Source organism: Alosa alosa, chromosome 6 (genome assembly GCF_017589495.1).
Source record: "Alosa alosa isolate M-15738 ecotype Scorff River chromosome 6, AALO_Geno_1.1, whole genome shotgun sequence".
Taxonomy (NCBI): Eukaryota; Metazoa; Chordata; class Actinopteri; order Clupeiformes; family Clupeidae; genus Alosa; species Alosa alosa.
In genome coordinates, this window is record NC_063194.1 from 131,052 (window position 1) to 271,472 (window position 140,421).

Consider the following 140,421-nt stretch of genomic DNA (forward strand, 5'->3'; position numbering starts at 1 on the left):
TCTGCATAATATTGAGTTACCTGTGCTTATAGCTCCCAATGGTTCATTTAAGATGTTCTATGGATCATGTTCATTTCCTTCATTTTGTGAACCATCCATGTTTAATTCTCAGTTTTCAGATTCACTTTATTTAACTGTCCTTATATCAAAATCTTAGACCTGAGGATCACATCAGGTTTTAATGCTATATACAACATGTGTACAGCCATCAACAGTATATGATAGACCTAACCCTAACCTTAATACATTGTGTAATAACATACACATACACCAGTACACTACTAATTAATTTGTTTTGTTCAAACAAACAATACCAATTAAAAGCAATGCATTAACTTAAATTAGTGTAACTACATGTTAAAGCAATTTAACACGGGCACATACTGTGTAAATACATATGCAGATATGAGAACTTTTAATAGCTTTCACTATTTTACACCCATACATCAAAGATGTACAAAGGTGGCCAAAACTATGTTATCACAGTCAACTATTATAAACATTAATTATTCTATCATTTTTGCTTGCGTCTCCATAGACATGATTGTATCACAGGTTTTGACAATGAGGTTAAGAGTAGATGTTTGTGTATACAGTACTGACCCCTGCTGTGTATGGGAAACTCAGTAACCAAGATTTATTTTTCCAGCTGTGATGGTCCAGCCTGGGAAATGAACACTGACCATTGCTTAGATAATTGCTTAGTAAAGAGGGGACATAGGTGAAAATGTAACAGCTAGTCATTTACATTTGTCATTAGTAAATTAAGTAAACATTTTCTTATGGAAAATGTTACTTTGGTCAACTGCAACTGTGCATTGGTGAACATTTTGACTCCCTTTGCATATTTCTTTGTGGCGCCACATACTGTACACCGTGTGGCCTTCTACAGTCAATTGATGAGATGAATGTGTGTAGTTCACAGCCTATATAAAATGATGGTTGGATGGTACGATCCAAATAGAGGGTTGAGTGAAGGGAATGGTGAATACTGTATTGATTTTCATTTGAATGAATATGAATAAAAATGTCTAGACACAATGTGATGGGACCATAATGTTACTGTCAATTGTGTACATGTTTCACAAACTGAATAAAAACACATACCTTAAAGAGTGTAACTTTCAAGTTCAGTGTATGGAAAACATTCCACTGAGGTCCAAGTAGAACTTACATGTGTGTATGTATATTAAATGCTACAAAGGTAACTTTTTCTTCTGCTTTAATTTTATTCTCCAAAACAACTGAACTGATACTTGAATTACTCAGGTTTTTACATGCAAAATTATTTTGAAACTATGAGATCAACTCCATAATGAGGTTGACTCAAGACCGTGCAGCTGTAATTCTTGGAGAATGTTCAGGACATGGAGTGAATGACGTCACTGAAGATAAACATATTCAATTTTGATGTGGTGAAAACAGATTAGCCTATAAAATATAGTTCTTTCATCAAACCCAGCTAGTGAGAAGACAATTATCCTTCTAAGTGTATAATATTTGTGAATGGGAACCATTAAGGTGTTCCCTCTAATAGAAATAAGTCTCATATTGACATGGGCATGACATAGTAATCTAAAATGGGGTTTGTTGAACTGAACAGTATTACAATATTAGCTTGCATGCTGACAGTCATATACCATTGGCTTGATTTATTTAGGCAAGTTCAAATAAAATTCATCACAACACCATGGATTAGACAGCTGTTGGAAGGCAATTAAAAGAAGAGAGACTGAATGAATAGTCTTGTGTTCTGTAATAGGGGAAGCTGAATAATGAATATGACCTGTAGGCTAATTACATTTGCACATTGAAATAGAACAGGCATTATATTTTGAACACCTGTCTGCTGCTATGTTTAATATGAAGTAAATTATAGCAAGTCGTGTTGAACCAAGTCAATAAATATCTATTTTAATATACAAATTATTTCAAAATTGTTTATCATGAAGAATGACTTGAAATACACATCACAAAAAATGTATGCACATCTTAGGGGCAGAAAGCAGCATGAATCAGCATAGAACAGAATAGTGCAGCACTCTCCATGAAAAAATAAAAAGTAGTTTTTAACTGAAACAGTGATGATTAGAGAATGTTCAATCTTTCTAAAGGAATGCATGCTTTTTCCAAAAAACAGTGGAGGTTTTGTTATATTACTAATGAGATGAAAGACAAACTCTGAAATTACATGGTATTCTCATTGAGACAACTAGAGTATACAAACCATGCCAAATCTAGGTCATAGCAGCCAATTATTAGGTTAAGTTATAACGTTGTGGCAAGTCACTGAGCATCTTTTGCCCGTGGCTGCGCACGCAGTAATGTTGGTAATCAGGAAACCCATCTATACTAAGCGTACTGATTTAAACTGTGTATAAACTCACTTTGTAGTTGACTATTGGCTCCTGGTAGCAGCCTATACTAACCTATACTATAGGCTACAAGAGAAGATATTCGGCTGTTTTAGATAGTGATCCCACAATAATCACAAGAGAAGATGCCCTATTTATGCCACCTTCGCTTGTTCTCATTAATCCTAGTCAAATGTCATTTTCAACCAACAGTTATGTTCCCTCGCTAGTAAAAATTAAACTTTTGGATTGAAAATTTGCCTTCACTGGTGTGGCTAGCAGGCAACATGCAGGTAGGCCTGCAAACAGTTGCATGGCTGCATGGTGACTTTTACTAGGCAATAGCTGTGTCAGTTTCAAACAATCTTCTCTTGAATAATGTACATTTTCAATGGACATGTGGTACCTTGGCCAGCCTGTATATTTAGAATTTAGGACAAGGTCTATGCCATCCTAACTTGGTAAATTCTGAAATAGCAAAATTCCTATCCTTAGATAAGACAAGCAAATCTGTTATTATTATAGGCCTATATCCCGAAGCAAACAGAAAACCTTCTGTTAAAGCAACACCAAAGAACTTTTCCTCTGCCGCACGCACACTATTTGTTTATCCAGCAAAGGCTTTGCAAATAACGATGTCCATAGACAAGGTAAAATATGTTGCATGATTTTATGAAAGTACGATGTATTGCGACATCATGCAAGTCAAATTTGTAGTTTCTTATGTCTCATTCAATCGAACTACAAACCCGCTACCCGATTTGGCAAACTTACATAGTGCGGTTATAGCCGATAGAGGGCAGCGAAGCGAATGCAGAAGTGCCGTTCACCCTGTTAGGAGTTGATGAACCACTGAAACGATTGGAAACATTATTTTAAGGTATAAAAAACTCTTTGGTGTTGCTTTAATATAGGCTACCAATACGCTGCTCCAAACGATATGCAGTCTCACGATAGAACATATTATTTTATGAAGAGGCATCTGGCTGTTTTGTTTATGTTTGTTTTACTTTCATAAATAGTTAAGCTCATGAAAATTAAATTTTGACTGCTAAAAACACCATTTTAATGCAGTTTTCGGAGGGACAGATAGATAGATAGATAGATAGATACTTTATTGATCCCCAAGGGGGCAATACCGACAGAAATACCAACAGAATACCGACAGAAACACCAACAGAGAAAGCAGTGCCTGTCTTCTGTCTGAACATTGGCTACCTTCAATAGAGTGTCCCAGTGCCTTCCGTTTTACTTCCGCTACAAGGGACCTATCTTTCAAAAAAATATGAACGGGAGTTAATGGAGAGATAACAATTATTTTTTGGTCCAGTTTGAATTGTGCCACGAATTTCACATATGATGTGTGTGAATTTAAAAGATAATTTTTCACGTCAAGAAAGTACTGTTGTTCGATAGACTTCAAAAGTTATGTTGGTTTTGTGCGAATCCGCTCAGTGGACTACATCTCTCGTCTCGAACGATGTACGTCACAAACGTAATTAACGATAAGATTAGCTGTTGACTCTGGTATTTTCATCGGCAAGGAAAGCCCAATTAAGACCTGTTGCTGGTATGCTTGTACAATCTAGTGTGGCTGTGAATGAGCTAACTAGCACGACTGATGGGTTTGTAGTCATTGGAATTACGATATTTCACAATGTTGTAATTCTATAGTTACGAAACAAACTGCAAATGTCTTTACATGAAAAATTGTCTTTAAAATTTACAAACATCATATGGGTAATTCAAGGCACAAGTCACCGGGACCAGAAAATAATTTCTTTTTCGCCATAGACTGGCGTTCAAGATTTTTTGAAAGATAGGTCCCATGGAGGCAAATGGAAGTGGCATCACTGGGACACTCTATAGGCTATCACTTCACTGCTTGACACTACCCCACATTCACATGGAGAAATGTTGCATGTTAACAATGGAGAGAACCTTTCAGAAATTATTTATTGTGCAAATGGGTTAGCAAACCATAGCTTCTGGTGAACGGAGATGTAGATCACCCTAATTAATGTGTTTATGCTAAAGCCCGTTCTCCAGCGAAAGTGAAATAAATGTTTTAAAATCTTTGTCATCACCAGGCTATTTGCTACGATATTTGCTACTATTGGCCTACAACAGTCTAATTTCGCGTGCCAATTCAAAGACCTGTTAGACTAGACGAGACTCTATGCTGTTTTCATGGATAGCAAGGATCCGCTTCGTTCGTTGTTTTGAATAACGTTTGTTGCTTCTACACACGTCATCTCCAGGTTCAGTTTTGCGCAGACGCGCACATACATTGAATGAGCGCTGACACCACTACCCCCTAATTGCATGTCTCTTTAATTGATAACACTAAATTAAGAAATATTTTCTAATCAGGAAAATGTTTTTGTTTCTTTTTCTTTCGGTGCGCGGTTCCATAATAGGCTACCATTCTATTGTGCCGCAAATTATCTTACATAATAACGGCAATCTCGTTGTCGAGGAGGCCCTTAGCCTGTAGATCAGAGAAAGCCTGCTCTGGGAACAAAACACAGTTGCCTGTCTAGTGTAGCTATGGGTCTGTCTATAAGGAAAATGACAAGTGTCTTAGTGCGCTTTGGGATACCAACGTCAGTGGGTCACGAGGCCAGTGGCTACCCAACTTTTTGGGAAAAAATAAAAAATAAAATCTCTCATTTCCCGACGCACCACAAAACATCTTGCCTATTCATGTGGGGCTTTCTATAGTTTCATTAGGCTACGGGCTGTATCGTGAGACAAACAGCAAGAACAGAATAGGTTGATGTATTTCACTTAACCCGCTCTCATCACTATAGGCTATGCTGGCGACCCAAATAAAATCTCTTTTGGGAACCAATGGCTTACAGTAGGCCGATCAATCACACTGCCGCTTGCAACACCTCTGAATGCAGACTGCTGCCCTGTTTACCGGCAATGCTTACGTAAAGGGCAACGCTTCTACCTATCTCTGCCAAAACGCTTCACACGGGAATTGAACCCCGGATTCCCACGTCTCAGCCTCAACTCTAACCATTGAGCCATCTACTTCCACTTTTCAGAGTTTGCAGGCACACTAACCCTTATACTTCATAGGCCTGAGCGTCACAATCACTACATTTCTGTTCGCCAACAAACAGGCGGTTGTACATACCTGTCAACATTTAGCTTTCCAAAAACGGGAGATTTTTTTTTTTGGGGGGGGGAGGGGTTAGTGTTTATACCAGATCTGTGTTTGCATATTTAATACGTTTCATACACGTGTTTCAACACTACATTTTGGTCGTTGCTTTTACCTTACCATTACCTTACGCATACCAGTTATGTATCCACCAGCTGCCTGCATGCAGCCTACTTCCAAAACTCCAAAGCTGCAGCTGTCAGATTTGGTTCCGAGGGCACAAGTTCAGTGTATCAACAACACTCAATAACAGTTTATGTGATGTGTTAATCAATTAAATTCCCAACAATTTCACAACAGCTAGTTCTGGAGTAGGCCTAGGCCATTCAACTAGCCCGCTTGCACAACGAGGCTGCGCAGTCGGCACCCGCTTCCTTATTTGGGTTTTGGGTTGCCTGGTTTTAGCCTATGACAAAACGGTTGAAATTAAAACTAAGTGATCGTGTATGTGTAGGGTGTATTTCATACACAATCTGGCAACCTGGGAGATGTCAGACTAATAGGAAAAATGAATGGATCAATGATTTTAAAATGAAGTTTGATGGCCATGCAAATTACGGGAGTTTTCCGGGAGAAATAACAAAATGGGAGGGTGCTGAGAGATGACCTTGAAATACGGGAGAACCCGGGAAAAACGGGAGTGTTGACAGGTATGCATTGTTGTGTTCACTGAACAAAGATTATGAAAATAAAACAAAACTTTTCCATCTAAGATGTTGCCGCCCAGGTCCCTCGGAAGGCGGGGAATGTTCCCCTGCCTCCGCCATTTCGGAACGATGGCAGCGAGACCTTCCAATTGTGGGCCAGATGTTACGAGGTAATTCAGGAGGCGCGCTACAGAGACACTGGAATGGCGTCAGAGTTGCCCACTAGATTACCGCCTGAACTTTTCATTGTTTGCAACACGACGTTCGTTTGCTTCAACAAAGACACATTTACAAGAGGCTTTTGGCAAAACAGACGTAATAGCGTCCTTTCAGGCCTTTCCTAATTCACGTAGCAGGAGGCCAAATGAGGCCATTGAGGTGTATGCTGCTGATGTATGTAGATTGGTGAAAGAGGCTTTTCCAGACTTTGAGCCAAACGCTACAGAATATATGAAGCTCACATGTTTTTTGGCTGTGCTGGATCAGGAACTTCAGATTAAGTGTCATGAGCGAGGAGTAAAAACATTCCAAGAGGCTTTTGATATTGCCACTTAAGCAGAGCGTGCCCGACAGGCTGTTAAACTACTCCCACCAACAGCTGCAAGTCCATCAGTCAACACAATCTCAGATGATACGGCACCTCTTCATAAAGTGGTACAAGATCTCACAGACGCTGTCAGACACTTGAGCAAAGACTTAACTGACCTAAAACTGACGTTTAATGCCCAAACCTTGAAGTCACGCCACAATGCATATTCACCAACTCGCCCTCAGAGATCCCCTTCTCTACGGGGCGGAGACCAAGGATACTCCCCGGCAGCACAGAGATATGGTCGCAGTTTTTCACCCATCAGTCACATGAGTTGTCGTAATCTGTCTCCTGAGTGGCACCACAATTGGTCTGCACGCCAGAGTGTGGACAATCGCAGACAGGACTACTATCCACACTCTCCACACAGGGGGGGAGACCAGAGACCACTACCACTACTCCAAATCGTCGCCTGATCATCACCCAGACTACTCTGATGAGGAGGTGTCATGTCCTCACTACAGTGAACCAAGAGGGAACTTCAGAAACCGTCACTACAGCCCAAGTCCAGTGCGCAAGCGGGTCTCTTTCCGAGATGACAGGAGTGATCATCAACATCATGAAGGTGACCATGGGTATCAGGATGGCTATCGGCAGGGAATCTTCAACTAGCTGACGCAGTGGTGCATCCATCAGCTAGCCTCAAACTAGCCCCAGATGGTAATTCACTGAACCAAACTTTTTCTCATTGTGCAATGGTGCCACCTTGTGGCCGACAAAATACACTGCACAAAAATTCTGCTGTAATAGACAATGACAATTGCAACACTTTCGTCGCCTACATAAGGGGAACAGTAGAAGGGTCTGATATGCATATTGTGCTGGACACTGGTTCAAGCATTTCCTTTATTAATGAGAATATAAGAATGTCACTTCTATCATTGAACAAAAGGCCTCTCAAAAAGGACTTTAACAGGGCAAAATTTGGACACACTTGGCACTGTGAACATTGTTGTGCGTCTAGGCTCACTGAATTTGCAACATGAAGTACAAGTTATTAGTAATGTTGGTCAGACTATTATACTTGGCTGGGACTTTTGCAACAACATTATGCTGTGCTAGATTTGGGTAGAGGTTTATGTCATCTTCACAATCAAGATCTGCCTGCCCAGATTGTTGAATGCACCACCATACCCCATCAATGTGAAATGCATTGTGCAGCGAAATTGATGCCTACTGTTGCTCATCTTCACCGACAGGATACAATGGTCTCTTGGAGCCTTACCACACAGATTTGGACGGGGTTGCAGTAGCATGTACACTTGCAAGAGCTGACAACGGTTTTACTGTTGTACGCGTCATGAACCTACCAATACTCCCATTGTACTCCAACCAGGTATGCAGCTAGGACAGTTCAGTGCAGTAACAGACAATGAAATCAGTACAGGTACTCCTGCAGTTTGTCAGATATCAGCCACCACAGTCTTTGCCATTTGATGTGAAGTGTGGCAGTCTTTCAGATTCTCAGTTTTCTGAACTTAAATGTCTCTTACTGTCATACACGGATGTGTATCCGTCTGGTGCAAGACACCAAATGTCTTTGGAAGAACTGGATTAGTTAAGCACGAAATCAATACAAATTCAGCTTCCCCCATCAGAAAGCGCGCCTACCGCACCTCTCCACACATGCAACCTGTGATTCAGTCACAAGTGGAAGACATGTTGGCACAAGACTTAATAGAGGACAGCCATAGTCCATGGGCTGCACCAGTGGTGATGGTGCGAAAAAAGATGGAAATTGGCGGTTCTGTATAGACTACACTATACCAAAGTCCTTTTAGGCAAGTCCCTCCACTCGGTGGCCATTTGACAACGCTTTTTGGGCACTCGTCGGGCATCCATTTCGGTAGAAATGCGCGTGCGCAAGGCGAGATCACAACACATGATTGGCACGATGTCTTCACATCACACCACATGATTGGCTCAATGTATTCACATGTCGACGTTTTGCCGAGGAAGGGGTGGGATATGTGTAGACAACGGCCATATTGGCGTGACAAACTAGCCCCATGCATTTCTATGGAGTATTTTTTGAGTTCTGTGTCTGCACATTAGAAAGTCTCTGACTATACTCACACTGAACTCACACTATACTGACTTTGCACTCATTCACTCCTCAGCACTCATGACCCCCACACACACACACCTACAAGACTTTTAGCACTTTTACATCCCTCACCCTATGCTACAGACCTTTTATTTATTTTCTTATTTCATCACACGTCAAACACACACACACACACACACACACATATCTGACTTTCTCCAACTTTTGCACATCTCCATAGAACTTTTTATTTATTATTTTTGATTTCTCCTCCATCTACCCATGTCCTTGATTGCCTAGCCTTTGTTGGTGCCCCCAATTCCAATCCTCCTCCACCTTTCTTATGCAGCCCTTGCCACTTAATCTACTAAACCCCTCTTCTACTGCACTTTTTACCCCACTTTACACAAATAGGACACCAGACATAATTTCACTGCATTTCTTACTTCCAGTAACTATATGCATGTGACAATAAACTTCCTTGTATCCTTGTACTATAGGGCACTAAATTCAGTTACAATCAAAGACGCGCACCCTTTGCCCAGAACCGATGACATCCTAGATGCACTGGGCAGCTCTGCTGTGTTCAGTACCATGGACTTGTCATCAGGCTATTTGCAAGTTCAGCTCGACGAACAAGACCAAGAAAAAATGGCATTCACTACTGGCCGCTCTCTCTATCATTTTAAAGTCATGCCAATGGGATTAGTCAATTCACCCCCAACATTTCAACATCTTATGCAGCTGGTACTACAGGGATTGTCTTGGAAAACATGCTTAGTGTACCTCGATGATATAATTGTGTACAGTAAATCCTCTGCTCATTTTCTGTATTTGAGGGAGGTGTTTGAACGTCTCAGAGCCGCAAACCTTAAATTGAAACCGTCAAAGTGTGACTTTGCACAATCTCATGTGACATTCTTAGGGCATGTTGTTTCTGCATCAGGTGTGCAACCAGACCCAAAGAATATTGACAAAGTGAGGGATTGGCCAACACCAGAGAATCCCACTGAGGTTAGGGCATTCTTAGGACTCTGATCTTATTACAGACATTTTATACATCAGTTTGCCAAGATGTCGAAGCCTCTGCATGTCCTTACTCAGAAAGGAAAGCCTTTTTCATGGACTGATGTGGAACAAAAAGCATTTGACACTCTCCGCCATGTCCTCACACATACCCCCATTCTGGCATATCCAGATTTCTCTAAAGAATTCTTGCTTTTCACTGACGCCTGAACATATCTATTGGATGTGTGCTGTCACAGCTAAAGGCAAACAGCAAGGAACACGTCATTGCCTATGGTAGCCATACCCTCACATCCACCGAGAGACGATGGTCAACATTTGATCAGGAGCTGTGGGCCCTTGTGTGTTCCATAAGACATTTCCGCCAGTATCTCTCAGGCCATCCATTCCGAATCATTACAGACCACAAACCTCTCATAGGACTGAGAAAAATGGCCCTGGATTGAGATCCAACTGGACGCAGAGCAAGATGGGCACGGGAGATAGACCCATATGACTGGACAATTGAACACAAGCAAGGTCTCAAACGCTGTAATGCGGACTTTATCACGGCGTCCATGTCGGGGTGAAGACAGTATGCCTATAAGGGAAACCATACCTGTGAACTCAGTTTCAGTACAAACACAGATCGTCAGTCCTGCAGATTGTCAGTCATCACCAGAACCTACTGCGTTGGCTTTGTCAGTACAGCCTGCTGCGGCGAATCCCAGTGAATCATTCAGTTTTGACCTGAACAGACAAACTCTTCAGGATGCTCAAAAATAAGACCCTGTCTTGAAAACAGTCACCTTATAAGTCTTGAGTGACAGTAGACCACCCTTTTCACAGCTGAAGTGTGAGCTGCCTGAGTTACGTCACTACTGGAAAGAGTTTCCCAGACTGGTCATTGTGGATTCTATATTATGTCGTAGGGTCAGACCCCACCAGGTAACCCTGTCTGTCAAGTGGTGGTCCCGACTAGGTTGCAGAATGAAGTCTTTAAGAGATGTTACATGGCCATTCCCTAGCTGGACATTTTGGTTGCAAAAGAACATTACAAAATGCAGTAACCCGTTGTTATTTGGCCACACATGAGCAGGGACATTACTCAGTGGTGCCTCCAATGTACTGCATGTGAGGCACACAGGCCGCAGATTGCAAACTGCGTTGCGTAGGTCTTACTTAGGACATGGGTGCTATGTATTTTTCAGCTTTGTAACTTTTATACTTTTTAAACTATTAATTAAAAACTACTCAAAATTTCCCCATAGACTTAACATTGGGTTTTGACATCACAATAGAGCCGTTAAGCAATTAGAATCCTATGCCAGGTGGTCAGGCCATAAGACTACACATCCTGTTCAACTGCTTCCTCTGCCAAAAACTGTTTCAAAATAAAAGTCCTCACTACAATATTTCACTGTTAAACAATTTAACCCTTTAAACTACTGAACATTGTAAACCCTTAGAACCCTAAGCTGTTTTTAGGGCATTTTCACTACCTTTATTCATAAGGATTTATTCTGGTCATTGTAAGTGCCACACACACATATTATATATTGTTTTTTTCAGCAGAGTCTAGGCTATCCAGATCTACCATCATTTCATGTATTAGTACTAGCATTGATTTTATTTTGATTTTTAAAGAATTAAAATATAAAAATCATATTATAAAAATTCTTATATTTTGACCTGTATCTCACCACAGCAAGCTCATAGCTCTACATGCATTTCATGTGTGTGTAGGGCAGACTGTCCTGAAATGGGCAATATAATTGCTATGTTGCAGGGATACTCTGGAGCTGAGCAATTTACAGAAATATGTGGTGTGTGATTTACGGAAATAAATGCCATTTTTTATTTAGCGTTGAAAAATTACCATTCTGCGCTCCATATCTGTGACACGAACTGATCTGACCTGACTTGACCCAAGTTTGCCTGTTAGCATGTGTGACTATGGTGTGTGCACTCATGATGATTCTCAACTTTTTACTGCATTGCCATGAACAAAGTAAAGGCAAAAAAGGTGTTTCTTTGTTGAACAAATTGGGATGCAATGTGAGCCTTGAATTGGATGCTATGCAGGAATTTGCTAGGATCTCAAAACCGGATTATGAACATGTTATGAACATAGAGAAACACATGATAGCGTTGGATTATAAACATGCTTTGCCACAAAAAAAGACAAACACGTGGGGTAAGTCCAGCAATATGAAGTTATTATTTTGCTGTCACTTCGTCTGTTTTATAACCCAGAAGGATGTATTTGGTATCAAATGATAGCTCTGTGTCTCCTCTTTCATCTAACATACGTGGCATATATATTTGATCACGGGTCCGTGAGTAATTACTCCGAGAGTAATGGGTGTGCAGCGTTGGTTTGTGTACATGACGTTAATATTTTGCAGTCACTTCGTCTGTTTTTATAAGCCAGAAAGATATCCATAGTACCAATGGATAGCCCTGTTTCTCCTCTTTCATCTGATATGCTTGCCATATCTATGCGATCACGGGTTCGCGAGTAATTCAAACGAAAGTAATGGGTGCGCAGGTGAACGTAGAGAAGTATAGACTGTAAAAATGATGCAATTTGATTTAATTTCATGATTTTTTTAAATTTTCATACTTGATCGTACAGACAAGTGTGTAGTCTCTTTGGAAAGCTCCACTTCTTCTCTGTCAGGCAATAAAGGCAATTTTATCTCGTTGCGATAAACAGTCTCGGAGCAATGTAACAGAGAAGAAAGGGTGTGTTTTTTGACGCACTTTGCGTCAATCGGGTTCTAAGGGTTAACTGTTCAGCCATTGTAACTGTTACTTGTCATCAACTATGACTCCTACCCACTGTAGCTAGTTAGCATGGTTAGCATAGTTAGCTTGTTAGCATTGCTATCATTTTTAACATAACTGCTAAAAATGATTAGCTAGGTTAGCTAAGTCACATGGTTAACATAGTTAGCATATTAGCATGCTAGTTAGCATAGTTAACATAACTACTAAAATGATTAGCTAGGTTAACTAAGTCACATGGTTAGCATAGTTAACATTTTAACATTGTTAATATGCTAGTTATCTAATCATTTTTAGTAGTTATGCTAAGTTAGCTAAGTCACATGGTTAGCATTGTTAGTATGCTAGTTAGCATAGTTAGCATAACTATTAAAAATGATTAGCTAAGTTAGCTAAGTCACATGGTTAGCATAGTTAGCATTGTTAACATGCTAGTTAGCGTAGCGGTGGTTGCTACGGTGGTCGCTAGGTTGACATTACAGGGGTGGTTTCTAGGTTGTTGCTAGGGTAATTAGTTAGTTGCTAGTAAGCCATCTTAAGCTGACTGCATAAAGTGATTATTTTAAGAGATACATTTTCAAACCAGAACTGTGTATAGGTCATGGTTAAAAACGTATCAGAATCTCAGAAATAATCACGTAATGCAGCCAGTTTAAGATTTTTTAAGAAGTCAGATTTTTTAAAGGCAATCAAATTTCTGCTGACTCTCTTCTGGCTGCGGTTAAAGGCCAGCGCCTCCTGAGAGGCCTGAAGGGTCAGTTCTGAGGTTGTTGGCTGCTGGAACCGAAAAATGGACTGCATTTTCTTAAAAGACAATGTGACTGAATGTGACTGAAGTGCGGGCAAAGTTTGCACAGAAATGTACGATTTTTCCCACCCTCATCGACCTTGTCATAAAACTTGTTTAAATGATCACACGACGCCTCCTTGCTGCTTTGTCGTCTACATCAGCCTTTCTCAAACTTCTTTGACCTGAGGCCCAGTCAAGGCATACTTTGGGGTCATAGGGCCCACCTACATGAACCCACCCCCTCCTCCCACCCCCCCATCAAATTGTAATGATATCACAATTATTATTATTTTTATACTATATTGCTATACATGCACTTCAAAACAGTCAATGTTTAAAGTGCTAAGATTGTTAACAAAAGTCAGAGTACTGCTTTACTAATGTAAAATATAATTAACATGCATTGTTGCATGATGCTTGCATGAGAAATACTTCTCAAAACAACAGCAATTATATGGGTGCCGTTGTTTTGGGATTCCCTCATGCAAGCATCATACACTGACAGAGTATATATATGCTATTTAATTACATTTCATTTGAATGCCTGAATGTAAGAATTCAGGAAACACAATACCAGCTTTTAACATTTCTGTTGTTTACTAGTTTATGCAAATCACATAACACATGAACTGTTTACATACTACTGACAGCCCATTACTGTACACAATAATACTGTGCCCATTTTAATATTTTAATATTGTACTACATACTCCAAAAATTCATCCCGAAATTGCAATCAAATCGCGACTCTTGGACATTAGAGCAGAACAGCAGTTCATAGCTCTTATAGACTCCATAAATTTAGATATTTTACATCATCCCATTGATCAAATGGTAGAGGCTCTCAATCGTGAATTAGGCGCTCTGCTTGACAGAGTGGCACCCTTAAAGACTAAAAAAAGGCCCTGTAGCAAACTGACACCTTGGATGAACGAAAATATCCATGATCTAAAAAGATCATGTAGGAAAGCTGAGAGAACATGGAGAAAAAACTAAGTTACAGGTTCACCGTGCCATTCTAAAAGAAAAAATTGCAAATTATAATAGAGCTATTCGGAATGAGAGGAGGAACCACTTCTCTAAGGTAATTGCTGAAAACAGTGGAAACTCTAGGGTGTTGTTCTCTACCATTGATAGGCTATTGCATCAAACACCTTTTGATACACTCAGTCAGGCATCCTCTCTAAGATGCGAAGAATTTGCAGACTTCTTCAAAAACAAAGTCATTTCTATAAGGGAGGCTATTGGTAACACAAGTAATATGTTTGATAGTACACCCAAAAACAGCCCCCCAAAATTAAGGTCCTTTAGCACTATTACTCAATCTGAGCTTGGTAAAATTATAACTCAAACCGGCTCCTTTAGATCCAATCCCTACTACATTCCTCAAAAAAAGTATATGATGGCTTAGCTCCCTTTTTTTCTCAAGGTAATAAATACCTCATTAGAAACAGGTATATTTCCAACTGCTTTTAAAACCGCTGTTGTGAAACCTTTACTTAAAAAAGTCAAATCTTGACCATACCAATCTGAGCAACTACAGGCCTATATCAAATCTATCGCTTTTTTGAGCAAAGTACTTGAAAAAAGTTGTTTGTAATCAGTTAAATACCTTCCTCAACGAAAACAGTATCCTTGAAAAATTCCAATCAGGTTTTAGATCAAATCACAGCACAGAAACGGCTCTAGTAAAAATAGTCAATGATCTCAGACTAGCTACCGACTCAAACAAAGTCTCAATCCTTATTCTTCTGGATTTGAGTGCGGCATTTGACACCATTGATCATAGCATCCTAATTCACCACTTTGAAGTGGGTGGGTCTCTCTGATAATGCTCTAAACTGGTTTCAAACCTACATTACTGGCAGAGATTTTTATATCAGTCTAGGAGATCATGTATCTGAAAAACATGACTTGCCTTTTGGTGTGGCCCAGGGGAGCTGCCTTGGTCCCCTGCTATTTTCTCTATATATGCTTCCATTGGAAAACGTTATAAGTCAGCATAACGTAAACTTCCACAGCTACGCAGATGATACCCAATTGTATTTTTCTGTGGAGCCAACTAACCCAGATGGCCTTTGCTCCCTCACTGCATGCCTAACCTCCATTAATCAGTGGATGAGCAAAAACTTTTTGAAACTAAATGATGACAAAACAGAGGTACTTCTGGTTGGACCAAAACTAAAGCGAGATATTATTCTTAGTAATCTGGGGAACTTGGCACACCAGGTCAAACCAAAAGTAACAAGCCTCGGTGTCATCTTAGATGCAGAGTTAAGTTTTAAGCCCCATATCAGTAAAGTTACTCAGACAGCCTATTTCCACTTGAGAAACATTGCCAAAGTGCGGCCCTTTTTAACTCAACAAGATGCAGAAAAACTAATTCACGCCTTTATCACTAGCAGGTTAGACTACTGCAATGCACTTTTCACTGGTCTTCCCAAAAACATCTAAAGAAATTGGCACTCATTACAGAACTCTGCGGCTAGACTTTTTAACTAAGACTAAGAAGAGAGAACACATCACCCCTGTGTTGGCTGAACTGCACTGGCTCCCTATTTCCTATAGAATTGATTTTAAGGTTATGTTAATTACTTACAAAGCTCTGAATGGCATAGCACCTTCATATATCTCTGAGCTTTTAATATCTTATCAACCACAAAGGAAACTTAGATCATCCAATTCTAATCTTTTAATCGCACCCAAAGTGCTCCACAAACAAAGTGGAGAAGCTGCGTTTATCCATTATGCCCCCCAAACTATGGAACCCCCTGCCTCTGTACATCAAGCAGGCGAAGTTCAGTAAATATTTTTAAAAAGATCTAAAAACATACCTGTACAGGAAAGCTTTTAGTTAACTCATCTTATCCTGTAGACTACATTTTCAGATTATTCTACATCTGCTACTATTGAGGGCGCAGCCAGCCAGAAGCAGATGGGCTCCCCTATTAAGTCAGGTTCTGCTCAAGGTTTCTTCCTGGAATATGGGAGTTTTTCCTGCCACAGTTGCCATATGGCGTGCTTGTGGGGGTAAGAGGGTTAAGGCTGCCAGTCTTATGACGCCATTTTCTATATTTTTTGATATGTTGCTGAGTATATCATAAACAGCAAAGAAAAGTGATTGATAATGACTGACTGACTATTATTGTGTTACATGCTTCAAATGTAAAGCACTTTGAGCTGCATTCTGTGTATGAAAGGTGCTATACAAATAAAGCTTTATTATTATTATTATTTATTATTCATTAAACATCAGGAGTCTTTTTTACACATTTAAATCATATTTGCACTTCGAATTTTAGTAACTACATCTACGAAGTCTAAGGAAGATAACCAGGTAGTCTTTTCAAAGATTACGTCGATTTTATGAGAACGCCAGCCCTCAGAAAAGCAGTAACTATTCATTCATTCACTTTCTTTTTTCTAGCTCGCAAAATCGCGGTTGTTCTGTTTACACATTAAAACCATATTTACACTTCGAATTTCGCTTCCAAATTGTAGTAACTACATCTACGAAGTCTAAGGAAGATAACCATGTAGTCTGTTCAAAGATAAGATCAATTTTGACAGAACTACAGACCTCGTGAAAGTAGTACCTAAAATGACTCCATTCACTTCATTGCAAAATCGCGGTTGGTCTACATTAAAACCATAACGTTACTAACAATTTACATTTCGACTCCACATCGTTGTAACACCATACCAAGGGTCTTAAGAAGTGAGTCAATTTGGCTGATTACGTTTTTAACGCATTTCCACGCATTTTTAACGCTTGTCAGCTCAAAAAAAGCAGTGGCTATTGCTAACGCATTCATTTTCAATGCTTAGCATGTTAGCTAACATTAATAGGTTTGTATATGTGCTAACGCTTACTTGAACGTTCCCTATTGTGGCTTGTGGGGTATAATCTAACTTGTTGACACTTTTAACATTACTGTTGTTTACTACTTTATGTAAATCACATGAATATAATAAACTGTAACTTACTGAGAGCTAAGGTAATTCTGATTCAGACCAGTGTTGGTCAAGTTACTTGGAAAAAGTAATTAGTTACTGATTACTGATTACTTATCCAAGAAAGTAATCTAGTTACTTTACTGATTACTTATTTTCAAAAGTAATTAGTTACTTTACTAATTACTTTACTTAGTTACTGTTAGTTTAAAATATTTATTAAGAAATACTACTAATTTGATGCAGTTTAACTAATTTATAAATGGTGCGCTGTCACTTTAAGAGCATCTACACAACTCTCATAATGATCAGCTCCATTCAAATATAAGCCTATGGCTAGTCCACAAATTCCACATTTGGCACTATATTAGCAATAGTCATGATATTAAGTTGGTATAAACAGCTAGCTAGACATTTTCTGTTTGCAATTAAAAGTGATAGCCTATATGAGCCTGGTAGCACCTATCTGAGTGGAATGTGTTTCAATCGGCATAGGCTACTGTGCTTCATGTAAATGCTTAGTTTAAGGCAGTGGTTCTCAAACTTTTTCTTTCATTCCCCACTTTGATCAAGGGGGCCTTTTCGAGCCCCACCTGTCCCTCATCGCTCTAAGAAAGTGGTAGGTCAAGCTTAAAATTGTCAAATGTATTGAAATAATGACAAGTTCTAAATATATCCTCTTCAGCAGAGCTAAAATCAGCTGGTGCTGCAGATATAATAATAAATAAATACATAATGTGCCATTGTAAATTAAACACACATATTTCTGTTTTCCAGCAACATATTAGGAAGCATAGGCCAATATTTTACAGCATTGTACAATATATTCAATGAAATACCAACATGCTGCATTAAATGGATCCATAATCCAGTCATACTGAGCACTGCTGGTTGGGAAATATTTTTGAAATAAACTTTGCAGGGATGTGATGTAGGCCTACTGTTTAATACATGGGATCACAAGAGTGGCTCGAAGCAGACGCTTCAGCGATTTCACTCAGATTCTCAAAGGCATACTGTTACATCGAGGCCTGTCCCATACCTCAAGTTTTTTGGTGAATGCAGTAATCTTATCTGCTAGGTGAGGTAGGTGCTTGTCTTTGCCTTGTAACTGGAGATTTAACTCATTGAGCTTTCCAAATATATCGCTAAGATAGGCCAGCTTCAAGAAATGTTCATTAGTGAACGTGCTTGCAGATTCAAACATCGCTCCACGCTGCCTTGACACGAAGGGCTTCCCTATGAATAACACAGTGCGTCCATTAAGCATCGGTGCTACCTGGGCCTAGGCTACAGATAAAAATAAAATAAAAAAACTCCTGTTTTTAGCCCCTACCTGGCATGTCTCCGCGACCCAGTAGAGAAACGCTGGTTTAAGGGATACTGAATTATTGAAGACTTCAACACTCACCAGCCCCATTACAAAAAGGCAAAGACCACATTATATTTTTGCCCATTTTCCAAATCACAGTGAATGCAGCCAGAATATTATAATGCCCTGGTTACAACGGGCCAGTAGGCTACAGGGAACCCGCGACGTCCTCTATTTTCACTTGTTGCTGCAGCCGTCATGTCGGGATCTGGGGGTGTCTCAATGAGTTTCACATTCCTGTGCTGGCTTACTAGGTGCTTGCTCAGATTTGAGGTGGAATTTTTCGCTGTAGACAACATTTTTTCTTCCCACGAAGAGTGTACAGTGTTAATGTTTTTTTCTTAATGTCTGAACTGCAATGAATTAAATGCTCCATGTTCACGCTCTCTCCTGCACTCCATGTCTTGCACACGTATGTCTGTTGTTTACATCTATATCACGCAAAATCACGGGTTAGTAACGCAGTAACGCAGGCTGCTTGCAGGAAAGTAAAAGTAATCTAATTACTGTTTTTGCAATTGTAATCCCTTACTTATCGTTACTTGAAAAAAGTAATTGGATTACAGTAACGCGTTACTGCCCATCACTGATTCAGACTGCCAAGTAATATCCAAACAAAGTTTTCAATGCTTCGGTTTACATGTAGATACCCTCATGCACCCAGAATGCATTGCAACACACCGTCATGAAGGGACTCATCGTTAGGTCGGCTTTAAATAGCATACAGAACTTATAGTAATTTAACGTTGTCTGTAAGCTCCACAGATCGTGGCAAGACAATTGAATTGATTGTGGACTTCTTGCCGGGCAATGATGAGTAACTTAAAGGCCATGTTGCAGGGTTCATTTTCCAACGAATTTGCACAATTTGCTTGTTGGTAATAAACATTTAAACTGTTATCCATTGTATTTGATGTTGTTGGGTATCACAAAACGGAATATAATACGAAAAAGCAGGTACTATTTCACAGCGTTTGAAGTGATTCTCCTTTCCCCCACAATGCACTGCATTACGTCACCTTGGGGAGGCTACAGACCAAAGCCCCTCCTTGAGACCCTTGAGAGTAACGAGAGAGGAGTAAAGAGAGACGAGTAAGGGATTGTTCAGCAGTAGATAGCGCAGATTATAGATAAATAGATAGGCTATAGATAGCCTAGATATGTATATAGACAGGTAGATAGATAGCTAGATAGATCATGTCATATGCTGATCACGGGGGAGCTCCTCGACCAGCGGCCAAAATGCACTCGCTTCCCTAGTTACTTCAGCTCTCCACCACAGTTTCCATCGGGACGGCACAGCCCACACAAGCACCTGCAAAACTGCGACTTGCCCATATTATCTCCCTCTTTGGTAAGCCGTACCCTGACGATGTCAATGGCAATCAATCACGAGCAGTAGTTATCGAAAATATTCATGCTGAAGACACGACCAGCCTAATCGGCAGCGGCTAGAAGCTAAGTTTGCAACAACTGGGGTGGCTCACAGGTGGGACTAAAAAGTTAGCCCATAGCTAGCTATCATGATGCTTTATATTCTGATCATCTGACTAAGTTTGCCCGGTAGCCTACTTATCTGAACTAACGACATGATCACTATCACTAAAATGATCACTTATCTGAACTAACGACATGATCACTATCACTAAAAAGTAACAAAAAAAGTGTTGTAACGTTATAAACATAATGCATTGAACTAAATAGGTGCATTATGTAGCCTCATAATGAGGCCTCTCAAATTTAGAAAATTGCATTAAACTAAAATCGGAAGACATTGTTATCTTTGTTAGACCATAGGGTCAAGTCAAGTCAAGTCAACTTTATTTCTATAGCACATTTAAAAACAACTGAGTTGAACCAAAGTGCTTACAAACAAACATAAAACAATGACAATGGTACAACAACAATATAACATGGGGGGAAAATAAATAAATAATTGAAATAATACACAAATTGGTCAAAAATAAAATAAAGAATAAAGAGTGTGTGTGTGTGTGTGTGTGTGTGTTGGGGGGTATTAAGGTAAATTAAAAGCTTGGGAGAAAATGAAAGTCTTTAAGTTAGACTTAAAGCAGTCAATGGTTGGAGAGGACTTAATATGTACAGGAAGGCTATTCCAGAGTTGGGGGGCAACAACAGAGAAGGCTCTATCACCCTTAGTCTTAAGGCGTGTTTTGGGGATATAGAGAAGATTCTGAGATGAAGACCTAAGCGATCTTGGAGTGCTGTAAGGAATTAGTAGGTCACCTATGTAACTAGGTGCCAAACCACTGAGGGCTTTGAAGACAAAAAGTAAAATTTTAAACTTAACTCTGTGCTCCACAGGTAACCAGTGCAGCTTAGCCAACACAGGAGTTATATGCTCACGTTTCTTAGAGCCACTTAATAATCTAGCTGCTGCATTTTGAACTAGCTGAAGTCTGTTGAGAGTGGAGTGGGTCAGGCCTGCATATAATGAATTACAATAATCTAGTCTAGAAGTTATGAAAGCATGTATAAGAGTTTCAAGATCGGAGAAGGACAAAAGGGCTTCAGTTTTGCAATGGTTCTTAACTGGAAAAAGCTGCCTTTGACCACACTATTTATTTGCTTATTAAAATTTAAAGAGGAGTCAAAGAAAACCCCAAGATTCTTTACTTCACTGTGGCAGTTTGCAGAGAGAGGTCCTAGTGCATTTTTCAAGATAGAAACATCACTTGGAGGGCCAAAAATAATTATATCAGTTTTACTTTCGTTCAGTTGAAGAAAATTTCTTGCCATCCAGCATTTGATGTCACTGAGACAGTTAAAAATATTCTCCAAAGAACAAATGCCATTAGTGTTAACAGGCAGGTAAAACTGAGTGTCATCTGCATAGCAGTGATACTGAATGTTATACTTTTTAAAAATTGAGCCAAGGGGTAGCATATAAAGAGAGAATAAAAGAGGGCCCAAAATGGAACCCTGAGGAACACCACACTTTATAAGGGCAGAGGAAGAGGAGAAATTGCCTAAACTAACTGAAAATGATCTATCACTAAGATAAGAAGAGAACCATTGCAGAACAGAACCCTGGAGACCTTCAACCTCCAAGCGTTTTAATAGGATGTTATGGTCAATGGTGTCAAATGCTGCACTCAGATCAAGAAGCACCAAGAGGGCGCAAGATCCAGAATCAACTGCTAAGAGGATGTCGTTTTGGACTTTAAGCAAGGCCGATTCAGTGCTGTGCAGAGATCTAAAACCTGATTGGAATTTATCACATATATTGAACTCACTCAGATAAGAAGAAACCTGAGAGAGGACAACCTTTTCTAGTATCTTTGACAGAAAAGGTAATTTAGAAATAGGCCTATAATTCTTCAGGTCACTGGGCTCAAGGTTAGGTTTCTTAAGTAAAGGTTGCACAATTGCACGTTTAAAACCTGAGGGGACCACTCCATTGGTTAGTGAGTGAATAATTATGGCCAATACAAGAGGGCAGATGATGGTAAAAACTTCTTTAAAAAGGCGTGCAGGTAAAACATCTAAGTGGCAGGATGTAGATTTCATATGGGAGACAACCTCAGAAAGCTGGGAGGAAGATATAGCCTGAAACTGTTGGAGGCAGCTAGGTGAAAGTTCTATCACTGAGGGATCCGAATCTGGAGGTGAGATTTGAGATTTTATTTTGTCAATTTTATCGATGAAGAAGTTGAGGAACTTCTCACAGATTTCTGTTGAAGGGGCAAGAGTAGATGACGCAGAGGCAGGATTTATAATAGAGTTAATGGTATTAAATAAAACTTTTGGCCTATGAGCATTATTGTTGATAAGCTGAGCATAATACTCAACCTTTGCTGCCTTAACAGAGTTTTGGTAGGTCTTTAGAGAATCTCTGAAAAGGTCATAGAAGACCTGAAGCTTCTCTTTTTTTCCATTTGGCGCTCTGCTTTCCTGCAAGATTTTCTGACAGAACGGGTCGTGGCATTTAACCATGGAGTGGTGATAGTTTTGACACGCTTTTGTTTTAGTGGGGCAACACAGTCTAAGGTCTCAAGACATGATGCATTAAAGAGAGTGACTTATTTTTCAATGTCAGAGCAGGTGGAAATAGCAACAGAGATAGTAGGTGAGTGAGAGAGGATGAAAGTATTAGAGAATGTTGTGGCTGTGGTGGAATTAATAGAACGGGCAAAGGAATAGGACTTAGGGGGAGATACAGGGGGACCAAACAAAATAGATTCAAATAAAATCAAAAAATGATCAGAGACCCCAACATCCATAATTTCTAAGTTGGAAACATTGAAACCATAAGACAATACTAGGTCTAATGTGTGGCCTTTCTGATGCGTCGGGGCCATAACAGATTGCACAAGATTGAAAGAGTCCACAAGGCATAAAAAGTCCTTAACCAAAGGTTTTGATGGGCAACAGATGTGAATGTTAAAATCCCCTAAAATCATGAAATTGTCAGAGCGAGAGGCCATAAAAGATAGTAGATCAGCAAATTCTTGAATGAAATTACAATTAAGCTTAATTTTTGGTGGTCGGTAAACTAATGCACAGAGAAGGGTGGCATTTATCTTTACAAGCTGTACCTCAAAAGTGGAGAACATATCAATTTGTACAAGTCTACATTTAAAGTTGTTATTATAAACAGTGACCAGACCACCTCCACGACCAGTAGCCCTAGGGGAATTCATGAAGCTGCAGTGAGGGAGGGCAGAGTTCACCAAGTGGAATGACGTCATTTCCGCTGAGCCAAGACTCCGTTATAAACAGAAAGTCCAGGTGATGAGGCGTGAAGCGGTCGTTTAAAATGAAAGTCTTGTTACAGATAGATTGTGCGTTCAATAACATAAATTTGACGGGAGGAGGGTCTTGCGCATGCTGCAGAACTTCCTGTGGTGAACCAGCTGTGAGAACCTTTACCTTCGAATGAAGGTCTTGCGGCGGTTCAGGCGCAGTCTGACATGGTGATGTGACATTCTCAGCAGCTCCATCGAAGTTGTCCAAGATGTGAGAGACAGATTCTCGCTTCGTTGTTGGTCGCTGTAGATTCTCCACTGACACTGTTGGGAGCGAGTTGATTGCGGGGAGCCGGACTGCTCTGGAAAACCGCGTTGATTAGGCAAGAAATCCCATGGAGATGATGGAGGGATGCTTTCGTCTGTCGCCGCGGATGATAGAGCGGCGATGGCCTCTGTGTGCAAGTAAGCGTTTCCGCCGGAGGATCCCCGCTGCCCGGCAGAGGTGGAGCACCTCGATGTTGATGGAGTCGGTGGAGGCGAACTGTCGAAGTTCAAGGGTCGTTGTCATATAAATGCTGTAACGAAATTCGAAGTGTAAATATACAAACTTTATGTTGAAAGTGTAACCGCGACCGTTTCCCATAGGAATGAATGTAAAACATACCCTCCAAAACGAGACCTCCCGAAATTCAGAAAAAAATACTAAATTGATATCAGGCACCGTTATTGCCATTGGTAGATCATAGGGTAGCTGTGATATAAATGCTGTGACGAAATTCGAAGTGTAAATATACAAACTTTATGTTGAAAGTGTAACCGCGATGTCCATTAAAATGCATTGAAATGAATGAAGCGCAGATCATGTAGTCCCCAAAGTGACGTCATCACCGAATTGCGTAAAAAAAACCCGCTAATGCTAAAAACAACAAAAACTGGCATTTACCACCATTTGGAGACAGTTTTTAAAATGATATAAATATCCTGAGTGCTTTATGTACCCATTAATCAACAGTGGTGGTTAACCTGCAACACAGGCTTTAACTTGAATAGTTGTGTTGCGTGGATGTGCATAATATCTGTATGAATGTGTATTTCTCAATGTTGTAATCTATACAACTGTATACATGACTAAGTTTGAATCGAGCTAGCTGGGCACTGAACTGGGCTGAATGGACTGGGAAAAAGTTTTTTTTATTTTTTAAATGACCTGTATGAACATGGATTCACTTTAAAAAAAGATGGCAGAGCGCGATCTTTTTTTACATGACCTCTACACTTGGTGCTGGCAAGGCATTGAACTGGGCTTCATTCGAGGATTCCAACAGTACCTCATTCATGAAAATCGGACATACGGGTCAAAAGTTACATGCACACACCTTCATATGGACCCTTTCAAGAGAGTTCCATTATCAGCATCATAGTTGGCCCCACAAGACTTCCTTTTTAACATTCCATATGTTATCTTAACCCTTAAAGGTGTAGGTTTTTGAACATTCTAAGTTCCGCAACAATTGAAGGTTCTAAAATTCTATGTTGAATTCAATGAACCCAGATATTCTTTAGAACGTTCGTTTCTCAACATTCTCCTTTAAGGGTTAATGCAGAGGAAGTAGATTGGGGCCCAAATAGAACGTTCAAGCATTGTTTTTGTTTACCTTGTTGAAAGGGTCTATACACAGAAAGCCCAGCCCAGCCCATTAGAGCTCTGCCAGATGGCTCAGAACTCTACCAGGTGCAAGCTTAAACAATTAGAGCTGTGATGTCACAATCGGAATTAGAATCCTTGAACATTCCGCCATTCATTTCAATGGGGCCCAAAACCGCAGAAAAACGGGAATACCGCGAAAACGTCAAGGGCCAGCGACACGAAAGTAACAAGCAAGTTACACCGGCTCCTGAATTTTTGGAGTTCGAACTGCGTCGATAGCTCAAACGGTCTAGGAGCAGTAGTTCGTCCAAAAAGTGGGTGATACAAGGATACAAGGATACAAGGAAGTTTATTGTCACATGCATATAGTTACTGGAAGTAAGAAATGCAGTGAAATTATGTCTGGTGTCAGCCTATTTGTGCATTAATGGGGGGGGGTAAAAAGTGCAGTAGAAGAGGGGTTTAGTAGATTAAGTGGCAAGGGCTGCATAACAAAAGGTGGGGGAGGATTGGGATTGGGTGGGGGGCACCAACAAGGAGCACCCAAGAGCAACTGGGGCAAGGAAAAACTCCCTTACCAAGGAAGAAACCTTGGGCAGATCCACGGCTCAAGGGGCTAACCCAACTGCCAGGGGTCTTGGTGTGTGTGTTGGGGGGATGACAGGGGAGATGGGATAGTGTGCTGTGTATGTGGGGAGAGGGCAGTGTGCAATATGTGTGTTGGAGAAGCTTCCTCATGAGACAATGTCAGACATGCAAACTCCTCACCTTTCGGCGAAATTCGCCGTTTTGAATCCAAAATGACTGACTTACGTGGTTTGTGCAGAACCGATGAGAAAATATTTGGGGGGGGGGGCAGACTATTGTGCAGACGCAAACACATCTTGGTGTTGCCAGAGCGCCATTAAAAATGTCAGCAACGAATGTTAGGCTATGTGCGTTTACTAAACATCAGTGGAAGCTTGTTGCTGCAGAGGCAACGTGAACAGAACGCTCGCGCAGGTATAGCCTCCTTTTGTGAGCGCAGATAGGCCTAGATGCATCTGAAATGTCAGCTGGAATGTGAGCACGGCGAGGAAAGGTGCCTAGAAATGTCACAGGTGGGCTAGTTGAAACTTTCAACTTCTGTTAGCAAAAGACGTTGAGATTAGTGTAGCAACGTAGCATTGGCGGTTTTGTTTTAATGTTGTTAAAGTTAGCGATATGAGACAGAAATATAGACACAACGAGTTAATTTGATGAATAGGTTACGTGCTGTACTTGGTCTAGATCGGCAAAAGGTGAAGCAAATACACAGACCTTATCAGTATAGCAAAGGCTAATGTGAATAACCTAAAGAGTTAAATGTCTCCTAAACTGGGCTGTGCAAAACGTTTAACTCTTTAATTATTCACATTTAACTCTTTAATTATTCACATTAGCCTTTGCTATACTGATCTTTGCTATACTGATCTTGCTCAGAGACAAAATCAGTGTTGATTGACGTGTCTTTAAGAAACGTCCAGTGACCTGATCTGAAGTAGCCTGTGCCTATAGGGTAGGCTACAGTTTAACATGTAGTGTGAACACTATTCACACAACACAACTTTATTGGTTAGTTAAACAAACTAACTAGCACAATGCCACAATCTGTAAGTAACCTAGGCTGCAGGATAACACTTGTTATGAAACAGTGTGCCCTCCACAACACACCCACCCCCCTCTCCCCCAACATTATAAATCAATTGCACCATATTGCTATGTAGCATAGTAATGTTATACACCATTTGAAAGCTTGGACACTTGGGAATCCATATATGACAACCCTTTTCATGTCCAATCTGTATAGTGCTTTACATTATCAGATTAATCTTACTATGTGTCAATTAAATTGTATCAAATTGCCCTCCTCCCCCTCCGGTGCTTCCCTACCTTCTAGCTGCAGCAAATTGGGTATTGAAATAGTGACAGGAATCCATATTTTATCCATTGTTTTATCCCATATTTGTTGTGCAGATGTATAATCCATCTTATCCACACCCATTGAACCAACAAAGAAAATGCAAAGACATTTCTGTAATTATTCCATAGTGTAGTCATTCCATCAGAACCTCTGACAAACAATCCAAATAGTCCAGAAACCACACAGTAAGGCTTTTATTGTCAGTATGCATTTTGGGTAACCAAAAGTCCTATGGGGAGTTTCCATTGGGCATTTTACAAAACGCATGAGCATACCTTAGCAAATAATGGTCTAAATGACTAATTTTTCATTTTATTTTGATCTACTTTTGCACACGGCTTCACAAGACCTGGTCTAGACACAAAAATGCCCATTCCATAGGAAGTTAAGACATTTCAAATCGATTTTACAAATTAGTCTAGTCTACCCTATTTTATATAATGTTAGTCTGAAATAGTGTGTGTCTCAAGCAAGTTTCACCTGGTTTGGTTCAACAAATATTCAAACTTATCATCTTTATTCTAATACTATGCCTACTATGTCTTCATGTCCAATAGGCCTGAAATCTTCAGAAATGTCTGAACTTCAGGCACAGAGAAAAAAAGAAAGAAAACTCATGTAGATTGCTTAGGAGGAGAGGAGGGCCATGCTGAAGCATGCTGCCAAACAGTGCAACGGACCCCTCACACTTAAGGAGAAATAGGAGAAGAAGACACTTTTTTTATATTCACTTATTTTTTATCATACATATGATATTTTTTGGCCACAACAAATTTTTTAGTGATTTTATAGTTTGTTTTCTTTGTAAATCTCTGGTTTTGGGCCATTTCATACTCCGTGGAAGCTATGCACTATTGTCCCTTTGCGTGCCCTTCTCACCTTGACCAGTTTGCATGCCTGCAATGTGCTGTGTATTGGGGGGGGGGGTGTGTGCTGTAAGTATGTTGGGGATGTGTGTTGGAGAAGCTTCCTGATGAAATAATGTGCTGTGTATGTGGGGGGGGGGGGGAAATAGATATCTTGTAGAGCAGGGAGTTGAGTTCTTATAGCATGCGTTCAGCAGAGCACTACTCTCTGCAGAGTACTACAATCTCTAACTGTGGAGTTCCCATACCAGGTGATGATGCTTCCAGTTAGAACACTCTCAACCGCTGAAGTGTAGAAGGCCTTCATGATGGATGTAGAAACTTTGAATTTCCTTAGCTGACGAAGGAAGTAGAGTCGTTGTCTGGACTTCTTCAGAACATATTGAGTGTTACAGTCCATGTTAAGTCTTCAGTAATGTGGACACCAAGGTATTTAAAACTTGTGACTCTCTACAGGTTGCCCGCTGATCATTAGTGGGGTGTAACTGTAGTTCTGCTGCTGCCTTCTGTAATCCACTACCATTTCCTTGGTTTTATTGATATTCAGTGTCAAGCTGTTAGATTGACACCACTGTGCCACCTCATCAACCTGATCCAAGTAGAGCTGTTCATTGTTGTTACTAATCAGGCCAGTAGTTCGGCCAAAAAGTGGGTGAACAGGAATAATAAATAATAATAAGAAGAAAACTTAAGAAGAACAATAGTGGGCTTGCTGGATCAAACCCACTAATAATAATAAGAAAACTTAAGAAGAACAATAGTGGGCTTGCAGGATCAAACCCACTAATAAATAACTAGAAATGCAATTCCAAGGAATTACCAGTGCATGAAAATGCAAAAGTTGTGATGTAAAATATCATGTATAGTTAAAACAGATAATACAGAGATGGTTACTACGGTGATGCTAGGATAGACATGGTGGTTGCATAGCTTAATAAAAGTTGATAGTTTAAAAGTAGACTGTTTAAAAGCTGAATGTAGATGGTTGAAAAGTTGTTGATAGACAGTAGATAGTTTAAAAGTTGTTGATAGGCAGCTAGTTTAATAGATAGTTTAATGATAGTTTAATAGATAGTTTAAAAGTAGACTGTTTAAAAGTTGAAGGTAAATAATTTAAAAGTTGTTGACAGACTGGAAGTTGAATGAATGTTGATATTCAAATAGTTCAATGGCTGTGTATAGGTAGATATTTGACGATAACTGAAAGTTGGAATGGCTCTAATGTTTGCTAGCAGTTATGCTAAGATTATTAATTCTGCTAACCATGCTACTTAGCTAATGTTTTATAGCAGTGCTAGCAATGCTAACATGCTAACCATGTTACTTAGCTAACTTAGCTAACCATTTTTAACAGTTTTGCTAAAAATGTTAACTAGCATGTTAGCATGCTAACTATGCTAACCATGTTACTTAGCTAACTCAGCTAATCATTTTTAACCAACTTTTTAAAAATGCTAACAATGCTAGCAATGTTAACATGCTAACTATGCTAACCATGCTAACTAGCTACAGTGGGTAAGAGTCATAGTTGATGACAAGTAACAGTTACAATGGCTGAACAGTTAAAAAGTTCAGTAGTTTAAAGGGTTAAATTGTTTAACAGTAAAATATTATAGTGAGGACTTTTATTTTGAAACAGTTTTTGGCAGAGGAAGCAGTTGAACAGGATGTGTAGTCTTAATAGGGCCAGTTTGTATGCTTAAAGCCTGAGACTGGCAGTCCAGGTGGCCCGAACACCTGCCATAGGATTCTAATTGCTTAACAGCCGTATTGTGATGTCATAATCATAATGTTAAGTCAAAGGGGGAAATTTGGATTAGTTTTTAATTAATAGTTTAAAAAGTATAAAAGTTACAAAGCTGAAAAATACATAGCACCCATGTCCTAAGTAAGACCTACGTAACATAGTTTGAAGAAAGTTTCTACGTTAAACGGTTGAAGCTGCATTAAATGTGTTAGCGGAAGAATAAGAATAAGAACTAGAAAAGCATTTCCTGAAGGAAATATAGTGCATGAAAATGCAAAAATATGATGTAAAATATCATACAGAGTAAAAACAAACTATATTGGTTGCTAGGTAGATGAGGTTTAATATAGTTGGAATGACTGAACAGTTAAATAAGTGGATAGTTTAAATGGTTAAATTATTCAGGTAGATAGTTGACGATAACTAACACTGGAATGGAATGGCTCTAATGTTTGCTAGCAGTTTGCTATAGAATTGATTTTAAGGTTATGTTAATTACTTACAAAGCTCTGAATGGCATAACACCTTCATATATCTCTGAGCTTTTAATATCTTATCAACCACAAAGGAAACTTAGATCATCCAATTCTAATCTTTTAATCGTACCCAAAGTGCTCCACAAACAAAGTGGAGAAGCTGCGTTTATCCATTATGCCCCCAAACTATGGAACACCCTGCCTCTGTACATCAAGCAGGCAAGTTCAGTAAATATTTTTAAAAAAGATCTGAAAACATACCTGTACAGGAAAGCTTTTAGTTAACTCATCTTATCCTGTAGACTACATTTTCAGATTATTCTACATCTGCTACTATTGGAGGGCGCAGCCAGCCAGAAGCAGATGGGCTCCCCCTATTAAGTCAGGTTCTGCTCAAGGTTTCTTCCTGGAATATGGGAGTTTTTCCTTGCCACAGTTGCCATATGGCGGCTTGTGGGGGTAAGAGGGTTAAGGCTGCCAGTCTTATGATGTCATTTTCTATATTTTTGATATGTTGCTGAGTATATCATAAACAGCAAAGAAAAGTGATTGATAATGACTGACTGACTATTATTGTGTTACATGCTTCAAATGTAAAGCACTTTGAGCTGCATTCTGTGTATGAAAGGTGCTATACAAATAAAGCTTTATTATTATTATTATAGCAGTTAGTTACTATGCTAACTAGCATGCTAACAATGTTAAAATGCTAAGTATGCTAACCATGTGACTTAGCTAACTTAGCTAAACATTTTTAGTAGTTATGCTAAAATATTAAGAATGCTAACAGGCTAACCATGTGACATAGCTATTTATTTTTAGCAGTGATATTAACAATGTTAACTATGCTAACCATATTACTTAGTTAACTTAGCTAATGTTTTCTAATAGTTTAGTCAAAACTATAATGATAACTATGCTAACAATACTAAGAAGCATGCTAACAATGTTAACTATGCTAACCATGTGACTTAGCTAACTTAGCTTATCATTTTTAGTAGTTATGCTAACTAACATGCTAACTATGCTAACCATGTGACTTAGCTAACCTAGGTAATCATTTTTAGCAGTTTTGCTAACTATGCTAAGTAACATGTTAACAATGCTAACTATGCTAACCATGTGGCTTAGCTAACTTAGCTAATCATTTTTAACAGTTATGCTAACTAGCATGCTAACATGCTAGCATGCTAACTATGCTAATCATGTTACTTAGCTAACTTAGCTAATTGTTTTTAGCAGTTTTGCTAAAAATGCTAACTAGCATGCTAATATGCTAACTATGTTAACCATGTTACTTAGCTAACTTAGCTAACTAGCTACAGTGGGTAGGAGTCATAGTTGATGACAAGCAGACAAACAGTTACAATGGCTGAACAGTTGAAAAGTTCAGTAGTTTAAAGGGTTAAATTGTTTAACACAGTGAAATATTGTAGTGAGGACTTTTATTTTGAAACAGTTTTTGGCAGAGGAAGCAGTTGAATAGGGTGTGTAGTCTTAATAGGGCCAGTTTGTATGCTTAAAGCCTGAGACTGGCAGTTGATGCAGGTGGCCCGAACACCTGCCATAGGATTCTAATTGCTTAACGGCTCTATTGTGATGTCATCAGCCCATGTTAAGTCTATGGGGAAATTTTGACTAGTTTTTAATTAATAGTTTTAAAAGTATAAAAGTTACAAAGCTGAAAAATACATAGCACCCATGTCCTAAGTAAGACCTACGTAACATAGTTTGAATGAAGTTTCTACGTTAAACGGTTGAAGCTGCATTAAATGCGTTAGCGGAAGAATAAGAATAAGAAGCCTAGGAAGAACAGTACAGTGCATTTTCATGCACTGTAACTAGAAAACGCAATTCCAGGGAATTACTAGTGCATGAAAATGCAAAACACATGGTGTGAAATATATTGTTAAAACAGATGATGTGCTAATTGGCAATCAACATGATGAGGTTTAATATTGTTGGAATGACTGAACTAGGTAGATGAGGTTTAATATAGTTGGAATGACTGAACAGTTAAATAAGTGGATGGTTTAAAAGGTTAAATTATTTGCTAGGTAGATGAGGTTTAATATAGTTGGAATGACTGAACAGTTAAATAGGTGGATAGTTTAAAAGGTTAAATTATTTGCTAGGCAGATGAGGTTTAATATAGTTGGATTGACTGAACTAGGTAGCCTAGATGAGGTTTAATATAGTTGGAATGACTGAAAAGTTAAATAGGTGGGTAGTTTAAAAGGTTAAGTTATTTTCTAGGTAGATGAGGTTTAATATAGTTGGAATGACTGAACAGTTTAATAGGTGGATAGTTTAAATGGTTAAATTATTTAATAGGGAATTATTGTAGTGAGGACTTTTATTTTGAAACAGTTGTGGAGAGAGGAAACAGTTGAACAGAATGTGTAGTCTTAATAGAATGATTATGAAACAGTTGAAGGCAGAGGATACAGTTGATGGGAGTCATAGTTGACTGACAGTTACAACAGTTGAACAGTTGAACAGTTTAAAAGTTGGATTGTTTAAAAGGACTTTTAATTTGAAACAGTTGTGGGCACAGGAAGCAGTTGAACAGGATCTTCAGTCTTAATACAGCCATATTGTATGCTTAAAGCCTGAGACAGTGGCTCCAGGAGGCCTGAACACCTGGCATTGGATTCTAATTGCTATTGTGATGTCATAATCTAATGTTAAGTCAATGGGGAAATTTTAGTCATTTTTAATTAATAGTTTAAAAAGTATAAATGTTACAAAGTTGAAAAATACATAGCTGAAGTCACATAAGTAAGACCTACGCAACGCAGTTTGAATGAAGTTTCTAAGTTAAACGGTTGAAGCTGTATTAAATGCACAAAAAGCGTTAGAAGAAGAATAAGAACTAGAAAAGCATTTCCTGAAGGAAATACAGTGCATGAAACTGCAAAAAATATGATGTAAAATATCATACAGAGTAAAAACAAACTATATTGGTTGCTAGGAAGATGAGGTTTAATATAGTTGGAATGACTGAACAGTTAAATAGGTGTATAGTTTAAATGGTTAAATTGTTTAGGTAGATAGTTGACGATAACTGACAGTTGGAATGGCTCTAATTTTTGCTAGCAGTTATGCTAACCATGTTAACAAAGATAATAATGTTAACAAAGTTACTATGCTAACTAGCACGCTAACATGCTAGCATGCTAACTATGCTAACCATGTTACTTAGCTGATCGTTTTTAGCAGGTTTGCTAAAAATGCTAATTAGCATGCTAACATGCTAGCGCTAGCATGCTAACTATGCTAACCATGTTACTTAGCTAATCGTTTTTAGCAGTTTTGCTAAAAATGCTAACTAGCATGCTAACATGCTAACTATGCTAACCATGTTACTTAGCTAACTTAGCTAACTAGCTACAGTGGGTAGGAGTCATAGTTGATGACAAGTAACAGTTACAATGGCTGAACAGTTAAAAAGTTAAGTAGTTTAAAGGGTTAAATTGTTTAACAGTGAAATATTGTAGTGAGGACTTTTATTTTGAAACAGTTTTTGGCAGAGGAAGCAGTTGAACAGGATGTGTAGTCTTAATAGGGCCAGTTTGTATGCTTAAAGCCTGAGACTGGCAGTTGGTCCAGGAGGCCCTAACACCTGCCATAGGATTCTAATTGCTTAACGGCCGATTGTGATGTCATAATCATAATGTTAAGTCAATGGGGAAATTTTGATTAGTTTTTAATTAATAGTTTAAAAAGTATAAAAGTTACAAAGCTGAAAAATACATAGCACACATGTCCTAAGTAAGACCTATGTAACATAGTTTGAATGAAGTTTCTAAGTTAAACGGTTGAAGCTGCATTAAATGCACAAAAAGAAGAAGAAAAAGAATAAGAACTAGAAAAGCATTTCCTGAAGGAAATACAGTGCATGAAAATGCAAAAAATATGATGTAAAATATCATACAGAGTAAAAACAAACTATATTGGTTGCTAGGTAGATGAGGTTTAATATAGTTGGAATGACTGAACAGTTAAATAAGTGGTAAGTTTATATAGTTAAATTATTTGCTTGGTAGATAAGGTTTAATATAGTTGGAATGATTGAAAAATAGGTGGATAATTTAAATGGTTAAATTATTTTGGTAGATAATTGATAACTGACAGTTGAATGGCTCTAATTTTTGCTAACAGTTATGCTAACCATGTTATCAAAGATAATAATGTTAACTAAACTTAAATGTTTTCATTTTTTACAATGCTAACTAACACTATGTTAACCATGTGACTTAGCTAACCTAGCTAATCATTTTTTTTTTTCACTTTTGCTAAACATGCTAGCATGCTAACATAGCATGCTAACTATGCTAACCATGTTACTTAGCTAACTTAGTTAATCATTTTTAGCAGTTATGCTAAAAATACTTATTAGCATGTTAGCATGCTAATTATCTTAACCATGTTATTAGCTAACTTAGCTAATCATTTTTAGCAGTTTTGTTAAAAATGCTAACTAGCATGCTAACATTTTATGCTAACCATGTTACTTAAATAACTTAGCTAATCATTTTTAGCAGTTTTGTTTAAAATGTTAACCATGTTAACAGCTAACCATAGCTAACTAGCTACAGTGGGTAGGAGTCATAGTTGATGACAAGTAACAGTTACAATGGCTGAACAGTTAAAAAGTTCAGTAGTTTAAAGGGTTAAATTGTTTAACAGTGACATATTGTAGTGAGGACTTTTATTTTGAAACAGTTTTTGGCAGAGGAAGCAGTTGAATAGGGTGTGTAGTCTTAATAGGGCCAGTTTGTATGCTTAAAGCCTGAGACTGGCAGTTGATCCAGGTGGCCCGAACACCTGCCATAGGATTCTAATTGCTTAACGGCTCTATTGTGATGTCATCATCCCAATGTTAAGTCTATGGGGAAATTTTGATTAGTTTTTAATTAGTTTAAAAAGTATAAAAGTTACAAAGATGAAAAATACATAGCACCCATGTCCTAAGTAAGACCTATGTAACATAGTTTGAATGAAGTTTCTAATGTTAAACGGTTGAAGCTGCATTAAGTGCTTAGAAGAAGAAAAATAATAAGAACTAGAAAAGCATTTCCTGAAGGAAATACAGTGCATGAAAATGCAAAAAATATGATGTAAAATATCATACAGAGTAAAAACAAACTATATTGGTTGCTAGGTAGATGAGGTTTAATATAGTTGGAATGACTGAACAGTTAAATAAGTGGTAAGTTTATATAGTTAAATTATTTGCTTGGTAGATAAGGTTTAATATAGTTGGAATGATTGAACGGTTAAATAGGTGGATAATTTAAATGGTTAAATTATTTTGGTAGATAATTGACGATAACTGACAGTTGGAATGGCTCTAATTTTTGCTAACAGTTATGCTAACTATGTTATCAAAGATAATAATGTTAACTTAGTTAACTTAGCTAATGTTTTCATTTTTAGTAGTTATGCTAACTAACACTATGTTAACCATGTGACTTAGCTAACCTAGCTAATCATTTTTTTGCACTTTTGCTAAACATGCTAACTAGCATGCTAACATGCTAGCATGCTAACTATGCTAACCATGTTACTTAGCTAACTTAGTTAATCATTTTTAGCAGTTATGCTAACTATACTAACTAGCATGTTAGCATGCTAATTATGCTAACCATGTTACTTAGCTAACTTAGCTAATCATTTTTAGCAGTTTTGTTAAAAATGCTAACTAGCATGCTAACATGCTAACTATGCTAACCATGTTACTTAGCTAACTTAGCTAATCATTTTTAGCAGTTTTGTTTAAAATGTTAGCAATGTTAACATGCTAACCATGCTAACTAGCTACAGTGGGTAGGAGTCATAGTTGATGACAAGTAACAGTTACAATGGCTGAACAGTTAAAAAGTTCAGTAGTTTAAAGGGTTAAATTGTTTAACAGTGACATATTGTAGTGAGGACTTTTATTTTGAAACAGTTTTTGGCAGAGGAAGCAGTTGAATAGGGTGTGTAGTCTTAATAGGGCCAGTTTGTATGCTTAAAGCCTGAGACTGGCAGTTGATGCAGGTGGCCGGAACACCTGCCATAGGATTCTAATTGCTTAACGGCTCTATTGTGATGTCATCAGCCCACGTTAAGTCTATGGGGAAATTTTGATTAGTTTTTAATAGTTTAAAAAGTATAAAAGTTACAAAGATGAAAAATACATACCACCCATGTCCTAAGTAAGACCTACGTAACATAGTTTGAATGAAGTTTCTACGTTAAACGGTTGAAGCTGCATTAAGTGCGTTAGAAGAAGAATAATAATAAAATGCCTTGGAAGAACAGTACAGTGCATTTTCATGCACTGTAATAAGAAGAAGCCTAGGAAGAACAGTACAGTGCATTTTCATGCACTGTAACTAGAGAATGTAATTCCAGGGAATTACGAGTGCATGAAAATGAAGCTAGGACAGACATAGCATAGCTTAATAAAAAGTTGATAGTTTAGACCTAGACAGTTTAAAAGTTGAATGTAGATAGTTTAACAGTTGTTAATAGACAGATAGTTTAATAGACAGATAGTTTAATGAATGTTGAAAGTTATATGTAGATAGTTTAAAGGTTGTTGACATACTGATAGTTTAATGCGTGTTGGTAGACAAAAAGTTTAAAGGCTCTATATAGGTAGATCGTTGACGATAACTGACAGTTGGAATGACTCTAATGTTTGCTAGCAGTTATGCTAACAAAGCTAATTATTTTGACCAAGTTACTTAGTTAACTTAGCTCATGTTTTCTAGTAGTTTTGAAAAAAATGCTAACTATGCTAACCATGTGACTTAGCTAACTTAGCTAGTCATTTTTAGCAGTTTTACTAAAAATGCTAACTATGTTAACCATATTAACATGCTAACTATGCTAACCATGTGCCTCAGCTAACTTCGCTAATCATTTTTAGCAGTTTTGCTAAAATGTTAACAATGTTAATAATGTTAACTAGCTAACTAGCTAGTGAGGACTTTTATTTTGAAAATGTTAAATTATTTACTAGATGGATGAGGTTTAATATAGTTGGAATGACTGAACAGTTAAATAGGTGGATAGTTTAAAAGGTTAAATTATTTACTAGGTAGATGAGGTTTAATATAGTTGGAATGACTGAACTAGGTAGATGAGGTTTAATATAGTTGCAATGACTGAACAGTTAAATAGGTTGATAGTTTACAAGGTTAAATTATTTGCTAGGCAGATGAGGTTTAATATAGTTGGATTGACTGAACTAGGTAGCCTAGATGAGGTTTAATATAGTTGGAATGACTGAAAAGTTAAATATGTGGATAGTTTAAAAGGTTAAGTTATTTTCTAGGTAGATGAGGTTTAATATAGTTGGAATGACTGGGCAGTTAAATAGGTGGATAGTTTAAATGGTTAAATTATTTGCTAGGTAGATGAGGTTTAATATAGTTGGAATGACTAAACAGTTTAATATGTGGATAGTTTAAATGGTTAAATTATTTAATAGGGAATTATTGTAGCGAGGACTTTTATTTTGAAACAGTTGTGGAGAGAGGAAACAGTTGAACAGAATGTGTAGTCTTAATAGAATGATTATGAAACAGTTGAAGGCAGAGGATACAGTTGATGGGAGTCAAAGTTGACTGACAGTTACAACAGTTGAACAGTTGAACAGTTTAAAAGTTGGATAGTTTAAAGGGACTTTTAATTTGAAACAGTTGTGGGCACAGGAAGCAGTTGAACAGGATCTGCAGTCTTAATACAGCCATATTGTATGCTTAAAGCCTGAGACAGTGGCTCCAGGTGGCCTGAACACCTGGCATAGGATTCTAATTGCTATTGTGATGTCATAATCTAATGTTAAGTCAATGGGGAAATTTTAGTAGTTTTTAATTAATAGTTTAAAAAGTATAAAAGTTACAAAGTTGAAAAATACATAGCTGAAGTCACATAAGTAAGACCTACGCAACGCAGTTTGAATGAAGTTTCTACGTTAAACGGTTGAAGCCGCATTAAACGCACAAAAAGCGTTAGAAGAAGAATAATAAGAAGAAATCGGATAACAGTAGAGTGCATTTTCATGCACTCTAACTAGAAAACGCAATTCCAGGGAATTACCAGTGCATGAAAATGCAAAACATATGGTGTGAAATATATTGTTAAAACAGATGATGTGCTAATTGGCAACCAACATGATGAGGTTTAATATAGTTCAAATGACTGAACTAGGTAGATGAGGTTTAATATAGTTGGAATGACTGAACAGTTAAATAGGTGGATAGTTTATATAGTTAAATGATTTGCTTGGTAGATAAGGTTTAATATAGTTGGAATGATTGAACGGTTAAATAGGTGGATAATTTAAATGGTTAAATTATTTAGGTAGATAATTGATTATAACTTACAGTTGGAATGGCTCTAATGTTTGCTAGCAGTTATAATAAGATAATAATGTTAACCAAGTTACTTAACTTAGTTAACTTAGCTAATGTTTTCATATTTAGTAGTTATGCTAACTAGCATGCTAACATGTTAAGTATGCTAACCATGTGACTTAGCTAACTTAGCTAATCATTTTAGTAGGTATGCTAACTATTCTAACTAGCATGCTAACTATGCTAACCATGTTACTTAGCTAATTTAGCTAATCATTTTTAGCAGTTATGCTAACTGTGCTAACTAGCATGCTAACATGCTAGCATGCTAACAATGTTAACCATGTTACTTTGCTAATCATTTTTAGTAGTTTTGTTAAAAATGCTAACTAGCATGCTAACTATGCTAACCATGTGACTTAGCTAACTTAGCTAATCATTTTAAGCATCATTTTAAGCAGTTTTACTAAAAATGCTAACTAGCATGGTAGCATGCTACCTATGCTAACCATGTTACTTAGCTAACTTAGCTAACTAGCTACAGTGGGTAGGAGTCATAGTTGATGACAAGTAACAGTTACAATGGCTAAACAGTTAAAAAGTTCAGTAGTTTAACAGTAAAATATTATATTATAAAAAGTATAAAAGTTACAAAGCTGAAAAATGCATAGCACCCATGTCCTAAGTAAGACCTACATAATATAGTTTGAATGAAGTTTCTACGTTAAACGGTTGAAGCTGCATTAAGTGCGTTAGAAGAAGAAGAATAAGAATTAGAAAACGTAATTCCAAGGAATTACCAGTACATGAAAATGCAAAACATATGGTGTGAAATATATTGTTAAAACAGATGATGTGCTAATTGGCAACCAACATGATGAGGTTTAATATAGTTCAAATGACTGAACTAGGTAGATGAGGTTTAATATAGTTGGAATGACTGAACTAGGTAGATGAGGTTTAATATAGTTGGAATGACTGAACAGTTAAATAGGTGGATAGTTTATATAGTTAAATGATTTGCTTGGTAGATAAGGTTTAATATAGTTGGAATGATTGAACGGTTAAATAGGTGGATAATTTAAATAGTTAAATTATTTAGGTAGATAATTGACGATAACAGTTGGAATGGCCCTAATGTTTGCTAGCAGTTATGCTACTATGTTGTCAAAGATAATAATGTTAACCAAGTTTTTTTGCTAAAATGGCTAATTAGCATGCTAACATGCTAACTATGTTAGCATGCTAACTATGTTACTTAGCTAATAATTTTTAACAGTTTTGCTAACTATGCTAACTAGCATGCTAACATGCTAGCATGCTAACTATAATAACCATGTTACTTAGCTAACTTAGCTAATCATTTTTAGCAGTTTTGCTAAAAATGCTAACTAGCATGCTAACTATGCTAACCATGTGACTTAGCTAACTTAGCTAATCATTTTTAGCAGTTTTGCTAAACATGCTAACTATCATGCTAACATGCTATCATGCTAACTATGCTTGGAGGAGATTTGTAGATAACTAACGTTAGCATAGTTAGCTAACCGCTGCTAATAACGTGCTAGCTTCGTCACGTCAGAGATGCATGGGGCTGTGCCCAGTAGTGTAACATTTATTCACCATATAATAATAAAGTTGAAGTGGCTCTGCAATGTTGGCTATGTTTCCGTTTTTTTGGCAGCACCATGTTCCTTACATGAATGGCCCAGTGTCCTTGTAACATGCATGCAAGTCTATCTAGCACAGCTAATATCAGTGAATCACACTCGCCTCCCATTTAAGTTCGTCACCCAACAAAGCTAGATATGAGTTTTTATACATGTGTCTTCATGTCATACTGCAGTCTTTCAACGGATTGTAAATGATTGTAAATTAATTTAGGTCTGTGGCTCTCTAAAAGAGCCTCTTGTGCTGTAACTTTTACAGAGTCTTAACAGCTACTGTACCATTGAATTTCTAGACAACTCCGTTTTGAGTTTGACGGGCGTAGTAACAATAACTAGGAGGTGTGGCTTTTGCGAACGGTCAATTTCCCCTTGGGGATCAATAAAGTATCTATCTATCTATCTATCTATCTATCTATCTAAGTTCCACACCGCACCATACCTAACTATGGGAGGCAGTAAAGAGGTATGTTTTAAGTCTAGACTTAAAAATAGGGAGGGTGTCTGCTAGTCGAATTGAAGAAGGGAGATTATTCCAGAGGAGGGGTGCGCGATAGCTGAAAGCTCTGCCTCCTACTGTAGATTTTGAGATTCTTGGAATTACAAGAAGGCCAGTATTCTGTGATCGTAGCGGTCTGGGTGGGTTATATGGGACTAGGAGATCTTTAATATATTCTAGTGCCTGGCCATTAATGGCTTTGTATGTTAGAAGTAATATTTTGAAGTCAATGCGACTTTTAACAGGCAGCCAGTGTAGGGATGCCAGGATAGGGGATATATGTTCATATTTTTTAGTTCTAGTGAGTGTGCGAGCAGCTGCATTTTGTATGAGATGCTCTTTAGACATGTGTTATTGCAGCCAGCGTATAGAGCACTGCAATAATCAACCCTTGAGGTGACAAAAGCATGGATTAATTTCTCAGCGTCTGGTAAGGATAAAGAATTCCTGATCTTTGAAATGTTCCTTAAATGATAAAATTAAGTTTTGGTAATCTGTTTTATGTGATTATTTAGTGATAGGTCTTGGTCAATTGTAACTCCTAGATTTTTAACACTTGTGGATGAGGATAGTCGAAGATCAGCAAATGTAGCCTGTGATGAGGATAGGATATCTATAATCTTTTTAGGACCTAAAACCATGACTGTTTTATCGGAGTTCAAAGGCAGGAAATTATTTGTCATCCATGTCTTTATTACGGTGGCGCATTGCATTCACAAAAAATAAAAAATAAAAATCAGGTTATCTCGTAATTATGCGATAATTTTCTTGTAATTACGAGATAGTATCTCATAATTACGAGATCATTATCTCATAATTACGAGATAATTATCTTGTAATTACGAGAAAATAGCCTATGATGACACATTTCCAATTCTGCCCCAATTGTGTGTGTGCCATTGACATGGTCAATCTAGCTAAGGCCTAACAGCTTCCTAAGAGAAAGTCTGAACCAAACCTAACAAACCTTCACTGTAAACCTAAGCAGACCAACAGAGTACAGTGCATCTCAGTTATTTCCTTCGATGTTTGTTTAAGAGCAACCATGTAGGCCAGTTACAGAATAGAAACAAATGTGTTAGCTTATTGCTAATGTAAATGAGAAATCCCATAGAAATGCTAAAGGTTAGCATAATCGATAGAAGAAGATATTTAGAGCAAACTTCAGTCCATTTACGAAAGGGTTACATAAGAAGAGTTCTTTGTTTACAACTGACTGTTCAAATTTTCAAATGCTAATGTTTTTCTCATATAATACCGTGTAGGAAAAACACGTGAATGTTTAACTCATCAATGCCACTTGAACGATACTTGAAGTAGCTGCACAAAATAGCATAAACAGCGCATACCATCTAGCTTGTCACACGCACGCCAATGACATGAATGACTAGCGCTTAGGCAGTAGGCTACCTCCACCTACTGGTTATGACTGTGTGACCGTGCAACAATTTGTTGCCCTTGGGGTTGTAGGCGATTTGACAGTCTTTTTTATGCCACTCAGACATGTTAATCTCTCAGAGTAGGAAATCATTCAAAGTAGGAAATAGGCCTACGTAATAAATATGTGCTTGCTTTTATTGAAAGGCTGTTAATATCCTCAGCACGGATCCTATCCTTATCTCATAATTATGAGATAATATCTCGTAATTATGAGATACTAACCTGATTTTTTTATTATTATTATGTGAATGCAATGCGCCACCGTACTTTATGTCTCTTATACATGTGTCAAGTTTGGCTAACGGAGTTAATTCGTCAGGTTTTATGGGAAGGTATAGTTGTGTATCGTCTGCATAAGAATGAAATTTAATGCCATGTTTCCTAATTTCAGAGCCTAGGGGAAGCATATAGAGAGAAATTAACAGGGGCCTTAGTACTGAGCCTTGAGGCACCCCATATTTTACCATAGTCTAGGTAGATGGTTTATTGTGAACCTGTACAAATTGTCTGCAGTTAGAAAGGTATGATCTAAACCAAGCGAGTGCTGAGTCTTTAATGCCTATCAAATGTTCAAGTCTGTGGAGTAGTATGTCATGGTCTATGGTGTCAAAGGCAGCACTGAAGTCCAGGAGGACCAATATTGATATATGTCCATTATCGGCAGCGATGAGGAGGTCATTCAAAACTTTAACTAAGGCTGATTCAGTACTGTGGTGAGCTCTGAAACCAGTCTGATATAATTCTTGAATTGTATGCATATGCATAGAAGGCACCAGTTTGTTTGGACACTATTTTTTCTAGTATTTTTGACAAAAAAGGGAGATTAGATATAGGCCTATAGTTGGCCAGGTTGTTAGGGTCAAGGGTAGGTTTTTTAAGGGATGGCTTAATAGCAGATAACTTACCTGGAGCAAAGCATTATCCAAGAAAGGGAGAGCAGTCTTCAGAAGATGGGTAGGAATAGGATCTAGTAGACTAGTTGTAGATTTTGATGAGGAAATTGTGGAAGTGAGGTCTAATATGTCGATAGGTGTAAATGAATTCAACGTTGTTTGTCTCATCTATGATTCAATTATGTTTTTCGCTACCGTTAACTGTGCTAACAGTATTACTTATTTACTCAGCTAATGTTTGCTAGCAGTTATGCTAACAATGTTAACTATGATAGCAATGCTAACTATGCTAACCATATTACTCAGTAACTAGCTAATGTTTTGTAGCAGTTATGCTAACTATGTTAGCAATGCTAACTATGTTAACCATGTTACTCAGCTAACTCAGCTAATGTTTGCTAGCAGTTATGCTAAAAATGTTAAATGTTAGCTATGCTATCCATTAGGGGTGTAAAGATTAACCGATACATATCGGTATCCGTTTTTAACGTGTAAGATACGGCTACATCGATATGTGAAGCCCCGTATCGGAATAAAACTGAAATGAACCGGTCGTTATATCGATTTACTTGTTACGAATCAATTCACAACCTTTTCTGCCCGCTCAGACTCTCATTTACGTTGCAAGCAGCGCGTTCATCCCACTTCCTGTTTTGAAACTACACGTGGCACGGATTTGTGGGTAATGAAGTTCGTTTTGGGCTACACTCATTGCCCAAAGTTGTCAAAGGACTTCATTACCCATACATCTACTGCAACTTAAGCACGTGACAACCTCGCTTTTCGGTCGTTTCTTTGACAGTTTTACTCTTTTGTTTTCAAAATCCAGCTAAATTAAACACTTACTATAGCATTCCTAAACGGCAACGATAGTCTGTAGAGTAGCCTTACGTTTGATGAAGGGATTTCCTTAATGTTAAAGAATAATTTGGCCCTTGCTGCTAAAACGATGCACACATTATTAATATTTTGTTCATATTCACTCAAACTTGGAACAAAACAGGCCCAGTTCATTGATATGTAGGCTAGGCCTATTTTGTTCTTGTAGGCTATCTGAGAAAAGGCCAAGATTGTCTTAAGCACTGTTTTATTTTATTTTGGTATTGTCTTATCTCAACAATAGGCTACAGCTCCTTGAAAACAATCAGATATAACTCTATAAAATCTATAAAGTCTATAGTCTAAAATGTATTTTTATGTTTTATTTGGCTGCTGTGTTTGACTGAAATGTAGACTATTATTTTTTCATTTCAATACAGTATATGATACAAACCTCAGTTTAGATAATCATATTCACACATTTTTTTGCGGTGAGGTGGTTTCTAGGCTGTTGCTAGTATAGTTATGGTGGCTGCTATGTTGGTTGCTAGGTTGTCATTGTGGAAGTGGTTGACAGGTTGTTGCTAGGGTACTTGAGGTCATTGCTAGGCTGTTGCTAGGTTAGATTTGGAGGTTACTATGCTGGTTGCTAGGTTAATCTCATTGGTTCCTATATTGGTTGTTATGTTGTAACTGTGGAAGAGGTTGCTAGGCTGTACTGAGGTGGTTGCTAGGCTGTTGCTAGGGTAGTTATGGTGGTTGCTAGGTTGTCATCGTGGAAGTAGTTGATAGGTTGTTGCTAGGGTACTTGAGGTGGTTGCTAAGCTGTTGCTAACTTAGTTGTGGTCATTGCTATGCTGGTTGCTAGGTTAATCTCATTGGTTGCTAGGTTGTGACTGTGGAAGTGGTTGCTGACTTTTATTTTGAAACAGTTGTGGGCAGAGGAAACAGTTGAACAGGATGTGTAGTCTTAAGAGAGCCAGATTGTATGCTTAAAGCCTGAGAGTGGCAGTTGCTGCAGGTGGCCTGATCACCTGGCAGAGGATTCTAATTGCTTAATGGCCCTACTGTGATGTCATAATCGCCAATGTTAATGTTGTCAATTCTGTTAATTCTAATTCTCATTCTAATTCTGCTACTTCTGCATAGATTATTGAGAACAGAGTTGACAATGATGTGTGAGCTTTAATCTTTGAATTCAGAGTTCGGGAAGTAGGGGAGAAAGTTGAGACAAAGGGGACAAGATGTTTCTCTCTTTGTGTGTTATTCTCCCTTTTAGGTTTAAAACCTTGCTCGAAGAGCCGTTGGGTCTCTCTCTCGTTGGGTTGATGTCTCTGAGAAAGGTCCTACTATTATACCCCCTCAATTCGAGGGCCCTGAACAGGGTTTTGGTAGCCAACTCGACGTTTTCAGGCACTGTACAAATTCTGTTAAATCTAATAAACTGTGATTTAACAATACCCCTATAGGTATGTTGAGGATGGTAGCTTGACTTATGCAAAAGCACCTGAGTGTCGATTGGCTTAAAATAAACCCTTGTTCCAAGGGTATTCTCCCCATTTCAATGATGTATACTTCCATATCTAAAAACTCTAATTTCTCAGGTTGCAGGTTGTACTTTACTAGAATAATAATAGAAGTATGATGTTGGTTGAGGACTTCAATACACTCAAGGAACTCACCCTCGGTGTGGCTCCTCAGGCCAAAGATGTCATCCAGGTATCAAATATACAGTATAATGATGGTAACTTATTGCATTTGGGGAAAAGGGTTGGGGTCAGGGTTGCTAGGGTACTTGAGGTTGTTGCTAGGGTAGTTATGGTGGTTGCTATGCTGGCTGCTAGGGTAATTATGTTGGTTGCTAGGTTGTCATCGTAGAAGTAGTTGATAGGTTGTTGCTAGGGTACTTGAGGTGGTTGATAGGCTGTTGTTAACTTAGTTGTGGTCATTGCTATGCTGGTTGCTAGGTTAATCTCATTGGTTGCTATATTGGTTGCTAGGTTTTAACTGTGGAAGTGGTTGCTGACTTTTATTTTGAGCTAGCCATCAAGAAACCAAGCTAAACACATACAGGGCTCACAAAAAAAAAACGGTCGAGAAAACACATTGTTCAAGAGACCATCAAAACACATTACAAAAACTAAGTTCACCCAAGGGTAGGCTACTTACAATTTCAACAGCAACAAAGCCAAGTCGGAGTCCGTTTTGCAGTCTTCTTAGAAACTAAAATCTGACTACATTTTCGAGGCGCGCTTGGATACTTCCGCTGAGTCACATCCAGATTTGTTTGGACCGGGACCAGAAAGTTGCATATTCTTTTTTTCCGCGGAGACATGACACCGTCATGAACGTGTCATAAACGAGTCATAAACATTTATGGCATAACGCTTCTGTCATTAAGTGTCATTCGTTTTTTATCATAACAAGTAACTAAGTTATGGTTAGGATTAGGGTTGGGGTTAGAAGAAGAGCCTGGTGTGGGAGTGGATGATAGGGAAGTGTTTGGGGTGTATGAGTGAGTGGGAGCAAGGCCAATTTTTTACTGTGGCGGAGGAAACGTTTAGGGTAATGCCTCTTACGGAGGGCTTGAAACAATAGTTTTATGGCATGATGGAAGTCTGTGGGGAAGGAGCAGATACGATGAAAGCGGATGTTTGTGATTTGACTATGGACCTAAACGTGTGTTTGGGGTGATTGCTGTGTTTGTGCAAAAGTTAGTGAGTATCTGTGGGTTTAAAATAAATTTTGGAACTGAAAATGTTATGTGTGGGTGAAATGGGGGTGAAAAAAATAGTGGTGTCTAAGAAATTAATTTGGTGTGGGTCAATTGTGGCCTTGAGTGATATGGATGGGTGATGTGAGTTTAGTGTGTCTAGGAAGGTGTTAAAATCCTGTAAGGGGTGTGGCCAAGCTCCAATTATGTCATCCAGGTAACGAAAGTGGGTTGGAGGCAGCCTGCTCCCACTCACCCATGTATATGTTGGCATAGGATGGTGCGAAGTGTTGACCCATAGCAGTCCCATGTACTTGTAAGTAAAGTTTATTGTCAAAGTTAAATCATTATGGGTAAGGCAGATTTCTAAAAGTTGTAGGAGGATGGTGTCAGGTCTGTGGGGGTCTGGGTATTTTTGAAAAGTGTTGTGGACTGCTTGTAAGCTGATGGGAGTGTTGATATTGGTATACAGGCTATCTACGTCTAAGGTGAAGAGGTAAGTGTAGTGTGGGACTGCTATGGGTCAAAGCCTAGTGAGGAAGTGGTATGTATCCTTGAGGGTTAGGGTTAGAGTTAGGGTTCATGTGTCATGACAGTGTCATATGTTCATGACAGTGTTATGTCACTCTTATGTCGATACTGTCAAGTGTTAAATGTATATTTTTGCTATAAATGTATATCAGAAGATGTGTTACAACTAATATTTTTACCACAGGATTTCTTTTTCAAATTTATATATGTTAAAGCTATCTTTTTTTTAGAAAATATGCACCTCTTGGAAACTTGCCGGTGGAATGTGTTTTTTATTTCAGGACAAAAAGTAGCAATCTTATCAAATTTAAGGTTGCTTCAGTGACTGTAGAGACAAAAGTTATCTTAGGGAAGGCTATGGGTAATCATGTTGGTTGCTAAGGAGTTGCTAGGGTAATTATAGTGGTTACCATGCTATAAAAAGTGGTTGCTAGGTTGGTTGCTAGAGTAATCATGTTGGTTGCTAAGTTTGTTGCTAGGTTGACATTTTGGAAGTGTTTGGAAGCTGTTGCTAAGTTGTTGCTAGGGTACTTCAAATGGTTGTTTGGGTGTTGCTAGGGTAATTATAGGGGTCCCTATGCTATAAAAAGTGGTTGCTAGATTGGTTGCTAGGGTATTCATGTTGGTTGCTAAGGTGGTTGCTAGGTTGACATTTTGGAAGTGGTTGCTAGGTTGTTGCCAGGGTACTTGAGGTGGTTGCTAGGGTGTTGCTAGGGAAATTATAGTGGTTACTATGCTATAAAAAGTGGTTGCTAGGTTGGTTGCTAGGGTAATCATGTTGGTTGCTAAGGTGGTTGCTAGGGTGTCATCATGGAAGTGGTGGCTAGGTTGTTGCTGGCGTACTTCAGGTTTTGTTTGTTACCCTTGTTATCCTTGAGAGATTCTCTTAGCCCTTTGATAAAAGATGGTGGTTAATGCTTCCCAGTGGCTTTCTGTGGCTAAAATTCTAAACTCTATGGCATGATCTGCAACTGACCTCTGCCCTCAGGTTGGGGTGAAAAGACGCTGGGCCGTCTCTCCCTGGGTGAATCCGGTGTTGAAACTGAACAGTCAGAAACTGAACTGCCTCAGCAGGCACCCAGCTCACATGAAAATGGAGATAGAGGAACCAGGTGGATTGCTGCCGTGGCTCCAGGTGCACTCAGGGCTGGAGCAGTCCTGAGATTTTCTGAACCTCATTCATTTGCAGCCAATGTACAAGCCAAAAGTTTAACCTGAAGTGGACACCTGAAGCGGATGAGGCTTTGAGAGACTGCTTTGAGTCCACTGACTGGAGTGTGCTACTGAATGGAGAGGACTTAGAGGAGGTCACACATTGCACTACTGACTATCTGAACTTCTGTATGGACATTGTTGTTCCCACAAGGACTGTACGCTGCTATCCAAATAACAAGCCTTGGATAACCAGTAATGTCAACACTCTTCTCAATAGGAAAAAGATGGCGTTTAAGGAGGGGGACATGGCAGAGCTGAGGCGAGTACAGGGGGAACTCAAGATTAAGCTGAAAGAGGCTAAGGAGGACTACAGAAGGAAACTGGAACATAAGCTGCAAGACAACAACATGAAGGAGGTGTGGGACTGTATGAAATCTATCACTGGCCTTAAGAGCAGCAGCTCTGTGGAGGGAGACCTGGACAGGGCGAACCAGCTGAACCACTTTTACAACAGGTTCGATTGCCCATCCCTCAGCTCCCACCCCACCTCAGTACCAGGGCAACACTCACCCCCACCATCACTTGATATTGCACCCCTCCCCCACATGGCTACCACGAACAAAGAGGTGACAACGACCTCAGTCAACAGCCAACAGACACACAGACCTCAGATGCTGCCCCCCTCCCCTCCCTTCCCCCCCTCCATCATCACTGCTGATCAGGCTATTGCACCTCTCCCCCACATGGTGACCATGAGCAGTGCGACAACAATGGCTTCAGCCAATGGCCATCAGTCTCTAGCCACATGACAACCCTCACAGAAGCACCCCTCCTCCTCCTCACCCTCCACTCCCCTCATCCCCCCCATCATTTCAGCGGACCAAGTAAGTTATCTTTTAAGAAAACTCCATCCTCGTAAGGCAGCTGGGCCTGACAGACTGTGTCCAAGGCTGCTCAAGGCCTGTGCTGCTGAACTGGGGGAGCCACTGAAGCACATCTTCAACTGGAGTCTACGTCTCGGACAAGTTCCAACACTGTGGAAGACATCATGTCTCACCCCCGTTCCCAAGAAACCACACACCAGTGAGCTTAATGACTTCAGGCCTGTCGCTCTAACATCACATGTGATGAAAACAATGGAGCAACTAGTCTTAGGTATGCTCAGACCCCAGGTACGCCATGCACTAGACCTGTTACAGTTTGCATACCAGGAGAAAGTGGGCGTGGACGATGCCATCACTTATCTTTTACACAGGACACATTCTCACCTAGACAAGGGGAAAAGTGCTGTGAGAATCATGTTCTTTGATTTCTCAAGTGCTTTTAACACCATCCAACCCCTCAGACTGGGAGACAAGCTCTTGTAGATGGGTGTGGACGCTCACCTGGCAACCTGGATTACAGATTACCTGACCGAGCGACCACAGTTCGTCAGACTGAAGAACTGCCTCTCTGACACTGTGATCAGCAGCACCGGAGCGCCACATGGAACTGTGCTCTCTCCAGTCCTGTTCACCCTGTACACATCTGACTTCTGCTACAACACCGAGTCATGCCACATGCAGAAGTTTTCTGATGATACTGCAATTGTGGGGTGTATCAGGGACGAGCAAGAGGAGGAGTACAGGAGCCTGGTGGAGGACTTTGTGCAGTGGTGCAAACTCAATCACCTTCAACTAAACACTTCAAAGACCAAGGAGATGGTGGTGGATTTCCCAGGTCTAAGCCTGCTCTGCTACCAGTCTCCATTGATGGGGTCAATGTGGAGGTGGTAAGCACCTACAAGTATCTGGGTCTCCACCTGGACAATAAACTGGACTGGTCAGCCAACACTGATGCACTCTACAAGAAAGGACAGAGCAGGCTGTACTTCCTGAGGAGGCTGCGGTCCTTCAATGTGTGCAGCAAGCTCCTCAGGATGTTCTATCAGTTTGTTGTGGCCAGCGCCCTCTTTTATGCAGTGGTATGCTGGGGAGGAAGCACAAAGAAGAAGGATGCTGGGCGACTTGACAGGCTGGTAAGGAAGGCTGGCTCTGTAGTGGGAGCTGAACTGGAGTGCATCACTTCAATATCTGACCAAAGGACCTTAAACAAACTGATCAACATCCTGAATGTCATCCGCTCTACAGCACTATCAAAAACCAAAAGAGCTTGATCAGCTAGAGACTTCGCTCACTGCCATGCACAACTGAAAGGCTGAGAAAGGTCAGGCTTCTGCTACAATACTGAATAAATGAATGGCTATAACCCTATTACCTCAACCTGTTCTTGCACTGAAATAGTTTTTTATTTTACCTTGTCTACATTATACTTTACTCTCCTATTTGTCCATATTATTTATGCTGGTCTCTAGACCTTACTCTTGCACTGTTGCACTGTTGGACTAATGTTGGACTACTTTTTGCACCTTCACCATGACACTCACTCTCTTGAGCACCTTGCCATGCACACATAACTAAGGACCAGACATGTGGACTCGAGTCACACGAGTCATGATTTTAATGACTTCAGACTTGACTTGATAAAATTCGGCATGACTTGCAACTCGACTTGGACTTGAATACTATTATTCACTCGAGACTTGACTCGGACTTTGCCTCTTTGACTTGTAATGACTTCACATGTCTTGAGTCAAACAATACATTTCCTGATCGTGGACCAGTCACCCCAAAAATGCTTTCACTTCCGCGACGAAAAAAACAAAACACATAGTGGACACAAACGGCAGAGCCCAGTGATCAGTGCTGCTGTTACCACCACGCATCACGCACTGTGTGTAGGGCACCAAGAGACAGAAAGGACCAACATTAAATAAATAGTAGCTTTACTGCAAACTGGTTTGCACTCTTGTTAGAGAATGTTTACAATATCAAAATGCACCATCAGCATGTTACATAAAGATGATACTTTTCGGGTCCTCTCCATTAAGATCCAAATTGAACGTATGCTAGCCTACTCCATTTAATTGAGAACGTGTCTCAGTCCGCACGAAAGGGAGAGAAAATGAGTGGCAGGTTCCTGCTGGGCTGGCTTGTCATGTTGATGATGATTGATATCTCCTTTTAAATATAAGAAACATATAAAAGGAAATCATGAAGGCAACAAAGACGAGATTAGAGGAAATTGCGGATTTATTCGGTCCTCACTACTGTTATAAACTGTGAGAGCCAGGGCACTTTGACATAGGCTGCACTCACTGTGATTGGGAAAATGGAAAAGAATATAAAGTTGTCTTTGCCTTTGTGTAATGGAACTGGTGAGTCTTGAAGTCTTCAATAATTCGTTTACATGAAGCACATGATATGCCAATTGAAATGCATTCCACTTGCTACTGGCTACCAGGCTCATAATTCACTTTTAATTGCAAACAGAAAATGTCTAGCAAGCATCATGTCATTACATGCTTTTATTTCCAAAGGAATGAAAGCTGTTTGTGCCAACCTAATATCATGCTTATCATTGTTAATATTGTGCTATACATGTGGCACAAACAATGTTAGAGTTTGTGGACTAGCCATAGCTAGCTATATTTGAACGGAGCTAAAAAGATCATTAGGAGAACATGTGGACAGTGGCACACAATGGGCTTAAAGTGACAGTGCATCATTTACAAATAAGGTAAACAGCATCACATACTTACATACAAAATTACTGTGTCATTATTATCATTTAAATAATATAGAAGTGTTTTATTTTTACCTTTGTAGTTACTCAGTAATTTTGTGATTTATGCTGTATTTAATATGCCATAAGAAGCTTTAGTATTTAGGGAGAAAATGTAGGCTACTTTTTAACCGCAATTAATCTAGATTAATTCATTTCAAAATATGAGGTTAATTAGTTATTTTTTAATCGTTTGACAGCCCTAATAAAAACGTAAAATATTTAACCGCAGCAATTTACTAATGTAGCCTATGTGACGATTCTTCTCGTCACCATTTATTGTAATCATTAACCATGACCTTTGGTTCCCTTATGAGTTGCCACTGGCAGACAGTCTAATAATTGTTTGCAGGCAAATCTGTGGCCTATCGCAGTGAAATGCCATCAGTAAAATTATCACTCATCCTTACAGTGGATGCCGCAATTTGGAAAAACAATATATATTTGCTGCTGTGCTGAGTGTCATGTAGCTATCCATTTCGTACAGATTACTCAGGTATGCTCATGCGTATATTTCACAGGTATGCACATGCATATATCGTAAAAGATTTCAAGACACAACCATTGAACATATTTTAATCTGTATTTATAAAAAAAATACTGTAGATTAGATTGATGTGTTAAAATTATGATCGATAGTCTAATAATGCCATTATTAAGTGAAGAGTACCTGATGACTTGTTCAGGACTTGAAAAAGATTGGGACTTGGACTTGGACACGACTTGGCTTTGATGTGACTTGGACTTGGACTCGACTTGCTCTTCTCTGTCTTTACTTGGGACTTGACTTGGACTTGGACTCCAATGGAGTAAAATATGGAGACAAATTGAAGTGTGTTTTATTTTCGCGGAACGGATGTACAGGACTGAGCGGCGCTCATATTTTGTACCGCTATGCGGTACATCTAGTTTTTAAACAATGCGCCCAGGGGTGTGACAATTACCAACTGTCTAAAAATCGCTATTGTACACCACCTAAAATGCATTACGCCACTGACCAAGTGAAACCTGGTCAGAAGTCTATGGCGAGTTGTTTATATGTTATTTTAAGAGCGCACTGTCAACGGTTATATTGGCATATAACTAAACTCCACTTGACAGTGGAGTTTAGTTATATGTTTATACTTATGTTTACTATTTCTGCTGTAAGTGCTTGTTGTGTGTGATGTCTGTATGCTACTGAGACCCTTGAATTTCCCCTTGGGGATCAATAAAGTATCTATCTATCTATCTATCTATCTATCTATCTATCTATCTATCTTAAAACAACATTTATCCTGCAGAGGAGTTGCTTATATTTCGTGATAGTGTGTCTTCAGCTGTGCTCTCACCTAATCACTTTTAACCATCATTACCAATTTGCAAATGCATTGTGAGATGTATCTCGTAATATCTTTATTCTAATTATGTTTCCCATTGTAGCCTAATCCTGTAATTTCTAATATTTTGCATGGATGTGCGCTGGTGCATGTCATGGAGGATAGAAGGATGGTGCGTTGTGCACCCGCCAATATAACCGTTGACAGTGCGCTCTTAAAATAACATATAAACAACTCGCCATAGACTTCTGACCAGGTTTCACACCCCTGGGCGCATTGTTTAAAAACTAGATGTACCGCATAGCGGTACAAAATATGACCGCCGCTCAGTCCTGTACATCCGTTCCGCGAAAATAAAACACACTTCAATTTGTCTCCATATTTTACTCCATCCCCCACTCTTGAAACTTTTGTGTATGCTTGTTTGGCATGCCTGAGTGTGTGTGCGGCTGCACAGAAAGTAGCCTACTGGTGCTGAAAAGGTGAATAGATTGTAGAATAGCCAAAGAAGATGTAGCATTGTTATAAAACCTTTAAAATCTCTAAACAATCACAAGTAGGGCAGTTCATCACAGTTCATCCATTGCAACTGGATTGATGAAAGGTCACTTACACCTGTAGGCTACATTGTATTTGGGAAAAGCAAAAGGTATCAGCATAATGTTATTTATTTATTTATTTATTTATTTATTTATTTATAAACAAAAACAAAAACAAAAACATCTCTGTCAGCTCCATGCCGTTTTCAACAGCTATCAAAAACAAAGGTCATTTTTGGATGGATGGATTTTTTGTGAATGTTTCATCTTCTACATACGATTTTAGTCATCTTTAGATCATGTAATACTTTATTGTCAATGCACAAATTAAGTAACAGTAGTCTGAAACGTTATTGTTAATGCACAAATTAAGTAGCAGTAGTCTGAAACGAAATGCTGTTTTACATCTAACCAGTGGTGCAAATAACTGACATGTCCAAATGGGCCTTGATGAAATGCGTCGCTAGACTGTTCATACACATTTTAACGGGCCAAAGTTGAAGAGCCGTTATTGTTCGTGCAAATATAGGCTGATTCATGTTCCCTTGCATTGTGTAACTGAGGTCCATGGCTAGTCTGGCTTTCACCAGACCAAGCTCAGTCTTTTAAGAAATCAAAAAATAAATAGCGGGCAGGTCAGGCTGGGTTCACCCAGCCTAGTCCATAGGCACCCGATATTGTTTATTTTTCCGATTGAGATATCCACGCTCTGGCTATTCTAAATGCAAAAATGCATCAGGGAGTTATGACAAAACTGTAACTAACAAACTAGATCCTAATAGAAAGCTGTTAGCCTCCCTAAGCTACAGGTAGGCTTATAAGGTAGGCCTATTTACAACATAAATTGTCAATAGGCTATGCTGGCGACACAAATAAAATCTCCTTTGGAAACCAATGGCTTACGCCTTACAGTATCAAGCGGACTTAAACTGCCATATCGTGGCGAAAAGTTAATAAAATTCACGCAGCTCCATGAGTCAAGGAAAGCGCGAATGAAGTAGCCACTTTACCTAGGTCCTTATTGATTATAAGATTAACGTACCTGCAGTAAAAACCAAGCATGTCCGATAAACATCCTCAGATTTATTTCGGCTTCAAGAAGAAATGGGAATTACATTTCATGTGAACATCGTCCTATCCTTATTAAACGTTCTCTGCGGTAAACTACAGTCCTTGTAGGAAGCGTCCATTGTTTTTCCAACCCACTTTTAACTTCCAACAAAATTACGTCTCACTGCAACGATGCGCCATCTAGTGGACAAACGACTACTTATCGCCAATACTGGAAATGCAGCCATGATGATGATGATGAATATTTATTTTTGCCTTTTTTTTAATCCTACTGAATTTGTAATTATGTATCGGCCATTCTAATACCGATAGTATGTGGGTGCCTGTGTGTGTGTGCATGTGTATATGTGTGCACCGCCATCTACAGGCCAATGAGTGTACAGTCACTAAATGTACACATAATCTAATTTTTTTTAGACCCCCCCATGGATGGAATTCTATGAAACTTGGCATACCCCCAGAGAATGCCAGGTCAATCATACACATAAAATGGTGCAGTTCTGAACATCTTAACTGAAGATAGGGGCAATTAAAGCAGAATAATATTGCATTTTCATTTTTTACCGGGGGGGTGCAAATCACAAATGAGTGATTATGGGCCAGGTTGATGTGGGCCCTTGAGACCAACATACCATAAAAGATTCTTCATCCTCAGTGCCACCGTTCAGGTAGTTATTTAGGAAAAACTGCTTTTTTTGCGGTTTGGGGGCCCAGCACGGGGGGGGAGTGGCCCCCGGGGGCGAAACAAAATTTTTCTGTAAAAGTCTAGTGGGGCTACATACCCACCAAATTTCATGTGCCCCGGTGGTTCGGTGTCCCGGGTATCGTTGACCAAAAATTCAGGAAGTAGATGACGGGAAAAAAATCCCTATATGACCGCTTCGCTAGCTTTGCTAGCGGCGGTCATAAATGAACATGCAAAATAAGAAAATAAACTTTGCGCCGGGTGGAAAACGAGTTTTACACCATGCGCCAGGGTGCAAGATAGGGCCCATCGTGAAAAACAAAATTAAAATAAGATAAAATGAAGAAACAAGATAAAAACAGTTATGGAAGCAGTGGAATGGGCAGAGGGGAAACCTATTCTGAACAGACGTGTTTTAAGCATGGTTTTGAAGGTGGAAAGTATTGTACAATTGCTCAGTGTTAGTGGCAGGGCATTCCAGAGATTAGGGCCACATTGAAGGCCCTGTCACCCATGGAGCTAAGAATGAGGGGACGGGGGCTGGATAGGAGATGGGCATCTGTAGAGCATAGAATGCGAGACGGTGTGTATGGGCTTAGGCGATTTGAAAGATTGGGAGGGGCCAGATTGTGGAGGGATTTGTGTTCCAGGAGAATGATTTTGTATTGGATGCGGTATTGAACTGGGAGCCAGTGTAATTGCTGGAGGATAGGGGTGATGTGATCCCATGGCCTCTCAGTGGCAGATGGGGTGAGAGAGGGACTTACTTTAGAAATGCTTTTCAAGTGGAAGAATGCGATGTTTCCAAAATAGAATATGCATAACCTACTTGTATACTGTCTGAATAAATCCCAAATAGTAGGAGAACAGTTGTAGAATAAGCAAGCGTATGGCTCAACCTCATTGCTGCATTTCACTGCCCAGGTTGCTGTGTCAAAATTGCACTTAATAACTGGGAGATTGGCTCCCATTCTAAAGTGGAAACTGGTTCCTTGGTAGCAAGCACATTACCATCAGTAAATGGATTTATTCAGACAGTACCGGTATATAAGTAGGTTATGCATATTCTATTTTGGTACTTACTACTAATTAGTATGTAGAGATCAAGGCTTACAAGGTCATTATTAAAATTATATCAATAATAAAGGCCTAATTCGTCATGAACAAGAAATTTGTGAATACACACCTAACAAATGGTTAATGTTGTCTAACACATGCCTTACAAGTCACTAATACAGGTATTAATTAGGTATGTATTGGTGGCTAACACGTGAACCTTAAAATAAAGTGTTACCGTGATTTGCACCCCCCCGGTAAAAAATGAAAATGCAATATCATTCTGCTTTAATCGCCCCTCTCTTCAGTTAAGATGTTCAGAACTGCACCAAATGTTATGTGTATGATTAACCTGACATTCTCTGGGGGTATGCCAAGTTTCGTAGAATTTCATCCATGGGGGGGTCTAAAAAATTAAGTTATGTGTACATTTAGTGACTGTACACTCATTGGCCTGTAGATGGTGGTGCACACATATACACACGCACCCACAGGCACGCACATACCATCAGTATCGGCAATTACAACGGCCGATACATAATTACAAATTCAGTAGGATTAAAGGAAAACCAAATATTCATCATAATAATTTGGCTGCATTTCCAGTATTGGCGTCACGTAGTCGTTTGTCCACCAGATGGCGCATCGTTGCAGTGAGACGTAATTTTGTTGGAAGTTAATCTAAAGTGGGTTGGAAAGACTACGCTTCCTACAAGTTCAAGACTGTAGTTTACCGCAGAGAACGTCTAATAAGGGTAGGGTGATTTCTGCATGACATGTAATTCCCATTTCTTCTTGAAGCCTAAATAAATCTGAGAATGTTTATCGGACATGCTTGGTTTTTACTGCAGGTATATCAATAGCCTAGAGTAGGTAAAATAATGTTACCGTTAGCATTGGTTGAGTGATGGAGGCCAATTTGATTATTGATGTATTTGTAGAAAACCATAAATGCGGTTATAGGCTACCAAGAAAATTGATAACAGCACTAATTGCATCTTTCGACTGTCATCTCATTTGCTTATGACTAGAAAACCATCACGTAGGGAACGTGTTGTGGCTAACTCACTTAGCTCCTGTAACAGGAGCTAAGTGAGTTAGCCACAACACGTTCGCTACGTGACGGTTTTCTAATGGAAGATATATAGGCTACCTGAAAGATTAACTGTCTATGATGCATCCTAAACACCGGGCTGGGACATTTCTGCTCAAAGTCTCTGACATTTCTGCTCAAAGTCAACGCATTTCATGAAGGCCCTTTTGGACATGTCAGTTATTTGCACCACTGGGTAAAACGGCATTTTGTTTTAGACTACTGGTATTTAATTTGTGCATTGACAATAAAGCTGAATATCATATGAACTAGATGACTAAACTTATGCATATGTAGAAGAAGAAACATTCACAAAAATCCATGACATGACCTCGACCTTGATAGCTGTTGAAAACTGCATGGAACTGACAGGGATTGTTTTGTTTAATAATAATAATAAATAAATAAATACATTATGCTGCTACCTTCTGCTTTTCCCAAATATAATGTAGCCTACAGGTGTACCTTTCATCAGTCCAGTTGCAATGGATGGACTGTGATGAACTGCCCTACTTGTGATTGTTTAGATATTTTAAAGGTTTTATAACAATGCTACAAATTTTTTGGCAAGTGCTACAAATCTATTCACCTTTGCAGCGCCAGTAAGCTACTTTGTGTGCGGCCCGCTTACACCATCGTATTCGAACAGTTTGGATCCACTGGCAACCCCAAACTCGTAATTACGAGAATTAACCGAATTATGAGTTTTAATGCAGGTTTTTATCTCTGCATGGCCATTGTTTATCTGACATGGCAACAATAACATAGGGATGCAGGACTTGACAAAGGGTGAATGGTGGTGAGATTTGCATATCAATGGTAATGTGGACGCACAACGTATCTACTTCGAAACTGATACGGTGTTTGTGGATGCGGAATGGATTTGTTCCTGAAATCCGTAATACAACTTGTCCGGCCTAGTGTGGTCTTAGCCTAAGAAGCAGGAAACTCGGAATCTCAAAAGGTGTCAATCTTTATCCCAACCATAGATCTCAACCCAACAAAGACTTCCCAGCTGGCCTGTATGTCACTGGTCAGCTGGTGTGAAAATAATAGGTGTGAGATTCACATACAGACTACAGTGTAGTTCTTAGTCTACAACTATGTACAGATTCACAGATGTTAATTTGTTAAGCCTTGGTCAGACCACTTGTGTGGAGGTCTTTTGTTTCGATCAAGATAGCCCATTTGGCTAGACCATCCGTCATACTGTTTCATCTCATACGCCACCATCAGAGTGCATGCAACTTCAAGAACGGCGGCCCGACGATCTTGTGAGAATCGTGAAACATTGCCTTGTCAGTAGATATAGCTCTTTGGAGATGTTAATCCTTCACCTCCACAACAAAACATTAATTGTGTTTCAATTCATTTTAAATGTATTAAATCTTTCTTTATCTTTCTAAGTAGTTGGTAATCCCTCAGGACAACACTGCACAGGTGTTGAGCAACTAATGCCATTTCACTGCATGTTTTACAATTGTATATGTATGTGACAAATAAGAATCCTTGAATCAAATCTTATTTACTTTTTTGAGACTATAAAGTTAAGAAGACAGCAGCACTTATGAAGTATTTGTTTTTCTCAATACGGGTTTGTAAAACTATGCCTACTATGTGTATTTAAACATCTAAACTATGTGTATTTAATTGTCCTATAAAATAGTCAAATTGTTAACAGTTAATGAGCTGCTGATTATTTTAATATTTCTGTTTTGAATTGTGCTTCAACTATCAGTACAAATTAAATTGGTTTCTGACAAACAACTGACTAACTAATCGAATGACCTTTAACTGTGTGTAAATTAACCTAAGACATTTTGTTTGAATAACAGGTGCAACTTTCGATATGCCTTCAAGGGTTGTCAGGGAAAAGACACACAGCGAGAAACCACATCCTGTGTGTCAACGCTGCTGTAATTTCCACCATCATATTCTTCATCACCATCATACCCCTGTATGAAAGCGTCTGCCATTACAGGAACAGGAAATGCATATATTCAGTCTTGTAAAACATAAAGATACTTGTTGCCTGATCTGTAAAGAATTTAGGATATATCGCAGCTTTAATTAACTAATGAGATAAACATCCTGCACTCACTAAAGGATTGTAATACAAATATTTTGACAGAAAACAATCAGGTATGTTTAAAGTCTTATATAAATAATATAATTGTGAAATGTACATTTAAGTTTTAAAAATCATTATCTTTTTCGACTTGTATGAAATTGGTATTTATATGCTGGTGTTGTGACAGCTAAGTATGCCATAGAACAATTGTGTATGGTTGTGTACAATACATATTGTGTGTGGTTATTACAAAATATAAGAATCATATTTTATTAAATGTAACAATATGGTGCATTATGTAGTGACCAACCAAAATGGATGCCTTCATTTATCTTCATTTTATGCATTTTAATAGGAATCGTAGGCAACCAACACAAAATTAATTTAGTTAGTTCAGTGGCTTTGTTGTATTTTCCATTGGACGAAACTACATCAAGTTTCACAGTATTTCATAGCTTAATAGAAACTATTAAACTGTGTGTTCTGAGTGAAATATTGAGTGTTATACTGACACAACCCTTCAAATACTACATACAAATGTCAGGAGACACACACACATGTGCATACATATGTGTTTGACGTGACATTAACTTTTGTAAGATGTGACATAACAAAAGATGGGGATTAAAAAGCATGATAATTGCACATTTGCCTTGGACTGATCACAATAAAATGCCACTTTAAATGTGCAGTTTTATCACACAAAGTTAATCATGTCAGAAGTTTCGGGGACTGTAGTAATGTTCACCAGAGCTGTTGCCTGTAAACTGAATGTAAAGTTATGAACAATAAAATTATACTATGAAATTATAATATTTTGAAATTGAACTAATTTACCCTGATAAGTAAACCCAGATAGCAAGCAATGTTGCCATTGGTTGGTAGTGTCGGAGGTGGAATTTCGGAGGTGGAAAACGTTGAAACAATGTCACAACAATGGCAGCCCCTCAAGCAATTGTAAATCGAATGTTGATTAGGCCAGTCATGTTCGGCACCAAAGCCAACCTGTCACATCAACAAAAATACAATTATTGCACAAGGTATATGCAACAGCGTTTCAAAAAACATTAACAGCTAAATAGTTTTTCGAAGTGGGTTAATTTGTATTGCCTTTTATAATAAGAGGATTTACAACGTTAAAACACTGTCACACTCACACCCACGTCAGTCCACTGACTAGCTGTTTGCAACTCCAGCAATTGTCAATAACGCAACAATTTGGCTTTTATTAAGTGATAGGGCTACCTTACACCTGTTTGTGAGACTAGGATATTTTTTATTTGTACTGTTTCCCCTCATAATTGTATTCTTAGAGAATTTAAAACATTGAAACACTGTCACACCAAAGTCAGTCCACCAACTGGCTGCAAGCATGATCATTGCCTACACTACGATATGCATACAATCGTGACAGGCCTAGCTATAATCATTTATCAGCATGGCACAGCGGCCAGAATGTAGCCTATCCACAAACAGGGCAGACCATTCCAACAGCTTACAGGTAGGTTAATGCTATTCCTGCACCATAAGAAAAAAAAAACCTGTAACTAACCCATAAGAAATTCACTCTGAGTATTCTGTTCAGCGAAGATATTCACGATAGAACTGAAATCCAACTTCCTAGCAAAAGGTTAGATGAACACCCAAGCACTAGCCGAAGCATACATTTTCAATGAGCCTAATCACGAATGACAGGATGTAAGATTTCATTTAAGACATTTCCCAACTCCCAGCAGGCCTTGTCCCTTCAAATTTTGAAAATACAAATAAACAAACCCACATTAGCTATAGCCATAGATCAAGGACACTTTGACTGGTTGCCTAAAGACTCTTCTACCCATGGGCGTCGGAGGTATTTTGAAAGTGGGTGGGACATTTCAGCGGGGCGTCTGGTGGTCCTCTGTTTTTTTTGGACTAGACGTAATCTAGTCCAAAAATTCTGTTACATTTTAACAGGTTATTTAGATACTTCTATATAACAAAATAAAGCTATTAATTCAATGACTAATTCGGAACCAGCTTTAATAACCTCATGGTATAGTTAACCATGCAGTTGCTATATCTGTTAAATTAATTTATTTAATGCTTTGAATGCAGCCCCGGAGTGGCTATCAGGAGGATTCCCGGTGGGCCGTTAGCTTTTTGTGCCAGTCTGAATGTCATGATATTGCTTATATTATATTGCGTATATTGTTTCTGAAGTTCATTTGCTGCGCCCTCGTGGCACTTCAGCAGTCTACATGTAGAACGGTCGCAGCCCCATACTCGCAGTTTCCCAAATATTAACAAAGTAGCACTCACAAAAACTGTTCAGAGGTCGCAACTATACTTAGTCTATATTTGCAACAATTAAGGGGAGTTTATGAGCAGCCCCTCCTTCAGTGGTAGGCATACGGCCCTAACGAAAACCAGGGTGACACACAGCTGCAGTTAATTGAGAGTTAAAAAAATCGTTATTCTTCCACCGTCCCGTCCAGTAGCTGTCAACATACAACGGAAAACAGGCGATTTTGGAAGGTATGTATCTGCTTTAACTTTTGGTTACACTTTACTTGACAGTGTCAACATAAGAGTGACATGACACTGTCATGAACGTGTCATAAACAAGTCATAAACGTTTATGACATAACGCTTCTGTTATGAAGTGACATTCGGTTTTTGTCATAACAAGTTAAAAGTGCCCGTAAAAGTCCTGACAGGAAGCGATTACATCAACGTTTTTTGGTATATCCAGTTTTTAATATTTTTTCCGAAGTGTTTACAACTTAGTCTCAACTAATAATTGTTCCAAACTGGACTATGAACAAAATATTAGTGCATTCCTGGATCTACATCCTTATGCATGCATGCCAGGACTTTTACGGGCTTTTCCCAAATCACGGAAGAAATAACCCCCTTGTACCCCAAATATGGCCATTGTAGGGCTGGGCTTAACCTTACTATAGTGCATATGATTTAGAACTTTAAACTGAAACTTGCACAGGAAGAGGTCCCATTCACCCAGCTTAGAGCCCTGTCCCATGCAACATCTGATATACAGTATTTGTCCCTAACGTTTTTCCCCATTTTGCATTGATAGGATCCATAGAAATACTGTTGAGTGACATAATTACATTGAATATGTTAGAGATTTGGCCTTTTAGGGTTAGAGGGGGCTATAGTATATCCTCCAGGTCAGAATGCTCAGGTAATTGAGAAAATTATGAGGCATTTGTTTGAATAAAATGATGAACCTGAAGATATCTGAAAAAACTGGACTTAGTGATGTTGTGCTTAGTGCTGTTTACTGACCAAGTCAGTGAAACAGGGAGAGACGTTATTTATGAAAAAATATTTACATGTCGTAAGGCCCATACTGTCACACTGTTTGAACGTGTCGTCCATTTTAGAAGCCAGAAAAGGATGACTATTACAGACAGGATTGAGTATGGAAAGATCAGAGAAATGGAACATTTGCCTAAATTGTATCCAAATCCTAAGTGTTGAACCGGGCTGGAGGAGAAAAGTTACCCTACTCTTGTGAATGCTTGTATTTGTGTGCCTGTGTGTGTGTGTGTGTGTGTGTGTGTGTGTGCCTGTGTGTATGTGTGTGCAGTTGAGAATTGGTGTAGTGTTAAGCAGTCTTAATGAGTGGGGATGCATACACAATAGAGGAACTGTCTTCTCTTTCCCAGATGGTGTGATGGATTATGTCAAATGAGCCTTTTTGCTATTGCTGTTACTGTGAATAAGCATTTGTTATGATATCATGTTTATTTTCCCCAGAGCTGCCCATATCACTCTATGAACCATTTCATTCAGATCCCCTTCAGTCTGTTGTTATGGCTACAATAAAGGAGGCCTTTACCTTGGTTTCCTTTTTCAGTCTGATTCATTGCAGTAAGTGTTGAATATCATTTATGCTAAAGATATGAAAAATGGTCAGATAATGATAACACACTGATAACACCTACTAAATAAAACTATTAATGAGGAAAACATATGTGTTAATCCTTAAGTAATGTTGAAAACATACTTAATAATAAGTGTTTGTTAATGCTTAACTAATACTTAACTAATACTGTGTACCCATATTGTAAAGTGTTACCTATATTTTAGATGCGTATAGTTTACTTTTTAATAAGTGTTCTCATTATTCTGTCCTTGCAGCAGCAGGAAATGACTGTGAGGTGTCCTGCACCACAGATTACATCTCTCATTTTAACTGTTCTAAAACAGGATTGGCAACAGCAGCTTCCTGCCTTGTTGAGGTTAAATGCAGGTACAATCTATTCTTTGTTCATGTTTCTAAAACAATATTTTTGTTTCGGTAAGCTACTGTATCATCTGACTACTAATGCATATTCTGATTGTGATGATTCCCAACAGTTTCAAACATCTATTTTGAACATGTATTTCATGTCATAAAATTAGATTAAATTGATTTGATAACCTGACATTAGTTTGCAATGTTTTCTTCTTTGTTCATCTTTTTTACAGGAATGGGGAGGATCATAGCAATGGTAGTTGTGAAATCAGAAACCCAAAGCACTGGTGCACTATGAAACTGCATGACTTGCATGATATAATACCCATTGATACAAACTGCAGCACCAGAGTGAACCAAATGCATCAAAAAGAAATAAAAGAAAGCCATTGGCCCTTGATGAGCATCAGTACGTGTTGATGAACATTTATGTTATTGTCTATTTCAGTTATAGCGTGGCAGATAATAGAAAAATAATGCAAATAGTGATACAAGTACCAAATTGGCACAGTTGTTCTCTAGGGCATACTTAAAAATTGCTCAATTGGCCACTCAAAAATGCCAAGATGGCAGCCAAAAATGTACCTGACTAAATGGTTTGTTGACCTGATAGGCATGTTTGCTGAATGTAGATCCCCCTAAAGGTCAAAGGACACCAAATCGTATGTGGGTCCTTGCAATAAATTCACCAGTCCACATACCAAGTTTGGCTTTGATACTCAGTGGTGCTGAGATATCACCTCACTTCCTGTTTGGTGGCATTGCAGCCACCTTCTGACTCCAGTTTTGTTTTCTTTCACTCACACATACATTTGTGTGGAATCACACACGTATACCCCCCATACACACACACCAACACACACATATTATTCACACACCTTCACACAGACAAACACACACACGTACATACCCATACACAAAGGCGCACATATACATACACACAGACACACTCACAAACACACCGCACTTGCACAAATGTACATGTACAAACACACACACACACATATACACACACAGAGAGACAATAACCTTCACATACATACACACACACACACACACACACACACAAACACACACACACACACTCTCCCATAAACACACACACACATCACAAATGTGTTTGTCCTTGTAAAATCTCTATTTTAGTGCGCTTTCACATCTGGGTCTTTGAATCGGAACGTGGAGCGTTTCCCCCAGGTTGGAGGATGTGGTCTCGTTTCATTTCCATTCAAACTCTAGAGTGGTTTGTTTGCAGTGAGAAAGCAATTGACCCAGTGTGGCGGAACAACTCACTCGTACTTACATTTTTGTAGGCCAACACATTAGGCTACAAATGTATTTAACTCTTATCAGAGTAAAGATCTAACTTTCAACCAAATGTCTTTTAGGCTAACTTTACCAATGTTACGCACGAGAACAGGAGAGAGTGGGAGTAGCCTATGGCTCTTTTCTATTACGGACCGGGGCTGGCCCAAGGCTTTTCTCCGGTCTTAAACACCGTGCGTGGCCTAAGTGTTGTGTTTCCATAAGGAGATGTAACATTGGGGACATTAGCTAACAATGCTAGAAACTTCTAAACAGTGCTTAGCAATGACACCCTGCACATACATCAAATTAATTACAAGGACATTTAAACAAGTCAAGTCAACATTGTAAGAACCTGTATCCTTAATTATTTTGCAAAGTTTTTATATGTAGATCGTTTTTCTTCACAAAAATAAGCAAAGTCACTTATGTTGCTGGGCAACCCTAAACAAATGCTACCAGTCTATTTTTAAATTTCTCCGGTTTTTTTTGTTGCATCGTATTCCACTACAAAAGTCCTCGGTTCAGCCCCGATTTGGCCCTGCCCTACTTCAAGGCCAACCTGAGGCCGTCAGGGCCTCAGCCCCGGTCCGGCCTCAATCATGGAAATATAAAAAGTCAGAGGCTTTACCCCAGACACTGGGGTTTTACCCCATAGTGGAAAAGCACCAATAAAAAAAGCAGCAATGATCTTATCATTATTTTACCTTAATAATATTCACTGAAATTATCCAGGTAGCAAGTAAAGCATGTTATAGACATGAACTGAACAATACTAGCTGGCTAGTTAGAGATGATCCTGACTCATCAGTGCACCAAAACCAACTTTTTTTGTTAGCGTTTTCCTAGTGAGCTGAACCAAATCTCATGGCTAACAAGCCATCCACATGAATTCTGTTAACGTTATCCTACTACTAACATTATGTAAACCACACAATAACAATATGCCGTGTGTGTTTGTCTGTGTGAAGGTGTGTGCATATATGTGTGCAGACGTGTGTGTGTGTGTGTGTGTGGTGGTGGTGGTGGTGGGTGGGGGTATATGTCTGTGATTCCACATAAATGTACGTGAGTGAAAGAAAAATAACTGCAATGCCACCAAACAGGAATGAGAACATCTCAACAACACTTTCAGGTATCAAAACCAAACTTGGTATGTGGACTGGTTGGAAATGGAAATGTTTCCTAATTGTGAGTCACCACACTATTTTCGTGAAGTGAGTCTGGTTTAGAAGGATAATATCGGTATTTAGCACTTTAAGTCCCTTTTCTGGTTTGTTTTGGATGAACTAGAGTGGTGGACACCGACATTTTGACACTCGACTCAGTGAGTTGCACAGTTTTGAAAACAAACATTAAGGGTTGTTTTAAGGACATGTTTGTGCATGCCTGTAGGCAGCCACTCTGAAGTAGTCAAAGGCGATTCAAAACGAGTCAGAAAAGTCGAGACAGGACCCATCGTCAAAATTTCGGTAGATGTACGGGAGATGTATCCACCAGCTGCCTGCCTGCAGCCTACTTCCAAAACTCCAAAGCTGCATGCTGTCAGATTTGGTTCCGAGGGCACAAGTTCAGTGTATCAACAACACTCAATAACAGTTTATGTGATGTGTTAATCAATTAACTCAGTTAATCAGTTAAACAATTTCACAACAGCTAGTTCTGGAGTAGGCCATTCAACTAGCCCGCTTGCTTATGACGAGACTCAGGCTGCGCAGTCGGCACCCGCTTCCTTATTTGGGTTTTGGGTTGCCAGGTTTTAGCCTATGACAAAACAGTTGAAATTGAAACTAAGTGATCGTGTATGTGTAGGGTGTATTTCATGCACAATCTGGCAACCTGAATGGATCAATGATTTTAAAATGAAGTTTGATGGCCATGCAAATTATGGGAGTTTTCCGGGAGAAATAACAAAACGGGAGGGTGCTGGGAGATGACCTTGAAATACGGGAGAAACCCGGGAAAAACGGGAGTGTTGACAGGTATGCTTGAGGAGGGGCCACTCATTTACTCCCTGAATACTGAATTACTATAGATATATGCATGCTTGGTACCGCCCCTCGAGTTGGGCCAATTTCCTTTCTCGTATCCAGACCCTAAACTTTTTGGATTTGGGTCTGGATTTTCCAGGCTAGCACTCAATAGTCACATCATCCAAAATCCATCCCTCGACAGAGCTTTTAATTAATCCCCAGAGACTGACATAACCCATCAGGTGCCGGGGCTGTTTGACTGAGTTTCTGCCAAGAAATTAGAGTCCCAAAGTATTTAATAGAATTTAAATTGGTTAGCATATCTCCAAAAGTCAAGTAATTGGTATTCAATTAATTAAATAATATTATTCAGCTTTACACGTTGTTGCTTTACTGTAACTACATTGTTTTTGCTTTCCACAGTCAAACCTGAACCTCCCTTTAATATAAGTCTGGAAGAAAGTAACTTTGATTTCAATCTGACATGGGAAATGGCTTACACAGACGAAAACAATTTGCTGTGCAATTTATTAATTTATCGGGTGAGGCTACGACCACTTAGTAGGAAGGTAATTACTTGCAATATTAAACTATGAATCAAATAAATTGTGTATTATAAATATAATGATGTGAGTACAATTTCACACTATGCACGACTATTACAGTTCAGGTAACTAATGTCAATGTGTTTTTTATAGGAACCCACATTTTATGAGGTGACAGAGGACCGTAGATCCCAAATTATCAAAAAGGAAAATTTGGTGAATGGTGAAACATATGTAATAGATGTCCAAGCCACAGTGAATCCTGTTGCATTTCAGGCTATATGGAGTGAGTGGAGTCACACCACTGAACTGGTGACAGAGGGATGTGTTTTGGGTAAGCATAAAAATTTATATTAGATGTGTAACTTGTGTTGTGTTGGACCACGCAGCTCACTCACCCGCGCTCGCCTGGACTCGAACCGGCAAACAGATGCACCTTGGATTGGAAGTCAAGTGGGCTAGCAATCGAGTTAAAAGCAAAGGTTGCTAGCTCTCTCACTAGCATGGCTCTTAAGGCGTCAGGAGGGCAGTTTACCAACGTATATACAACGACTGTTTCCCAAATATGCCCATAGTGTGAATGTGCGTGCACTGCTCTTAAGATGCTCTTAAGGGGAGCTGTCCACGTTAAAAGTTCTGAAATATCCTCTAATTTGGTGATGTCAGGTGACTGCATGTCACAGCTACCGTTTAAACTTCAGATCTAGGCCTACACATTCAATACGAAAATAGAAAAACTTTTACATCTGCATGTAAGCATCCCCAGTAGGCTACTACTACCACATACAGACAAAAATTGTAGTAATTATTAGATTGTTGCACCGTTTTTTATGTTTGTTGCAAGATGTAGCCTATGAACATATTAGGCTTAGGTTATACTCCCACAGTGTGTGCTGTCTGCGCAATAGTGTTTTGGGGTGTCACTGATGAATCAGTTTAAAGATGAGGAAGAGGTTGAGTAAGAAAGTGAGGAAATGTGTAGGCTTAAATAAATAACATAGACTTAGATTTTGATGCAGCACAGGCTAAACCACATGTTCCTGAAGGGCGGATCACATTGCACACAGGATCCACTATGAAACATTACTTTCAATGGCTTGCGCGTGCAAGAACTGATCTGCCGCTGCACTGAGCAAAGAGCAGCACCGCTTTGCAGCTCTTGTACATGCCGCGGTCAAAATTCAATCATGTTGAACTTTGACCGCGGCACGCTGTAAATCATAGGTATTTTGCGCTCAGCCCGGCGGCAAGCACAACAAAAATCTTTGGGACATTACCTCAACCAAGAGCAACCTAGGGGCGAGCGAAGCGCATACCGTGTGCTGATGTCCCCTTTACTCTGCTCTTACCTTATAGGCCTCATAAAATATAGCCTACAGTTAGACAAAGAGAATCAGAAACTATTTTGCCAATGTCTCGTTTCATAACTTAAAGGAATGTTACGGAGCAAAAATAACCTAGGGTCTATTTCCAGAAGCTAATAGGTTCAAACAGTTGTTTTATTTATTTGTATTTTTTTGGGCTTTATGCCTTTTAATGATAGGACAGTGGAGAGTGACAGGAAGCGATTGGGAGAGAGAGCAGGGGTGGGATCCGGAAAGGACCACGGGGTGGGAATCGAGCCCGGGTCGCCGGCATACAGTGCAGGTGCCCCAGCCAGTTGCGCCACAGCTGGGGCCTAAACAAACAGTTGTTTTAGAGCATAATTATGTTAATTGATGCAGTTTTGAGCAAGACAGTCTTTTGCACACCAAATTGTCTTACAATGGAAGTGCCCAGGGCAAAGACACATGTCAAAAACAAACTATTTATCACCACTGACAATGTTCAAAATGGAAGGACATTTCTGTGGTAGTCTGGTGAGGTTCTCTACAGACAAATCAAGGTAATGTAAACGTGGTAAAGTAAAGGTAAAGTGTTTCAAAAGGTTATAAAAAAAATATTTTCCGAACTGTGTGTTTTTTAGCCTACCTTAGCTGCCTTTCTGTTGCTGCCATCTTGAAGGAAAGGCCTAACAAGTCTATTTACGAATGCAGTGCAAGCCACAGTCAATGAACGCTAGCCGTCTGCGTTCAATTAATGCATGAATACTTAGCTTGTTTGTGACAATATAGGCTAGTATCGATATTAACATTGAAAAGGAGACCCAAACAACAACACATGGTCTAATTGTAATGATGAGGGAGAGCAAGCGGCAACAATTTTCAATCACAGGTAGCTCTATGGTCCAGTGCTTGTAATAAAACTAAAATCAAACGCAATTGCACTCATATAACGGTAGGTTTCCACACAGTGAAACACCTCGCGAATTTCGGCCAGCGAAATTTTGCCTCGGGGGCGTGGACGGCCAAACCGCTAACCGTTTGACTGCAGTGTCTAGCCAGTGGTGGCAAGCGAGCTAATTGGGCTATCAGTTAGTTCAAAAGTACTTAATACCCGGGTCTTTATGCATGACTTAGTTGTTGAACACATACTAAGGCTAACCGCTTAGAGTCTGCATTAGCAAAGCATATATATATATATATATATACACAGCGGGGAAAATAAGTATTGAACACGTCAACATTTTTTTCAGTAAGTATACTTCCAGTGAGGCTATTCACATGAAATTTTCACCAGACATTAGTATTAAATTAGGTAATCCACACATATTAAAAAATTCAAACATTAATATCCATAAGTAGAGTTAGCTTAGTTAGTTAAAGCTGGCTTAGTACATACTGATGGGCTATAAAAAGGTTTTTCGTTACCAAGGTGTCATACAAGAAACATTTCATGATGGGTTAAAGCAAAGAGCTCTCGCAAGACCTTTGCAACCTTATTGTTGCAAAACATATCAATGGAACTAGTTACAGATGCATTTCAAAACTTTAGAATCATTCAATAAGCAGTATTGGAGCCATTATCTGCAAGTGGAAGGAACATCACTGCATCTATAACCGGCCATGCACAGGATCTCCTGTGCAAGATTTCGAACCAGGAAGTCAGAAGGATTGTCAGAAGAGTAAGCCAAGAGCTAAGGACCACTTGGAGAAAGCTCCAGAAAGACTTGGATGCAGCAGGTACAAGGCCTCTATGCACGCTCACCCCGCATGACTATTACTGAAGAAAAACATGTCGAAGCTCGTTGAAAGCTTGCTACACAACATTTGGACAAGCCTATGAAATACTGATAGAATGTATTCTGGTCAGGCGAGAGCAAAATTGAACTTTTTGGATGTCATACTACACACCATATTTGGAGGAGAAATGGCACTGTGCATCACCCTAAAAATACCATACCAACAGTGAGGTTTGGAGGTGGTGGTATCATGGTGTGGGGCTGTTTTTCATCTCATGGTACTGGCGGACTTCTTACAGTTGAAGGAATGATGAATGGAGCCCTTTTGTTCCGGGAGAATCTTGCCATTCACCAGGATGATGAGGACGAGACATGGCTAGACCTTCCAGTAAGACAATGATCCAAAGCATTCAGCAAAGGAAACTCAGAGAAAGGAAATCAAGGCCCTGACTTCAATCCAATTAAATAGTTTAGGAAGTTAACTAAAGATCAGGATTCACAAGAGGGACCCCTAGAATCTTCATTATTAAAATACTATCTGTTTAAAAAAAATGGGCCAAAATCACACCGGAATACTGCAAGTGATTAGTTTCGTCATACAGGAAATGCCTTGAAGATGTCATTTCAAATAAAGGCTCTTCCCCAAAGTATTTAAGAAATTTCAGCAAGCGTGTTCAATACTTTTTTCCTGTGTCCTTCCACTTTATTACACATAACTCAATTTATGGGTGGATTATCTGAGTTAATACTAATGTCTGATGAAAATTTCATGCAAATAGCCTCATTGGATTCATCCTTACTGAAAAAAATGTTGACGTGTTCAATACTTATTTTCCCCGCTGTGTATATATACATATATATATATATCCAAATTCTGGAGGGTATATATATATATATATTATTATTATTATAACCTTTACTTAACCAGGTTAGTCTCATTGAGATATAAAATCTCTTTTTCAAGAGAGACCTGGCCAAGATAGCAGAACAAATAGTTACACATCACAATCACAAAACAAACACAAAAGAGGCAAGACAACTCAAGTGCATTCCAGATTAAATAAAAGTACCATTAATTAAAACATTTGCACTGGATGGACTCATGTTCTATGGCTTTAACAACACCTTTAAAATCATTTAAGGAAATTAGACACTGTAGTTTGAGTGTTTTCTGTAGTTCATTCCAAGCAGAAGGTGCAGCAAACATGAAAGCCTTCTTGAACAACTCTGTCCGGGCTTGAGGTACATTCAATAAAATAGTGTTCTGAGACCTTAAGGCATAAGTATTCTGTGTAAAAGAAAGAAATTCAGATACGTAACATGGAAGCCTGCTTATAATGCCCTTATATATGAAGATATAGAGGTGAGTAAGTCGGCAATTTGACAGAGAGGGCAAATTCACTGTGGAGTAAAGTTTACAGTGATGAGTTAGGGGTCTGCAATTTGAAATGAACCTTAAAGCTCCATGATACACAGCATCCAACATCTGAAGACACTTTGATGGGGCATTCATGTACAACAGATCACCATAATCAATAATAGGAAGAAATGTGGCATCGACTAGCCTTTTTCTGGCAGAAAAAGTAAAACAAGATTTGTTCCTAAAGTTCCTCAATTATTTTACCCTGATTGGTAACAATATTCAGGTCTAACTTATTTTTCCTTGAGTTTGAAAAGACCATTACTTTGGTCTTCTCAGCATTAAGCACAAGCTTTAATTGATAAAGCTGTGCTTGCACTCTGTGAAAAGCAGTTTGCAAATGCTCAAATGCCTTCCTTATGGTAGCAGCACAACAATAAATAACAGTGTCATCTGCATAAAAATGAAAAAATTCTCCCCCAGACAGTTTATATAAATAGTGAATAAAAGTGGGCCTAGAACGGAGCCCTGGGGGACAGGCCTGCAACTTGCGTAGCTTGAGTCCTATCAGTGAGGTAGTTGACAAACCAGCCCACAGAGTGCTGAGACATACCTATACTGATCAGTCTATTAACTAGTATGTTATGGTCAACAGTGTCAAACGCTTTAGACAGATCAATGAATAGAGACACACAGTGTTTCTTATCATCAAGCGCTTTGACTATGTCATTAATTACTTTTGTAGCAGCAGTGATAGTCCTGTGTTTAGTCCTGAAACCAGATTGATGCTTAGATAAAATTGACTGAGCGTTTAAATACTCTTTCATTTGTTCACTAACCAAGGATTCCAACACTTTGGCCAATGCTGAAAGTTTTGAAATGGGTCTGTAATTATTAGGCAAGGTTGGGTCACCTCCTTTTAAAAGTGCAGTACCCTCCAGAATTATTGGCACCTTTGCTAAAGTTGACTAAAACCTGTATCATACATAATCTGTTGGTGATTTATTGTACATCTCACATCTTACAAGGAAAAAAATAGGAAAAATCCAACCTTGAAGGGAAGCAAATTTATTCTGAGAAAAAGGAAAATCTCATAAAGAAATACATTTTTTTTAACAAAATCATGTCGCTCACAATTATTGGCACCCCTGCTTGTTATACCTTCTTAAGCCTCCCTTTACCAATAAAACAGCTTGTAATATTCTCCTATGACACCCCATAAAGTTGGAGAACACAAAGCAAGGGATTTAAGGCTGTTCGTCTTTACCAAATCTCCCCAGATCGTCCAGATTCCTACAGTGGGCAGGGCTTCGACTTGGCCAGCTTTATTCAGCTTTATCAAGCGGTATCACGCGACTTTAATTTGTATTTTCCCAGTGAGACGCTGCAACAACCCAAACAACCGGTAGATGGCTCAAGTGAGCAGGGTGTCTCGTAAAAAGAAATGGAGCCTGGAAAACCCTACACAGACTTCACTACAGACTTTAGCAGACTGGTTTAGAAATAATTTAATAGCCAGAAATATGCCTGCCCTGCCCTAATAAAGAAATATTTGGTTAACTGCTGAAAGTGAATCCCGCTTGCAGCCGTAGAAGAAACGCAGGACAAATGAAACATTCTGTTTTTCTCCGAGTGCAACGATGATAGACAGACATCATTTGGACAAAATATAGAGCATTTTAACCTCCGTTGCTCAGCCAAATGCCTTCCTGTTACGTCCTGTTATCACGGAGTTACAGGCGATAAACGATTTTTGATGGTCACAAGTTTACTTCATAAGCAGTTTATTTTTTTGATTATTAAAGAGTGTTTTTCATTTAAAGGTTTGACTTCGTGCTTATTCAGTAGAGCATTTACTGCTCTTCCCAATCCCAGACGTTCACATTGCATGTTTGTTTGTAATGGATGCAACCGCGAGATAGGCTACGCGTTTGACGGCAATGAGTTGTTAACAGACATGAACTAAGACATATAGCCCAGCAGCAATCTAGGGACTGTTCGTTATTTATTGAAGGGGCCACCGGAGGAATTTTGAGTGCTTTAGTCAAAAGATGCATGACCCTCCCTTGCCTGCTAGAAATTGTTCAATGACCCTCCGACAGAATTGTTAAAAAAGACATGACCCTCCCCTGCCAATTGTCGCTGTCTTCCGCCCGCGCTGCTTTGCGCCACAGCCACACACTGTGACACACACACCCCTTGCCCTTCCAACGAAACAGATGTCTTCAAATCATCGCTTTCCTTGCTTGAACTGCCTTGCGAACTTAGAGTGATGTTAACCTATTTAAGTTTAACGGCGTGATTGTCGTGAGAGCACGATTCATTGGCACTTGCATGTTCGGCCTTATGTCTCACGCTATACACCTGAGGCTACTCAGCTACTAGAGAAAGAATTTCCCCTGTTTGTATATGTTCACTCCAAGTTGGCCTACCATAACTTACCAACTCTGCACTGTAGACCCTAACTGGCTATTTATATTTTTCTGTGAAATAAGCAAATGTATTTGTTCAACTTTATGAAGCAGAATTACGCACTAGGCTACTTGGAACATAACACATTTGACAAAGGACAGATGTATGTTATAGTGACAAAATATTAACTTTCAGTGTTTTACGATGTCTTTGTTTTTGTCAAAGTTTTTTTCCCCATGCATTTATTCTAGGCTACTGTCAGTGACTGCCGTGAGAGAAGCGGGTTCTGTGTTTTCGCTCATGTCAGTGACTGACGCCGAAGCGGGGTCTGTGTTGCGCTATGTTAATTTATTTTCAATTGGGCATGCCTTGCCGTGTCATCCACAGCTCAGTTCTGACAAAGCCCTAATTTACCCTTTTGAAACAATGAGTGCGGCGTTTGTATGGTTATATTGCTTGACAGGGGGGATCCCAAGCAGCTTTCAGCCATAAGGCTACTTTGAGAACATTTCCTAATTCACCCGACACTAATATTCAAAATGTTGAAAACTATTTCGCATAGCCTATTAACTGACCACCCGATTCCACGTTGACTGGGGGCAGGGGTCATCAGACATTTGTGCCCAGTTAATCTGGCCCTGCCCCCAACAAATCACACCTTCCCACCAGCTGTGACAGCTTAAAAGAAGTCAAGAGGACTCCTAACTCACAGACCTATTCACCGGTTTTGTGGCATTTCGCCTGTTTTGAAATCCTATGCGGCTACAGGAGCTTCCAATCGTGAGGAAGCAATTTTGCATTGTAGGCATAACTAACATGCAAAAATGCCACCAACAATAACCAAAACTAGGCTACTCATTGTTACAACATGTAAATTAAATGTAACATTATTGTGAATCAAATTAAAAATGTTCTCTTTTGCAAACGTAGGCATATTAACAGATTCATTTAATAATGTTACAAAGATACTACATCAATCCGTATGTTTCATTAGGCTACTAGGCTATTTGTTTTGCCTTACTCTTGATTCATTTAGGCTAGGCCTTTTTATTCAGTTATTCATCATCTTCTGTCCTTGTGTAGCGCACGCATTCTCAGACCTGTCACCTGCCACTCATCGTAAGGGAGGTGTTAACTCCTATAGCTAAAATCTTTTATTGCTATTTAGGAGTAGCCTACTCCTAGTGGTAAGATAAAAGGCTTTGTGAATATGGCCCCTGGTGTCTAACCCAATGCATAGCCCATTTACACAAAATAATGGTCGAATATTAGGCTACTGATGATCATTGTTATTTAAGAACATGCAGAGCACCAAAAACATCTTGCTCGTAAAAAATCATCATACCGCACATTGTGGCCGGTCTGTTATTTAACCCAGCGGTCCCCAACCACCGGGACATTCCTAACCGGGCCGTAGCCTACGACATGAGTTCACCTTCACTTCACCTTCTTAGCGAACAGTAGTGTCACATGAAGTTAGCTAAACTGCTAGAATGAGCAACAAAAAACAAGCATCTTTAGCAGGTCACTGGCCAGAGTGTTTGAGTTAGAGCCGCTGCAGAGATTTCTTACAGAAAAAAGTCACCGTTAGCTGCACATTTTAGTGATGAGGACTGGGTGTCAAAACTTCGCTTACCTGTGTGACATATTCGGGTTGCTTAACGACCTCAACCTGTCACTCCAGGGGAGAATGACGACTGTCTTTAAACTGGCAGATAAAGTCGCTGCATTTAAAGCCAAGCTTGATTTGTGGGGACGACGAGTGGACCGGGGTTTTGGGAGAGACTGAGGCAGGGCCCTTTCTCTCGCAGCTGGTGCTGCGATCACCTTGTTGCGCTTTCAAATGAGTTTGAGCGTTACTTCCCATCCTCCAAAGATCCACGGCGGCAAACCAATGAGTGGGTCCAAACCCATTTGTCAATATCCCGAATAGTCCTAACTTGTCAGCAGGAGGAAGAGCAGTTGATCGAAATTGCAAATGACGGTGGTCTTAAGAGTGTGTATAAGGAAACCTCTCTGGCGGGTTTTTGGATCAAAACCAAAGCAGAATATCCCGAGCTAGCCGTAAAAGCGCTGAAAACGTTGCTACCATTTCCCACCACGTATCTATGTGAGGCCGGGTTTTCAGCAATGACTGCAACTAAGACCAAATTGCGCAATCGACTGGACATTTCAAACACACTGAGGGTGTCACTGTCTTCCATCACCCCCAGATGGAACCTTCTTATTGCAGGGAAACAAGCACAGGGCTCCCACTGATTATATTCGTAATGCACGTTTAGTTCCCATGTTTTGTTCCCATATTTTGTTAAGCATGTTCACACTTATAGATGTAGCTTCAAGTTGTTCAATATTCACAGTTCATATTGTTCAATTTTCACTTCTTCAAGTTCACGTTTTTCACATGTTTAAGAGATTGTTACCTTCACTGTTCATACATAACTGGAGCTAGTTCTTTTCAAGTAATGCATGCACAACACATATGGAACATGTGTGTATTGAACACAAACCGGTCCATGGTACATAAAAGGTTGGGGACCCCTGATTTAACCTACTTACTATAGGCTGCGCAAACCACAGGCCTTTATTTTGGGCAAGCCTGCATTCGAGGCAGGCCTTCTGTTGAATAATTTTATATAAAGCCTGCACTAACAGTAATCCTCCTGCCCCCGATACCACAGTTGTGGATAGTGTGGAATGCAAGTAATAACACAATCCAATGTGTCTCAATTGTCCCCTGCTGACCACCTCACACATTTCTCTAGATTTTGCAATGACCTTACATGACACAATGCCATAAAATGCCAGTGTTTAGGACACTGAATAATGTTTGTAATGATACCAGTTAGGCCTACGTTCAACAGTAACATAAGTGTAATGAGCTATTCATTGTCGAAGGTGCATGGTGAAGTGAAATTCTTACTTTGGAAAACAAACATTTGCCGATATCATTGGATAGGGAATAGGCCTACTTGTTTATTTTTTACGTAGCCTACAATGGCCAGTTCAGACAAAGCCGAAATTACTCATTTTGAAACATTTGTATGGTTATAATGCTTGACTTAAATCCCAGAGAGTAGGCTAGGCTACCGCACCCCACAGTAATGGGCCTAGCGGTCTTACGCGTTCAGTGTGTGGTATAAACAAGCTGAGAATTTAGCGGTGTCACGTCTGCCTGTCATAGACGTGGGGAGCTGAAGCTTGGGATACAGTTACTACAGTAACAGTATTTTATTTGACTTCTTATGGAATATTTTTTTTTTTTTCACTTTTATAAAGGCTTTGTTTGAATGCTGTTGGAACAAATAGTAGTTGATTACAAAGGCAACTTTCTGTTGCAATATTCTGTGTGTTCTGGACTGCAGGTAACTTGTTAAGCCAGTGGTTTTTCTTTCATTCCCCACTTTGATCAAGGAGGCATTGACTGATGATAGTGGAGATAACGTGTTATCCCGAGGCCTTTGCAAGTCAGCATCTCTGACGGTAGTCTACCCTATTAAAAATATAAGTTTTCAATGTCCCAAACGGAGAGCCACACTTTATTGTTTTAACGATCTCTATGCTACTCACGAAAATGTAGGCATGGGAACATGATGAAGTATCCAACTGTCGTGTGTTAAATTATTGTGATTACGAGCCAGTGGTTTTCAAACATTATGCGTGACTCGGACATCTATGCAACAGACTCATATCGTCCTCGCATTCGCAAAATGAGGACATACAGACTGCTCAGATAACAGGTGTACCTCGAGTTATGCACGGTTTTAGTCAAGTCATTTAAATGTGCTGGTGAAACAGTTGTGTACTCTGGGCACAGTTCTGGGTACAGTTCTTCCAGAGCTTCGTGCCAAGTAATAAGCGTTGAGTCGAGATGTTTGTGTGAATGAAACGAAGCGTATAGGCCATAGTGTGACATGCGTAAACCAATGGTGTAGAGATGACGCCACAGGGTTTTATTTAAGAGAGCCTACGTTTGTATGTAGGGAATTTATATTCACAATACTTAGGCCTACTAAAATAAATAGTATTTTATTTGTATTGGTTGTTTAGAGTAAAAAAAAATCGGTCGGTCTTAACGCAAGTTTACAACCGGCAAGCCGGCAACCGCGTCTGCAGAAGTCAGCCAAATATGAATGTAATTCTGCGGCATAAAGCAGATGTATTTGTTTATTGTACAGAAAAATAAAAATGACATGTCAAGCAGTCAATTGACTACATTGCAGTCAAGAAGTTTAAAAATAAAATTAAAAATTAAAAAATTAATTTACGAAACCAAAACGTGGGTCATAGTTGTCTAAGCCTCTATTGCGTAGCCTGTTAAAAACGTCGCCAGATAGTATTAAAACGGCAACAACATTGTTTTCTGCAGAAGCCTACCCAAGGCTACAGATTAATTCTGAACAGTTATTTCTCTACTGGCTCAATTATCACACCACTGTTTTGATTTATGAGCTGCTGCTTAACCCCAACACTGACAATAATGTAGACAGCAAATTTCGATTTCGATTTTCGTTACCACTGTGTAGTCAAGCCTTAAGACATACCCAAGTAGCCTAAATCGAGGTAATGTTTAATTATGCATGATTTATTTTGTTATTGAATTCGTAGGCTGGGATTACTCTCGGCAAGTCTCCTGCTTTTTCAGTAGGGGCGGCAGGCAGAGCGATGTACAGTGGCAGAGCGACGCACAGTGGCTGAAAGTGGTACTAAAGCTTCACGCAGCTTCACGCCTCGTAATGCTAAAGTGGTCATTTGAAAGCGATGCTTACTGTTGGTCCACACTTGTGCATTCTCCTCTTTGACTCACCCCTCTGTTTTTCTACGGAGTTTAGATCAGGGGACTGAGATGGTAATGACCAAAGCTTGATTTTGTGTTCAGTAAACCATATTTGTTTTGATCTGGACGTTTGCTTTGGTTTATTGACCTGATAAATTATCCAATCATGACCAACTTTTAATGTCTTGGCAGAGATTGACAGATTTCCTTTGAAAATGTTCAGGTTTTTCTTGGTGTTCATGATATCATGCACCGTAATTAGGTTCCTAAAGCCTTTGGGAATAAAAGCAGTCCCACAATAGCACAGCCCCTCCACCATAACTCTCATTAGGTATGGGGTTCTTTTCAGTATAGTCGTTCTTCTATGTACGCCAAACACACCTAAAGTGTTTCTAGCTAAAGAGCGCAATTTTCATTTCATCTGACAATAGACCACACTTCCAGACTTCAAGTCGCTGTACCATTCAGTAACTCCTGCCATTTACATTGGTAATTATTTATGCATGATATGCCCTCTGAATAATCTATTAGCAGTAAGGTCACTTTTGAAGGGTTTTTTTTGAGAACTTGGTGACCCCAAGATGATTCCTTTTTCTGTAACTTTCAAACAGTGGTTCTTATGGATATTTTATCCTCCATAATGTGCGTGGGGGCAAGATAACCATTGGTCTTTGTCCAAGAATGTTTGTCACATTTCCAGTTGATTACAACCTGTTAATCATTGTTTTAACTGTACTGTAAATACAGGCATTTTCAACAAAGTACCTAGTTTTTATAGACATCCCCTGACGTACAAATGTCAACACACTTTGTTTGTATTTAGATTTAGTGTATTCTCTTGTCTTTCCAATATTGAAAAATGACTAGAGGATTTAGCCTCTGTGTCACTTTATTTTCAAACCTTAGTGAAAAAGAAAGTCATGAACTACTTCTGAAAGTTCAAAGACACTCTGATTAACTAAGTTGAAATTAGATAGGAAAATGCTTCTGTTAGGTTTTGTATGTAAGATTTTTCTAGGGATGCTAATATTTGTGAGCAACGTGTATTTGTTAAAAATATTTATTTCTTTATGAGATTTTCCTTTTTTTCAGAATAAATTTGCTTCCCTTCCCTGGCGCTAATTGCGTGCAAGCAGCGACATACAGAGTAGGCCTAGTAGTTCTACTTCACTTAAAAATACTCAAACTATTTACTGCACGTAGACTAGGGCTATGCCTTAATACTAGTCTAGCAGATTGGGAAGTGGATGTGAACATACGACAGCCTATTAGAAAGGCAAACAACGGTTAAAGTTGTTTTTGACATAGTAGCCTACAGTAAAGAAAACTGGTGCTCGGAATAGCCTACTAAATCAGCTGTCTCTGAAAGTTTCTATGCATTAACCGGAATTTGGATTAACGTTTTTCACCACAAAACAGACACGCACTGTTTTCATACATGGCGGAGCACCTAATCAATCGCTATTAGCCCTTCTCATGCCCTGTGTTTGCGTGATACTCCCACTTTTCCCTCACCCTTCCATATGAAAAAACGTTCCATGGCAGCATGTTCAAATGTATCATGACATTTGTTTTTGGATTTTTAGTTGGATATTGGGTGTGAGAAGAAAAAATGGGTGTTCCATAACACAGTGCAATTAGTAGTGTGTGAAATTAATGTCCCACACAGGGAAGCATGATAGTTTGATACTGCAGCTGAAGTTAGACTTGAAGAAGAAACTGTCACCTGTTCCATTTTTTTAACAGCCATTCCATTATTAATAAGTTCATCAAATGTCTATGTTAACATGTTCTATTAAAGAAAAGATGGAAAATAACTCTTTGTGTGTGCTTTAAAGTGGTTAGAAGAAATGAAATCGGAATCAGCTAAAATCGGTATCGGCAGGTCAAACTATATGAAAAATTGGAAATCGGTATCGGCCCAGAAAATTGCAATCGGTGCATCTCTAGCTGTAGTGTGACCATAGGGAGACCCTAGATGTGTGGAATGATTCTGGCTGCACTAGAGTGAATAAGAGTGAAGCTATTTAAAATTATCTTTGTATCTACTTTCGGTTTTGCACTTTGTAGACAGTCTCTAGATGAAAGCAGAATGCCCATAAGAACACGTCATTTATAGATGTCTGTAGAAGACTCTTTTGGATGAAATCTGGGTTTTAGCTTGTTTTCTACCTTGCTACGGTTAGATAGAGCTGTCTGTTGTGTTATTAAAACATTTCGCCTATGATTTATTGAACCTGCCGATCTGCCGATTTATTTCTAACATTACCGAAGTACAAAGTCTGGTATAATACAGTCTAAACCATGTAGGTATTAAGTCAAGTATCAGTAGCTTAATCCAAGTAGGCAGTCGTTTTAAATTTGTCGTCTTCCAGAAATGCTTAACCAACATGGATGCGCGAGCTTAACTCGTGCATGAGCTGTTATCTACCAAACAGCATGTAAAAACAGCTTATAGACCCTGAAGGAAAATAATTAATAAACAAAACACAATCAGTTTTATATAATTGCCGAGCTGCAATAATTATGTGTGGCTCACAGTTTGATGAAAACAAACAAACTGAATCATTCATGTTTTGATGTTTACATTTATCTTTTTCCAGATAACACCCAAGAATGGTACTGCCTTTTACTGCTGATGATGATCCCTGCTATGTTCATGATTTGTGCAAAGATGTAAGCAGTACTTCTCTCTTCTCTCTTTTTATTGTGAATCAGTACAATAAGATCTTGCTTGTCTTGAAATAATTAATAATCTCATTATTATTATTATTATTATTATTATTATTATTATTATTATTGTTTGTGTGTATGTGTGTGTGTGTGTGTCAGGTCAAATGGGAATTATTTCAATTATTTATTGGTTTTAATATAATATGCATTATGCAAAGTTTGGACATAGGCCTGTAATCAAACTTTAGAATATGGAATCAAACTTGAGAATATTGATTGGAAATCTGAATACTGTATATGGGGCAATTCAAGTCAAATCAACAATTTATTTCAGGAATCACATGCACTTTGCAGTTTTAAACAATTCTAAAAAATACCAGGTGTACCCATTTTATCAGGTGACACCCTGTAATTTCTTTTGGTATCATACCAATACTCTCCCAGACACAAAAAAAAAAAAAAATTGAGTGCCATGTTTAGGCCGTTGAAACTAACTTATTTTTTATTTTTTTACTTTACTTTTTTTTATTTGTAAGTATGACATAATTCCCCCTTCTTCTTTTATAATATATTTTATGAAGATTATACCTTTTTTTGCTCCAAGAACATTATGGCTCAGTATATTAGAGTTAATCCATATCATCCATATCCTACATTACAAAAAACTGTGAGGGTTGTATTTGTATAAATGGAAATATTTTTTTTTCAAACATAGGATGAGCCTTTCCTAAGAGTCTACTAGAAAACCATTCCCTGTTGAAATAAAATTTGGGTATGTGGGAGGCCTTTAATGATAAGTTCATAAGTGGCTATTTCTTTCATATTCTCTGGTATATGGATACCTAATAGGCTACCTATGGCCTCATCTGTCCAATTCACTGGCATTTCACATGGTATTGTGAAGTTTGTTTTATTGAACCTAATCTCATTATATGACATTTCCCATAGTTTGGCTTCAATCCAGACATTTTTGTAAAGTGATCCATACCATTTATGAGGTTTTACAAGGATGTTATGTCTGGTCTGATCATGAAGGTTGTATAATCTGCATACATTAATAGTTTTGAATTTATACTATTTAATTGCAAACCTCTGATGTTTTCATTAGATCTTATTCTCTCTGCTATTTAAATGGCTATGATTAATAAATACGGAGATAGAGGGCATCCTTGTTTCACCCCTCTTTCCAGAGTGATTTTACTGGTAGCTCCCTTATACATTACTTTAACCCATGTTATTATAGAATCTCCAAAGCCGAAATACCTTAAACATCTATTAATAAATTCCCACTTCACTTTATCAAATGCTTTTTCAAAGTTGGCAATAAAAAGAAGACCTGCCTTTTCTTCTACATCATAATGTTCTATTATTTCCAGTAACTGCCTTATACTATTTGATATATACCTTCCCTCTATAAAACCTGTTTGATCGTGATGTATTAATGGTGGTAGAACCTTTTTAATCCTTGTTGCTATACATTTGGCTAAAATCTTAGAATCATAGCCCTGTAGTGTAAGAGGTCTCCAGTTCAAATATAAGTGAACAGGGTCCTTATATTTGCCACTTGGTTCTTGTTTTAGCAACAAGGAGATTGCGCTTTCTCTTTGTGTACCTGTAAATATACCTTCCTCATATGAGAAATTAAAACAATCCATTAGAGGTTTTTTCAAGTGTTCATAAAAAACTTGATACACTTCAATTGGGATACCATCTAGGCCAGGTTTTTTTCTCTTTTTTATAAGACATGATTGAAGAGTAATGATTGTTTTTGATCCTCAGTTAATTTCACAGGATTATAGGGAAAGAATAGATGTTCTCTACCCTCTTCCTGATCTTTATATGAATACATTTTTGTGTAATATGTTTCTATTTTATTCATGATTTCTTCTGGTGTAGTTAGTGTATTCCCATAATTTGTCTTAAGTCTTCTTCTTGGAACTATTTCTTTGTTGTAAATTTAAAAAGAACTTGTTGCGTCTTTCCCCCATTTCCATCCATTTCGCTAACTGTACAACTTTATAGAGATTTGGGTAGGTTGTTTTTTTTACAGTTTTGAAATTCCATTGAAATTGGTGCTTTAGCAGAGGCTTTGACAAGCTTAATCTCGGCTGCAAAAAGAAGGGGGTTAACTTTTAGTGCCAGGGTGTGTTTTTGTAATAGTGGATCAATTCCTTTTCGTCGCATGTCAAAACTGCGGCACATGCGCGCGCAAGCTCCATGAACTCTCCAGAGAACCTCCTTTCCAGCTCATTGATGAGAGTGTCCAGCACGGGAAAATATAGTTTCTGCTGATAGCCAGTAGGCCTACTCTCTGCTGTTCTCTGTGGGTTTCCCTTTGCCCTAAAGTGCTGGTAATTAAGAAACCATCAAGGGAGGTGGGCGGATTTGAATGCGGGGCCTGTAATAAGTAACATTCTCGACATGAAGTCATGGATACCACTGGCTTGCGCTGACCACTTCTCTCCCTCTTCACTAATTTCACTCAAACACTCTATAATCACAGAGTATATCAAACTATTATGAGTGAATATCGGCCGATAATGACGGCGGCCGATCGATCTGAGCATCCCTAGTTTCACCTGTATTTCTTCCCTTCATATTCTACCACGTATGAGTGTGGTTCATGGCACCTTCTCTTTACAATGCCCACTTCATCATGCCCTTTTTGTGTTTGGTGTTCTACCACTTGGTTTAGTGCCAAGGGGGCTACTTGCTTGCTGGTATTGTCATAATAGTGTTTCTGTGTTCTGTGTTTTTTGTTAATTGTGCTTTAATGCTGGTTGGGGCTTTTGCTGCTGGTTTGAGAAAATGTCTGCAGACAGGCAGGGTTGTTAGAGTGTGTTGGAACAACAGTCTTTTTGCTGGAGAGTCCAGGATCTTGCCCCGGGGCATGTTCTGTGTGCTAAGCAGGTTCAGGTAGAAGTCTGTCCCTTTCTGTGGTCTCTAACAGTTTTTTCGTACTCCTCACTGCCCTTTCACTGAGTCCATTGGTATGCCATGGACTGAGAAATGGTGCTTTAGCTTGTTGATAACGGTCATATGATGATTTCATCTGTTTCATACCACTCAGAATATGAGTCAATGAGCACCAGGTAGTATGTGGTTTTTCTATTGAAATATGTCCTCATATATATGGTCTCACTTCTATAAGTACACTGCACACGTGTCTTGGCCAACCATTTTTCTGAAACAAAAGCAAGTCACAAACTCTGTAACTCTACATTACGGTTTTTACAGTATGATATGTACAAAAACAAATAGAAACCAACTGTATTGCTCACAAATATATGGGAATTTGAGCTGCAATTTGCCTTGCCCATCGACTTCATCTGCCAACACTAACGTTAACACATCCCTGAACTTGAAACCTGTCCAGCCACTATGACGGCTCCTCCAATCATCATACAGAAGCTTGGCATCCAGGCCATCCCACTGCCTCATTGACTCCCAGAGATGCCGGGCTTCCCTGGAAATTATGATTTTGTCCAATAAATATCTAGCTTTTCTGCACTTAGATCAGCAAAGTCCAGTGGAGCCGAGCGTCTATGGTTTTTGATGGATTGTGTCATCACAGCAATGTATTAGGAGTGTGAAATGACCGACCAAACCTTATTGCTGAACAAACTAGCCATGAAGTTGAACATGTTTTAGCATGTTCTAGTTGTAAGAGTAGGCTAATGTAATACAGTATTATTTGATGCAATTTTCCGTGATATTTTAGAGGAGGTTGAGCTTCCCCTGTAGTGGGCCATGTCATGTAAGGAACATGGTACTGTACAAAAACGGAGACATAGCCTACATTGCAGAGCACAACTTTATTAAAGCTGCAGTTGGCAAGATTTTTTTGATCATATTCACTGAAACCGACACTATGTTCCGACAGAACAACATAAATCAGCCGGTTTTAGAAAAAAAACGGACTTCTACCTCCACCTAGAGCCTGTTATTTGTTTTGCAAAAATCCACAGCTCCCGGTTCTTCTGGTCCAATCAGAGCAGGGCTGTGTGAGACCTGACTGTCAATCACAGTCTGGTGCGCACTGACGAGCATGAACTCGATGAGAGGGTGCTCAGTGGTAGTGGGGGAGGGGCATGAGAGTTGTAAACATTTAGAATTTTGGCTAAGTCCCCTCAATCTGTCAGACTTGCCAACTGCAGCTTTAATTTATGGTGAATAAGTGTTACACTACTGTGCACAGCCCCATGCTTTTCTGAGCACTTTAGCAGCGGTTAGCTAACGATGCTAACGTTAGTTATCTACAAGTCTCCTCCAAGTGACCATCATATTATACACAATGCTGGCAATGCTGAGAACAATTAATCGTTATGGTTTGCTAAGGATTAACCCTTTGCTTAAAATAGTGGAGCAGAGAGGAGAGAATCGAATCTAACTTAACATAATTACAGAAAACTTGATCAAGATTGAAAGGCATTATTCTGTGTATCAGTTTTGTGTTAACTCTCACACATGTCGTTTGGCTGTCCTTTTCAACTCACATGACTACAAAATCCTATAAAACTGGACAAAAATCAAGGCTTCCAATGCATTTCTATGTAAGCTGTAAGGTGAAGTTGATGGAGTATGTCTGCCTGCGCGGAGCTTCTGGACTGCCATTGGCTCATCTGCGTTCGATGAGCGGGGTTTTGCGATCGGTCAATTGAATGTATACCTGGCTGTAAAATTAAAATAAGGACCCCTTTCATTTTGATTAAAATTCTAATTGAATCGGCAGTTTTATTCCGATCAAGGTGTATATAGTATGTGTCATTTTTATTCCAATTGAACCATTATTCTGATTCTAATTGGATTAAAAGTGTCTGTGTTAAGTTTGATTGCTTATATATGGTTATATACCACCATTAAATATATTCTGAGTTCAATTCAAGTTGATTCCAAATAGACTCTTCATACTTCAATTAAAGTATGAAGTTTGATTGTATAAGCCTATATAAAACTTTGTTGTATGTAGGGCTGCACGATATCAGGAAAACATGCCATAACATTATTGAGTACTGCGATAACGATATAACTTGCGATATTTAAATATACTGCTCAAAAAAATTTTTTGAAACCATTCACCCTTTTCTCCATTCTCAAACTACATTCCCAGAATGTCTGACAGTTATTGCAAAATAAAACACTTGCCTCAAAAGTTTTACTTGTGCTCAGAACCAAACAGTGTCAGAGTACCGATCCAGTGTATGATTGAAGTGTTCCCTTAATTTTTTTGAGCAGTATATTTAATATTTTTCTCCATTCTGCTTGCTGCTAGCATGGACTGTAGGGTTGGGGGGACCTACTGACTAGGCTATCGAAGTTGTGTGGAAGATCTGCTCCAAGAAAATCCTTGTAAAAGACGGATAGACAGTGTTCGGAAACAAGCTACTTAAGCTATATCGCGGCGGTCATCTCAGTCTGTAACATCCGGTAACATCATATGCTGTGCATCCCACGTTATTAGGCTACCGGCATGCCGACTACGAGGGCAGCGGAAAGTGAAAGTAATTGGGCTGCAATCGCACAGTCCAGGCTAAGAAGTAGGCTAAACAACGTTTACAAATAACGAATCCTGATTACCTCTCTGCTGCTGTCTGGGGCTTTTGCTAAATGCAAATCATGAAATAGGCCTACAAGCCTTACAGTGAAAGACAGATATCTTCTGATATAACGATAACGAAATAAATTGTTTATTTTAACACGGTGGAATTTGGCGCTGTGTTTGTAACACGTCATCCTTCATAAAACCAAAATATTCCCATATAACAGACGTGCTTTTACTTTTAGTCACCAATTCCTCTTCACCCAAGCGTAGCCTACCTCGCTCGACTCACTATCTTCAGCCATCACGACATTAGCTCCCACCTCAACACCTAAAACACATCACACCTAAACTGGTATGGGACGGGCTTCTAGCGCAGCATGACAGCATTGGTTTGGTAAAATATGTTGACATTCAGAATGTGAATACACCATAGACTGTATGGAATGCGCACGGCACAGAAAATGTATCGACTTTTATCGAAAATTAAGTCATCTTTGCGGTATGTCCATCGCAAGTGTTGATATCGCGATAACAATAGAAGATAGATATTGTGCAGCCCTAGTTGTATGTAATAGTCATAGTAATGAAAGGTCACTTTACCATGTTTTGAATGATATTTTAATGAGATGTTTACTGGATGTTAACACTCTTCTCTTTCATTTTTCTCTTTATGCACTAGGTGGACAAATAAACTACAATTCAACAGCATCCCAAATCCTAGGAATTTCTTTAACCCCCTTTATCATTCATATGAAGGGGACTTTAAGGTAAATTCTCAGTGAAATTGAATAGTGTTTTCCAGGATATAATTCAGAATTGATAAAGATATTATGCAAACACTTAAGGGTGTTTGTTTCTGAGACTAGTCTAATTCTGGCTTTACACCATACAATGTTTAAAGCCTGAGACTGGAAGTTGCTGCAGGTGGCCTGAACACCTGCCACAGGATTCTAATTGCTTAATGGCCTTATTTTGATGTCATAATTTCTATGGGGAAATTTTAAGTCGTTTTTAATTAATAGTTTAAAAAGTATAAAAGTTACAAAAAATACATCAGCTTTGTCCTTAAAATGACCTATGTTACAAAGTTTGAATGAAGTTGCTAGGTTGTTGTTGCTAGGGTACTTGAGGTGGTTGCTAGGCTGTTGCAAGGGTAGTTATGGTAGTTGCTATGCTGGTTGCTAGGGTAACCATGTTGGTCGCTATGTTGGTTGCTAGGTTGTCATCGTGAAAGTGGTTGATAGGTTGTTGCCAGAGGTGGAAAAAGTACGAAAATATTGTACTCAAGTAAAAGTACCAATACTTTGATGAAATATTACTCAAGTACAAGTTAAAATACCGATCTGAAAATGTACTCAAGTAAAAGTAAAAAGTAGTTCATTTAAAATGTACTTTAAGGGGGGGGGGGTGTACCAGAACAACCAGTTTTACCAGAGACTTTCTAATGAGGAGATACAGCACTCAAAAAATCCTCCATAGTAATGCATGGGGTTGTCTACACATATCACAACCCTTCCGCGGCAAAACGTCAACATGTGAATACATTGAGCATATCATGTGGTGTGTTGTGAATACATTGAGCCAATCATGTGGTGTGCTGTGAAGACATCGTGCCAATCATCTGTTGTGATCTCGCCGCTGGAGCAAGATTGGTGTCGTGAAGCCTTACGCTGCGCATTTCTGCCAAAATAGATGCCCGATAAGTGCCCAAAAGCGTTGCAATATGGCGCCCGAGTGGAGGTACTTGCCTAAAAGGACTTTGGTCCTAGCTCGAGTTGCTGCAGCCAGCAGCTAAGGAAGCCATGTTCATGCTCCCAGTGTGTAGCGCTGTAGCTGCAGCAACTCAAGCTAGGTAAAACCGATTGTTTCAGTTTTGTTCATACCGACAGTACTCAGTGACGTTGAGAAATGGAGATCTATGTGCAAAATCACCGGAGTTCTCCTTTAAGTTTGAGCAGTAGTTGATTTTCAAAGTTAGTTGCACTCATCCTTGATCGCTTTGCAGTGAACAGTAATCCAGCACAACTGAAAAGCCCCTCACAAGCAGCTGAGGCAGGCAGGCCAATGTTGAGTTGCAGAGAGTTTTTTTAGATTTGGAAACGAGCAGAAGGTTCAGCAGATTAAAGGGCGTTGGACGGGGGGGAGTGGGAAGTATGGAGGAGAGAGCCCTTGAAAAGTGGAATACGGGGGGCACAACATTTTCACCAGGCATTAGTAATAACTCAGGTAAGCCACACATAAAAAATCCAAACAACTCCATAAGTAGAGTCATGTGTAATGAAGTGAAATAACACAGGGAAAAAGTATTAAACACGCTAAGAAAAAGCACTAAGGCAAGGAAAGGGAAGGAACGAGCTGGAATCTGTAAGTAGTTAGAGAGTAGTTATCCTTTCTATCTGTGCAAATTAATATAAGCTTGGTTAGTAGCCTACATATTGATGGGCTATAAAAAGGTTTTTCATTACCAAGGTGTCTCACAAGAAACATTTCATGATGGATAAAAGCAAAAAGCTCTCCCAAGACCTTTGCAACCTTATTGTTGCAAAACATATCAATGAAACTGGTTACAGATGCATTTCAAAACTTCAGAATCTTCCAGTAAGCAGCATGGGAGCCATTATCTGCAAGTGGAAGGAACATCACTGCATCATCAACCGGCCATGCACAGGATCTCCTCGCAATATTTCTGACCAGGGAGTCAGAAAGATAGTCAATTCGAAGGGCCAAGGACCTCTCTGAGAAAGCTCCAGAAAGACTTGAAGGAAGCCAATTCAATTAAATTCAATTAAACAGTTCTGGAAGTAACTAAAGATCAGGATTCACAAGAGGGACCCCTGGAATCTGTTTAGAACAATGGGCCAAAATCACACCTAGTAACACCTTGTGTGCATTTCTGTAATTTTTGAACATTTATTGGCAGGAAACCATCAGCTGTATCTGGCAACACTGCTTTACCCAGAATTGGTAACACTCCATAATAAGCTGCCATAATAAATAGCAAACTAGTAATTACCTAACCCTTTGTTAATATTTGTTAATTGTTACTATTTATTTGGCACAAGTTAATAGTTTTTCATCATTAATTAAATATTAGTTGTTTGCATAAAATCTGTATGTTAATGTTTTAGCAAATCTATTAACTAATATTGTATTAATATGTGTTAATAGTTAACTAAATGTCTTTTTGGCACTAATTAACAGTTATTTCTTACATCATTTAAATGTTAAATGTTTATTCACAAACTGTATGTTAATAGAAAAGTTAACGACTTATTATTAATTAACTAATTGTTATTAAACTGTGCTTCTGCCTATCTCAATATGAACCACTCCCCATAGGACCCTTACAATAGATGGGGGACCCTTATAATAAAGTTGGCTAAGCTTAATTAATATATTAGTAGTATATAGCTATCAGTGTGGGGCCCCTTATAATAAAGTTGGTTAAGCTTAATTAATATATTAGTAATATATAACTATCAGTATGGGGGACCCTTATAATACATTTGGTTAAGCTTTATTAATATATTACTAATAGATAACTATTAGTCAGACGGTGAAGGGACTGAGACCAAAACTGGCTTATCACATTTATTCCTTTAGGAAAAGTTAAAACAAAACATGCCTTCAGGCACTGGCATACAAAAAACAGCATCTACACAAGCAAAATAAAAAGAAGTAGTTGAATGGGCTATATTACAGTACATGCATCATTCCTATACCATCACTGTCAGCCCTACTAGCAAGGGAGACATGCGACATGGAATGTTCAGGTGCACAGAACGACAGTTTATTAATATTCTGAGACTCACTAAACACTCACAGGCGTAGACCATAATGGAGGTAATGCATAAACATAATGCTAAACTAAATGTACATTCATTTCCTGCTAGACTGAATTGCACTTTCCATGCACACTAAGCTAAACTACACTGAATGCATGGAAAGTTGCTAGCGGAGTTTACAGCTAGTCACGTTAGACTCAGTGTGTATGAACTCGTGGTCATAATGAAAACATTAATAAACGTTCTCTAAGTTGCTAGAATCGCACCCAAATCCTAACAATACATGTAACGTAATATAATACAGGTGGTATATTGAAGTTTTCAACTTAAACAACATTTTACAGTTACAAAATTAAAACAAAGTGGGGAGTGATTTATACAGTCAACCTACCTAATGCAAAGCATACCGCTTCTGATCAGATGACTAAAAAAGACATTTAGTTAACTATTAACAAATATTAATACAATATTAGTTAATAGATGTGTTAAAATATTTACAGATTTTATGCAAACAACTCATATTTAATTAATGATGAAAAAACTATTAACTTGTGCCAAATAGATATTTCAGTAACAATTAACAAATATTAACAAAGGGTTAGGTAATTACTAGTTTGCTATTTATTATGCCACCTTATTATGGATCAATCAATTATTTTTAAGTAGTATGATAGTAAGCTCCACCTTAATGTGCATTACCACAACTTACTTTGTAAAATTGTTAAGGGTTATCCTGAAGGACCTGGTGGTCTCTCATGTCAGGGCAGGGAAAAAGTGGGAGAACCTTAAAAAAAAAAAAAACATTTCACATGAATATCACTTAGTTAATATTCGTGTCTACATCAGAGGAAGCAAAGATGAAAAGATAACGTTAAGTTAGTGGTGTGGCCAGAGGTCCCGGTTAATGTTAGCTAAATTAGTAATGTATGAAACTTGAGACCCCTGTTTTACAAAATACAGCCTTAATAGAGACAGTTGGTGACCACCATTGTTAATAACTACCATTAACGTAGTGTGATAACGTTGTTGTGACATTACAAGCATTTTCAGCTAACGTTAAAATGCCATAATCTAACGTCAACATCAAATAAGCAGTATAAGTGTAAGTATACTCTTCTGATCCCGTGAGGGAAATTTGGTCTCTGTATTTATCCCAATCCGTGAATTAGTGAAACACACTCAGCACACAGTGAACACACAGTGAGTTGAAGCACACACTAATCCCGACGCAGGGAGCTGCCTGCTACAGCGGCGCTCGGGGAGCAGTGAGGGGTTAGGTGCCTTGCTCAAGGGCACTTCAGCCTTGGATCTGGGCATGGGAGAGCAGTGCTCAACCACTTCCCCCGCCCACATTTTTCCTGCTGGTCAGGAATGGAACCGGCAACCCTTCGGTTACAAGTTCGAAGCATTAACCAGTAGATTAATGATTAATTGATTAATGCTAACTTTGGCATAACGTTAACCATAATGTTACATGCACCAGGGTTGTGCACAATTCGAATTGCAATTCTGCTTCCTGTTTGCTACCTAAATTAAAATGCAAGTGAAATTCAAGAATTGAATTGGAATTTAAGAGCCAGTTTCAATTCAATTCTGGAATTTTGCACAAGCCTGACATGCACATAATGTTACATGCACGGTACATAACGTTAACCATAATGTTACATGCAATGATATTGGGTCTAAAGATGACAAAATTCTGATTCAATTGGTTACACAGGACTGAATTCATTACCATATAATGTTAAATTAACCTTCAAAAACAAAACATTACTTACAGTTGTAGAGCAGATCCTAGTAGCTTGCTTGACGTGTTCTCAGGTCGCGAACTACAGACTACAGTCAATCCAGGTCTACCCTACATTTAGGCATATCACAATGCAATGATTTTGTAGGGCACCAATGTAGTGAACAAAATTTTCAGTTGGATTTCGAACACCACTATAAAAGGGCTGATTCACTATATATAGTGCACTATATAGTGAAAGAGTGAACTTTTCGAACGTAGCTATGGTCTACTGTGGATGTACAAAGATCTGTTTGACCTGGATTGGCTTTTAGTTTTAGAGCTGAAACTGTGTCGATAGCTCAAAAGCTCTAGGAGCTGTACAGTAGTCGCTCCAAAAAATGGGCAGATAGAATAATAATTTGAAAACTTAAGAACAACAAGCCCACTAATAATGCGATAAAACATACGATTAGCTAACAAAATTCAGTGATTAATCACGATTATGTGTAATGCAAGAAATAAAATGCAGAAAAAAAATAATAAAAAAATATTAACTTTTCCACAATTTTCATTTTTTTAGATGCACCTATATGCTTGCTTAATTAGTCTTACTTAAATGATGTTAACCAAATATATTGTATGCAAATATTTTAATAATATTTAATAATAATTATACTGATGGCGGTGATCTGCACTCGATTGCTTTTCCTCAGGAACCATGTGTTGTTGCGTCTCAGTAGACTGAGATTGAATTTAACGGTCTGAAACTGAATTGTGAAATATATATTTATATATATATATATATATATATATATATATATATATATATATATATATATATATATATATATAAATTCTGAGATCACTTTCAGCGTGGTTTCAGCGACAGTGACACTGAAGTTAAACACCTTGACAGTAGCCTACATTTTGCGCGCCAGAGCCAGAGCTTGTTTACTGCATATTTTCTGCACTTGTTCACCTCATGCTGGTAAAATAAGGAACTACAACTTAATTTCAGTGGCTCTTTGTAGACGGCTCTACCGGTTCTCATACGCATTGTGGCTCATACAAAACTCAAGATCTCGCAAAACAAACACAAGATCTTGCAAATCAAAGTCAAGATCTTGCAAAACAAACCCAAGATCTCGCAAAACAATCTCAAGATCTTGCAAATCAAAGTCAAGATCTTGCAAAACAAAGTCAAGATCTCGCAAAACCACTATAGTCAGTGTTTGTCCCCAGTACATGTTTTTCCTCGATTTTTTCCCCCTACATGTCACTTCGGGGGCTCCATAGAAAACAGATGATGACACTACTACAAAACCAATGCCAAAAAAGTTGGGACAATGTGTAAAATGCAAGTAAAAACAGAATGTCATAATCGGAAAATCTTGTAAACCAATATTTAGCTGCAAAAAGGACATAGACAACATATCAAATGTTGATAATAATAATAATAATAATAATAATAATAATAATTAATAATAATAATAATAATAATAATCTTTATTTATAGAGTGCTTTTCTAAATTTCAATTTAATATCACTTATAGAGCGCCAAAACATTGCACATGTCTCATGGCGCTTTACAGAGTGTTAAACAATCAGAGAATGCCCATGAGTAACAGGGGCGAGGAAAAATTTCCTAGAATTGGAGATACATGTACAGTAGGAAGAAACCTTCAGCAGATCCACGACTCAAGGGCCTAACCCATCTGCCTAGGGTCAGTACAGAACAGTAAGGTCTGTTGGTTACACTTTCTATGAAGGTTGTATTTATAACGCCCTATGAATGCATTCATAATGTTTTATAAGGTGTCTATAAAGCATTGCAATGCTCATTATTACCATCTATAGGTATTCACAAGTCGTCGTAACCAACTTTATGATGCATTATGACAGCTAATTATGAATGATTATAATTTTAATCTGAATAATGCATTATAAATATGTCAAGATCTGCCTACTCACTTGTCAGTTTTATGATGCATCATAACTACTTTGCTTTGCCTTCTACTGTAGTCCTATATATAACTATAACTATAAGTATATTTAATAAAGTTATAATAATTTATACATCTCTCTATAGCACACAATTATAAACAGCTATGCAATATCATAAGTGTTATTTGTCAGCTCTAAGTAAAGTGACAAGAATATGACCATATTATTCTACAATGAAATGAGACAGTCTGGACAGTAAAGACAAAAGGAATGCATTTAGTTCACTTTATTAGAGGGGATGCATCCCCTCTATTGAAATCCGAAAACTTCTTATTACAGTGCATGAAAATGCACTGTAATGTTCTTCCTAGGCAACTTCTTATTATTATTATTATTCCGCTTACCACTTTTTCCGTACGCAATTTCTCTTGAACAGTTTAACTTAGAAACATCATTCAAACTTTGTAACATAGGTCTTCAAACAGATCAGGTTGGTATGTCTTTTCAACTTTGAAACTTTTATACTTTTTAAACTATTAAAGAAAAACTTTTTTAAAATCCCAATAGACTTAACATTGCCGATTATGACATCATAATACGGCCATTAAGCAATTAGAATCCTATGGCAGGTGTTCAGGCCACCTGGATCAGCTGCCAGTCTCAGGCTTTAAGCATTCAAACTGGCCCTATTAAGACTACACATCCTGTTCAACTGCTTCCTCTGCCAAAAACTGTTTCAAAATAAAAGTCCTCACTACAATATTTCACTGTTAAACAATTTAACCCTTTAAACTACTGAACTTTTTAACTGTTCAGCCATTGTAACTGTTACTTGTCATCAACTATGACTCCTACCCACTGTAGCTAGTTAGCATGGTTAGCATGGTTAGCATAGTTAGCATGTTAGCATTGCTAGCATTTTTTTGCAAAACTGCTAAAAATTATTAGCTAAGTTAGCTAAGTAATATGGTTAGCATAGTTAGCATGTTAGCATTGTTAGTATGCTAGTTAGCATTTTTAGCAAAACTGCTAAAAATTATTAGCTAAGTTAGCTAAGTAACATGGTTAGCATAGTTAGCATAACTACTAAAAATGATTAGCTAGGTTAGCTAAGTCACATAATTAGCATAGTTAGCATGTTAACATGGTAGTTAGCATAGTTAGCATAACTACTAAAAATGAAAAGCTAGGTTAGCTAAGTCACATGGTTAACATAGCATGTTAGCATTGCTAGCATAGTTAGCATGTTTAGCAAAACTGCTAGAAAATGTTAGCTAAGTTAGCTAAGTAGCATGGTTAGCATATAGTTAGCATGTTTATCAAAACTTCTAGAAAACGTTAGCTAAGTTAGCTAAGTAGCATGGTTAGCATGTTATGCTAGCACTGCTATAAAACATTAGCTAAGTAACATGGTTAGCATAGTTAAAAATCTTAGCATAACTACTAGCTACTATATCTACTATCAACTACTTTCAGTTATCGTCAAATATATACCTATACACAGCCATTAAACTATTTGAATATCAACATTCATTAAACTTCCAGTCTGTCAACAACTTTTAAACTATTTACCTTCAACTTTTAAATGGTCTACTTTTAAACTATCTATTAAACTAGCTGTCTATCAACATTTTTAAACTATCTACTATCAACAACTTTTAAACTATCTACATTCAGCTTTTAAACAGTCTACTTTTAAACTATCAACTTTTATTAAGCTATGCAACCACCATGTCTATCCTAGCATCACCGTAGTAACCATCTCTATATTATCTGTTTTAACTATACATGATATTTTACATCACAACTTTAGCATTTTCATGCACTGGTAATTCCTTGGAATTGCATTTCTAGTTATTATTATTATTTTTCTTTTTACCTTTTTGTTGTGCGGCTATTCAGCCCAAACCGCTTAACGCATTACAAATTTGGTTCAAACACCGTTCCCAGATCTTCCAAGGCTTTTTGCCGTCCTATCCGTTTTCATGTTTGAGAAGTTTATACTTTTTGAGATATTTGTAATTAAAAGTGTATTTTTCCCCCCATAGACTTGAATGGGGGCTGTGATGTCATAATAGAGCCAGCTCTTTCGTTAAGTAGTTCTCAGAGCAGTTCCCAGGCTAATCAGAACACTGGCACAGGTGTCACCTGTGAGGAATTCAACTGTCTCAGCCTCTAAGCATACAATCTAGCTCTGCCTGAACTACACATCCTGTTAAAGTGTTTCCTGTGTGTCAAAATAAAAGTCCCAGCCATATCTCATGCATTCAGCATTATATCTCCAGAACGGCTTGACGTACATGCTTCAAATTTGATACGAGTGTTTTTATGGACTCAAAGATGAAGTGAGTTGATGTTGGAGGTTGAAGGTCAAATGTCAAGGTCAAAAACACCTTGAGTGTTATATCTCAAGAATGCCATGTCACACAAGATTCAAATTTGGTTACTCCAAAAGCACCTTTGCAGGTATCACAAGGTCAACAGCCCCACCAACACCCTAACCAGCAGATTGCATCCCCTCGTGTAATTCCTCAGAATTGCATTTCTAGTTTTCATTTGTCATTCCTTTTGTCTTTCCTGTCCAGGCTCTCATTTCATTGTGCCTCATATTTGTTTATAATAACCTTATATCTATTAATAACAACACCTCATTTGCTCTACCTTACCTAAAGCTGACAAATAACACCTTTGACATTAACATAGTGATTTATAATATTGTGCATATGGAGTAAAGAGGCTAGACTCGATACTTAGTTCATGGCACCCTTTAATTACTCAGTGAACTTATATCTGTTAATAATAGGGTCATATTCTTGTCACTTTACTTAGACCTGACAAATAACACTTATGATATTGCATAGCTGTTTATAATTGTGTGCTATAGGGAGATGTATAAATTATTATAACTTTATTACATATACTTATAGTTATAGATATATAGATATACAGTATAAGTCAAAACTACATGCATCACTATATGCATTTAGCAAAGCAAAGTAGTTATGATGCATCATAAAACTGACAAGTGAGTAGGCAGATCTTGACATATTTATAATGCATTATTCAGATTAAAATTATAATCATTCATAATTAGCTGTCATAATGCATCATGAAATTGGTTATGACGACTTGTGAATACATATAAATGGTAATAATGAGCATTACAATGCTTTATAGACACCTTATAAAACATTATGAATGCATTCATAGGGCGTTATAAATACAACCTTCATAGAAAGTGTTACCGGTCTGTTTATATGATAAATGAATAAGTTAGTGAAGTGTAGAGAAAAGAACATGGTGTTTAAAGCCACCTGAGGTATATGTTACAAAGAGGTGGGATGGTGTCAGAAACTTCAAATAGTCCAGTGTAGGAAATTAATTGCCCAAGGGGATTAGGCGTTGTCATAAGGGCAAGTAGTGGGTCGTTAGGCTGTGCAGGCCAGGAATCCGGGCAGGGGGACAGCAATAGGCCATAATAGGACAGTCGTAGGGCTGAGACTTTAGATGAGATGAGTGAGATGAGGGCCAAACACAAGGATGGCTGATGGTAATGGTATACCTCACAAATGAGGTAAGGGGAAAGAGAGAGAGAGATATAGATATAGATTTATAGATATACTATAAATCAAAATGATTAATATCATTGGTACTATATAGTGTTATACCATAGTGAGAATAGGCAGAGTAGGGAGAGGAGGGGTTGTACAGCGTGACACATGAAAAGTCCTTGACAGCACTATGCTATAGCACAGGGGTGGGCAAACTTTTTGGCTCAAGGGCCACATTGGGTTTTGAAAATTGGCCGCGGGCCGAACCACCAATAAATGAGGAAAAATTACATGTAATGACATCAATAATATGTAATACATACTGTACCATTCACTGCTATTGAAATATGTGCAAAGAAACTACTCGGTAATTATCTGTTTATTATTATTATTATTATTATTATTATTATTATTATTATTATTATTATTATAATATTTTTATTGCGGTTGTTGTTGGCCACAACCACGCCTCACAACCTCCAACACAACAGGCATGAAAAAGGGGTGGCACCCCAATATTGGCCTAGGTAACACAGCTTATCACAGAACAGTAGGCTGCACACATTAACCTGCCCATAACGTTGTTCTCAAACCTGCAACAACATATTTCCTAAAAAGTAAAGAAGCAACTCCACCATTAGTGGTTCATTCATTCATTTAATTTCAATGGGAACAGTGCTGTTGGTCACCAATTTTTGTGAGAGCATTAAAGTCTGGGGTCATTTCACTTGTGGCGATTCGCAGTATAGCCCCCAAGTGTCGATCAGTGAGTTGCGCTCTGTGCCGTGATTTGTTGAGGTTCATCACACTGAAAGTTTGCTCACACACATAGGTCGAGCCAAATAACACCAGTATCCTCTGGGCCACCTGCAGGATGTTTGGAAACTTTGTCACGTTTAGGGATGCATAAAACTCACCCAGTTTAACAGAGTTGAAGTTCTCCTTTAAGACAGAGTCGCACTGCAGGTCGATCAGCTCCAATTGCAGCTCCTCCGGTGCTGTTTCATCGTCCAGTGACAGGGGACATGACACCAGCTGAAGTAGCTTCTCAATTTTCTCAAAATCAGAGAATCAACGGCAAAATTCTGTGTGCAGGCCATCCAGTGATTTGCAGTATTTACTTGCATGCAGTGGGGCCTCTTTGAGTGTCGCCAATGTGGGGAAATGAGTGAATACTTTCTGTGTGCTTTGTCTTGAAAATAAAGTCAATTTGGCTTTAAAAGCTTTCACGTTGGAGTACATGTCATGCACCAATTGATCCTTTCCTTGTAGCTTTACGTTCAGCTCATTCATGTGAGCCAACATGTCCACAGCGAACGCAAAGTCACATATAGCCAGTCTGCGTTGCGCAGCTCAGGGAAATCATCGGCTTTCCCAACCAACTCCAAAAATGACCCAATCTCATCTCTGAGCTCCCACACTCGCCAAAACACTTTCCCCAAACTTAGCCAACTGACATTGGAGTGGTAAAGTAAGTCCTGGTGGTCAGCATCGGTTTTCGGTTTCACCACTACCTTCACTACGTGATCAAAGCGCAAAACAGTCTTGCACAGGGATTCCTGGTGGATGATACAGTGCAGGAAAATTACCCCCAACTCAGGCCCTTCTCTCACTTTGTCCTGAATTCTTTTCAGAAGTCCGACGTTTTTTTCCGTTAAATTGGGTGATCCATCAATGGTGACATTCACCAGTTTACACCAAGGTAGCTTCAGCCTCTCGATGACCCCAGACACCCGGTGATATAAGTCCACTCCTCGCGTTGTGCCCTTGATGGACTCCATGGCCAGAAATTCTTCTGTGATTTCAAAATTGCTATTAATACCTCTGATAAAGATTAAGAGCTGAGCAGTGTCTTTTACATCATTACTCTCATCCAGAGCTAAAGAATAGAAGTTAAAAGTTACCGTCAATTAGCTCTACATGGCGAGTCACTGTTCTGCGTGACAGACTGAGATTTTCGAATTTGCTTGTAATCTCCGGACATAGAATACCAGCAGTCTCTACCATGCATTCTTTCAGAAATTCGCCTTCAGAGAGTGGCTTACTTGCTTTGGCTAAGTTGTATGCCAGCACATAACTTGCCTTTGTGCATGACTCCTGAATAGTCGACTGTCGTGTGAAAATGCTCTGCTGATCCTGTAAACTCGCAGCTAACCTTGAGGCAGTAGTGGCCCTGTCTTGAACTGACAAGTTGCTAGCATAGTTAGCATGCCTGGTGGAAAAGTATAAGTATATAGTATATATACTCTTTTGAGCCCATGAGGGAAATTTGGTTTCTGCATTTATCCCAATCCCAATTAGTGAAACACACACAGCACACAGTGTACACACAGTGAGGTGAAGCACACACTAATCCCGGTGCAGTGAGCTGCCTGCATCAACAGCGGCGCTCGGGGAGCAGTGAGGGGTTACATGTAGGTGCCTTGCTCAAGGGCACTTCAGCCATGCCTACTGGTCGGGGTTCGAACCGGCAACTGAGGTGCTAACCAGTAGGCCACGGCTGCCCCCGTTTTATTACATTAATACACCGGATTAGATGTCAAAATCCCTTGTGCCAAAATCCAAGGTAAAAACACATTCAGAAGCCCCTGCTCAAGTTTAACTTTAAAAAGCACACTACCCACAAATCCGCCAACAAATGGTCACAAAACACAATACAAATGGCCCATCCAACAGCAGTATATAGTATGCGGCATGTCATTAGGGTTATCAAGTGGGCACCCTCATTCACCGATGTTTCGTTAAGTTAGGCCCACGACACCTCATGAAGGCTTAACAGTGAAACCAGCGTCCTGGAGACACTCCCCTCCATGCTGCCACTATATTACCACATTGAAATATCCAATACCCAAAATACTCTTAACCAGCCCAGGCATGGTCAAGGTTGACTAGGTTAGTCCGTCCCGTTGATGTGGACTGAACCATAGCCATAAAAACACTGGCCAACCAACCATCAACCTAGGCACAGCCCATCACAAACACAAAACAAATGAGCCAGTTAGCTTAGGCCCCATCACAAACACAAAACAAATTAGCCAGTTAGCTTACGCCCCATGCTGCCACCATATTACCACAACAAACATCCAAATACCTTTAACCAACCTAGGCATGGTCTAAGTTGGCTAGGTTGATCCGTCCCGTTGATGCGGACTGAACCATAAACCATAAAAAAAAACCTTAGCCAAGCTTGTGTGCTAAATCGTGTGCTCATTCAATGAAGGTAGAATTGAATAAAGTAAGTGCACTATTTATTAAGATGAGTGGACCATGTACTAAAATAAGTGTGTAAAACTTGCACATGTAGCAAAAGGCCCCTAGGCACAGATGTGAAAAGGGCCCCCCTGGCCACTTCAAAAGGTTAGTAACTCGGGTGGGTCTGGGGGCATGCTCCCCCAGAAGACATTTTTAAAAAATGACCCCTTATATATAGACTTCTGGTGAGTTTTGTGGAAAGAAGCATTAACCCTTTGAGACCTTTAATTTGTCATTGTATCTACAGTATACATCCATACATACATACATTTTTGTTTATTTTTCAGGACAGTCTGGGATTTGTACCCATCTTGCATAGCTATGTCTCTTATGTCAGCCTTTATATCAAAGGGAAACCATTTGTGTTTGTATGTCACCAGGAAGCATGTCAGTAGAAATAACTTTTCTTATTTAGGTGGGATAGATTGGAATCTTAAAATATAATAATCTTGACGGTGGGATATTCTATGGCTCACCTATTTACGAGATATTTGTACTGAGTGAGACAAATATTTTATTTATTAGGCTAATTGCTTTATTCCCTTGAGTAGCCTATTGTCACCAAGTGACCAACTTTTTATTTTCTTTTTTTATAAGGACAGCAAATTCATTATTTTGGGTTGCTATTACATTATGATGGTTGGCAGCTCATTGTCTGCAGCAGTCCTGTATCTTTAGAAAAAAATGTATGTGTAGCATACTCGCTCAAATTGATAACACTCATTGATAATAAGCTAATTTTCATTCATTGTTGACATGGTCCATGGAGGCTCAGACGGGTGTCTGATGAACACGCACAAACGAGTGCGAAAGTTGCAGCCGTGACGACAGGGAAAGTGTAGGCAGCCACCAGAGTGATTGGTCATATAAAATGAACGTTGCTGATGTCTGGGTTACACAAAGCTACAATGACACAATTATTATGTTTTCTTAATGACCGACAGTTTAGTTTAGTTTATAAATAAAACACACTGTTAAAGTGCCATAAGTAGGCTGGTTTACTAAATGAAAGACAGTTGAATATCTGAATAAAAAGAATTTTGGTGCCGTTTTGAAATCTTAAACGTGTAACCCCACATACGCGCACAAGCATAACGTGGTTGCAGGGAGGGGATGTCCTATTTTGGAATTTTACCAGGATACAACGAACACTATTTTTTGATTGGATGTCGGTGGCTATTTTTTTTTTTATTTATTTGGCTGGTGAGTGGTGCGGTAGTTCTGAACCCTGCGAGAAATCCTCTGGTATCCTTGCGCCTCTAATAATTATGCAGATACCTTGACATCCCTAGTAATATTTCTGCGTGAGAAATGCAAGGTGTGGCGTGTGAGCGTGTGAACTTGTTGAATTGCGTGTGTCTCACGCCCATTGCGTGAGACTTGAGAACCCTGACAAAACAAATGAGCCAGTTAGCTTACCTTAGCTTTCGCCCCAGGAAGGGTAACTTCTCCTTACCCACAACCATTCGCTTGCCCGTTCTGCTGCTAAAGACATGTTACTAACCACCTGCCTTAGACTTCGACCACAAATGCCCAATTCAGACAGCAAGCCAATAGCAGATCTGGCCACAAACTCACGTGCACCGATTTCAATAGGCCTTAATCGTGCACTCCAACTTCGCTTAGCGGCCTCCTCTGCTATTTCAGTGTATTTAGCTCTCTTCAGCTCATTGGCCACTTCCACTCTGTCTTCCCAAGGAACAGTGAGTTCAATGAAGTAAACTATCTTCTCTGAATCCGACCATAGAATTACCTCGGGTCGTAGTTTAGTACTCACTATATGTGGAGGTACCGCCATCTGTTGGCCAAGATCAACCTTAATTTCCCAGCCCGCCCCATTTTTCAACTGGTCGGTTTTACACCTGGCTTTCGCGGAACAAGGTTTATCCTCCTGACGTACAAAGTTAATTTGCCTTACCCCTTTACTAGCTGCTAATGAATTGACTTCTCTCCTTTTATCCTCTATTGCGGCTGCCACATATTTCAATACCTGGTTATGACGCCACGTATACCGCCCCTGGGTGAGACTTACCTTGCACCCTGATAGGATATGGTGGAGACTGCCCACACACGAGCAAAGTATGCATTTATCTTCCTCACCAAACCTTTGAACCTTAAATTCTTGGGAGATGGGAGCACATCATATGTAGCACCTGACATGAATCTGATCTTACCAGCTTCCATGCCCCATAGATCTTTCCATTTAATCCGTCTTTAAACCGTACCATTGACAACCCGTGACATTTCAGAATCCAACAAAGCACCGACGTGGTGCATTTGTAAAATGTACATATTTGATGTGTGTGCTATTTGTTTTTGCATGTTATTTTCTGGCACATTTACTTGCTTGGCCAGGTGGGGGCGCAATGCAAGGCAGGCCCATTGTGTGTTATCATAATCATAATATAAATTAACCTGAGAAATTTCAGATTATTCATTTTAAGCAAAGAACATTTCTGAAACACTTTTTGGCTATATGGGGGCGGTATATTAAGCATTTGAATTACACATGTGAATATCATCACACTAATGATATCCAATATTTTGCAAATTTTCAGATCAACCAATATAGGCATTACCAATTTCTGGCACATTTCCTGCTTGACCAGGTGGTGGCGCTATGCCAGGCAGGCCCATTGGGTGTCTGGATATCATCATAATCATAATATCTATTAACCTGAAAAGTTTCAGACCATTTATTCAAAGCATAGAGCATTTCTGGCACATTTCCTGCTTGGCCAGAAGGTGGCGCTATGCTAGGCCTGTGAATTACGCATGTGAATATCATCACAATAATGATATCCAATATTTTTTAACGTTTCAGATCAATCACTTAAGGCATTGTCCATTTCTGGCACATTTCCTGCTTGGCCAGGTGGTGGCGCTATGCCAGGCAGGCCCATTGGGTGTCTGGATATCATCATAATCATGATATCTATTAACCTGAGAAGTTTCAGACCATTCATTCAATGCACTGTGATTTATGACACATTTTCTGTTTATGTGGTGAGATATTAAAATCATATCAAATATATTACAACATTCCAAAATCCATTCACAATTTAACATCAGCGACATCTTGGCATAATGTTTGCCAAATTTCAAATGAATCTGACAAACCGTCTAGGAGGAGTATGTTCAAATTGATCATGTGACATCAGGATAATTGTCATTCTTTCTGTTGCCAGTTGGTGGCGCTATGCCAAACATGCATTATGGGCATGTGAATATTATCATTAACATGGTCTTTAATGACCATGCATGGTGAATTATGACACATTTATTGTTTGTGTGGAACGGTATTAAAATTAACAATTTCGCCATTTTGTCAAATTACAACATATCAAAAAAAGGCTTCACAATTTAGAATCAGGAACATCTCAAGGCCATGTATACCAACTTTGACATGAATCGGATCAACCGTCTAGGAGGATGCGTTAAAATTGATCATGTCCACAACGCACAAATTCTCAATTACCTCACTTCCTGTGGGCGTGGCTAATGGCATGTTAATACAAAAGTTGTTTGTTTTTGGGAGTTACATACACCCCCCAAATTTGGTGTGTGTATCTAAAACTATATGCCAACCAGAAGTCACAGTGACATAAGGGGGCTATGGAGTTCCTGGGCAGCGCCGATTGCCAAGCTTTTATCCCTGTCTATTCACTGTATCACTTGATGTGTGTGCCAAATTTCATGCGTTTTCACCCATGGGAAGCACCTCTTTTGGCATCATGATTCATCACATATTTCATCACATATTAGTCTGCACAAAATCCCAAATACCTCACTTCCTGTTGGGCGTGGCTAATGCATTGTACATACGAAAGTCGTTCATCTTAGGGAGATACAGACACCTACCAAATTTGGTGTGTGTAGCTGAAAGTATATGCCCACCACGGGATCAGTCATCTAAGGGCCATACCCGGGGCCAAGCTTTTTTACCTAGCTGCTTTATGTTACACCTGATGTGTGTGCCAAATTTCAAGACTTTTCGATTATGTTAACCAACTCAAAATATTTGCCAACCACGGGATCAGTCACCTGAGGGGGCACTAGCGAGTCCCTGGGGCACGCCCGGGGTCAAGCTCTTGTACCCAACTGCGATGCGTGACACCTGACGTGTGTGCCAAATTTCAAGAGTTTTTGACCATGTTAACCACCTCAAAAACAGGAAAGTAAAAAAGTAGAATAACAATAATAATACTCGATAACAATAATAATAATAATCCTTACAAAAACAATAGGGCCTTGCGCCCTTCGGTGCTTGGGCCCTAAATATTCAGAAAGTATGCTTTTACTAGGCTTTTAATGCTACCTGGGATTCTGAAATAATCAAAGGCCTCCCACAACAGACTTTGCGGCACAGACCCAAAAGCATTAGCCAAATCCAAGAACACAACGTGCAGGTCTCTCTTCTCACGCTTTGCTAATTGAATTTGGTGCTGGTATGCTCTAAGCACCCGGAGAAGCAAGGAATTCCAGCTTTTTGCACCGTGGTATCAATTAGTTTATTCCTTTCAAGGTAATTTGTCAGTCTCCGTGCCACCACACTGAAGAAAACCTTCCCTTCAACATTCAGTAGACTAATTGGCCTAAATTGATTAATCTCCACTGCGTCCTTTTCTTTGGGAATAAATATTCCCCCAGCCTTGGGAATACTCTGCTTTTTCCAAACTATCTTCATTAATTACAGTGCATGAAAATGCACTGTACTGTTCTTCCTAGGCAACTTCAACAACTTCTTCTTATTATTATTCCGCTTACCACTTTTTCCGTACGCTATTTCTCTTGAACAGTTTAACTTAGAAACTTCTTTCAAACTTTGTAACGTAGGTATTCAAACGGACCAAGCTGCTATGTCTTTTCAACTTTTATACTTTTTAAACTATTAAAGAAAAACTTTTTAAAAATCCCCATAGACTTAACATTGCCGATTGTGACATCATAACACGGCCGTTAAGCAATTAGAATCCTATGGCAGGTGTTCAGGCCACCTGCAGCCTCAGGCTTTAAGCATACAATCTGGGTCAAAAAAAAGACTACACATCCTATTCAACTGTTTCCTCTGCCCAAAACTGTTTCAAAATAAAAGTCCTCACTACAATAATCCACTGTTAAACAATGTAACCCATTAAACTACTGAACTTTTTACATTCAACTTTTAAACGGTCTACTTTTAAACTATCATTAAACTATCTATTAAACTAGCTGTCTATGAACAACTTTTAAACTATCTACTGTCTATCAACAACTTTTAAACTATCTACATTCAGCTTTTAAACAGTCTACTTTTAAACTATCAACTTTTATTAAGCTATGCAACCACCATGTCTATCCTAGCATCACCGAAGTAACCATCTATGTATTATCAGTTTTAACTATACATGATATTTTACATCAGAACTTAAGCATTTTCATGCACTGGTAATTCCTTGGAATTGCATTTCTAGTTACTTCTTGCACCTCTTTCCACCTTGGTGGACTATCGTTTCAAGTATATGTGGCGGCTGATGTTGTACTCTTTGAAAACGGCAATACTTTCTTTACAAATCAAACACAAACTTTGACCAAACTTCAGTAAAGAAATATTTTGTTGTCCAGTCTTTGTTGAAAGTCCGGCACTCGGTGTCGACTTTACATTTTTTCCGACTGCTCATTTTGTCAGTAGGCCTATATTTCTCATGCTGGAGACAGAACAGTGGCAACGAGAGAAACGATTGACTGTCGTTAGAGGGCTGTACGTGCATTGCGCCATCTAGTGGTACTAACACAACGTCGGGCAGGGGAAAAAGGCGAGCCGCTGCGACTGCCTGGCGGGCCGGATTGAAGTATGTGGCGGGCCGGATCCGGCCCGCGGGCCGCAGTTTGCCAACCTCTACTATAGCACCATAACTAAGGTATGGTGAAGGGTAGTCAACACCAGCGCAGGTATGGTCAGTGACCACCGTTGCACGTATGACTGGGATGCCAGTCACACAAGGACACAGCAGGGTGGTCCATTCCAAAAAAACCTGAGTTGGTTGAAGTTCCACACTGTACCATACCTAACTATGGGAGGCGCTAAAGAGGTATGTTTTAAGTCTAGACTTAAAAATAGGGAGGGTGTCTGCTCATCGAATAGAAACAAAGTTACAAAGTGCTTTAGATATCTAAAAGTAATAAAAAGAACAAAAATTAAATGTCTAAAAACAATACAAATAAGACCATATCAACAGTAGCAAGAATAATGGAATAATGTATTTTGTTTTTGTTTTTTTTTAAAAAGAGAGATTTAAAACATGTTACAGAATCAGCTAACCTTATTTGCTCAGTCAATACATTCCAGAAAATATCTGTCCCTTTAATAGCAAGCCGGGACTCAGGTATAGTTAATAAACCTGTGCCTGCAGACCTTAATGTGCGTGTAGGAATATAGGGAACTACCATATCAGAAATTTAACCAGGGGAAAGGCCATGAAGAGCTTTAAATGTAATGAGTAAAATTTTAACATCAATTCTCCAGCATATATAAGTATAAGTATAAGTATATATACTTTTTTGATCCCGTGAGGGAAATTTGGTCTCTGCATTTAACCCAATCGGTGAATTAGTGAAACACAAACAGCACACAGTGTACACACAGTGAGGTGAAGCACACACTAATCCCGGCGCAGTGAGCTGCCTGCTACAATGGCGGTGCTCGGGGAGCAGTGAGGGGTTAGGTGCCTTGCTAAAGGGCACTTCAGCCGCAGCCCACTGGTCGGGGCTCGAACCGGCAACCCTCCGGTTACAAGTCCAGAGTGCTAACTAGTGGGCCACGGCTGCCCCAATGGGAGCCAGTGTAGTGATGTTAGAACAGGAACGTTGTCTTCATACCTTTTGGTCTTATTAAGGAACCTGGCAGCAGAGTTTTGGACTATTTGAAGCCTATGTAAGGACTTTTGAGTAAGGCAGGTGAAAAGACTGTTATCTAATCCTGTTAAGACTGTAATAATCCAGGCATGAGGAGATAAAAGCATGTAAGATGATTTCTGTATCTTTAAATGATAAAATAGGTATTATTTTGGAAATATTCCTAAGTTGGTCAAAACCACAAGCTCAAGCTTTGTAATATGGTGTCAAACCAGATGCCAAGATTTTTTGCAACAGGCTTGACTCTATCCTGTGTAAGGGACCTAAAAATGGCAACATTTGATTCCATGTGCCATGTGCTGGGACCCAATGACAGGGATCTCTGTTTTAACAAAATGACTGATGAATGAACCAACTAGGTTGGCACCATGATTGGGTACGAAAAGAAAATACAGAAGCAGAGTCTCGCAGAAGTAAAGATGTGGAGGTATTCATTACTTATTACTGGCAAATAATGAAACAATATAAGAATAATGCTTCTTAACATGGAATTGCAAAAAATTTGGGGATTTCATCATCAACAGTACATAATATCATTAAAATATTCAGAGGATCCAGATAAATATTTGAAAACTAGGGACGAGGCTGAAAAACAATATTGGATGGCAGTTGTCTTTTGGTACTGGATTAAAACAACTGTTTCTGTAACAAAATAATTTTATGGGTTTAGGAAAACCTCTGATAACCATTGTCTATGAGCACAATTTGAAGCTCCATTCACAAATTGGATTTAGACATGATATAGAAATGCAAATTCATTCATTCAAATGACCCCTAAAGATTTTTTTCTTATTTTCTTCTTAAAATAATGTTTCCAAAAATAATTTCAATAGCACATAAACTCTTAATAGGGCAAACGGAACTTCTGCCACACTCAAGGTTGTATCGCTTATGATATCATTAAGCAAGTTTGCTGTGGCAGGTAGGAACACTCTGCACCAACTTGTTATAGTGCTCAGTTCAATACCCAGCATCTATGATGATATGGAGGTGCATTAGTGCCTATGGCAGACAATGTCTTTTTCAGGGAGACCTTGAATATTTCAGAAATACAAACAATGCAAAAATATTTTTGCACATATTACAACAGTATGGCTCCATAAAATAAGAGTCCAGGTTAGTGAGGTAGTGTTGTAAGCTAAATTTTTATGCTAATGTGTTTCGTAGTATATAATATTGGTACACATATGTGATTTGTAATCAGTTTGCCCTTTCTTATTTATATCAGAGATGGGTCGGGCCAGTCCTGATCTTAAGCAGCTTTGACCTCCAGGAGAGGACCCCATCCCTAAAAGTGATGTGTGAGAAGAATATTGTACCTTCCAACCTACATGGCAAGAAGACAGAGGACCTCTGCAACAGTGTGAATATCCAAGGCTCCAGGTCCTTGCTCTTTCTGCAGGATCATAACTTCACTAATTCCCTTGGCGTATTGGGAAACACTATCACTGGCAACAGCTCTGCACATCACATCTCCATTGATACAGTTACTATATCTGAGGAAGAGGTTGCGAAAAAAATGCCACCAAAGGGAAATGAAATAAAAGTCATCATGAAAGGGGGAGATAGCAATGAGCACTGGTTAAACCATATGGAAAACATTGATCTTGAACACATCTCACTGGATTCATTTAGCTCCCTTGAGTACTATGAAGATGGATACCCACCTATGAGACTTGACCTTGACACAGTTGATAGTGGCTTCCTTGAGTCCAACTGCAGTAGCCCTATCTTTGACCAGGGTGAACAAATAGAGACTGACCCACTTAATACAGGAGAGGTCTCCCATTCAAGCTATGTAAAACAGTGGATTGTGCACACTGTGGATAGTAGCCAGTGACTCAAGGGTGAGATAGTGAGCTCTGATACACAAAGTCAGACATAGTTGATTAAGATTTAGTCTATCCTTTGTGAAAATTAAGTGGTGTTTGTGTAATGTCATGTATATTAAATAGCCTTAGTGTCATCTCAATACACCTAGTATGGAATGTAAAGGTTTTTTTGTAGCCTATACTTCAAGCATGATATGTGTATGATACCAGTGGCGGACCATGGCTAGCATTTTCAGGTGAAAATAAACACAGTTTTATTGAAATGCATACCTGTACAATGACATCATGTTTTCACTAAAGCCATAGCCTAGGCTATTACTATTCTTGACCATTAATTTACTACATTGTAAAAGAAATGTTATAACCAGTGGTGGTGCACTTCGGGGGAGGTTACCATGAATTTGTATTTGCAGGGGTGCCTACAATATTGAAAATCTGACTTACATCACGGATACTTTATAAAAAAAGAGAGAAACCATCTTAAGTTTCGGACCTTTTTTTACAAAGAGTATTTCATAAAGCCTAGTAGTTCTAAAAGTGGACCTAAGTCTGGGAGAGCTTATAAGTAATCAATAGGACTCCTAACTCTCTCAGTGGTGCGTTTCCCAAAAGCCCAGAGTTGACAGTATTTGAGTCACACATTACAGATCTGTTAACGATACAGAAATACGGTGTTGATATTCGATCATATTTCGGTCACATTTTAGTAAGAGCTAACAAATATACTCTCATTTTTTAATTTTCCAAAATTAAAATTGTGATATGTGACAATATGAATGACAATATGAAATGTTTTTGCATGCGTAACTCAAATCTACGGACTCACATTTGGCAGTGACACTATTACATGGTAGTTGCTATCATAGTTAAGTACTATGCTTTTGGGAAACGGACCCCAGACCAATTCACAAACAATCATAGGGCAGCAGTTTGCATCATATTCGTCATCACCTTTATTGCCAGACTCGGTGTCCATTCAGAAAACACAGACAACACAGACATGACATAGGGAAAAAAGGAAAGAAAAGAAAATTAAAGACAAAAAAAACAGTGTTTCCACAGGGGTTACTGGTATATATGGCCTAGGATCTGAACATAGGATTTACCAGCAGCAAAACGCCTGAAAGGTGCTGACCCGTGCATTACAGAACAGGTCACTTGCAACTTGCACTACAAGTTGACAAAAATCCTCAGTAGCGTGCAGTGAGTGTTTGATGCAGGCAAGCAAAGCTGATGCAAGCAAAGCCCAATTTCTCTGATGTATTTGTACATATGCAGTAATGTGTGAAAATAATCATAACTGACCTCAGCATGGTACAAGCTGTGTCAAGTGCTGCTTGACCCAGGGACGTTTTCACTTGCCTGTAAGTAGCTCCTGCTAACCACCTACACACAATACACATGCTCAAACATCCAAAAACAAGCTGCAGGCAGAGAAATGTTAATAGGAGTATTTCCACTCTCAGAACACTTCCAGTTTCCAAAATTGGCTGCAGTTCACCTAGAGGGCACTCGTTAGCGAGCTCATAATGAATGGATACCTATGGAGTTTCACTGACCAACCAGAATGCGTGCTAGCATGTTAGAGGAGAACTCAAGCCATTTTTAACATAGAACCCTGTTGATTGAGGTTACAGAGTAATGTCTGACAGAAAAAGTGAAAAAAAAAAAACGTGTTACTGTTACCTAACACAAGTATTTATTTGTGCTATGGTAGCTCATCTCGTTGAAGCTACCAAGCCTATTATTTTGACCATGAAAAAAAAAATCATTCATACATAAGAGAATAAGACTTAGGGCCCTATCATGACAGTCAAGAGCACATCGTCACTCGTCAAAAGCTTATTCAAATTTTGTAGGATGTGTCCAGTCCACATTGGGAGGGTTTTCGTTATCAAACGTCGAGCACATGGTGCAAAAAGGTGTTCCTAGGTTTTTTAATTAGTCATGGGTGTGTTTGGGGCGTAACATCATTTAAACCAATGAGAATGACATCTGTCATTCTCTTTAACGGCGCAAAGTAAGAGCTGCTTGGCCAAAATGGACAATGTTAGTATGTTTTTAGGGGTTACTGGAGATGCTAAGTCCATATCTGACATTTTCAAGATTCAAAATCACTATTTAAACTTGGTTTGGTCACACTTTACTCTCATTAAGCTGATTTTGCTGTTTTTTGGTACAATTTAGACAGATTTTTGGAGGATAGGGCTGTAGCGATATACAGTAGGGCTGTAACGATACACCAACCTAACAATTCGATTCGTATCATGATTTTTGACCCACGGTTTGATACGAACCTCGATTTTTCTTTTTTTGGAGGGGGGGCAAACATTTCAATAGCCTACCTTAGAGCCTACCTCACTGCCTTCATTACACACGATGGTCTCTACCGATTCACACAAGTTCCTTTCGGGCTTGCGTCTGCTTCATCTGCATTCCAGAAGATGATGCAAACAATTCTAAAAGGCCTGCCTGGAGTACAGAACTATTTAGATGACATAATAGTCAGTGAGGTTGCGACTCTCAGTGTGCAGTGGTAACTGGTGACAAGCTGAGCTCAAGTCAATCTGACTGTAGTGTGTGGCGCCTGCTATTGACGAGAACAAATCCTCCATATGAGGAAGTGGGTAACAGTCCATGATGACACTTTTGTTGGGCTCACGGAGTTCAACACAGAGCCGGCCAACTCACCCATTCAGATGCATCCACACGCTCAATGATGCCAGCCTGAAGTAAGCGATTCAGCTCCTCCGACACCTCCTCTCGTATGCTCAGCGGCAACCGTCTCAGCTTCTGGCGAACTGGCTGCACCGTGCTGTTCACCCGGACCTTGTGAATGAAACCTTTCACACAACCGAGCTGCTGGGGTGAAGTAGAATCAATGTTATTCACAGTGACATTTTGAGCATGTAGCCTAGCAGCATTCACCTTGCCTCCCATGATGTTCACATTGAGTGCTTTAATCAGGTCAAGCCCCATCAGTGGCGATCCAGCTTTCACAATGTAGAAGTGAGTGGAGACTCTTTTGTCATCTGCAATGTAAACTGTAGCAGGTAAGCATCCAAGTACAGGCAATTCACCTTTTGCATAAGTAACTAATCTGATTTTTGGTTCACAGAGTGAGCAATCTGCAAAGTAACTTTTGTACATGGACTCAGGCAGGATAGACACAGAAGCGCCAGTGTCAACAATGAGCTGCAGGGAGTGAGAGTTTCCTTGTGGTGCTTCAACATTCACAGTACAGGTAAGCTTTTCTTCAGCCGCAGCCGCGGGCTTCGTCTCATCCACGCAAAGCACCTCGACCTCAGGCACCGTAACTTCCCTCACTTCACTCACTGACGATTTGCATACTTTTGCAAAGTGTCCCTTTTTCCCGCATTTGTTGCATTTCACAGAGGCAGCTGGACAGTTGTTGTCATTCGCTAAGTGTTTGTTGGACCCGCATCTGTAACACTTGCGATCGGAACTCGCCTGTGAATGGCGGTCTGTAGCTGAGGGCTTAGCTGGGCGCGCTCCCCTTTTCCCGCGGAACTGAGCACTCGTAGCCCTGATAGCTTGCACTGATGCCGTTGGCGGGTTTTTAGCTGAAGACAGTAGCGTCGAATTTTTAACTGCTTCTTTAATTTGAGATGCAAGTGTTTGTGCCTTCTCTAAATTTAAATCTTCCTCCATCAGTAATTTATCCTTCACGGCACTCAGGTAAGCACAAGAGATAAGCTGATCACGAATCATTTCCCCCTCCATTGCGCCGAATTGGCATTGTGAAGCTAGCGATCTCAAAGCTGCTACATACTGGGAAGCGGTTTCATCAGCTCGTTGCAAACGGTGTCTGAACTTGGGCCTCCATGCTATCACATTCACTTTAGGTACGAATTGCTTTTCTAAAGCAGCCATGGCCTGATCAAATGTCGTAGAAAATGCGTTGTCCCTCCGGACCCAGGCATTGTAGCAGTACTGCACGCTTTCGTCCGTCTGGCCATGTGCCTGTAGCATGTATGGCTAGCATATAATTATCGAACATTTTCCTCCATGTAGCAAACGGAATCGGTGGCTCACCCACTTGTGGAAGAAAAACTGGTGGACTCGGTACCAATGCGCTCATCCTCGTCGCCAATTTGTGGTGTTGCTCACAGGAGGAAAAGTAGAAACTTTAAATGATGAGGAGACGGTAAGTATCGTTCAACTTTTTACTGGAACTCTCAAGGGCACACTGGACCACGTATCATAGTGCAGTATCAATATATACCATGTACCGGTTACATCACTACAGTGCCACCTGCTGGTGATGGAGTACACGCACTCAAGCATGATAAAGTAATACAGTAAACACAACAACGTTGTTTATGGACTGTAGGCTAGGCGTCTGAGTTTTTATGACATAAAATAACAAGCTGTTCACTTTAAGTAAATAAATGCGCGGATGTGCCGCTTGTAGCAACCATAGATTTTAGGGTTCATGCTATGCTAGTTACAGTATGTGTGTAAAAATTAGTGTAGTCTCAGGTGATCAGTGTAGTCCCCTAGCCTACCCCCTCTGCACAACCTATCAAGAGTGTGTTAGTTGGCTAACTGCTGTTTATTGGGTGTTCCAGTGTTTCGGCTCGGATGTCCCTCAGCGACCGCATTGCGACCTCCAATGTCTCGCTTTAATGATAGCATTTGGCACGTAGGATTGGACATGATATATCTGTTATTTTGGATGAGATGTCCCAGGTTCATTTCCTAGCAGCAGACACTCTCCATGTGTGCCATGTCAGTGAACATAGGGACACAACCCCCACATAAGCACCACCGATGGTTTTCTGTGCGCTCAGATACACCTCTCTCTCGATCATCTATTTCTCCTCCATAGTCAGGCTCTGTGGGGGGCACTAAAACTCCCACTGCTCTTACTGGCTCAAAAGCATAGGCAATTGGATGCCTGTCTTCATTGGTGGGTCTATCCCATTCGTCCATATCCATTTTGTTGAGGCTGTAAGCTAACTGTGAGGCTATGACAGCCGCTGTGTAAACAGCATAGAATGTTGTACCAACCATTCTTGTGATGTCATCATTTTCTGAAAACAAAGATGGCGGCGCATAGCTGAAATTAATGCAACTTGTTTGTGCTTTATTCTGAATAACGGGTCATATTTCTGACTTATTTGTATTTATGGTATATTTAAATATTTAACTAGTGCTATAGACATCTGTTTTATTTGACTGCTTCATTTCCACTAAATCTAGTCCATCTTAATATGTTATTTAGGATTCATCACAAGAATTTCAGAGGAAATAATGCATAAGGAGCCTTTATTTTTACATTCTACTTAAATACATAGTCTTTTTCAAAACACTTGACAGCAGATCCACTTTTTTCAGGTATTTCATTACATTACATTTGGCTGACGCATTTTTAACCAAAGCGACTAACAACATGGTAAACAGTTTAAGTTTTAAAGCAATTTTCTTAACAATTTTAGGACAATTTAAAAACTGTAGAGTACAGTAAGAATAAGTGCATCAGTGAGTGCTGTTTTTAAACAGTTGAGTGTCAGTTCAAGACGGGTGGTAAGTGCTAGGATCAGCAAGACTTGTTGTAAGTGGTGCTATGAGAGGAGATGTTCTCTAAAGAGCTGGGTCTTCAGGAGTTTTTTGAAAATGGAGAGGGATGTCCCTGCCCTTGCAGGAACTGGCAGGAACAACAATCCTTCATTTCAACAGTCAAACTCCTGGATAAACAATAGTCCAGGGCACCACTAACTGGCAAAGTCTGTTTTTCAGGATCTGGGCTTTCTTGGACAGTGAACTACCCTCTAGCTCCATCCAGTGTTAATTTTGGCAGCTATTTTAGATTTAGTCTTAGTCAAAAATGCTTATTAGATTAAGTCACATTTTAGTCATTGTTTTCCTTCGTAGTTTTAGTCTAGTTTTAGTCGTCTAAAAGTCCTTACAGTTTAGTCAACTTTTAGTCATTACTTTTAGTCATTACTAAATCAAAATGTTTTCTCTTTGTAAACTAATTCAATTAGGCTAGTACAGGTATCGGAAATTGAAATGAAGGTGATGGGTTGTATGAAGTGTTGAAATTCGTAAAGCAACATTTCACTCTTAACACTTTTACCACATATAAAGTACATACTCCTTAGTTGGGATATTTCTAGACTAGACTCTCCCATCTATGAGATGGTGCTGTGCTGTCCTTTCTGATCTACTAAGGTAGTGCATTACACATGGTGATATGGAGTAAAGACCATTCCACAAAGTCAAAAAACACTTTCTATATTTGGCCAATGTGGTTATGTTTATTTTCTGGAACTTCAAAATAAGCACACATATTCCCAAAGCAGAATTAGGCTACTTAATCTGATCTCGATTCAGTTTGAGGAAAGCACTTCTCTCTAAAATGACTCTTGCTCTATTTCGTCGACCACGACTGAGGTCACCTGTAATGCTAAAAACTCGCTCAGCAAATGCTTGAGATGCTGGCATTGCAAGAAGATCGAAGGCAAGAGGTTTTAGGCTCGGATAAACAGAACCTTGTGCAGCCCAAAAGTCAAGGGCAGTCTCTTCATTTATAGGTTCCGGACAGTTGCTCCTTGAATTTCTGCATTTCCTGCCTGACACAGGGCTTTGAGAGGCCAGATCTAGATGGCCGGCGGCTTGCACCTAGCCTGACGAGCCAGACCCACATTAAAATGTAGGGTCTGGGCACTCACCGTTCGCAGTGCTCAGTCCGAGGGGCGGGATAATCAGTTGTCATTCAAATTCCCTCTGCACGCAATAGGACAGCGGCAGCGCTATGAGTCCCATGTGTTTCCCACCAGCGGAGCTAGTTGGCTAGTTCAAACGTTTGCCAACTTAATAAAAGCTTAACTCGTGTCACACTGTTTGCCAGCAGCAACATCCATCTTATTTGTTTTCAAGTAGCAGGGAATTCAAGCCAAACCGTTGCAACTCTGCCATCAATCATTATGTTAAGCCCACCTAACGACTCTATACACGATTTTATTGGCCTGATTAAGTTTCGATTTCTGGAGCTCACAAGCCAACGGAGAGTTGCTAGACTAGCCCTGACAGCAAATGTAATTTGCTGCCGCTAGGGGCGCGTCTAGATTTCTAGGCTAGCTTGCACCTGCTTTTGAGAGGAATTTAAATCTGGGCCACTTTGCCATTGGCTCTGGTGCCTCTCTTCTTTCTTGTTCCTGCTCATTTTCATCAGCCTCCTCCTCCTGTATTACTGGTGACACCATTTGAGCAATTTAATCTTCTGCTTTTCTCAGAAGCTCCTGAATTTGTTCGTCATCACTTTCAGTGAGTGAGAGTGAGACTGTTGGGTCGAGGAAGCATGCAGCAGCAGTGAGGGGTGAGAACTTTGGATCACTGGGATCAAGAAAGCAGCTGAAGCGTTTGTCCATGTTCACCTTCATCTTATGTGCCAGGGAAACTAGGTCCCTGTAGCTCGAGCCCTGGGGGAACTCAGACAGGTGAGCTCTCAGGTCCAGGAGGGCGGGCACCACCAGGGATAAGGACATGGTGTCACTCTGGAGCATCTGGGTGTGCTCAGCAAAGGGGAGGAGCATATCTCTAAGAGCAGTCAGCCTCTGCCACTCACTCGGTAGTAGATAGTCCCAGCCCATCCCATCAGCTACCTGAAGAAGTGAGTCCTTCACTTGGACAAGGTGTGATATCATCAGGTATGTGCTGGACGATCTAGTGGAGCAGTCTTTGACCAGAGTGAGTCCACACAGCTGCAGCAGTCGCTCAATTGCCACAAATGACTTGCAGAAGAGCCTGACGAGTACTCGAGCTTCGTCAAGGAGTCGATTGACACTTACTTCTTTCTGGATCATGTTCACCACGAGTTGCAGTGTATGTACAACACAGGGGGTCCTCTCTATGGCTCGGGCTAGCTTGTTCTCTTGAGCGGTGAACATATTCCAAGCAAGGTGAGCGATTCGATCTTTTGCTTGTTTTAATGGAGTTTAAACTATTGCTGTAGCCTTAGTTTATGCCTTGCCTTACAGTGGTGTGGCAATTGCGGCTTGGTGCGAGTAGCTTACGGTTGAGCTTAAGGTTCTACTCCAGTGCAGTGGAGCTAGTGTCTCTTTCCCTTGTCTTCGTGGGTTCTACTACTACAGGGCAAGCGTGGGTCCTGTGTGGGTCAAAGGTAAGCTCATTACTAATGCTCGGTATTGTGGTGCGATATAGCACTATGGCTAGTTAACGCATAGTTGTTTACCAACCGGGTTGTCTGTATTTAGGTGGTGGTTATGACCTCTGGTCCATCCTTTGGCTTACTCTACTGCTAAGATAGCTACACTTTGTGAGCCGGTACGTATACGCAAGCACTGCCATATTTGATGTATTCAATAGTAATTTACATAGAGTAACTGTAACGTTTACATTTATAGAGACTGCATGTTTCACCGGCAAAGACGAGATTGGCCACCAGGCGAGTGTCCGCTCTCACAAGGGGCTGCTGTTTTGTCTTGTCCATTTTGTCTTGTTTTTGTGACTTGTTTAATCAATCTCTCCATACTCTGGTCATCCTAGCGTGGGCTGCTAGCTTTGGTTGCTGGGGCTTGGTTGTTTACCTCACGCTTGCTGCTTATCTACAGCTTGCTTTGTCTACAGCTTGCTTTGTTACGATGATTGTTTTGTACTGCTGGTGAGAGTTTTGTATAATCTGTGTGTCGCTTTCTTTTCTTTTGTATTACTACATATTTTGTGTGTGTGTGCGTGTGTGTGGTTGTGTGTGCATATGGTCCTATGTGCCTAACTTCTGCTACCCTGTAGTGGTGGAGGACGCCTGGGGTCTTAACCGATGTGGTCCCTATAGCAGGGCTCTGGGCCGCTCCTAGCATTGTGCCACAAGCTAAGTACCTTCATATCAGAGCTAACTAATAATTCCTTATCTATTGGGTGGCAATTCCACCCTAATATGCATGATATCTCATGATCTCATGATATCTAATATGCATGATATGAAGCTGATATCTCTCTCTCCCTCCTCGACAGGAATAGCTGGCCTATACTGGTGGTTCGCAGTCTCCGGGTGGTGGTCTTCCTCACTAGCCTCCCTACTTCCACATGGTGTGTCTGACGTTGCAGTGTCGTCACCTGGTTGCAGTGTGAGTTGTGTGTGTGTGTGAGAGTGTGTGCAAGATATTTTCTCTCTCTCTCTTTTTCTGCCTCCTGCCAGTGATCAGCCGTCAGTCCTGTCTACGGTAGTAATAGAGATTAATTAAATAGTTAATTGGACATCTCCATCTTTTAGGGCCACATCCTCGCCATACCCCCGGCCTCCCTTCCACTTTAACGGGAGAGCTTGTCATTGTTGTGGCTGCTGTGTTTAATTGAATTAATTATGCATTTGTCCGTTTGCTACTAAATAAACATATGTATTGCATCATTCACGTCTCTGCCCTATGTGTATCGAACCTGTGTTGCCAAATTACTTGAGTCGGTGAATTGGTAATAGTGTCCTGGGGTAACCATACCCTAGGTGGCGTAGTCAGCTACAATTTCCTTTTTGAATCTGCCACATTTGGCGTAGTCGGCAGGATCACATTCCATTAAAGGTCACATTCACTGAGAAACCGTTTAATACTTGTTACTTTCGAAATACTATAGCTCACTCCAAGTTGCATATGCATGCTGCATGTGAAAATGATCTTCTACCCCCATTGCCCGCATTAGCCAATGAAAGAAAATACATGGAAAAACAAGCGAATCAGAAATCATGACGCCGAAGGGAAACTGACTATTCATAGCCTCGCCCACCTTGGCTTGTGACCGCCTACAGGAAGACTGGAAGATTTTGCGGCTAGGGGATTGTCTCTCTGCTGCTAGTAGGAGCTAACAGCAAGTTGCCAACATGGCAGAAAAAAAAAATCGTGCCTGTTTTATTTCTGGCAATAACACATCAATGTTGCATGTCTTGCCTTAGAAACATGAGTTGAGGAAGAAATGGTTCGGATTTATCGTTGGAACACCACCACCGAAGTAGTGCAACATTAGTTCTGTGTTCCAATCATTTCGACCACACTCACTGCCTTAGAAAGTGGTTTTGCATCGATGTTCTGAAAACCTGGTTCTGTACCGTCATGACGATCGACCACCAGCTCACAGGCTGTAAGTACAAACAAACATTTCCACCTAACGTCTGTTACAAAATAGCATGTTCATATTCTTCACGTTAGCATGCATGAAAAGGGTACAAGCTAGGCTTAGGCTAGCCTATATTACAGGAAGCTACACCAGGCACGTAACTGAAGTGTTCTGTTTGCGACGTGTAAAATCAGAGAATGCCTAATAGGAAGGGCTCTGGTAAAATCCATTAGAGGAATGGTCTATTTTCCCGAACGTAGCCTACAGGCCACGAACACGCCAGGTGTAGGTACTTCCATTGATTAGGCCTAATGGAAGCTAATTGTATCATAACGCGAACGGAATGCTTCAGTTACGTGCCTGGTGTAGCTAGCAGCTACACTCATAAGAAACTGACCACACTACCCAGAGATTTAGCTTGTTGAACCTATAATCTTCTAACCTAAGCGTTAAACCACAAATAATAATATTAGCAACAATATTTTATGCTCAACTAAGTACGGGTATTGTTCTAGTCTAAACAGGGAAAATCAAAAACACAATACCCCTGCACTATTAGGCTAAGTTGCTATCACTAGAGCTCAGGTATTTACACTTCAGTCTAATTTATGTCTTCTTGCCATTATTACATTGACATACAATGATGTTTTGTTTGATTACTTGCTGTTTACTTAGTGTTTTGTATGTCTTCCAGAGCACATCCTCATGTCAGGTTACACAGCTTTCTAGCCTACATTAGGTCATCACGTTAGAAGCAAAGGTTTGTGATCTTACTTTTATTGTTGTGCTAGTTAGTTTCTAGAAGTATTTTTCTAGTAGGCTAATACAGGTTCTTATGTGCTCGTCAATGTTTTGGAAAGTCAATTCATCGGTTTCTTCAGGTCACTTCCCACAGGTGTATAAAATCAAGCACCTCAATTATGAATGCAGACTGCATGGTGCTTGATTAATACACCTCTGTAAATGGACCTGATGAAAACCATGAATTGCATAACAGATAGAATTGATATTACCGAATGTCTTCTTGTGGGTGTGCTACTTAGTACATCATACACCTTACCACAGTCACTAAAATATTTTTGCTTCCATTGTGCCAGTACAGTTTTGTGAGATAGTGAATGTCCTGTGTACTCTTAGTATATTGTAACTTGACAGTAATACACATTTATTTACTTTAGGTTCCCAAACAGAATACTTAATGAAAAGTATGAGTATTGATACAAGCACTTCAGATACACCATGGGCATGGGGGTATGCTACCTCTACTGCCATCAAGCCTGTTCATCCAAGGCCAGCTAGAAGACCTCGGGTTGATCAAGAGGAGGATGAAAGCGGCATGTCCACAATAACACCTGATGGCTCCACCTATGGCCCAACGCAATCAAAGAGCAATGTAATAAAATCATCACAGCCAACGAATGTGTTTTGTGTGTTGTCCCTTCGGATCCCCAGGACAATACAAGCCGAAACAACAACTCAGACCTTTTCCCCTAAATAATCCCAGCACCATCTTACAAAGGATCTGTAGGCCAGATGTCTGCATTGTCTGGCAAAAAGAGGACATTGTTAATTCTGTGCATAGTTTGGATGTTCTTGTTTTGTGTTTGATTTATTATAATAGACTGCAATAATACTATTTGTCAGTGTTTCACACACCACCTAGCAAAAAAAAAAAAAAAAAAAAAAAAACAGTAGACCTACTTCAACAGTATATTACACAATAGGCCTTCTTACTGAACCACCTTGCTTATTGTCTTTGCACCTTGCTTATGGTGTCGGAGGATTCATATGATTTAAACTGGCATAGGTTACATCAGTGTTGCAGAACTGTTTGGATTTACATACAAGTTGGTTCAATATTACAAACAACTCATCTATTATATTTTACCACATCTACTTGTGGAACACTTGAGATAGCTTGCGGACCACACTTTGAGTACCACTGCTGTATGTAAATATAATAAAGTTGTTTATAGATAATTGACCTGTTTTGTATATTTGTTTTAGGAGTTTCATCAGTTTTTGTCCCTTTTAAGCTTAAGGTTTATCTTACCTTTCATATCTTCTGTCTCACAGAGGGCCATAGTCGTCATAGTCGAATGTTTAGTGCATTTTGAAGGGAGTACATTATGCTAAGGCAGACTGGTTCTAATCCTGGGTACAGGGTCATACAGACAACAGGGGTACTGGTGTTGCCCATTTTTCTAACCACATGAGCAATCCCCTTACAAAAAAAGTAGTATAGGAATGTTATAGTATTTGGGACAAAATATTATAGTAATCTTATAGGAATAATTGGGACATACTGTAGAAGTACTACTAATAACTCTATAATATAACCGCTATAGTTTTTCTATAGTAGTCTACCTATAGTATGTCCAAATACTATAGTATTCCTATAAGATTACTGCAATATTTAGTCCCAAAATACTAGATTCCTATAGTAGGCTACTTTTTCTGTCATACGTGACAGAAAACAACTTGAGTAGGCTAACCTCTGCCAATGTCAGGCTATCAAAGCCATAGTTCTCATTACCGAAGAAGTCTTGCAGCACACATCCTCTGCTTCTGTTGGCATTCTGGTACAATTCCAGCAAAATATAGCTAGGTAGGCGTGTTTGCATTTAGATCTATATATATATTGTGCTATGACCAAGTGGTCTTTCAATGATAGTATCATGGAATTCAAACCATAACTATCTAGCTATTCCGATAGCATTAGCAGGCTAGGTCAGTGGCTGAACTGCATTTAGGGTGCTTACCTGTGTTGTGAAGTAAAATATCTACTAGGAAGATTACAAAGACTTTTGACTGTGTAAAGAAATAGGTCTTTATTTTAAAACGTTTCCAACTGTTTATTACTTGAAAGCAAGATGACGATTGTCACAAACGTTTACCTCTTTTAGGAGAAATTTTAAGCTGACAGGCAATTGTTACCATTCTATTAAACCAACGTTCACCGACAAACGATCAGGAAGCGGTTCTTCTTCCTCGAATACTAGGATCAAACACATGAAGTTGTATCTCCGAAGACATTTTGTGCAACAGTTTTGACTCGAGTTTTAGCCAGGTTTTAGCACTGTAAAGTTGAATATGGAGCATAGCACAGGCAGAATCGGATGAGGACGCATTGGAGGAAGCGTCACAGTACTGTTAGCCAATCAGAGGTGAATTCATTAGCATGTCATTAATATTCATGACTAGAGGCATGAAACAGACGCAGGACAGCATTTTTTTCACCAAAACCGAGAGAAGACCTTTAAGGCAGAGACGTGTATGTTATGTTTGTTTTCCTTGTGGTGCCTAGGAATAGTTGTTGTTTTGTTTGCAATAGACAATTGGGATTGGTGTTTGTGTTCAATAAAAGAGACAAAACAGCAGCCTCTGCATCAGGTTCCCCTAAACCATCTTTTCTTAGGTAGGTGGTGTGTGCGGATACATATATTTTTCTCTTGTAGTGCAGCTTTCTTTTGTCAGTATGGCGGAGGAAATGCAGCAGCTGCGAGATTTGATTGCACAACTTCAGGCAGACAATGATCGCCTTCGTCAAGGACCACAGCCTCCCAATGACCCCGTCCCTGGGCCCTCACGGCCTGCGGTCACAGAGCGGTTGGTAGTCATCCCCAGAGATCGTAAGTGTTCTATGTTTAATGGTAAGACTGGCATGGAAGTAACTGAGTGGGTAGAGGAAGTACAGGCTTGTATGCGTGCTCGCCATCTTTCCCAAGCAGATCAGGCCTTCTTTATTTTTGACCATCTGGAAGGGGAAGCAAAGGAGGAAATTAAGTACCGTCCCAGCATAGAGCGAGAGGATCCAGCTAAAGTCCTGGCTATCTTAAAGGAATTGTACAGCTGTAGTCAGAGTTTTCATTGGCCTTAATGGCCCTGATGGAAAAAGTGAAATGGCAGGCCTTAGACAGGATTCCTAATGCTGAGGTTCTTCTTCGAGACCAATTTGTAGAACATGTCTTGGATGGTGCTCTTCGCCGAGAGCTAAAACAGTTCATCCGTCGTCAACCTCTGGCCACTCTGCTGGAAGTACGCAGTGAGGCCATTAGGTGGGAGCGGGAGGGAGTTTCAGGGGCGGCCAGAGCACGTAGCTATTCTCTCCCCTCGGTGCATGGTATGCAGTATGGTGTTCAAGGGCGTTCTTGTGTTACTCCTCCACCAGCAGCATCGCCATCAGAGTTAGGTGAGTTGAAGGAGCTTTTGAAACGCCAACAAGAGCAACTTGACCGGCTCACTCAAACTGTGGCATCATTGCAGAACCCCCCGTTGCCTAGTAGGCCATCACGCAATGGGCCGTTGATTTGTAGGCGGTGCCAACAACCAGGGCATTTTGCCTCGGAGTGTGACGGGGAACGAGTCCCGTCTCGCCCAGGTGCTCGTTCTTCCAGCGGCCCGCCCATTAGAACAGCTAGATCCTCCCCGGCTCAGCACCAGGGAAACTGAAGCCCACTGAGCTGCAGAGCCACAGCTCAGGTGGGGCCTGTATTGGCTCCTCCGTTGATTCCATGACAAGGTTAATGTCATCTTGTCCTAATATTGATGTATCCATTGGTGGGGTCACCGTTTCCTGTTTGTTAGACACCGGTTCCATGGTGTCCACTGTGACTGAGACTTTCTTTCTACAGCAGTACAGACCGTGGGGTAATGAGCGCCTTCAATCGTGCCAGTGGCTACAGCTTCGGGCTGCTAATGGCCTTGCAATCCCCTATGTGGGTTATCTGGAGCTGGATGTCTATGTCTCTGTGGTAAGACTATACCACGCTGTGGAATTTTGGTAGTGAGGGATCCAGTAGGTATTTCTCCCGCGGCCCCTGGGGTGTTGGGGATGAATGTGATTAGCCAATGTTATCGGGAACTTTTTGGAACACATGGCCCGGCCCTGTTTGATTCTCCTGCTGTCTCCCACGCCCCTGGTCCAGTCCTTGAGGCTCTACAACAGTGCCATCATTCTGCGGTGCGGGCTCATAGGACACATACTGGGACTGTTCGAGTGCGGGGAGCACGGGCTGTTTGTGTCCCTGCTGGGGTGATCAAATTGGTGACTGGTACCTGTTCCCAACAGCTTGAGGGGTCCTCAGCATTCTTTGAACCCCCAGAATCTGGGCTGCCAGCTGGACTGTTAGCATCCCCCTGTCTGGTGAAGGTCGTTCAGGGCACTGCCTATATCCCCATTATTAATGCGGGGACATCTGAAGTTCGTCTCTACCCCCGTACCAGTTTAGGCTCGTTGTGCAGTGTTGATGTAATTAGTTTACCAACGGGTGTCACTGAAGTAATATCCGTGACTGCAACCATGTCCTCTCAGGTGGCCTCCGGCACTGGAAAAGAAGGGTTAGAAGCAGTGGATTTGTCGGCTATATCTGAGGCTGAGCAATTGGAGGTTAAGAGCCTCTTGCACAAGTATAACTGCCTCTTCTCATGATGGGGACCTGGGATGTACAGACCTTCTCTCCCATGAGATTCCGCTTCTAGATGATATTCCAGTCCGCCAGCGGTATCGGCTTTTCCCGCCGTCAGAGTACGAAGTAGTAAAGACTCACATCAACCAACTCCTCGAAGCCCAGGTGATTAGGGAGAGCTGTAGTCCCTATGCATCTCCAATTGTCCTTGTTAAGAAGAAGGACTGGAGTTTGCGGATGTGTGTCGATTACCGTTTACTTAATAGTAAGACGAGAAAAGACGCTTTTCCCCTTCCCCACATCAAGGAAAGTTTGGATGCTCTCTCTGGAGCCCACTGGTTTTCTACTCTAGATCTAGCCAGTGGGTACAACCAGGTGCCTGTTTCAGAGCAGGACAGACCGAAGACGGCATTTTGTACACCATTTGGCTTGTTCGAATGGAACAGGATGCCACTCGGTCTATGTAATGCCCCTAGCACCTTTCAACGGTTGATGCAAAGGATGTTTGGCGATCAACAGTATCAATCTTTGTTGTTGTACCTGGATGACATTATAATTTTCTCCTCATCATTTTCCCAGCACCTCCAACGGCTAGAGGTGGTTCTAAGCCGGCTGCAGTGGGAGGGGTTGAAGGTCAAACTCCAAAAGTGTGCCTTTTTCCAACAGAAGGTGAGCTATTTGGGGCATGTCATTTCCAGTGAAGGGGTCTCCACCGACCCTGCAAAGATTGATGCCGTGGCCAATTGGCAACGCCTGCGTCACGTGTCTGAGCTACGCTTTGTGCCGGGTTTTGCCAAGTTGGCCGCCCCTTTGCATAAACTGGTTGCAGACTTGGCAGGCACTAGGTCCAGGCGAGGGTCAGGACAGGTTATTGATATGGCATGGACTCCCCAGTGTGAACAGGGTTTTGAGACACTTAAGGCAAAGTTGGTTTCTGCTCCGGTGTTGGCGTATGCGGATTTCTCCCTCCCGTTCATCTTAGAGATTGATGCCAGTCACAGTGGACTTGGGGCAGTTCTCTCTCAACAGAGGGATGGGAGTGTGCGACCTGTAGCTTATGCCAGCCGCGGTCTACGGCCCACTGAGCGCAACATGGACAACTATAGTTCCATGAAACTGGAACTGCTTGCACTCAAGTGGGCCATGACCGAGAAGTTTCGGGAGTATTTGTTGGGGCACCAGTGTGTAGTCTACACTGACAATAATCCCCTGAGCTACCTCCAGTCAGCCAAACTGGGAGCTACTGAACACAACGACAAGTCGACAAGTCTCCAAACAGGCTATGTCACTGTTGCGCCAATGGGACCGTCTGGTGGAGAGGGAGGGGGTGTTGCATCGCCGAGTCTTCCGCCCTGATGGGGGAGAGGAACACTTCCAACTTCTACTACCTGCAGCTCTTAAGAAAGATGTCTTGCAGAAATTGCATCATGAACATGGCCACCAGGGCATTGAGCGAGCCTCCAAACTAGTGCGGCTCCGGTGTTACTGGCCAGGCATGTCGTTAGACATAAGCAAATGGTGTCAGGAGTGTGAGCGTTGCCAGGTGGCAAAAGACGCTAGGCCCGTCTCCCATAGTTTTATGGGACATCTTCTTGCATCTAGGCCAAACGAGATCTTGGCCATAGATTTTACCACCCTAGAACCATCGCGAAGTGGGGTTGAGCATCAAAGTCAAAGTCAAAGTCAGCTTTATTGTCAATTTCTTCACATGTTCCAGACATACAAAGAGATCGAAATTACGTTTCTCACTATCCCACGGTGAAGACAAGACATATTTTACCAATTTTAAGTCCACAGACAAACATAACATTCAAGTAAACAAAAAAGTAAGTAAATAAGTAAATAAGAGGGCACATATAATAATGAAAAAATAAGAGCAGCAAAATTTTGTTGAAATTGTGCATAGACAGTCAATAAAAAACTAGTGCAAAGTCAGGCCAATAAGAGGCTTGGGTAGTTCTGTTTGACCTGAGTAATAAAGAAAGTTATGTAAGAGCAGCAGAAGTGTTGTGTTTTCAGGACAACAACACCAAGTTGTAAAGTGTACAAGTGTGCAAGTGTTCAAGTGTGCAAGTGGAGTAGTGCAGGCGGCCATTTGGGTCCAATGTCCAGGATGTTATGTAGCTGAGGGTGGAGGGGGGAGAGGAGGGAGAGAGTTCAGCATCCTTACAGCTTGGTGTATGAAGCTGTTGGTGAGTCTGGTAGTCGGGGGCCGCAGGCTTCTGTACCTCTTCCCAGAGGGCAGTAGATCAAACAGATTGTGAGCGGGGTGACTTGCATCACTCACAATTTTGGTCGCCTTTAGGGTGAGGTGGGTGGTGTAAATGTCCTTCAGGGAGGGGAGTGAAGCACCAATGATCCTTCCAGCTGTGTTCACTATGCGCTGCAGGGCTTTCCTGTTGTATTCAGTGCAGCTTCCGCCCACACAGCGATACAGCTGGAGAGGATGCTCTCAATGGTGCCTCGGTAGAATGAGGTCATGATGGCTGGTGGAGCACTTGCTGCGCCTGAGTTTCCGCAGGAAGTACAGGCGGCGCTGAGCTCTCTTAAGCAGTGATGCAGTGTTGGTGGTCCAGGAGAGGTCTTCACTGATGTGCACCCCCAGGAATTTGGTGCTGCTCGCTCTCTCCACCACAGCACCGGTCGATGGTCAGTGGCAGGTGTTGGGTGTGACCTCTCCGGAAGTCAACAACAATCTCTTTGGTCTTGCTGACGCTCAGCAGGAGGTTGTTGTCCCTGCACCACGTGGTCAGATGGTCGACCTCCAACCTGTATTGAGTCTCGCCGCCCTTGGTGATGAGACCCACCAGAGTTGTGTCGTCCAGCAAATTTCACTATGTGATTGTTGCTGTAGGTTGCAGTGCAGTCATGCGTCAGCAGGGTGAAGAGCAGCGGACTGAGCACGCAGCCTTGGGGGGCCCCTGTGCTCAGTGTGATGCTGCTTGAGGTATTGTTGCCAACACGTACAGCAAAGAAGCGGTTCAGGTTGTTGAGCAGAGGGATGTTGCTCTCACAGCTCTGTGGCGCGGGCTTGTAGTCCGTGAGGGCCTGAATGCCCTGCCATAGGCTTTGTGAGTTCCTGCTGTCTTTGAAGTGGGTGGTTATCTTGTGAGTGTATTCCTTTTTGCTTCCTTGATGCCACGGGACAGGTTGGCTCTCGCTGTTTTCATGCCAGCTTCATCCCCAGCTCTGTAGGCTTTGTCTCTGGCCCTCAGCAGCCTGAGGACATCCCCTGTCAGCCATGGCTTCCAGTTAGCCCGAGTGATGATGTCTTTTGTGTGGGTCACATCATCGATGCACTTGGTGATGTAAGAGGTTACAGTGTCTGTATACTCCTCTATGTCTGTCCGTTGTTGTAAGTGGCTGCCTGCTTAAACATTTCCCAGTCTGTTGTGTCAAAGCAGTCTTGAAGAGCATCGGAGGCTCCCTCAGGCCACACTTTTACCTGCTTACTAACCGGTTTGTTCGCTTTACCCTTTGTCTGTATCGCGGGCATTAGCATAACAGTGATATGGTCTGAAAGTCCAATGTGGGGAGGGGGTGGCTTTGTATGCTCCTTTGTGTGTAGTGTAGACCAGGTCCAGGATGTTATCTCCTCTTGTTGGAAAAATCAACATGCTGGTGTAGCTTTGGAAGTACAGTTTTTAGATCAGCATGGTTAAAATCTCCAGTGAAGATGGTGAAACCGTCTGGGTGTGCCGTCTGTTGTTCACTGACAGCCTGGTACAGTTCACTAAGAGCCGCGTTCTTATCGCTGTTGTTGTTGGTAGGGGGATGTATACTGCGACTAGCAGAATCGCAGTAATTTCCCTTGGCAGGTAAAAAGGACGGCACTTTATGATCATAAACTCTGCCAGTGGTGAGCAGTGTTTGCATACTACTACAGTGTCCCGCACCATTCGTCCACGGATGTAAACACAGATTCCTCCTCCTCGTGATTTACCTCCCTTTACAGTGGCCCTGTCTGCTCGATAGCATGCTAGCTGCTCCAGTTGTACAGCAGAGTCCGGAATGTTGTCATTTAACCAAGTCTCAGTGAAGACGAGCACACAGCAGTTACTTACTGTCCGGTTCGTTGATCTCAGCAGTCGTATGTGATCCATTTTGTTGTCCAGTGATCGTACATTTGCCAGGAGAATGGATGGTATGGCTGGGCGAAGTTGGGCTGGCCGCTAGCCTGGCCCGGACGCCTCCGCTTTGCCCCTCTTCTGCTTCCTCGCACACCGCCGGGACGCTTTCTTTCGGGGAGGAGTATCAGGCGAGTCCGGTGTTGTTGCAGGCCGGAGTAGTCCGAGTTCCTTTAGCGTCTCTGTTGCAAAGTCCAGAACGCTGCAAAACTTGCTTTTGCAGATGTCAATTAAAAACTGCCTGCTGTACTTGTAGTAAGACAAGACGAACACGTAAAACTTTCGGACAAACACTTTTTAAACGAACAAAACACCGTACGGTTGGGACAGAGAGAGGTCGCTGCGTGTGTACGCGCCGCCATCTTGGTCAAGGTGTGTGCATGTTCTGGTTATGACGGATGTCTTCAGCAAATTTACACAGGCTGTCCCCACCCGAGACCAGAGGGCAGCTACGGTGGCGCATGTCCTCCTGAACGAGTGGTTCTTCAAGTTTGGAGTTCCAACTCGCATCCACTCGGACCAGGGTAGGAGCTTCGAGAGTGCTTTACTCCACCAGCTATGCTGCCTGTACGGAGTAGGCAAATCTCGCACTACCCCATATCACCCGGCAGGTAATGGGCAGTAATAATAATAAGCTTTATTTGTATAGCACCTTTCATACACAGAATGCAGCTCAAAGTGCTTTACATTTGAAGCATGTAACACAATAATAGTCAGTCAGTCATTATCAATCACTTTTCTTTGCTGTTTATGATATACTCAGCAACATATCAAAAATATAGAAAATGACGCCATAAGACTGGCAGCCTTAACCCTCTTACCCCCACAAGCACGCCATATGGCAACTGTGGCAAGGAAAACTCCCATATTCCAGGAAGAAACCTGCAGAACCTGACTTAATAGGGGAGCCCATCTGCTTCTGGCTGGCTGCGCCTCCAATAGTAGCAGATGTAGAATAATCTGAAAATGTAGTCTACAGGATAAGATGAGTTAACTAAAAGCTTTCCTGTACAGGTATGTTTTCAGATCTTTTTACAAATATTTACTGAACTCGCCTGCTTGATGTACAGAGGCAGGGTGTTCCATAGTTTGGGGCATAATGGATAAACGCAGCTTCTCCACTTTGTTTGTGGAGCACTTTGGGTAATGATTAAAAGATTAGAATTGGATGATCTAAGTTTCCTTTGAGGTTGATAAGATATTAAAAGCTCAGAGATATATGAAGGTGCTATGCCATTCAGAGCTTTGTAAGTAATTAACATAACCTTAAAATCAATTCTATAGGAAATAGGGAGCCAGTGCAGTTCAGCCAACACAGGGGTGATGTGTTCTCTCTTCTTAGTCTTAGTTAAAAGTCTAGCCGCAGAGTTCTGTATGAGTGCCAATTTCTTTAGATGTTTTTGGGAAGACCAGTGAAAAGTGCATTGCAGTAGTCTAACCTGCTAGTGATAAAGGCGTGAATTAGTTTTTCTGCATCTTGTTGAGTTAAAAAGGGCCGCACTTTGGCAATGTTTCTCAAGTGGAAATAGGCTGTCTGAGTAACTTTACTGATATGGGGCTTAAAACTTAACTCTGCATCTAAGATGACACGAGGCTTGTTACTTTTGGTTTGACCTGGTGTGCCAAGTTCCCCAGATTACTAAGAATAATATCTCGCTTTAGTTTTGGTCCAACCAGAAGTACCTCTGTTTTGTCATCATTTAGTTTCAAAAAGTTTTGCTCATCCACTGATTAATGGAGGTTAGGCATGCAGTGAGGGAGCAAAGGCCATCTGGGTTAGTTGGCTCCACAGAAAGATACAATTGGGTATCATCTGCGTAGCTGTGGAAGTTTACATTATGCTGACTTATGACGTTTCCCAATGGAAGCATATATAGAGAAAATAGCAGGGGACCAAGGCAGCTCCCTGGGCCACACCAAAAGGCAAGTCATGTTTTCAGATACATGATCTCCTAGACTGATATAAAAATCTCTGCCAGTAATGTAGGTTTGAAACCAGTTTAGAGCATTATCAGAGAGACCCACCCACTTCGCAAGGCGGTGAATTAGGATGCTATGATCAATGGTGTCAAATGCCGCACTCAAATCCAGAAGAATAAGGATTGAGACTTTGTTTGAGTCGGTAGCTAGTCTGAGATCATTGACTATTTTCACTAGAGCCGTTTCTGTGCTGTGATTTGATCTAAAACCTGATTGGAATTTTTCAAGGATACTGTTTTCGTTGAGGAAGGTATTTAACTGATTACAAACAACTTTTTCAAGTACTTTGCTCAAAAACGATAGATTTGATATATGCCTGTAGTTGCTCAGATTGGTATGGTCAAGATTTGACTTTTTAAGTAAAGGTTTCACAACAGCGGTTTTAAAAGCAGTTGGAAATATACCTGTTTCTAATGAGGTATTTATTACCTTGAGAATAAAGGGAGCTAAGCTATCATATCGTCGCTGTCCGATACAGAACACGTATTTTTTTTCATTTTGAGTTTTTTCGACCAATAGAATCTCCAAGTTCATGTCCTTATACTGTACACGTCAAGTATCTACATGACCAATGAAAGATTGTGAAAACACGTCACGAGTTTTTCGCGTAAATCCATTGGATGACAAAGCTGTCCGCCATGTCACGTAAGTCCCTCCTCCCCTAGTTCTCCCCGTTTCAAATGACGCGGCCAAGCTGAAGCGCGAACAGCCAAGCGACGTGGTGGAAACAAACACTGAGGTAAAGTGTAATTTTTGTCAACTATGTTCTTGCTTATCCTTGCTGAAATATATTTACAACTGTTATCTATCGATGTTGACATGATTGTTGTCTATGTCTAGGGTTTTAATCGTCACAAAAGTAGCGTTTCCAAAACGCCAGCTTTCACCACAGATAGCGAGCTAGTTCTAGCTATCTAGCTTGCTAAGGCCTGGTGAAAATAACATCGGTCTCATTTAGATTTAGTCCTTACTCAAACTTATCAAATTCCTTTGTGTAATATTCATGGATTAAAGTTTTTTGTTACTGTGACAGATTTCCGTCAACTGAAATGTCTGTATGTCAATTTACTTTCCGTCAGCTGAACTCAAATGGGATAGTGCTCTCAGTGCTGATCGGAGAATGGGGGGCGAGAGGTGGTGACAGGTAGTGTTTGCATACGAATTTAGACTAGCTGTAACAGTGGTGTGAATCCATTTTGCATACTGTTGTGCAAACTTAACAAGCTATGGGTAGAAATTAGAGGTAATGACCAAAACATGTTACCAAATACAGTCTGGCGAGGCATCTGATCAAGTATTTTCTTTATCCTGCCATTCCTTCCTTAGATTACACAGTTCAGTTCAGTTCAGTTACACAGTTCACATAGGTTCCGTGTTGAGGGCTAAGCCATGGCTTCTACATTGTTGTTTACGAAGGGGTCCAGGAGGAATACTCGATCGGATGCCGAACCGGTAAAGAGTTCAGTCAGATTACTTTTTTGCTTTAATCCCTGGATAATATGGTCATGTCGATTGTCACTAGGAAATATCATGCGCTCAACTTGGACGTCGCCAAAGCATTTCTGAAAGTGGTGCTAGGTTGCTACATGTGGAGATGTTAATGTACAGATTTCCCGAAATGACGCAAGGTTATTTATTTAACCGTTCGTTATTTATAAACGGGGCCACCGGAGGAAAATAGGGGAGGGTCATGTCTTTTTATTCTTTGTTGAGGGGAGGGTCACCCATCTTTTGTATTAATGAAAACAGCAAAAAATCAAAGTGGCTTGTTTGATTGATTTCTGTCGCCATATAACGTTCTCTTTCGTTCTATAGCTCTGTCAACATTGAACAATGAAAATAAGGGAGATTTCCCAGGTTTCTCACGCAAAAACACGGAAAATGTCAACATTAAGTCCCCATTAACGTTGGAATGGTTGGAGCAACAAAGTAGCCTACTTTATTCACGCCTAACAGCCTATATCCATTTGGTCAACTTTATCCAGCCCTAAAAAGTTAAATTTAACTTTGGTTTTACTTGTAGTTTACCGTAGCCTAACTTTAAACAGTGTGCATGCTTAACATAAAGCATACTTGTGCTTCATTCTTCCACACATCCAGCTCCTAACGTTTTGACAAGCATTTCTACCAATTGACCTCGTTCCTGCCCATCTCTAGCTTTGCTGTCTCCATCCTTTCTGTTTTTGTTGTTTGCAAAAAAAAAATATAGTATTTATTGGTAACCAGCAACAAGTGCAATTTGTTAATCACTGTCATTCTCTCTCCTGCCAACAAAAATGTGTTACGTTCCAAGTAGCAGTGCGTAATTCTGCTTCATAAAGCCAGTTTATGGTCTACAGAGTTGGTAAGTTATGGTAGGCCAACTTGGAGTGAATATACAGGGGGAATTCTTTGTCTAGCTGAGTAGCATGGCAGGTGCGCACGTAGGCATAGCCCACGGCCGAACACTGCAAGCGCTAATGAATCGTGGCTCTCAATGACAACCACGCCGTTAACTTAAATAGGCCTAGGTTAACATCACTCTGAGTTCAAGATTCAAGCAAGCAAAACGATGATTTGAATACATCTGTTTCACTGGAAGGGCAAGGGGTAACAACAGGACAACACAGAGACAGGCCAGAATGCAGGACTAATGTTATGAGAGTATTACAGTAATATGGGATATTCTACGGAAAATATTAAAACGGCAAGACAGCTGGGAACGTTAAAATGATAAACCCGGAAAAAAAGTTGGCATGTTAGGTATTTTTTCGGTCCCTGTGATTATTTGTGAAATTGTGCAAACGGCCTTTTCAAGTCATTTGAGAAGGAATGAGTGTAGCAAGCTCCCAAATTGACGCCGCCTGAAAAAATTGAGTTTTGATAATGTTCAGCTTCGGCAGCTTTACAATGACTGAGGAAGCCTAGAGACGAGTCCATAGCAACAAGTTCATGTGTTGAATTTGTTATTACCCAGTGTGCTTTGTTGAATGGTCTCAATGCTTTATTGCTTTATTTCATGTGAATACTTACTAGAGGAGTAACTTTTCAAGTAGGCTAATGCAGTTGCAGGAAGTGTGCATTTAGTTTCCATGCTTATTGTGTTTCCACAACAATGTTAGTGAGTAAATCTACTGAAATGGCCACCATCTTGGTGAAGTGTGATGTGTAAGATCAGAAAGCAGAGGTTGTTTTAGGGCATTAGCACATGTTGATGTGTTTTCATAGCGCGTAAGAGCGTGGGTGGAAGACATCGACAATTGGCTGGGGAGGGTCATGTCATTTTTGAAAATGCTGCTGGAGGGTCGTTGAAAATTATATAGCAGGCAGGGGAGGGTCATGCAACTTTTAATCGAAGCACTCAAAATCCCTCAGGTGATCCCGTTTATAAATAACGAACGGTCCCTTATGTGCATTTCTCCCTCCCCTCAGGATGTCATTTTCTTTAAAGGAGATCTGCGAGCTTGTGAACGTGAGGTATGATAGGGCACTTGAGGGAAGCGTCAGGGATGAAGAAGGTTTGTAGTTTGCAGGAAACTATAATTGAGAATTGAGAAAGTCAGTCAGGAAAGTGAACACTGTTAATAGTTATTCTAATGGTTAACCTCTGTCATTCTTAGCTGTAACTGTATGACTGTTTGCCCATGCTACTGATACAAGCTTGTTTTGAATCATTCAAACTTTATATTGTATTCAGTACATTAAGCATTTTGTTTTTCTTATTTTTAGATTCGCCATCAATCTCCTCCAAGGACTCAGACATAGCTTCCAGTGAAGGTAAGCATTTTATTCTTCTGATGGACTATACTTTAGTCTCCATTTCATTGGTTTTGGGTTTTCTCATGTCATTAGTAACTACAAACCTAATTCTGCTATTGTCTGCCTGTGTTAACTTGATTACCAGTCAAAATTAATGCAGTGAACAATGTGAACAGTGTATTTATTCCACTGGATCTGTTCATATGTCTTCTGCTTCACTTAGACTCGCTTGATGATTACATTCCAGACAGAGAGAATACAGGCAAGTTATTTATCTTTATTTATTTATTTATTTATGACATACCAATGGGCTCAGCCGCACACAAACCACAATGCTAAACTTAAACAGTTATCCACTCTTGTCATTTTTAGACGAACAAAGTGAAAATGATGACTGTAACCCAGGGACATCTGCTGGTATGTACATTTTTACACTTCTCTCAGTAATTTGCAAACACAGCTAAACCTAACTACATGACAACATGCACACACACACACACTGTATCTGATCTGTTACCAACATACTAAGCAACCATAGAAGATGACTGTAGATTTTGTCTATTTTTCATCTATATTATTATTATTATTATTATTATTCATCTATATTTCATCTAAGAACGGATGTTCTTGTCTACACTTGGGATCAGGCAGTGGACATTCCTTAAGTGGGTAGGAAGAAGGGGAGATAGTCCCAAGAAGACAGAGAGGGTGACTACTGAGGAGCATAACTTTGTAAACACATTTCTTTCAAAACTTCCAAAAGTGCCGTCGCATTATTGTAGGTCCTCCTCATCCAAGCTGTATTTGGAGCCTTACTTCAAATCCATTTCTCATCTGCATTCCTTGTACCAGCAGGCATGTTCAGACAACAGCATCAGAGCACTATCACGACAGGTTTTCACAGTAGCGTTCACGTTAGTTACGTGCATGGATCTGCAGAGCCTTCTCCTGTGCCCAAAACTTCAAGTGTCTGCCCTGTACTACAAGATGAAGCTTGGCGTCCACAACTTCACAATCTACAACATGGCATCACATGCAGCAAAAAATGACCTGTGGCATGAGGGTGAAGCGGGGCTCTCTGCCAGTGAATTTGCCTCGTGTATTGTACACTTTCTCAAATCCCAAGCATCGTACAGCGAGTTTGTCCTCTGGAGTGATGGATGTGGCTACCAAAACAGAAACCTCGTGTTCAGCAATGCACTGCTGAAGTTTGCAGCAGAGATGAAAAAAACTGTTACTCAGAAGTACCTGGAAAGAGGCCACACCCAAATGGAGTGTGATTCAGTGCACAGTGTAATCGAGAGGAAGATGCGGGATCGGGATGTCCATGTCCCCGCAGAGTATGTAGCGGTCATCCGCGGAGCTCGTTCCCGCCCCTTCCCTTATGACGTGCAATACGTTGACCACACCTTTTTCCATGACTTCATGGAATGCATGCCATCTGCAAGTCTCTCCGACCAGGCAGCAAAGTAGGAGATCCGACCGTGCATGACCTCCGGGCAATCAGGTGTTTTTATAGACGTGTTTTCCATTAATAAATAACCATTAACAATAGCCATATCAACCTGAATTGTTTTGATTTATACATTTAAACTGCCTTCCGATTTCGTCCTAACCCTTTGCTTTTGTTCCCCAATACCCAATACCCCTTTTTTAATCTGTTCTAGATACAACATTGATGGCAGCATGGAGTACAAGTTGCTCCACTCCGATCCCTGGCAGCCCTACTCCGTCCCATCGCTGAGGAAACCATGCCTCACTGTGGTCCCACTCCATCCATCCCGTCCAAAAATCAAAGCGGCGAAGTTCAAACATCTTCAGGAACTGAAGCACGTTGTACCGAAGGATTTTCATTCATTTTTTGACTCACTGTCCCATGACTGATCACTTACAATAGCACACACACACTAGCACGCGCACACACACACACACACAACAACGCTCACAAACATGCGCAACACACACAATAGTGCACAGTCCCTCAATCCTGTTCATTGACATGACATAAATTATACAGAAACATGCATCACTAATGAACTAACATCACTCAGATTGGCATCAAGATTAATTTAATGTTTAAATTGGTGTAGTTATACACAACTAGCAAGACCAATCAACATGACGAGCTCTGGATTCTGGTGCCTAAGTTTTAACAGGTTATGTGTTGTAAAATACTTTTGATAACTTTTGGCCAAGTTTGATAACTTTTAGCTGAGGGGTGGTAGGACATTGATTGAAATTTCTGTGTTTGATTGTGCCTGGAGACCTTCCCCCACCACATATCAGTTTGTGTGTCTGTTGTTGAAATGTAAAAGTGTTTTTATACTGCCATCAACCCAGCGTTTAATGTCAGCCTTTTAAATAGATAAATAAATAAATTACGGAGAGTCAGTTTAAAATTGCCAATGCCCCAATATGGCGACGTTGACAGTGCCAAGGTTACTAGTCTTGCAATACTTAACTAAATAAACGTTTCTTTGATTGTCCTGGACATAACTCTAAACCAGTCGGTAGAAACATTTTTCATCCTGATGCCTGAAACCCAGGAGTGACGAAAAATCACGGTGAGTCGGTTTGAAATTGCCAATGCGGGGCGTCGCGCCCTAGGCTATCCGTTATCCAAGCGCAGTGCAGGAATGAAAGCACATAACCGGCCCTTGATTAAAATAACGTATCTATTTTTGGCAAAGTGATGATTATATTCCCATACTATAATAGGCTACATGTATAGACCTATGACATTGATTCGTCATATCATACCGCAGTTTCACTGCTTTGGAATGCTGTGTTTTCATCAAGGGACATGAATGTTTTGGTTATACGTGTTTTTAGTCGGACAGAAACGGTATTGGATGTGCACGTATATCCTTTTACACACCAACAAGAATATGATGCCAATTAAAGGCATTAAGCCAAGTATGGCAACGCTGACTTCCACTGTTGTGGAGTTTCGCTGTTTTTTTTACTTCCTGAAAAGTAGCGTTTTTGGACATACGTGTTCTGTATCGGACAGCGACGATATACTTTTTTGAGGAATCTAGTAGGGATTGGCTCTAAAACACATGTTGAGGAGCCGGTTTGAGTTATAATTTTACCAAGCTCAGATTGAGTAATAGTGCTAAAGGACCTTAATTTTGGGGGGCTGTTTTTGGGTGTACTATCAAACATATTACTTGTGTTACCAATAGCCTCCCTTATAGAAATGACTTTGTTTTTGAAGAAGTCTGCAAATTCTTTGCATCTTAGAGAGGATGCCTGACTGAGTGTATCAAAAGGTGTTTGATGCAATAGCCTATCAATGGTAGAGAACGATACCCGGGAGTATTCATATCTAAGGGATGGGGAGGCCGAACAACAGTTTTAGACAAAGTTGTCCATGTGTGTTGTGCCCTTACAAATGTGGCACCCTCAATCATTCCTTCTGGTTAAATACTACAATAATACAATGTAAATATGCAATGATTTATTTATACAAACACACACTGTAAATAATAATAAATATATGACATTTTATATATTACAATAGTACATGTATTACATTTTCACTTTAAATACCTTTGTGCATTGTATTTATTTGTATTCATCTGTTTTATTTATCTATGTATGTACATTTTATTTATTTATTGAATAAATCTGTAATTGTCTGTCTAACAGTGTAATTCAAAATGTAGCACTTTTCATTTGTTTTCTTTGTGCACGCTTGCGTTTTGCCAATTCCTGTGTGCAGACACTGTACCTCCAATTCAAAACACTAAGATCAGTAGTCTGCAAACAACTTCTGTGCATGTACAGTCTCTTACAGATTCCTGATGTACACTAAATGTGAGCACACTTCACCTAACCCGGCCATACAGGTGCAGTGGCCAAATCGAATCAGTCCCTCCTTTTCTACAGCAACCCAAGTTGTCAGAAGCGATTCATTCAAGCTGTAGGAATGATGTACCTAACATAGAAAAAGGTTTTAGTTAGATAAAGTATATCATTCACAAGCACAGTAACGTTAGATATTTTTTTAAAGCTACACATTGCTTTCCTTTTTTTAATTAGGTTACCATATGTTTACATATGGCATCACGTGGGTAGACAAACTGCAAGCTGTGCGTCCAGCTGGGTTTCACTTCTAAGTGACGGTCATGAAGTCTCCTGTCATAGAGACATTTGACATAATGGATAATTTCAGATTTATGATTCGCTGAAGTTATGTTTCATGTCAATCGTGTAATCTTAACTAAACGTGCTTACGTACTCCAGTACTCCAGTAGGTGGCGAGAACGCGTTATCATCTGTACGTGATTTGATATGAGAAGAAGAGTACATGGTGAATGAATGACACGTTACTGTTGTACTGCGTCTATTTATTAACTGTTCTGTTATCCGAAGTCTTCTTCTTCTTATTAGAGTGCATGAAAATGCACTCTATTGTTATCCGATTTATTCTTATTACAGTGCATGAAAATGCACTGTACTGTTCTTCCTAGGCAACAACAACAACTTCTTCGTATTACAGTGCATG

General features: G+C 39.8%; 1 protein-coding gene across 1 annotated transcript; it reads left to right on the forward strand.

Moving 5' to 3' along the window:
* The first annotated feature begins 59,520 nt into the window (after positions 1-59,520).
* On the forward strand, positions 59,521-110,830 carry il21r.1 (interleukin 21 receptor, tandem duplicate 1). Its single transcript, XM_048246325.1, has 9 exons — positions 59,521-59,753; positions 63,448-63,561; positions 63,832-63,943; positions 64,162-64,337; positions 67,630-67,775; positions 67,905-68,085; positions 81,965-82,037; positions 88,256-88,343; positions 109,960-110,830. The coding sequence occupies exons 2-9, from the start codon at positions 63,504-63,506 to the stop codon at positions 110,569-110,571; spliced, it is 1,446 nt and encodes a 481-aa protein (XP_048102282.1). The 5' UTR covers positions 59,521-59,753; positions 63,448-63,503; the 3' UTR covers positions 110,572-110,830.
* Positions 110,831-140,421: the final 29,591 nt, after the last annotated feature.

Excerpts from the sequence above, each read along its gene's own strand:
- il21r.1 (XM_048246325.1), top strand. The coding sequence starts at position 63,504 with ATGGCTACAATAAAGGAGGCCTTTACCTTGGTTTCCTTTTTCAGTCTG. Across the intron at positions 63,562-63,831 it reads TTTCAGTCTGATTCATTGCA|CAGCAGGAAATGACTGTGAG; the intron begins GTAAGTGTTGAA and ends CTGTCCTTGCAG. Across the intron at positions 63,944-64,161 it reads CTTGTTGAGGTTAAATGCAG|GAATGGGGAGGATCATAGCA; the intron begins GTACAATCTATT and ends TCTTTTTTACAG.